The 144,179-nt window shown below is 37.5% G+C and overlaps 2 protein-coding genes and 1 long non-coding RNA gene across 7 annotated transcripts; 1 reads left to right on the top strand and 2 right to left on the bottom strand.

Annotated features, from left to right (window-relative positions):
* Positions 1 to 65,762: 65,762 nt before the first annotated feature.
* Positions 65,763 to 77,932, bottom strand: LOC132300860 (thioredoxin reductase 2-like). Its single transcript, XM_059798123.1, has 2 exons — positions 76,839 to 77,932; positions 65,763 to 66,077 (listed from the first exon to the last, which is right to left on the bottom strand). The coding sequence occupies exons 1-2, from the start codon at positions 77,767 to 77,769 to the stop codon at positions 66,007 to 66,009; spliced, it is 1,002 nt and encodes a 333-aa protein (XP_059654106.1). The 5' UTR covers positions 77,770 to 77,932; the 3' UTR covers positions 65,763 to 66,006.
* On the top strand, positions 68,434 to 72,407 carry LOC132300861 (uncharacterized). The gene is made up of 2 exons (XR_009480606.1): positions 68,434 to 68,740; positions 69,500 to 72,407. It is a non-coding gene; the product is annotated as an uncharacterized LOC132300861 (long non-coding RNA).
* A 1,811-nt stretch (positions 77,933 to 79,743) lies between the features above and the next one.
* LOC132300858 (protein FAR1-RELATED SEQUENCE 9) lies at positions 79,744 to 136,155 on the bottom strand. 5 transcript variants are annotated; one of them, XM_059798121.1, is made up of 4 exons: positions 135,771 to 136,153; positions 133,832 to 135,316; positions 80,708 to 80,788; positions 80,267 to 80,396 (listed from the first exon to the last, which is right to left on the bottom strand). In XM_059798121.1, the coding sequence occupies exons 2-3, from the start codon at positions 135,314 to 135,316 to the stop codon at positions 80,744 to 80,746; spliced, it is 1,530 nt and encodes a 509-aa protein (XP_059654104.1). In that variant the 5' UTR covers positions 135,771 to 136,153; the 3' UTR covers positions 80,267 to 80,396; positions 80,708 to 80,743. The 5 variants fall into 5 exon arrangements, with proteins under 5 accessions (XP_059654102.1, XP_059654104.1, XP_059654101.1 ...); XM_059798119.1 differs by lacking the exon at positions 80,708 to 80,788 and having other exon boundaries at positions 79,744 to 80,396; positions 135,771 to 136,150; XM_059798118.1 differs by lacking the exons at positions 80,267 to 80,396; positions 80,708 to 80,788 and adding an exon at positions 95,980 to 96,233 and having other exon boundaries at positions 135,771 to 136,155.
* Positions 136,156 to 144,179: the final 8,024 nt, after the last annotated feature.

The following is a 144,179-nucleotide window of genomic DNA, read 5'->3' as shown; positions in this document are numbered from 1 at the left end:
CATAAGGATAGTTTTTGGTATTTTTTAACTAACAGTACCATAAAATTTTCTATAAGGATATGGAATTCAGTGGAGCCCGTACATAGCGGCAGAATCCACAACGGAACGGAACTGAATTTAAAATAAAAGAATTCAGAGATTCGTGAATTCTGAGGACGAAATTCCTTTTGTTAGGGGGGAAGAATGTAATACCCCTAATATTTAAAAGGATATAGTTGAAATTGAAATATAGTTGGAATTTAAATTAAATTTTCTTTGAATTTTGTTTTCATTTTTATTTAATTATTTGGATTTTATGTTTTATGTGAGTATTTGGATATATGTTAAATTAGCATTATTTTTGTGTTAAATTAATTGTTTATTTGTTTAAATTTAATTGGATGATTAATTGGTATTTTAAATTATTTGATTATTTGTTTTAATTTAATTGATTGATTAATTGGTTTTAACTGACGTGTGTTGTATATGGCTTATATGGTTTATAAATTAAGTTTAAGGTTTATGTTGTATAGCCGTCATATAATGAGTCGTGGAAATTAGGATTAGGGTTTTAATGGAGCCTATATATATATAAGTTGTAGGTCTGGCAAAGGTTTTAAAAAACAAACTCTGTTCCCGTAACTAGAGAAAAAGAGAAACTGAGAGGCTGAGGGGTAAAATATGAAAGGAAAACTGAGGAAAGGCTTTCAGCAATGTAACTGAAGGTCGTATCAAAGAGGAAGGAATGGTTTACCGTGAGATTGAACTGGAGCAGTGATTAGAGGAAGGAACAGTCTTGGAGAAGTTCTGAAACTTAGAGACGATGATGAAGATTTTAAACCAAAATCTTAAGGCAAGTTTCAGTCTATTCCTTTCCTGTAAACTTGTGTTCTGTGCATCTTATATAGACTCCAGGAACTTAATTAAACTTTTAAAAACGGACTTTATGCATGCTAGATGTTTTCTGTAAACTGTTCTGCATTTTTTTTTAAAGTTCAAACTTATTGTTGCATAAACTGTTCTGTTGTGAGTTTACTTTCTGACGATTGATTTACACTAGAGTTTGAGGGGCTCTAGAAACGAGGGATATCACAACCGTCGATGCAAAATATGATCTATCCGAACCCCAATGGGTGAAAATGCCTTTCAAAAGCAAAAAAATGCAACAACTGGACTTAAATGCTTTCAAAAGACCATTTGGCCCTTAGCCACACTTCATGTATGTTAAATGAGTCTTAGTGGATGTGCTCATGCACACTTTGCACCATCCGAATTGAAAATGAACCCCTAAAGCCTCTCATTTTTCTATTTTTACCCAAAAATGCAATATATGAAACCCAAATGTAAAACTAAGAACAAAATGGTGTTTAGCCCTTAGCCACACCTCATACATATTAAATGAATGCCAAATAATAAATTTCATACCCAATGCACACTCCGGTGCATAAATGACGTGTTAAAACACATGGTTTTCATTTTATTCTTATTAAAGGCAATTTTTTAAATTTATTACATTTATGTGATTTCAATTAAGGTTTGGCCCTTGGCCTCGTGTCATACATATCAAATAGGTTCCAGATAGTGTATCTAAGTAAACTTCATATACCATAAGGCAAAAATGGCATATTTAACATAGCTAAGCGTTACAACTTTAAAAGTAAAACTCAAACATGCTAACACTTGCGTGTGAACAAGAATACATTTAAAAAAACTTTAATTCAACGAAATGACCTAGGGACATTGTACATCTCGAAACCACGTCCTCTTGCCTGAAACAGGTCGCATTCAGCGAAGGGTGAGTAACCTGTATTACTCGTAGGGAATGAGCATGCATAGACCTAACTTTTTACAAGGTTATTACATTAACATGAAATAATTCAAAAGGGTCATGCCACCTAATGTTTATGTCAAAAGTGAGACTCAAGGATCATCCTAAGCTACTTTAAAACATTTCTAGCATAAACCACAATACCTATTCAATTAACAAAATTGGAACTTCTAATACATCGCAGCAAGATATAGATTATCAAAGTTATCAACTTGAAATCTAAAATGCAAAAAATAACTAAGAGGTTCATGCCACCTAACGTCTATGTTCTAAATGAGTTTAAGGGATCATCTCAAGCTACAGTAGCAATTGAAATGAATGACAACATACAAGCATACTTGCTCAAGTATACAAAAAACAATATTGAACACCATACATGACATATAAGCATACATTTACAAGTATACCAAATCACATTAAAACAAGATATGCAATATCTAAGCATACATACACAAGTATACTATTAGTATAGAAACCCTCGTAAATCAATTATACAAGCACAAGTATACTAAGTTAAATGAAATGGGCATAAGACAAGTATACATGGTTCAAGTATACCAAATATGATTTAAATACACAAGGTAGGTACCAATTCACAAGCTACAAGTAATCCATAATTAACGACTTGGAATTGAATGCGAAATCAAATAATGGAAAGACTATGATACTTAAACACGGACCAAGCAAGTTATTCTGGGTAATTACGACCCACAAGGTACTACCTAGTGCGCACTTGATAAGTTATTCTAGGTAATTACAACCCATAAGGTATTACCTACTGTGCACTTCATATGACTAAGGAAACTCTTGTCTCTATACTAGAGCCAAACTTTAGCCATCACATGTACATTTTCTTTACAAGCCTTCCAAAATCAATAAGTTAGACCAAACTTATACAAAATCAAATAATGCATAAAAACCATCTTCCACGCATAAATAAGGTTGAATCCACACAAACTGTGACGGCCCTAGTTTTTAAGCCAGTACGTCCTATGATAACCGAACGTAAATCTAATAATGAATCCAGAATACGAAAGAAAAAGGTAAAACAATGGTCTCTAGAGATACTACACATTTATAAAACACCAATGTGATCCTCAATGAGATTATGAAGCCCAAAGAAGATGAATGCAGGAACGATGTCTCAAAACGGACAAGAATGAACCTAGGGGTAAAATGGTCATTTCGTAGAGAAATGGATTCTACTAAGCAAACCATTGGAAGTACAATGAAAAATTAATGAAGTTAGACTCAAGAATCACCTGATTTGGAGTCCGAACAGAAAAGATATGAAAATAAGAATAAAACGGCATTCTCCGATTTAGAGATACCACGACCCTATCTCACTAAAACTATAATAACTCTCACTACAGTTGGAGTTTTGATACATGGTTGGTATCATTGGAAAGATGACTTCAAGATATTGAATTAGACTCAAGAATAACCCAATTTAGATTAGAAATGAAAGAGTTATGGATCTCTAAAGTTGCTGCAACAATGTTATCCAAAAAAAAGTCAAAAAGAGAAGGTTCCAGGGAGGATCAGCAGGCTGAACCCTCATCATCAGCTGACTAAACCCCAATCATCATCCAATTGAACCCCAATGATCAGCCAGCTGAACCACCAAAAATCCCAAAAAGGCTTCTGGAATACAAACTCGATATGTGTCAATCGACTGATTTCTGCTATCAGCCGACCGATGCACCCTGCTATAGCAAAAAAAGTTGTTGTAAAGAATGAGGAAGGTGCTTGGTCCATTTCTAAGGCTATGCATGCTTCCCATTTGATCCAAACAAGTTTTAAAACATTCCCTAACCTCATGCAAGCATCTAAAACATGTTAAATCAAAATGAAGCTTAAAATGATACCCCAATGCATGAATTTTGTTTAAATTCTCATAAATCATCCAAAAATAGGTCAAAAGTTAGAACTTAAGAGTTTTATCAAATGTAAACAAGCATGCATATGTAAAATGATAAAGTAGACGCGCTACAATGGCCTACAGGCCTCATGGCATGTCATATGCAAAATATGACCCTTCAATGCATGAAATCCCTTACAGTCCCTATACAAGCTATGAAGTTAAACTAGCATACTTGTCATATAAGTGTCTTTGGCCCATGGCCTCATTACATATACATCCAAAGAGTGGCAAAAGGTGCACTTAAGTGCATATTACATAGCTTAGACAATAAATACAAGTTTTGTCAAAATAAACCAAAATGGAGCACAATATGCCAACAACTGCATATTCTAACATAACAAAAATACTCCTAGTAATCAAGCAATCCTAAGAGGGTTGTGCATCTCACAATAACGCTTCTTTACTTGAAAAACACCCAGTAACTTCGGGGTGAGTAAACAAGTTTACTCGTAGGGAATAAGTATGCATGAACCTACTTTATATAACTTTACAATTTGATATAAATCAATTCATAATATTCAACTGACATTGGAACTTCTAACACAATGTAATAAAAATATAAAATCATAAAGTTATCAACTTGGAATTTAAATGCGAAATTAAACCAAAGTGGATACTTGGATATCACGCCGGACCAGATAGACACCATAGTTACTTTAGGGTTACTAGCCCATGGGTAACCTCCCTATGTGCGCACTAGATTTGTAGAGGGGCAATCCCCCGTACTAAAACCATGCCTAGCCTTAGTCATAACAACGATATCTCAAGTTTCCAAAATCAACAATTTGTGCAACAACATATATGTATTAACATAACATATATATACAATGTAAAGCCATCTACCATGCACAAACCAATTTTGGAAACACAATATATGCCCTAAGTTCATGACTACCATGGCATGAAGAATGTTGAGTAATCATTATGTAACTTATTACTCTTTATAACAATGTCCTTCAATATAAAGAATACAATTCCACAATTATAGTACAAGTCTAGAATCATAATTTAAACATGCAATTAGCATAAAATACATAATCAAATCATTAATACAACAAGGATAGAAATTAATTAAATAAAACAATTAATTTCTCTAGATTTTATTTCTCATCCACACATGCTCAATTTAATATATGTTCAAGAACCTATCATGATCATTACATATATCACTTCAAAACTTGATTTAAGTCATAAGAACATATAAATGAAAATTAATTAAATTAATTAATTTAATTCCTCTAGAGTTCAAAACAACCCTAAATAACTTCAAATTAACATAAGTTATGAATTAAGTCATGGCATTTCCAAAAATCATGTCTTAACTTAATTTCATGCAAGGTATCATTGACTATCAATTTAAAGATTTAGATTAAAGACATGTAGTTCATTTGTACCAAGTTATAAAACATTAAAAAAACATAGTTTTGAACACCCCCTACCTCAATAGAGAATTGCATCTCTATAAACTAAAGCAACCAAGCTCAAAATGGGAAACTAAGCTAGGGTTTTATAGAGGAGAATGAGAGGAAGATAAAGTATTCCGAGCTTATAGGTCTAAGGTGAGTGGAAGGGCACCAAAATGAAGTTTAAAACCTTGGATCAAGCTTTGCTCCAATAGAGGCCAAGTTAGGGTTCTTGAGAGGAAAGAGATGAATGAAATAAAATGTGGAAACCCTAAGTTAAATGTGGTGGGATTCTCCACTCACTAGGTGCTCTTGCACTACCTCTCACACACACATTTGTAAGACTAAAGGTGAGACCTACACTTGTCACGAATCTAAGTAAACTTCTAAGATTTAACATCAAGCCTACACTTGTCAATCATCCATGCCAACAAGTGCTCCTATCCTAGGCCAACGAATGGGCATCTCCACCCTCCATGTGTCATCAAACAAAGCTTCCAAGTGGTTTCACCACAAGATCAACAAGTGGCACCATGAGAGTGTGACACTTGTCACATTTTTCAAAAATTTCAAAAAAGTCCTTTTTGAAAATATTTTCCAAATTAATTCCCAAAATGGTCCCTAAGACGAAAAATAATTACTTTGCATAATTACACTAAAACCCCAAAAGTTAAGAAAATTACCAAAAAGTTATGCATCTATACCCTTTACAAGAAAAGTAAACATTTAACATGCTTTTCTATAAAAGTAAAAATGTTGATATCATGGAAATTAAATATCATGGATGTATGCAAAGCTGGAATCAAATCCAAGCACAAAAATTGAGGTTATGCAACGAAAACGATAAACGGGAAAGGACAAAATAGGGAAAAAGACGAAAATGGAAAGAAAAAAAAAATGCTGAAAAAAAGGAAAGAGGGAAAAGACCAGGTCATTAGAACCTCACCACCTTAAAGGGATTTCATTCCCGAAATCAAGACGTACCTGAAAGAAAGAACAAATGGGGATACCGGGAGCGAACCACCTATTCGAGCTCCCGGGTAGCCTCCTCAATGCCGTGGTGTCTCCACAAGACCTTAACCAATGGAATAGTCTCGGTCCACAAGACCTTCTCCTATAAATCAAGAATCTGAACTGGACCTTCCTTGTAGGTCACGTCCTCATCAACAACCACATCAGTCCAACGCAGAATATATGATGGATTTGGCTCGTACTTCCTCAGCATAGAGACATGAAAGACGTCGGAACCCTATCCAGGTCTGGCAGCAATGCAAACGATAAGCAACTTTACCAATGCTCTCCAAAATCTCAAATGGTCCAATGAACCAAGGAGATAACTTGCCAGTCTGTCGAAATCTTAGAAACCCCTTGCGCTGAGAAATCTTAATAAAGACATGGTCCCCTACCTCAAAAGACAAGGATCGCCTCCTCCTATCAGCATAACTCTTTTGTCTACTCTGTGCGGTAGCCAACCGCTGCCGAATCAACTTGATTTTCTTTATAGTCTCAATAATAATGTCAGGACCCAAGGCAATGGTATCACCGACCTCGATCCAACAAATTAGAGATTTGCAAGGTCTGCCATACAATGCCTCAAAAGGTGCCATGCCAATACTGGCCTGGTAGCTATTGTTATAGGCAAACTCAACCAAAGGCAAGTAGTCCTCCTAACTACCCCCGAAATCCAAGATGCAAGCCCATAACATATCCTCCAATATCTGGATGGTGCGCTCTGACTGACCATCAATCTAAGGATGGAATGTCGTGCTGAAATAAAGCCCTGTATCAAGAGCCTCCTGAAAGCCCTGCCAAAAGTGAGATGTGAACCTAGGAACCCTATCCAAAACAATGGATACTGGAACCTCGTGAAGCCTGACGATCTGCCTCACATACAGTCCACTCGGTCTCTCTACACTATCTGTCACTGCCATAGGCAAAAAGTGTGTCGTCTTAGTCAACCTTTCAACTATGACCCAAATGGCATCATTCCCTACCAGGGACTTCAGAAGTCCCGTTACAAAATCTATAATGATATGCTCCCATTTTCACTCAGCTACTGGTAATGGTTGCAACAATCCTGCCGATCGATGATGCTCTACCTTCACTTGCTGACAAGTAAGGCATCGAGCCACAAACTGTGAAATATCTCGTTTCATGCCCTACCACCAAAACTGTCATCACAGATTGTGATACATCTTTATACCACCAAGATGAACTGCGAGACGAGAGTGGTGAAAATTTCAAAGAACATCTTCGCAACATAACAAAGGAACAAACATCATCCCCTTATACCTGAGACCACCGTCTGAATGTAAGGTCCAACCCTCTACATTCTCGCCGCCTGAAATCCGAACATGGATGGCCTTTGTCTCCCCATCCTCTAATTGTGCCTCAATAACCCTGCTAACAAGTGCCGGTTGAGCCACAAGGCTAAACAAAATAGCCGGTGAAACATCCTTATAACATTGTAAAGCAAGATCTGCAAGCACTTCTAGCATCTTCCATCTATAAACGAAAATGTTATACCCCTCAGATCCGAGACACGGACAGATTAGGCCCAAGCCCGAACCCGAGGGAATATCAAACAATTAATATTTAAAATGAACACGGAATACAAAATGAAATAAGAAATAAATAAAAGCTGAATGAATTTAAAAAAAAAAAATCCTTTAATCATTAAATACTTAAAATCTAAAACCTCTAACAGTTTAATAACTCGGGAATCCATCCATTGGACCCCTAATACTAAAATCCAATTTGAAAAATAAATAGCTAAAAGACATCCAAAGTTAAACCATGGAGAGAAGTCCAACGTCGTCGAAAGAGTGAGTAGTAATCTCTGGTCAGCACGATTAGGTCTAAGTCTGGAACTGGCGAATACCTAAAAAATAAAAGTGGGTCAGGCCCATGAACAAGTTCTATCCTACTACAATCCAAGCAGAGACTCGATACACATATACATTCTAACCAACTCAACAATAGCTATATAATCCGTATATATATATATATATATATATCCACACTATGAGACTCTCACTGGACTATGATGAGGGTCTCAACCTGAGTAGAAGGCAACATGCAAAATGCACCTGAGTGGGCATGACTACCTAAGCCTAACAGGGTATACCTCAACCAACATAGCCAGCTACGCATCCTACTGCATATACGCTCCCTAACCGTCGACTCTGAGACTCAAGTTCATATCACGGTACCATAAAAAAATATTTAAAGTCCTATCCTATCCATCCATAAGAAATCCAGTTAGTCATTCAGCTTATGCAGCTTCTTTGACTTAACATAGATAACAAGCAATCCAGTTAGTCATTCAGCTTGTGCAGCTTCTTTGACTTAAGTATAAGTAGGATTTATTTTAGAATCCATTCCCTTATTCTGTGTAGGTAGGATTTAGTATTTTGAAACTAATCCAAACCTAGGCATGCCACTATCCCATACCGGTGCATGTAATCTAACATCCAGTAGTTGACAATACAAATATATAAGTAAATACCAACTATTCCATAAGTACACAATTGATAATATTATGTTAAATATAGGCATCAATTGTACCATATTAAGCATGATAAAATCTTATAATTTAACAGGCTTATACATACTACTTTCCAAGATCCAATAATTGACTATACAGGACATACATGTAAACCAATTTATTCCAAGTAAGCACAACAGAGTATATAACTTCACAGGCTTAGTTTTCAAGACACTGGAACCTAAATAATTACAAAATCATCAATGAGAATTGCTATACTAAGATTAAGCAATTTCAAATCCTTTCCTCCCAGAAACAGTAAACTAATTTATTAAAATTACGTACTGTTCAAGTATAGTCATCAAGACAAATAGAAACCTGTACATTTTCATATTTATATGCGATTACTGAAACATATTAACTGTAATCCATCATTGAGAATTTTTGTACCAAAATTTAACAATTTAAACTCCTTTACATCCATGAACCATAGTCCAGCTTATTTTAAATTTGTCTACGGTTTAAGCAAAACCCCCATTTGGTTTAATTTTTCATTAGCCTATTCACTGAAGTTTTAATAGAGCTTGGAACCTCTCTGACTACTCCCAACACAGCTTATACTGAACCTGTTACCTTCAAGAATTAAGCCCCATATGATACCCCTCGAATCCGAGATACGGGTTGATCAGGCCCAGGCCCAAACCCGAGAGACTATCAAATAATTAATATTTTAAAGCGAACACGGAATACAAAGTGAATAAAGAAATAATATGGAAACTAAAATATAAAATCCTTTAAAATTAAATACTTAAAATCCTATATAATAATAATCCAACTCCAAAACCTCCAAGGGTACAACTCGGGAATCCATCCTGTGGACCCCTAATAAGAAAACCAAACTGAACTGAAAAACTAAAAGAAAACCATATGAATAGAGCTCCTACGTCGTCGGAAGAATGAGTGGTCGCCTCTGCTCAGCACGAACAAGCTCAATCCTAGAATTGACGTACACTTGAAAAATAGGAGTAGGTCATGCCCACGAACAAGTTCTATCCTACTACAATCCAAGCAGAGACTCGATACGCATATACACTCAAATATAACTATATAATCCGTGTCTATATATTTATATATATCCACACTATGGACTATCACTGGACTATGATACGGGTCTCAACCTGAGTAAAAGGTAACATGCAAAACGCACCTGAGTGGGCATGACTACCTAAGCCTAACAGGGTACACCTCAACCAGCATAGCCAGCTACACGTCCTATTGCATAAACGCTCCCTAACCGTTGACTCTGAGACTCAAGCTCAAGTCACGGTATCATAATAATATATTTAAAATCCATTCATATCCATCCATAGGAAATCCAGTAAGTCGTTCAGCTTATTCAACCACACAGACTTAAGTCGTTCAGCTTATTCAACCGCACAGACTTATACATAAACAGGATTCTATTTTTTATAATCCATTCCCTTATTCCAAAGTGGGTAGGACTTAGTAATTTGAGCTAATCCAAACCTAGTATGTCACCGTCCCATACTGGTACATACAATCCAATCCATCCAATATTTGATAGAATACATAATCAATGCACATAGCAACTGAACCATAATAAGCATAAATAGAAATATAGACTAACATGCTTACTCCAGTAACTGATAAATCAAAATAATAAGATATATCAATTAATCCCATGATGAACATAAAGAAAATAGATAAATTATCATATTCATCCCATAACTCCATAACAAATTATCTTACTCTGAGCATGCAGATAATTTATTCTTCTCGTCCATAAATCCATGCCAAGTATAATAATAACCATATTAATTATCATGCTTGTCACTATTAATAATATCATATTAATCAATTTCCATTCACAGAGAATAAATAAATCAAGGTTTAATAATTTAACATTCCTCTGCACTGAAATAAAACAATTTCCGTCGAGACTTACCAGTGTTCAAGCTATAAACACCTACTAGTTTATTAAGCATTAATCCACTTTCTCAGGTGTTAACTAGACTTAGAACATCTCAAAACACCCAAGTATAGCTTCCTCCAGAATCTGAAAACCCCAAAATCCGAGTTCCGTAGCCAAACAGGTTGCAGAAAAACGAAAATCTGGAAACCAGGTCGCAGAAAAACGAAATCCAAGTTCCGTAGCCAAACAGGTCGCAGAAAAATGAAAATCTGGAAACCAGGCTCTTTCTTGCTTGGAGCTGGCTCTCCTAGTCTTGGAGCCAGATCCAAGTCCCCTAGAGCCGACTCTTTGGTTTCCAAGAGCCTGCTCTTTGCTCCAAAGAGCCTGCTCTTTAAAAAAGTGAGCCGTCTCTCTCTCTTTGTTCTTCATCGTTTTCAATTTCGATGAGTTTCTGATGAACTGACTTTCATACCTAGGGTTCCTAAGTGTTTAAATCAGGTTCCAACTTATTCCAAAATACACTAAATTCTTTGTTCAGTCACCAAAATCAATTAAAGCATGAATTTTGTATCAAGAATTTAATACGAGCAGTTTATGCATTCCTGAACCCCAACTGTTTTAACATACCAAACTTGCAAACTAAATTAATTCCAGTGATTCCCAACATGGTATAGAACTAATTAAAATCATTACTCATCAACTTACATGAATTAAAACAGAAATTATGCAACGAAGAATTTAATACAAACATTAAACAACTTGAACATACATCCAGTTTTAAGCAATTAAAACATGCAATCCAGTTCAATTTTTAATCCTTATTAAATCCTGGAATTGTATTAGTCATGCAAATAACATGAGCCTAAGGGAAAGAGATAGGTTTAGAACTTGCCTTTGAGATTTTGGTTCAAAAATCCCAACGTCGTCTTCTAAGTTTTCCGGCGACTCCCACTGTAATCCTCCTCTGTTCCTACCTCCACTGTCGTGAATAGGGTTCTAAAACCCTAGGCAGAACTTCATGACGTATATTTATAGGTTTACACCAAACCCTAGTTTAATTCAAACACTACACTAAATCTTTAGTTGGCCCATAGAAAACCTAATTAATGAATTATGTCGGCTACATACGTGACTTCTTAAAAGAACCCTAATCTAAACCATTAAATAAAAACAAATAATTAAATTAAAATAGTGATTCAAAGAAATAAAAATTATGTCATTTAAACAACTTACCAATTTAAAATTAAGTCAAATAACTCAACTAATTCACATAAGTCAAATAATTCAAATAATTCAAGTAATTCAAATAATTTAAATAAACAAATAAACAATTAAATAATTAAAAATTCAATTCAAACAATAAAGTAAATACCAAGACTATCATGTTGAAATTAGGGTTATTACATTATTCTCCCCTAATAAAAGGAATTCCGTCCTCGGAATTCGCTCTTACCTTCTTCCCATAATTCAGGAAACTGCGAGCGAATGACATCCTCCCGTTCCCAAGTGGACTCAACCTCATTGTGATGACTCCACTGAACACGAACTAAAGGGATAACCTTGTTATGAAGGATTTGATCCCGACGATCTACAATACGATACGGTGGCTCTAAATAAGTTGCATCCGGCTGCAACTCAATCTCTCCAACATTAATATGCTGATACCGATCCTCATCTCGTAAAAATTTCCGCAACATGGAAACATGAAACACGTTGTGTACACGATCCAAATTATCCGGAAGTGCCAACCGATAAGCGACAGCTCCAACTCGATCCGTAATCATGAATGGACCGACAAAACGAGGTGACAACTTCCCTTTCTTCCCAAAGTGCATAGCACCTTTCATAGGTGATACTTTAAGTAGAACCTGATCTCCAACCCTAAATTCCAAAGCACGAGTACGCCGATCAGCATAACTCTTTTGCCTACTCTGAGCAGTATGCATGCGATCCCGAATAAGAGTAATCTTCTCAGAAGTATCCTTAATAAACTCAGGACCCAAGAATCTGCTCTCTCCAACCTCCATCTAACAAACAGGGGATCGACTCGGTCAACCGTATAATGCCTCAAATGGTGCCATACCAATAGTCTTCTGGAAATTATTGTTGTAAGCAAACTCCATAAGTGGCAAATAATCCTCCCAATGGCCCTTGAAATCAAGAACACACGACCGAAGCATATCTTCCATAATTTAATTCACCCTCTCAGTCTATCCATCAGTCTGAGGATGATAAGCAGTGCTAAGATGCAATTCTATACCCAAAGCCTGCTAAAAGCTCTTCTAAAATCCAGACACAAAGTTTGAATCCCTGTCTGATATAATAGACAACGGAATACCATGTAGCTTTACAATCTCTGAAATGTAAAGCCTCGCCAACTGCTCTGAAGTGAAGTCAGTGTGAATAGGTAGGAAAATAAGCTGATTTGGTCAACCTATCCATGATGACCCAAATGGAATTTTGACCCTTGAAAGAAGTGGGCAATCCCTCCACAAAGTCCATAAAAATGCTCTCCCATTTCTACTCCGGTATCGATAGTGGTTGTAGAGCTCCTGGCGGCCTCTGATGATCAATCTTAACCATCTAACAAGTACTACACTGAGAAAAAAATAGAGCAATGTCCCTCTTCATACCTGCCCACCAAAACTGCCGCTTCATATCCTAATACATCTTGTCTCTGCCTGGATGAACCAAAAACTCAGAATGATGAGTCTCCGTCATCATGTCCTTCCTCAAATCATCAGCAGAAGGTACCACTAAGCGTCCCTTGTACCTCAAGCCTCCGTCAATCCCAACATGGTAAAATGGAACCTCCCCAGAAGCTATCTCTGCAACTTTGTCGATACACTGCTGATCGGTGAGTTATGCTTGCAAAATCTTGCGAATGATAGAAGGTGTAACCACCATGCAAGCCATAAAAGCGTCCGACAACTCATCTACATTCTTCAAAGCATTCCACTCAGTGGTGAATAAGGCAGAAAGACTACAAACAGGTCAGCGACTGAGTGCATCTGCCATCACATTCGCTTTCCCTGGATGGTACTATATCGAAAAGTGATAATCCTTTACAAACTCCAACCATCTGCGCTGTCTCATATTCAACTCCCGCTGAGTAAATAAATATTGCAGATTCTTGTGATCACTGAATAATTTGAAGGGCTCACCCAACAGATAATGCCACCATATGCGCAAGGCAAAGACCACAGCTACCAATTCCAAATCATGTGTTAGATAATTAAGATCATGAGGCTTAAGCTTCCGAGATCAATATGAAATCAGTCGCTCCTACTGCATCAAAACACATCCAAGACCCTGCAAAGAAGCATCTATATAAACTAGATACTCTATCCCGCTCTATGGAGTAGCCAGAACCGGTGCAGAAGTCAACTTAGTCTTCAGCTAATCAAAAGCTCACTGACAATGTTCATCCCACACAAACTGTACACCATTTTTAGTTAGGTGCGTGAGTGGTCTAGCTATCTTAGAGAACCCCTGGATGAACCTCCGATAATATCCCGCCAAACCGAGGAAACTCCGAATCTCGGTGGGTGAAATAGGCTGTCCTCACTCAACCATGGCTGAAACCTTGTCTGGATCTACTGCTATCCCCCTTTCGGACACCACGTAACCCAGAAACTTCACTTCCCGCTACCAAAATTCACACTTCTCGAACTTGGCAAATAACTGGTGTTCACGAAGCGTCTGCAATACTATGTGAACATGCCTCGCATGATCGTCCTTCGACTGAGAATAGATCATGATATCATCAATAAAGACAATAACAAACTGATCCAAATAAGCCCTAAAGATTCTGTTCATTAAGTCCATGAACACTGCTGGTGCGTTAGTCGTCCTAAACGGTATGACACGAAACTCATAAGAACCATATCTTATGAGAAACGCTATCTTAGGAATATCATGTTCCCTAACCCTCAGTTGATGATACCAAGAACGCGGATCAATCATGGAGAAATATGTGGCTCCCCTTAACTGATCGAACAAATCATCGATCCTGGGTAGCGGATACTTGTTACGAATAATAACCTTGTTCAACTCCCTGTAATCAATACACAGGCGAAGCGAACCATCCTTCTTTTTCACAAACAAAACTAGTGCTCCCCAGGTACTCCTACGAATGAAACCCTGACTGAGTAATTGCTGAATCTGATCCCTCAGCTCTCTCATCTTTACTGGTGCCATCCTATACGGTACCCTAGCAATAGGCATAGTGCCTAGAGCTAAGTTAATCACAAAGTCGATCTCGCGACTAGGTGGCAACCCTGGAATCTCCTGAAAAATATCCGGGAAGTCCTGTACAATTGGTATGCGATCCAATGATATAGTAACCTCCTCCTCTGTTTCCTCCTCCACATGGAACAAATACATGCTACCGCCCCCATTAGAACGTGGCATAGCTACAACATACATATCCTGACCAGGTATGGTGAACACAATAGACCTATCAAAGCAATTAACCTGGGTATGGTAGTGAGATAACCAATCCATCCCAAGTATCACGTCATAAGTGTGCATGTCCAGGACCAGTAGATTGGCTAGAAATCTGAGTCTGCCAACATCTAGTGTCACAGTCCCATCACTCTCATGTAAGATGGCTGTATCGCCCAATGGTGTAGAAATACCCTGAGGTCTAGTGCATACCCTCGTCTTCATCCCAGATAAAATAACAAAGGTCCTAGCTACAAATGAGTGTGTAGCACCTGTATCAAATAAAACACGTCCATGCAAACCATGAATAGGAAACTTACCCTCAACAGCCTGAGGTGGCTGAACATCCTGTGGCACGGGGTTATACACCCTGCCCTAGTGCAACTACTATTGTGCCTGTCCTTGAGTCTGCGGTGGTGCCCTTAAAGCCAGATGTATCTATCCCTGAATCCGTGGAACCTGTGGAGCTGGTAGAGGCACTGACGCCCTCTGTCCCGGCTGCACATGTTGTCTATGTCCCTGTCCCTGTCTTGCATTAGGACACTACCTAGTAGTATGACCATACTCTCCATAAGTGTAACAACTACCCCAGAAAGTACCAAATGGCCTCCTCTGTCGGTTAGCCGGTGGCTGACCCTGTCCTGCCTGTGGTCCCCCATTCGGCTGCCTCTGAATAAGTGCCCCATTCCTATGAGCATCTAAACCACCCTTGTGCTTCTTCCAAGGCTGTTGTCTCTGGAACTTGCCCTTGTCATTCTGTCAGTGACCATTGCCGTTCCCCTTTTCAGCTGATTGATTAGCAGAGTCTTTATTCGCTTCTCACCATGAGCCTGTCTGAAGTCCACGGTCAACTGATACTACTATAGAGCGGCGTCTACCACCTGAGCATATGTAGAATAAGCTGGACTACCTGTAATAGCTCTCTTAATAGACCACATCAGTCCCTTAACGAAACTGTTGCGCTTCTTCTCCTCTGTATGCACCTCCTCTGCTGCAAAAAGAGACAAGCCCATGAACTGCTACTTATACTCCACCACTGTCATGTTCCCTTACTACAGATTAAGAAACTCAGTCTTCATGGCTGCCCTCACTGTATAAGGGAAGTACTTCTCAACAAAGCGTGCACTGAACTGATCATAGGTCAATGACATCCTCTCCTCTGCAGTGGTAACTGACTCCCACCACTATAGTGCATCTCCAACTAGCTTGAAGGTAGCAAACATCTGCTTCTGAACCTCTGTACACTAAACCAAGCGAAGATGTCGCTCGGTGTCCTGTTTCAACTGGTGAGCTGCTCTCGCATCGGTGGAGCCTGAGAACACAGGTGGACTCCCCTTTATGAAAGAACTCCTAGCTTTTTCCCATGAGTCAGTCTGAACAACCAGTGCTGGTACAGGTGCCTACTAAACCGGTGGTTGATTCCGAAGTGCAGCTGTTACCCCAGCTTCTATAGCCCGAGCAATGAACTCATTGAGGTGAGGAGGAAACTCTGGATCTCTAACCTGACTCGGAGACTACTGAACTTCCTCCTGCTCATTACGAAACTAACCATTGTCATCCTCAAATCAAGGTAATTGCTGCTCCTCTTCCTTTAGCTGACGTTGTAGGTGTTCTTGCTGCCTACGTGCCGCTCTCCTCTGCCTCTTATTTCCTTGCATGTTCTATCCTCTTCTCTTACCATTAACCATCTGTTAACACGGAAAGACAGACATCAGTAGGTTCTAAGCGAACTGTAAAAGAATTCAACGAATCCTAAACTTAAGCTCTAATCAAGAGAAAATGCTACGCGGAAGACTTAATATGAAACACCCAAGAGACACTTAAACCTGGAGTGCTCTGATACCAACTGTGATACCCCTCGGATCCGAGACACGGGTTGATCAGGCCCAGGCCCAAACCCGAGGGAATATCAAACAATTAATATTTTAAAGCGAACACAGAATACAAAGTGAATAAAGAAATAATATAATGAGCTGAAAGAAACTAAAACATAAAATCCTTTAAAATTAAATACTTAAAATCCCAGATAATAATAATCCAACTCCAAAACCCCAAGGGTACAACTCGGGAATCCATTCTGTGGACCCCTAATAAGAAAACCAAACTGAACTGAAAAACTAAAAAAAACCATATGAATAGAGCTCCTACGTCGTCGGAAGAATGAGTGGTCGCCTCTGCTCAGCACGAACAAGCTTAAGCTTGGAACTGACGTACACCTGAAAAATAAGAGTGGGTCAGGTCCACGAACAAGTTCTATCCTACTACAATCCAAGCAGAGACTCGATACGCATATATACTCAACAATAACTATATAATCCGTGTCCATATATATATATATCCACACTATGGACTATCACTGGACTATGATACGGGTCTCAACCTGAGTAAAAGGTAACATGCAAAACGCACCTGAGTGGGCATGACTACCTAAGCCTAACAAGGTACACCTTAACCAGCATAGCCAGCTACGCGTCCTATTGCATATACGCTTCCTAACCGTTGACTCTGAGACTCAAGCTCAAGTCATGGTATCATAATAATATATTTAAAATCCATTCATATCCATCCATAGGAAATCCAATAAGTCATTCTGCTTATACAACCGCACAGACTTAAGTCGTTCAGCTTATTCAACCGCACAGACTTATACATAAGGAGGATTCTATTTTTTATAATCCATTCCCTTATTCCAAAGTAGGTAGGACTTTAGCAATTTGAGCTAATCCAAACCTAGTTTGTCACCGTCCCATACCGATACATACAATCAAATCCATCCAACAGCTGATAGAATACATAATCAATGCACATAGCAACTGAACCATAATAAGCATAAATAGAAATATAGACCAACATGCTTACTCCAGTAACTGATAAATCAAAATAATAAGATATATCAATTAATCCCATGACGAACATAAAGAAAATAGATAAACTATCATATTCATCCCATATCTCCATTACAAATTATCTTACTCTGAACATGCAGATAATTTATTCTCCTTGTCCATAAATCCATGCCAAGTATAATAATAACCATATTAATTATCATGCTTGTCACTATTAATAATATCATATTAATCAATTTTCCATTCACAGAGAATAAATAAATCAAGGTTCAATAATTTAACATTCCTCTGCACTGAAATAAAACAATTTCTGTCAAGACTTACCAGTGTTCAAGCTATAAACACCTACTGGTTTATTAAGCATTAATCCACTTTCTCAAGTGTTAACTAGACTTAGAACATCTCAAAACACCCAAGTATAGCTTCCTCCAGAATCTGAAAACCCCAAAATCTGAGTTCCGTAGCCAAACAGGTCGCAGAAAAATGAAAATCTAGAAACCGGTTGAAAGAGCTTGCTCTTTCTTGCTTAGAGCCGGCTCTCCTAGTCTTGGAGCCGGATCCAAGTCCCCTAGAGCTGGATCTTTGGTTTCTAAGAGCCTGCTCTTTGCTCCAAAGAGCTTGCTCTTTAAAACAGTGAGCCGTCTCTCTCTCTGTTCTTCATCGTTTTCAATTCCGGTGAGTTTCTGATGAACTAATCTTCATACCTAGGGTTCCTAAGTGTTTAAATCAGGTTCCAACTTATTCCAAAATTCTTTGTTCAGTCACCAAAATCAATTAAAGCATGAATTTTGCATCAAGAGTTTAATACAAGCAGTTTATTCATTCCCGAACCCCAACTGTTTTAACACACCAAACTTGCAAACTAAATTAATTCCAGTGATTCCCAACATGGTATAGAACTAATTAAAATCATTACTCATCAATTTACATGAATTAAAATAGAAATTACGCAACGAAGAATTTAATACAAACATTAAACAACTTAAACACACATCCAGTTTTAAGCATTTAAAACATGCAATCCAGTTCAATTTTTAATCCTTATTAAATCCTGGAATTGTGTTAGTCGTGCAAAGAACACGAGCCTAAGGGAAAGAGATAGGTTTAGAACTTGCCTTTGAGATTTTGGTTCAAAAATCCCAACGTCGTCTTCTAAGTTTTTCGGTGACTCCCACTGTAATCCTCCTCTATTCCTGCCTCCACTGTCATGAATAGTGTTCTAAAACCCTAGGCAGAACTTCATGATGTATATTTTTAGGTTTACACCAAACCCTAGTTTAATTCAAACCCTACACTAAATCCTTACTTGGCCCATAGAAAACCTAATTAATGAATTATGTCGGCTACATACGTGACTTCTTAAAAGAACCCTAATCTAAACCATTAAATGAAAACAAATAATTAAATTAAAATAGTGATTCAAAGAAATAAAAATTATGTCATTTAAACAACTTACCAATTTAAAATTAAGTCAAATAACTCAACTAATTCACATAAGTCAAATAATTCAAGTAATTCAAATAATTCAAATAAACAAATAAACAATTAAATAATTAAAAATTCAATTAAAACAATAAATTAAATACCAGGACTATCCTTTTGAAATTAGGGGTATTACATTCTTCCCCCCTAACAAAAGGAATTCCATTCTCGAAATTCACTCTTACCTTCTTCCCATAATTCAAGAAATTACGAGCGAATGACATCCTCCCGTTCCCAAGTGGACTCAGCCTCATTGTGATGACTCCACTGAACACGAACTAAAGGGATAACCTTGTTACGAAGGATTTGATCCCAACGATCGACAATACGACACGATGGCTCCAAATAAGTTGCATCCGGCTGTAACTCAATCGCCTCCAATGTCCCTAGAGCCGGCTCCTTTTTTAAAAGGAGCATGCTTTTTTATTTGGAGCCTGCTCCCCTCCAAACTGGAGCCGGCTCTCCTCCTGATACTTCGTCTCTTTCAACTCTGGCGGTTTTCTGACAGACTGTCCTTCATTCCTCAGATACCTAGGTGTTTAAACTAGGCTCCAGTGTGATCCAAAAACAATTTAATACTTTATTCATTCGCCAACATCAATTGAGACACCAAATATGCAACAAGAAGTTAGAACGAGCAATTATTCATTCATTAACACTCACAGTTTAAAACACTCAACCTTGTAACCTAGATTAGTTCCAGTGGTTCCCAACGTGTTCCAGACTAATTAAAATCATTATATATCAATGTACATGAATAAAATTATGAGTTACACAAAAACGAATCTAAAACAAATAGTTCATAATTTATGACTACATTCAGTTCAAAACATCGAAGACATGAAATCTAGTTTAATTTTAATCCTTATTTATTCCTGGAGTTGCATTAGATATGCAAAGAACACGAGCCAAAAGAATAGAGTTAGGATTAGACCTTGCCTGTAAGACTTTGGTTCAAAATCTTAATGTCGTCGTCCTAAGGTTTCTGGTAATCCTTACTAAAATCCTCCTCTGTTCTCCCTCTGCCTCCACAGTCATAAGTAGGGTTCTAAAACCCTTGGCAGAACCTTAGACGTATATTTATAGGCCAAACTAATCCTAGATTCAATTAAACCCTAAGCTAACTTACTCAGCCCATAGAGCAAAACCTAATTTATAACTATGCGTACTACCAAATAATCCAGTCACGTTAAATAATTAAAACAATTAAATTTAAATTCAATTAAAACAATGCATCAAGTAATGAAATTTAAATACACAATTAACCAGTTAAAGCGCTAATTAAATAAAATAATTACATAACTATTTAAACACAATGAAACAGTTTAAATCCAAGAATTTAATTAATACAATTGATTCAAAATTCACAAATACAATTAAGTCAATTAAATAATTAGAACCTAATTAATTAAAATAATAAGCAATTAAACTATTAAACAAATAAATATGCACTTAATCAATAATTGAAATACCAGGAATATCCTTTTGAAATTAGGGGTATTATAGAAAACACTAGCAAGAGTTTCTCGTGACTTCCTACTCAATGCATCGGCCACTACATTGGCCTTACCCGGATGGTACTATAACTCAAAGTCATAATCTTCCATGAACTCGACCCATCTGCGCTGTCTCAAGTTCAAATCCTTCTGTGAGAAGAGATACTTGAGACTTTTGTGATCGGAGAAAACCTCAAACTTCTCCCCGTACAAATAGTGTCTTCACCCCTTCAGGGCAAAGACAACTGTTGCTACCTCTAAATCATGTGTCGAATAGTTCAACTCGTGAGTCTTCAATTGTCAAAACCCATAAGCAACCACCCGCTCCGTCTACATCGAGAAACAACCTAAACCTTCCCACGAAGTATCACAAAAGATCACATAACCCAAACCACGTTCAGGAATGATCAAAACTGGAGCCGATGTCAACCTAACCTTCAACTCTTGGAAAGCAAACTTATATGCCTCGTTTCATACGAACTTGACCCCCTTGCAGGTAAGTTAAGTCATAGGTGCCGCTAGACAAGAGAAATCCCGAACAAATCTCCGGTAGTAGCCGGTTAGGCCAAGGAAACTCTGAATCTCAAACACTATCTTCGGACACTCCCAATCCATCTCCGACTCAATCTTCGATGGATCCACTACAACACCGCCCCTTGACACAACATGTCCAAGGAACTTCACTTCCGGTAGCCAAAATTCATATTTCTCGAACTTGGCATACAACCGATTATCCCTAAGGATCTGTAACACTGTCCTCAAATGATACTCATGTTCCTCTACCGAAGCTGAGTATACGAGAATGTCGTTGACAAAAACCACAATGAACTGATCAAGATGGTCACTGAATACACAGTTCATCAAGTCTATAAAAGCTGCTAGAACATTGGTCAAACCAAATGGCATCACCAGAAACTTATAATGGCCATACTGTGTGCAGAAAACGGTCTTGGATATATCCTCATCCTTAACCCTCAACTGATAGTAACCCGATCTCATATCAATCTTCAAAAAACAAGTGGCTCCCTTTAACTGATCAAACAAGTCATCAATCCTAGGCAAAGGATACTTGTTCTTGATCGTAGCATGGATCAGCTTGCAACAATCGATGTAAAGTCTTAAAGACCCATCCTTCTTCTTCGCAAAAAGAACCGGTGCTCCCTAGGGTGAAGTACTAGGATGAATAAAGCCCTTAGCTTTTAAATCATCCAATTGAGCTTTCAGCTCATCTAATTCTATTGGCGCCATACGGTACGATGCCATAGAGATCGGTGCAGTACCGGGAATGATGTTGATGGCAAAAATAACTTCCCGAAGAGGAGGAAGCTCCGTCAACTCCTCCAGAAAGACATCTAGAAACTCTGTAACAACTGCCGGATAAACATGGCCCTAACTGCTATCCTCGTCGGCTAAAAACTAATACTGAAAATCATCGTTGTGTAGGAATCGCTCCGATCTCCCACGAAGTGAAAACAATCTCCCGTGGGAGTGCAAACAGACATTCGCCCACGGAAGCAATCATCGTGGCATGAAAAAAAGATAACCAGTCTATCCCGAGAATGACGTCAAAGCCCGTCATATCAAAAATGATGAAATCAAACTCTAAAGTCCGTCTAGCTATCTTAATAGCACAACCCCGACAAACATGGTCCAAAAACACTGGACCCCAACTGGTGTGTCAACACAAAGGAAACCATCCCATCGTGTGACCTCTAAACCCAAAGAATGTGCAAATAAAACAGATATGAATGAATGTGATGCACTCATGTCAACAAGAACTCTAACCCAAGAACTGAGAACTGGAAAGATACCTCAAACTTTAGAAGTTCCTGCAGAGGTATCAGCCTGTGGCAATGTGTAAGCTCGTCCTTGAGCCCCTAACTGCTGAGAATTGCCCTGGTGGCCCGACTGATGTCCGGAAGCAGTAGGCCCCCTACCCAAATAAGAACCAATTGACGGCGCCACTAGCTGTGGTGCCTGAGGCACCCTGAAACCCGACTGAACAACTACAGACTGTGTTGGTGTGGCCTGTGAATCAGTGCCACCCTGTGCTCTGTTCTATAGGCGTGGACACTCCCTCTTGAAATGTCCGGGCTGCTTACAGTAATTACAAGCTCCCTAGAGCCCCTATGTCGAAGCTGAAGACTTATCCGTCTGAGAACGATTGCCCTGAGGTTGCAACTGTGGGCAGTGAGGCTTGATGTGCCCCGGCTGCTGACAGTGGTAACAAATTAACTTCCCCAAAGGAATAGGAACTATGGGTGCAGACCGAGCCTGCTGTGACTGTCCCTGAACAAGAGAACTGTCCCTAACCTTAGCCTTCTTCCACTGACCCCCAATAAATACCAATGAAGCCTCTCCATGAGACTGCTTATATGAGCCCTTGATCCTGAGCTGATCTCAGTCCTCTGCCTCAACCAACATAGCTTTTTGGACCACCTCTTCGTAGGTCCTCAAATCCAACACTGAAATCTGTGTCCTAATATCAAGATGCAACCCATCCTGAAACTTCCCTGCCCTGAGCTCATCGATAGCTAGTATCTCTGATGCATAGCAAGAAAGAGAAGTGAAGCGTGTCTCATACTGTAATGACCTGAGTTTTTATTCAACCCGGTGTATCAGTAATGAACCGAAGATTGACCCATTAACGGATCTCGATGCAGAAGCAACAAACAAGATAATGGTCTCCCAAGGTATAACACACCTCTAAGACCCTAATATGACCTTCCATGAGGTCATGGGACCCAAAGGAATAAAGTGTGTAGGCAAGAGATAGGAAAAATAACAATTAAGCCCCCAGGGACAAAATAGTTATTTCTAAAATATAGATTCGGGTGCCACTGAGCACACTGTTGGAAAGAGAATGAAAAACTAATCAAGATGGACTTAAGAATCGCATGATTTGGGGTCCGAACGAAGAAAAAATGACAAGATGAAGAAAAATGAGCAAAACCCGTCAATCAAGGGCAAAATGGTCAATTTACAACTAAGAAGATATATTTGACTCCAAACAAGTCAAATAAGGTCCATACAAGCTAAACTAATCATTTCACAACATTCCAAGAGGTTCTAAGAACTTTGGACACGAATTCCACAAAACCCCCTTTCCCGATTCGAACCAAATCCTGACACTACTTCACTAAAACATAAATAACTCCCATTGTGATTTGAATCTCAGAATTTAATTTTTACCATTGGAAATCTGATTCAAAATCAATGAATTTAGGCTCAAGAATCACCCCATTTGGATTAGAAATGAATGAGATATGATCATTTGAAGTCGGAACATTAGTGTTGAAACAAAACAGAAGAGGCTGGTGAATGAAAGCTATTTTGGTCGACTAAAATGGAGTTTCGAACGACCGAACTGGGCAAAAAATTTCCTAAAAACATATATTTGAAGGGAGGTTACTTCGGTAGACCGAAATAAGCCATCAGTCGACCGAAATAGGCTCAAACAGCGAAAATGGCTACTGGAACAAATGTTTTACTGTGCAATGAAGGTTCCAAAAGCCATCGGTCGACCGAACTAGCATTTTGGACAATCGAAATGACTCGAAAAGCTGCTAAAGGACCTGTTAGAAACAAAAAATGTTGAGGCTTCACCCAAGCCTCAAACCCCAACATGAAATTGGTCCAAAAATAAGATTTTAAGTTATGTAAGCATGCCAACAAGTATACTTTAAGTATTAAAGTACATTACAATGGCCCATGGCCTCATTAGATGTCATTTACTCCAAATCACATATCAAACCCCTAAAGTTAGAAAAGTTACATTTTAAGGGAAAACTTGGAATCTAAATACATACACTTAAACTTTAAGGTTTGTGGCCCTTGGCCTCATGTCATACATATCAAATAGGTCCCAAATAGTGTATCTAAGTACACTTTACATATAATAAGGCAAAAAAAGCATATTGAACCTAACTAAGTGTTACAACATCAAAAGTAAAACTTAAACATGCTAACACTTGCATGTAAACAAGAACACTTTAAAAGAAACTTCAAATCTCCAAACCACCCAAGGCAAGTGCAATCTCCGAGTCTTGAATCCTGTACCTGAACAATACCCCCAGTAACTTCGGGGTGAGTAAACAAGTTTACTCGTAGGGAATGAGCATGCATAAACTTGATTTCTCAAAAAAATTTACATTAACATGAAATAATTCAAAAGGGTCATGCCAACTAACGTCTATGTCAAAGGTGTGACTCAGGGAGCATCCTAAGCTACCATAGAGTGTAAATCAACAAGAACCATGATATACATATGAAGCGAATCAAGGTTGGGATAATCCAAGGAACATGATAAGGAGGATACTTGAAGATCAACATGAATTGCATTATCAATACAATTAAGCAAGGTTTGGAATAATCCATACAATACGACATGAAGGGTACTTGAATACAAGGATCACATTATCAATGCAATTAACATGATTGGAACATTCCAATTAATAAGACAAGAAGTATACTCGGATATAAGTTAACAAGAATTACATTATCAATGCAATTAACATAATTGGAACACTCCAATTAACAAGACAAGAATAATACATGAAATCAAGGATAATGTATAATATCTATGCAATGAAACAAGATTAGAGCATTTCACATAACACGACAAGTTTTAAATCTTCAAGGAATAGCAACTTGAAATTTAAAGAGTGAAATCAACTAATGTCGAAACTCAGATATCGTCCAGATTAAAACCGTACTCTTGGGATCACTTTAGGGCTACTAACCCATGGGTACCTTCCCCTAGTGTGCACTATAGTATAGGGAGCCCTCTATCTCCCGTACTAAACCAAGTCATAGCCATGTCAATTCTTGATTGATTTCCCAAGTTCCAAAATAAACAACTTGTGCAACCAAGAGTGCATCAAGATACAAGTAATGCATTCAAACCACATTTCATGCACAACCAAGATTTTGGAATACACAAGTCATGCCTTAAGTTCTCAACTATAATGGCATGTGAAATGTCAAGAAATCATTGTGTGCATCTATATAGACTAGAACCAAGATATATAGCACAAGAAATCCATTGAAGTAAATATACCACAAGTATAAGATACATGATTCAATTACTTACTAAACAACACATCTGTAATTAAACCATTCCAAGACAATTGTGCAAGTTCATTATTTTACGAACAAGATATGTCAAGGATCATGTCAAGGACTTGTTCAATATCAAGTACAAGTTCATTTCATACAAAACACAATCATGTGAATTAAATTCCATACAAAGGAAATAATTAAATATAAGTTTCAAAACTTATTAGATTATTCTCAACTTGATACACGTGAAGGAACTTGTCAAGGAAATCATGAATACCTAGTTAGAAACTTAATCAAGTTCATGGAACCATTGAATGAATTTTAATTAATTCATTTAATTAAAATCTTTAGATTTTGAAATTCATCCAAATGATCTCAAATTAATATATGTTATACAACATGTCAAGACTTGATTTAAAAACATGATACAAGTGAATTCTAAGCAAGATACGGCCATAAGTATTAAACTTTAATACTAGAATATAATTAAATGAAATGTTTCAAAACCTAATCAAATATTCTTGATTAAATATATGTGAAAGTATATGGCATACACATCAATAATATCAAGTCGGAAATCCAATGGAGTGAATAGTGCACATGGAATAAATTAATTAAATATTACTAGATTTCAAAACATCTCCGATTACTCTCAAATTTACCTATGTTAAAGAGCATGCTAGGGCCTAATATAATATGACAACACATATTAATTTCAAGCTAGTTAAGGCCACATGAATTAATCTTTCATTCAAGAAAAATATTAAATAAAATCTTCTATACTTGTCTAAATGCTCTCAATTAAATATATGTCAATGATCATATCGTGGGGTAATTTAATATCATGTCATATGTATAAACTAAGTTATAACCAACCTAGAGAATCAAATCTCATACAAGAAAAATAAATAATAAAGTTTCTAGATTTTGTATCAAGCATGTCAATAAGTTGTATAAACATCACTAGCAAGCAATACATCAAGAATAATAAACTATAACACCCCCTACCTCAATTTAAGATGAAAATCTCAAATCCTCACCGAAAGAAAAGTGCTCCGAATTGGACAATACTTAGGGGTTTTGTCGGGGACAACACGATGAACAAGAATTCCAAGGAAGCCGCATCAAAATCACAACTTGACTTCAAACCCGAACTCAAAATTTGGCCAAAAACGGGTTCTAATAAGGGGGAAAGGTAGAGCAGGACGAGGCCTGCGATAAACGTTAAGGCCGAAGACTTTCTACCAAGGAAATCAAGTGGAGAAGAAGAAAAAAAGGTGGCAACCCAAGGAGCTCCGATGGCTGCCAGCCAAAAAGGGAGGAAGATGATGGAAAAAGTGACTTTTCACTTTAAGACATTCTATTTATAGGAAAACCTTAAAAGTGCCCCGAAAGGGCCCCGTCGGGTCAGAAAAAGTGGAATTTGAGTAAACATGCTCAAATGGCAAAACTCTATGAACAAAAAAGAACTGAAATGAAAAAATATGAACAACGGAAGAAACGGCATTGAAAACTGAGTCCCGACCAGAAAGATATGTCCCGAACAAGTTCTGCGGCAACTAGGGCTAGAAACCCTGAAACTAGAGAAAAACGACCAGAAGGAAATTCTAAGAGTACACGACTTGAAAAATGTGAAAAGGAATCCCGTACGAGGATCCAGGATCAAAACAAGGTATTTTGCAATAACTTTCGTTAATTGCACAATGGCCCATCCAAAAAGGGTTAACTGCACTAATGACCCAGAATGAAAATATCTTTCAAAAATATTTTCTTAAAAGCCCCTAAAATAAAATATCTTCAAAAGATATTTATGAAAAACACCCCAAGAAAAGAAAAAGATTCTGAAGAACTGTGCATCCATACCCCTTATGGACACCGGGAGCAACCAAAGTACTCTTTTACAAAAGTAAAGCTACGTATTTCGTGAAAACCACTTAGGATGAAGATATGTGAAGTCTAAAATCAACTCAAAGCATGAAAAGTGAGGTTGTGCCAAAAAGTGACAAACACGGAAAAGACAAAATAGGGAAAAAGACGAAAAGTGAATAGTGTCTGAAAAATGAAAATGTGGAAATGACTCGAACCTTAAAGGAAGTTGTCAATCCAAACGAAAAAGTCTCAGAAAGCATTTCCAAGCACTGGAAGCGACACCCAATGACGAGAAACAGAGCTCAGGAAAGAAAATTAAATGAAAAAAAAAATTTATCCATAAAATTTGAGCAAAAGAAAAGGGAGGAAAATGACTAGGTCATTACGCATACTCAATGACACTCATCCTACCCTGATAGAGACCTGTGAACTGTACCCTCATGTCCTACCTCATAGCCCCCGGAAAGAAGCGGTTGAAGAACAATGTCCTGAACTCCTCCCATGTCATCACCTCCATATCGTGGATATTGGTCATAGACCTCCACCAGATATCAGCATCTCTCGTGAACATAAAGGCTGTCAAGGAGATCCTCAATCGGTCCGTAAGTACTGCCATGCTATCGAGCTTGCATACCATGAGATCAAACCAAGCCTCTGATGCAAATGGATCCATACTCCCTGCAAACTGGTCGATCTTAACCCGCTATAACTTCATGAAGTAGTCTAATGCCTCATTAGCAATTGGTGCCGGTGCTGGTGTCGATACCAGAATTTGCATCCCTGCGATAAGCTGACGAAACATCTATTGAATAGACTCTGACATTCCCAGAGCCACTCCCTGTGCGATCTGCTCCTAATAAGTCGGCGCTCATGGTGGATTAGGACCCATGCCACGAACAGGAATCCTAGGCCTTCCCGAACCCCTCGTAAACTCAATGTCCTCCACCTGCTCCTCAACGCCCTAACGTGAAGACTTTCCACAAGTGACAACCATGATGCTAAATGTACGCAAGGAAAGAGGCCAACAATAACACAAGCTATTATGACCAGATGCAACTCACACTATGAAAGCATGAAACATGAAGCAAAACAAGGTATGCAATATAAGGTCATGCTAAAGCAGTAAAGGAAAGCCCTTTTTAACAGTTCAGCACTTAAGCAATTAAGTATACATGTCAAACAAGAATGCTTTTTAATACATAAGCATATAAGCATAAAGACACGCTATAATACCAAGCGTGTCGCCAAGAAACACGCAAACATGTTACAATGTCAAAAAATGTTATCAAAAGCATATGTATTTATCAAAGTAGATCAACAAAAGTAGGATATGCACCTAAAACCCATCATCCTAAGGTTTTCGAACCTAGGAGCTCTGATACCACCTGTGACGGCCCTGGTTTTTACGTCAGTGCGTCCTATGATAACCGAACGTAAATCCAATAATGAATCCAAAATGCGGAAGCAAAAGGTAAAACAATGGTCTCTAAAGATACTACACATTTATAAAACACCAATGTGATCCTCAATGAGATCATGAAGCCCAAAGAAAACGAATGCGAGAACGATGTCTCAAAATGGACAAGAATGAACCTAGGGGAAAATGGTCATTTCATAGAGAAATGGATGCTACTAAGCACACCATTGGAAAGAAAATGAAAAAATAATGAAGTTAGACTCAAGAATCACCTAATTCGGAGTCCGGACAGAAAAGATATGAACATAAGAGCAAAACGGCATTCTCTGATTTAGAGATACCGCGACCCTATCTCACTAAAACTACAATTACTCTCACTATGGATGAAGTTTTGATGCATGGTTGGTATAATTGGAAATCTAACTTCAAGCTCTTGAATTTAGACTCAAGAACGACCTGATTTGGATTAGAAATGAAAGAGTTATGACTCTCTGAAGTTGCTACAACAATGTTATCCAAGAAAAATCTAAAGGAGAAGATTCTAGGGAGGATCAGCCAGCCGAACCCCAATCATCAGCCATCCGAACCCCAATGATCAGTCGGCTGAAACACCAAAAATCCCAAAAAGGTTATTAGAATGCAAACTGGATATGTATCAGCCGACTGATTTCTGCTATCAGCCGACCGATACACCCTGCTGCAGTAGAAAAAGCTCCTGTAAAGAATAGGGAAGGTGCTTGGTCCATTTCTAAGGCTATGCATGCTTCCCGTTTGATCCGAACAAGTTTTGAAACATTCCCTAGCCTCATCCAAGCATCTAAAACATGCTAAATCAAAATGAAGCTTAAAATGATACCCCAATGCATGAATTTTATTTAAATTCTCATAAATCATCCAAAAAAAGTTCAAAAGTTGGAACTTAAGAGTTTTGTCAAATGTAAACATGCACGCATACGTAAAATGATAAAGTAGACGTGCTACAATGGCCTACGGCCTCATGGCATGCCATATGCAAAATATGACCCTTCAATGCATGAAATCCCTTATAGTCCCTATACAAGCTATGAAGCTAAACTAGCATACATGTCATATAAGTGTCTTTGGCCCTTGGCCTCATTACATATACATCCAAAGAAAGGCAAAAGGTGCACTTAAGTGCACATTACATAGCTTAGACAATAAATACAAGTTTTGTCAAAATAAACCAAAATGAAGCATGATATGCTAACAAGTTCATATTCTAACATAACAAAAATACTCCTAGTAATCAAGCAATCCTAAGAGTGTTATGCATCCCACAATAATGCTTCTTTACTAGAAAAACACCAAGTAACTTTGGGGTTAGTAAACAAGTTTACTCGTAGGGAATGAGCATGCATGAACCAACTGTATATAACTTTGCAATTTGATATAAATCAATTCATAATGTTCAACTGACATTGGAACTTCCAACACAATGTAATAAGATATAAACTCATAAAGTTATCAACTTGGAATTTAAATGCGAAATCAAACCAAAGTGGATACTTGGACATCAGATTGGAACAGACCGACACCATAGTTACTTTAGGGTAACTAGCTCATGGGTAACCTCCCTATGTGCGCACTAGACTTGTAGACGGACAATCCCCTGTACTAGAACCATGCCCTGGCCTTAGTCATAACAACGACATCCTAAGTTTCCAAAATCAAAAATTTATGCAACAACATATATGTATTAACATAACATATATATACAATGTAAAGCCATCTACCATGCATAAACCAATTTTGGAAACACAATGCATGCCCTAAGTTCACGACTACCATGGCATGAAGAATGTTGAGTAATCATTATGCAACTTGTTACCCTTTATAACAATGTCCTTCAATATAAAGAATACAATCCCACAATTATAGTACAAGTCTAGAATCATAATTTAAACATGCAATTGGCATAAAATACATACTCAAATCATTAATACAACAAGGATAGAAATTAATTAAACAAAACAATTAATTTCTCAAGATTTCATTTCTCATCCACATATGCTCAATTTAATATATGTTCAAGAACCTATCATGATCATTACATATATCACTTCAAAACTTGATTTAAGTCATAAGAACATATAAACGAAAATTAATTAAATTAATTAATTTAATTCCTCTAGATTTCAAAACAACCCTAAATAACTTCAAATTAACATAAGTTATGAATCAAGTCATGGCCTTTTAAAAAATCATGTCTTAGCGTAATTTCATGCAAGGTACCATTGACTATCAATTTAAAGATTTAGATTAAAGACATGTAGTTCATTTGTACCAAGTTATAAAACATATAAAACATCAAAAAACATAGTTTAGAACACCTCCTACCACAATAGAGAATTGAATCTCTATAAACCAAAGCAACAAAGCTCAAAATAGGAAACTAAGCTAGGCTTTTATAGAGGAGAGTGAGAGGAAGATAAAGTTTTCGAAGCTTATGGGTCTAAGGTGAGTGGAAATGCACCAAAATGAAGCTTAAAACCTTGGATCAAGCTTTGCTCGAATGGTGGCCAAGTTAGGGTTCTTGAGAGGAAAGAGATGAATGAAATAAAATGAGAAAACCCTAAGTTAAATGTGGTGGGATTCTCCACTCACTAGGTGCTCTTGCACTACCTATCACACACACACTTGTAAGACTAAAGGTGAGACCTACACTTATCACGAATCTAAGTAAAACTTCCAAGATTTAATATCAAGCTTACACTTGTCAACCATCCATGCCAACAAATGCTCCTATACTAGGCCAACAAATGGGTGCATCTCCACCCTTCATGTGTCATCAAATAAGGCTTCCAAGTGGTTTCACCACAAGATCAACAAGTGGCACCATGAGAGTGTGACACTTGTCACATTTTTCAGAAATTGCAAAAAAATCCTTTTTAAAAATATCTTCTGAATTAATTCGTAAAATGGTCCCTAAAACGAAAAATAATTACTTTGCATAATTACACTAAAACCCCAAAAGTTAAAAAAATTATCAAAAAGTTATGCATCCATGCCCTTTACAAGAAAAGTAAACATTTAACATGCTTTTCTATAAAAGTAAAAATGTAGATATCATGGAAATTAAATATCATGGATGTATGCAAAGTAGGAATCAAATCCGAACACAAAAAGTGAGATTATGCAACAAAAACGATAAATGGGAAAAGACAAAATAGGGAAAAAGACAAAAATGGAAAGAAAAAAAAATGCCAAAAAAAAAGGAAGGAGGGAAAAGACCGGGTCATTGCATAAACCATGTCCTAAAATTCAAGTCTAGATGGCATATAACATGTTAAGTCCTCAATATACAATTTATACACAAAACAAGAATATTTTACAACAATTGAGTCAAATTATCATCCTAAGCTACAAGTACTAAATAAGCTACAATTTAGTAACAAGCTTTCAAGGTAATCAATTATAATATTCTAAACAAGCCATATACCTACATAAGATATATCTAAATAAGCTTTGCAAGACAATGATATCCTATATCATGCTAAGTCCAATTACCATGATTTAAACATAAAAACAACTTCTAAGACATAGTTAAATCTATGGAACAAGTAGATAGGATTTAATTAAATAAAATAATTAAATTCTCTAGATTTCAAATCGATTCCAAATAACCTCGAATTAACATAGGTTAAAGAACATACAAAGGCCTATTTTAACATCACATTACAAGTTGATTTCATGCTAGTTACAACCATGTGAATTAAATTTTCATAAAAGAAAATTATTAAATAAAAGTTGCAATACTTATTCAAATGCTACCAATTTAATATAAGTTAATGAGCATATCAAGGCCTAATTTAATAGCATACCACAATTTAATTCTAAGCTATATACATCCATCTGAATTAAATCTTATACAAAGAAATAATTAAATTAAACTTCTAGATTTAGTACAAGGATATGCAAACAAGTTGTATAAACATGGTAAGCACTCAATACAACACATATATAATCCTAAAACATCCCCTACCTCACTTTGAGATGAAATCTCAAATCCCTCCGAAACGGAACCACTCCGAATCCTACAAAACTTTGGGGTTTTGTCGGGGACAACAAGGTGAACATTAAACCTTAAGGGGTCACACCAAAATCCAAACTTGGTTTCAAACCCGAACTCAAAAAATGGCCAAAACATGATTCCAATCGGTTGGAATCGAAGGCCTCGTCAAGGCCGACATTAAAGCCTAAGCCATCACCGTAAATATCCAAGGGGAAGGGCTTCAAAAGAATAGAAGAAAGGTGGCAGCCCTTTGGGCTACTAGGGCCGGCCATGGGAGAGATGAGAGTTTTTGTCTCTCTCCCCCTATTTATAGAAATCTCAAAAGTGTCCTGAACGGGTCCTACCCGGCCCGAAAAAGTGGAATTTGAGCAGACGCGCTCAAACGGAAAAACACCATGAACAAGAAAGAACCAAAATGAGAAAAAATGAACAATGGAATAAACAGGGTCGAAAATTGAGTCCCGAGCAAAAAGATAGCCCCAAACAAGTTCGGCGGCAATCGGGGTCAGAAACCCAAAAACTGGAGGGATCGACCGCAAGACGATTCTAAGAGTACACAACTCAACGAAATGTGAAAATGAATCCCATACGAGGATTCAAGCCCCAATGAGACACTTTGCAATTAACTTTCATTAATTGCACAAAGGTCCCTACACAAAAGGATAACTGCGCAAGTGACCCAAATGAAAAGATCTTCCAAAAGATATTTTCTTAAAAACCCCCAAATCAAAATATCTTGAAACGATATTTATGAAAAATACACTAAGAAACAAAAATGTTTCTAAAGAATCTTTTCATCTACCCCCTGTGGGAAAAAAAAAAACAACCGGCGAGCTTTTCTCCAAAAGTAAAGCTACATCTTTCAAGGAAACCAACAAGAATGAAAGTACGTGAAGTCAAAAATCAACTCCGACCATGAAGAGTGAGGTTACGCGAAAAGAAATTTCAACGAAAAAAATTAATCCTTAAAAATGGAAAAAAAATGAAAGGAAGAAAAATAACCGGGTCATTACAAATTAGGTTTTGAAAAAAAAAAAAAAAAAAAAAAAAAAAAGGAATTAAAAAAGCAATAATATACTATACTTTTGATGGAACCAGAAGGAAAGCAGAGACGAATTAGGGTTTGGATTTAAGAAGTTAAAAAAGAAATAATGGAAGAAAACGAAAAAGGAAGGAAAGAAGTAAGAAAACGAAAAGGGAAGAAGAAAAGTTACCAAAGAAATTGGAATAAAGATGAAAGAGAAGAAGGCGCCAATTAGCTCCTTTTCAACTTTTTCAGACTTTCCTTTTTCTTTCTTTTTTTAGTTTTTTCTTTTTGTGTTTTTAGTTGTCAAGCATTAAGTTCATTGTTTCGTTAGTTATGCTTCTTCTTTTTTTGCGCCAAACCAAACAAGGCCTTAAATAGCACACTGTAGGGGACCGCATGGGAAATAACTTCAGAGGATTTGCGCCCACCAAGAGTGGAAAGGAAAGGGTGGAAAAAAAATTAGAAAGGGATGGGAAAGAAAGAGGGATCAAAATCCTCTACTCCCCTCTAGTCAGTGATGCAGGTTAGTATAAATGTTGGGATATAAGACTAAATGTGTTAACACACAAAAATGGTTGCCTAAGTGGCTGTGACTTTGGCATCCACGTGGACAAATGAAAGAGAGACAAACATACCAAATAAAGGTCCAATAATGTGGTGACACATGGCATTTGCTGAAGGATTACACCTGGCAGAATTAAAATAGGAACAGTTGGCCATTCTAGTTCAGCTAGAAAATAGGGACAGTTGGCCATTTTAGTTCAGTCGGATAATGGGTACAGCTGACCATCTTAATTTAGCCATGAATAAAGCCTTGCTTGAGGCCCAGAATGCAACTAGGATGTGAATACCTTAATGGATAAGGTAGTTCCTATAATTAAAGAGGAAATTGGTCTAACAAAGTTTACATGTATAAGAACTTTTATAAACTACTTAATTCAGTTTGTTTAGAAGTTCCTATTTTCAAGGTATCAGAACCAAGAAGGATTGCTAAGGAAGGTGGTTCCTAAAATCTAGGGATAATTAAATCGTAGTATTTTATGCACTAATCCTATTATAAAGGGGAACGAAGCAATAGCAGTTGAAGAACGTGGTATATATATATATATATATTCAGATAAGCAATTAATAACGTGGGACACATGGCAGCATTGGAAAAAGGACACAGTTTGTGGGTCTGGAAGTTAGGTTTCTGCAGCTAGACATAGGACAAGTGTCTTGTAAAGAATAGATAGGAAGTTTTATAATAGGACATGGGTGCTTCTTGTAAAGCTTGTAATGCCTATAAATAATGTACCTAGGACTACATTTGAAACTCTCTCAATGACATCAATCAAACTTCAATACATGGAATTTCAATTTTTGAAATTTCAATACAAGTACTTTACTTTTCATGCACTTACTTTTAGAATTGCAATTCAATTCCTTAGTTAACATTATAGTCTTATAGAAAGTCCTTTCATCGAAGGCAAATCTGAAACTTCCACAATCACCTGATTGTTCCAAAAGGATCTTCCTTTTAGTTCGACTTCTCAAAATCTTCGGAGATTCTGGCACTCTTGCTCATTCCAGTGTCCCAATTTTGTACAAACATTAATTGGCACGCCCGGCAGGACCCCCGGTAAGATTATAATGCCTCCAAAATCAAAGAAAATTCGTCTACTTACAATTGGTGATGAAGAGCCAAAAGAAGAAGTTCAAACAGTTCAGACTGGAAATTCTAATCCTAGCCTTAAACAATTAAGAGTACGTGCTGAGATGCAAATCGTTGGTTGCACCATTGGCTGAGGCATTAGGAAGGTTAACTGCTTGCCTTAGTGACATTTTTCAGAATTTCTCTCAGCTATCAGCTGTCATTTATAATTGACCGGCTCAGGCTAAAAGTTCAAGTGTTCAAGAATCGGTACCTCAGCCGATTTCCCACCCTCCACCTATGGTGTCTGTTCAACCAGTTCCTATAGCGAGTCTTCCACAAAACTTGTGATGATCGTGTCATCTTTGTCCTTTTTTCTGACAAATTTTTATTTATTTATTTATTTTATTTGTTTATTTGTTCATTTCTTTTCTCATTGCCTTAGAGTTTTGTGTTCGGAAACGTTTTCTGACATCGCATGCATCCACTTCAATTTAATTTATTGTAATAATAAAATTGTGTTTCATTTTAGAGGGGTATAATTGAATTTTTTTTTGGAAACATTTTCATTTTTGGGGGGTCTTTGTGTAATTAACTTTTTAAAATATTTTATCTTAGGGACCTTTTTGCAATTATTTTTGTAAGATATTTAGAAGAGGGACCAATTTGTAATTTTTGAAAAGTGTGACAAGTGTCACACTTTCCTTGGACCACATGTTGACTTTTGGGTGGAACACTTGGAAGCTTAGGATTTTGACAAGAGTAGGGTATAGATTTAACCTTGTAGGGAAGCCTAACATCATGACAAGTGGAGGGGTGTGATGTGTGTGTGTGTGTAAAGTAGTGTTAGTTTAGTTTGTGTGACTAACCATTTCATTTCCTTAGTGGAAAATCTTGAGAAAGTGTTGTCTTCCTCACCTCTCACCTAAAGACACCATTAAAGCCTTAGAAACCTAGCCTCCATAGCTTAATTTCAAGCCTCTTCCCTTAACCTTTGGGTCTTGCACTTGGAAGACAAAAGGTTCCTCGTACTCTTGCCCACCACACCTTAGCTTAGATTTTCATTTTGCTTCCATTTCTTTGAGGTTTCTAGATATTCAATTCTCTAGTGAGGTAGGGGGTGTTTATGTCTATTTCCTAAGTGTTTATTGTGTTCTTTGAAGTTAGTATACATTATATGCATGTTATATAAATTCTAGGGTTGCATAAAAATGAATCTTGTATATAACTAACCTAGGGTTTTATTTTATTCAAGGCTTGCATGTGATCTACTTCTTGTATAGATGTTATTTCACTTGGTGGAGAATTAAAATCTAGTGATTTATTATAGTGTAACTATATACTTTTTACATGATTCTTGCCAATGAATTAGTTGTGAAATTAATAATATGTTGTTGTGTGATTAAGTATTTGAAACTCACTATATATTAGCATGAATTGATTTCTTATGTTGACAATTTTGTAGTAGCATAGCTTCATTCACATTGTGAACTTATTATTCTAAAGAACATTGTAACGACCCGGTCATTTGCCTTCCTTTCCTTTTTCCTGAAATTTTACAAATGAATTTTTTTCGTTTAATTTTCTTTTCTGAGCTCTGTTTCATGTCACTTAGTGTCATCTCTAGTGCTCGGAATTGGTTCTTGAGACTCTTTTTCGTGGATTGACAACTTCCTTTGAGGACCGAGTCATTTTCACATTTTTCGTTTTTTGACACTATGCGCTAGTTCATCCTTTTCCCTATTCTGTCTTATCTCCGTTTGTCAGTTTTTGGCACAACCTCACTTCTCATGCTCGGAGTTGGTTTTTGACTTCACATGCCTTCATCTTGAGTGGTTTCCTCAAAATACGTATCTTTACTTTTGCAAGAAAGTACTCTGGTTGCTCCCGATGCCCACAGGGGCATGGATGCACAATTCTTTAGAATCTTTTTCAATTCTTAGGGTATTTTTCATAAATATCTTTTGAAGATATTTTATTTCAGGGGCATCTAAGAAAATATCTTTTGGAAGATATTTTCATTCTGGGGCAGTTTCGCAGTTAACCCTTTTTGTAAGGGTCATTGTGCAATTAACGAAAGTTATTGCAAAATGTCTCGTCTAGAGCCTGGATCCTTGTACGGGATTCATTTTCACATTTCGTTAAGTTGTGAACTCTTAGAATTCCATTCTGGTCGTTTTTTCTCCAGTTTCAGAGTTTCTGGACCCGGTTGCCGCCGAACTTGTTCGGGTCATAACTTTTTGCTCGGGACTCAGTTTTCGACACCGTTTCTTCTGTTGTTCATATTTTCTCATTTTGAATCTTTTTCGCTCAGGGATTTTTGCCGTTTGAGTGTGTCTACTCAAAATCCACTTTTTCAAACCCGGCGAGGCCCTTTCGGGGCACTTTTTGTGATTTTCTATAAATAAGGGGTTTGAAAAATTAAAACAAAATTTTCCTCTTCTTCCCCACACGTTCTGGACCAGATCCCATGGCCTTCCATGGCTTCCATATTCTCTCTCCTCTTTTGGTTCACTTTTCTTTGATGAAAAGTCTTCGGCCTTAACGTTTAATGTTTGTCTTGACGCCGCGCATCTTATGCCCTTATTAATATCCATTTCCACGATTTTTCGAGTTCGGGTTTGGAGTCAAATTGAGATTTTCACGGGGCTTCTTGCGGATTCTTGTTCCAGGGGTAGTCCCTGACAAAACCTCTCGGTATTGTCGAATTCGGAGCACTTTCGTTTCGGTGGGGATTTGAGATTTTCATCCCAAATTGAGGTAGGGGATGTTCTAGGTTTAAATTCTTGTTATATAGCATGCTTGTGATACTTATACAACTTGTTAGCATGATTAAATATAAAACCTAGAGATTTTATTATTTATTTTTCTGTTACGGGATCTGATTTTCCCGGTTGCTCATGACTTGGTTTAAACATGTAGCATGATTTTATATTGTCTCTTGATATGCTCATTGTCGTGTATTAAAATTGGAACATTTGAATAAGTATTAAAGATTTTATTTCATATTTATCTTTAGTGAAAGATTAATTCACATGGCCTTAACTAGCTTGAAATCAATATGTGTTAGCATATTATATTAGGCCCTAGCATGCTCATCAACATAGATTAAATTGGGAGTAATTGGAATTGTTTAAAAATCTAGAGAATATTTAATTAATTGATTAATTAATTTACCCCTAGTGTACTATTCACTCCATTTGATTTTTGACTTGATATTCATGATGTACATGTCATCTAGTTTCATATATATTAAATCTAGAATATTTGATTAGGTTTTGAAATCTATCATTTATTATTTTTCTAGTATTAAAGTTTAATACTCATGGTCATATCTTGCATGTAATTCACTTGTATCGTGTTTTTAAAACAAGTCTTGACATGTTGTATAACATACATTAAATTGAGGTCACTTGGATGACTTTTAAAATCTAGAGATTTTAATTAAATGAATTAATTAAAATCCATTCAATGGTTCCATGAGTTAGATTAAGTTTCTAACCTTGTATTCATGATTTCTTTGACAAGTTCTTTCACATGTATCAAATCAAGAATAATCAGATAAGTTTTGAAACTTGTATTTAATTAATTCCTTTGTATGGAACTTAATTCACATGGTTGCATCTTGTATAAAATGAACTTGTAACTTGACATTGAACTTGGCCTTGACATGATCCTTGACATGCCTTGTTGTGGAACACTTTAACTTACCTTGAAATCTTGATAACTTGATCCCTTAAGTAGATTAAGTTCCCTTTTTATGCTCCCATCGATATAATCATGACCCCTTGTATCTAGGTTTAATTAACGTATTTAATGAACATGTACTTGTCTTGAAATGGTTTAATTACACATGTGTTGCTTAGAAGGTAATTGAATCATGTATCTTATACTTATGGTATATTTTCTTCAATGAATTCCAAGCACTATATATCATGGTTGTTGTCTATATAGTTGCACACTATGATTTCTTGACATTTCACATGCCATCATAGTTGAGTACTTAGGGCATGACTTGTATGTTCCAAAATCTTGGTTGTGCATGAAACGTGGTTAATGCATTTCTTGTATTTGATACAATCTTGACTTGCACAACTTGTTGATTTTGGGACTTGGGATATCAATCAAGAATTGACATGGCTAGGACTTGGTTCTAGTACGGGGGAATATCCTCCTACAACTATAGTGCGCACTAGGGGAAAGGTACCCATGGGTTAGTAGCCTTAAAGTAATCTCAAGAGTACGGTTTTAATCCGGGCGATATCCGAGTTTCCACATTGATTGATTTCACTCTTTAAATTTCAAGTTGCTATTCCTTGAAGATTTAAACTTGTCGTGTTATGTGAAATGCTCTAATCTTGTTTCATTGCATAAATATTATGCCCCATTCGTGATTTCAAGTATACTCCTTGTTATGTTAATTGCATCGATAATGTAATTCTTGTTAACATATGTCCGAGCATACTTATTGTCATGTTATATGGAATGTTCCATCCTTGTATACTTGCATAGATATTATGCCTTATTTTTTATTCCGTGTTAATTCTCATCGTGTTAATTGGTTTAATTCCAATCATGCAAATTGCATTGATAATGTGATCCTTATATTCCATTGTTTTCGTGTCGTGTTGTATGCATTGTCCCTAACCTTGTTTAATTGCATAGATAATATGATTCATGGAAAATGGTAAACTTGTCATGTTGATCTGTATTCAAGTATCTTTCTTATTGTGTTCTTTAGATTATCCCAAACTTGACTTGTTTCATATGTGTATATATATCATGATTCTTGTTGCTTATGCTCCATGATAGCTTAGGATGCGTCCTGAGTCTCACTTTGACATAGACGTTAGGTGGCATGAGCCCCTTTGACATGTTTCACCTTAAGGTGATAAAATTGTAAAATGCTAGATCGATGCATGCTCATCTCCTACAAGTAGCTTTATGTTGCTCACCCCTACGTTACTGGGGCATATTTCAGGTACGAAGATTTGGTTCGTGATGCTTAGCATTCCTTGGATGTCATGTAGCTTTCAAGTTTCCATTTCATGCAAATATTAGCATGAAATTTCATTTTGTAGACTTATATGTAAAACTTGTATTCTTCGATTCCATGTATGTAATGTGTACATAAGTACACTCTTTACAATGTATTTGACATGTATGAGATGAGGCCGGAGGCCAATGACATGTATATTGTATCCTATGTATCTTTTGATTTCTTGAAATGTTATGAAAACCTTGAAAAATCGCAAGTCATTGGTTCACCATAGTTGCATCGGGTGTGGGAATTTCGTTTTCATTCTTTCATAGGGTCTTATAAATCATGTTTGAAGTGTGTCCAAGGGCCAAACGGTCATTTGACCCCGTTTTGTATTTTTGGATTCCGAGTTTTCATTCCAAGTTCCATTTTTGCCTTTTTGCCCGTTGGGGGGTCGAATTTTGCATCGGTAGTATTTTTAAGTCATGGACCATTGTAGTACGTCCTAATAGGTAAGCTACATTTGCGTGCATGGTCGTTTCCAGGTAAAACCTCATCCTTGGTGATTTGAGCCTCTTGTGAATTCATTTCGCACTTTTTTTACATATTCTGATCTAGGGGCATTATAGACTTTTCACTGTAGTTTATTTTCTTCTTTTAATATGGTTGAATAAAAAACATGATTTTAGGGGAGGTTTCTTTTCCGTGTTTTTCCAGAAAATGTCGTCTTAATATCAGAAATCGCTTATGAAAGTTCAGCTCTCAGTTTTTCAATTTAGCAGCTTTTTGGACCTCCATGACCAGATTTCATGGAGGGGCATTTTGAACATTCTATATTGCATTTTTTTTTTTTAATTCTCTTGGGAGTCATGTAGAAAACTCAATTTTGAGGGGGGTTTCTTCTTTGTGTTTTTGCAAAAAAATTCATCTAAGCCTCCAAATTGAGCCTCTGTTCTGTTTTTTTTTTTTTGAAAAAAAAAATACATAGCAGCTTTTGGGCTGCTGGCAGCCGTGTGTGCGCCTATCCCGCGCGCGGCGTGCATGGGTGTGCGCATGGGCGCGCATAGGGGCTATCATGGCCCCCTCGTCGGGCCGCCGGGACGTCAATTCTTCTTTTGGGCTTTTCTCCTTCGTCTGGACTCCGATTCAAGTGAATTTTTTTTTTGAACATGACTAATTTTTCGTTGTCTTTCCAACAGTGTGCTCGGTTGCACCCGGTTCTTCCTGTATAATTACCAGTTTACCCTTTTTACCTTAAGTGCTTGTTTTTTTTTGTCATACCGTTTCTCCTTCGTCCGGACTCCGAATCATGCGATTCTTGAGTCCATCTTGATTAGTTTTTCGTTGTCCTTCCAGCGGTGTGCTCGGTGGCACCCGAATCTACAGTTTTTAAAAATGACTATTTTGCCCCTGGGGACTTATTTGTCATATTTTCGATCTTTTGCTTCCGCATCAGTTCTTATTGAGTTCCACGACCTCATAGAAGGTCACTTTGACTTCTTAGAGTCTTGTTTTCTATTTTTGCTTCCGCATTCGGATCCGTTATCGGATCATCCTTACGGTTCATCACAGAACACGATGGCCTAAAAACCAGGGTCGTCACAAACATTGTAGTTTTGAAGACCTAGAGTATGGATTGTGTAGTTACATGTTTAAGGCTTAATATACTAGCATGATTAAATCCTTTATGTGAATGACATAATGTTAGTATAAGTGTGTACAAATTGGGGACTTGATTGAATGACTATTGAATAGTCTACATTGTTTTAGTATTGTGAACTTATTGGTATATTTTTCATGTGAGTGAATCACAGTGTGTATGTGTGTACCACTTTGGCCTTAGGAGCATAGTGGTCATCATTTTGTTCATAAAGTTCATGAGGTTATAAGTTGTGTGTGTACGACATGCATAACATGATTGAAGAATAAAAGTTATCCGAACTTGAGAAGTGGAGATCGAGTCCAAGGGCTGAAATTCTCTATTCACACTGGGCAAGTAAGGTGCGGAAGTGCACCAATCATTTTAATCAGATGTGATTTTTGGCATAGTATCACATTGTATCATGGAGTCACATGCGTGAGTTACATCATAGTGGAGTCTATGTGTGGGTTGAATTATAGTTCTTGAAGTGGTGCAAACTTTGTTATCCTTCTAGCTTTGTGGTAGTTGTTCTTGCAAGTATATTCCTATTGTTTAATTATGTTGCTTGTTGTGGATTATGTTTTAAAATATTTCAAATATAGATTAGGATGATCCCTTAGCTTTCCCTTTGAAACTAAACGTTAGGAGGCATGATCCATATGTGTTTGGTTTATATTACACTTGCAAAAACCATTGAAACTTTAGGGTATACGTATACGTATCATCCTACTGAGTAACTCAATTACTCACCCTAGTTGATATTTGTTTTTCAGGCAAAGAGACACTCTTTTTGGATACACAAAAACCCTAGCTTGGCTTGTGTTTCAATTGGACATCTTTTGTATTTTTTTGACATGCAAGTGTTAGCATGATATAGTTTTTTTTTTTTTTAGGTTAACAATGTGTAATGTATTTAGAAGTATACCTTGCTTTCTTTTGGATGTGTAATATATACTTAATTAAGTACTCTATTTTGATGCTACTTGTAATAAGGCCAAGGGCCAAACACTATTTGGTGTATTGGTTAAAACTTTAACCAATACACCAAATTGGTCTGAATTTAGTCCTTAGCCATAAGTTCATCAGCTGGACCATCAAGTTATACTTGATCGGAAAACATCGGCTACTATTTTCCAACAAGAATTTAAAAAGAAGCCGAAAGTTATGGTTGATAATAATAACTCATTTTCAGCCATGATGAGTAAGAATGATGTTGGATATTCTTCTAATCATCCTAAAGAGCAAATGGATTTAGAAGAAAACAGATTTGCGAATGAAAGAAAGCAAAAGTGTTTGGAAGAAACACCATCTGCCAATCAAGGCAGGAAGATAATGGAAAAACTTCATAAATAGCTTAGAGAAGTTCAGCTCACCTTTAATTAACATAGTTGTTGCCTTGAATATAAAGGTACTAACCAAGGATCAAATCGGCCTAAACACCAGAAAACTTGGCCAAGAGTGATATCTAATTCTCAGCTAAGACAATCATTAGCTGAAAAGATTCTTCCTACTTGTTATCCTCAACCTAATTGCAGAAAAAGAACACGACGAAGGAAACGGCCATGGAAAATGGCTAAGGTTAAGATAAAAGTAAAGGGGCTTGATGTCGTGACCCTGAATTTTTCAACCCAGTGTCCTGTGATGAACCGAAGATTGACTCAATAACGGATCTAGATGAGGAAGCAAAAGAAACAAGACAATGGTCTCTCAAGGCATACCACACCTCTAAGACCCTAAGATGACCTTCCATAAGGTCACGGAACCCAAAGGAATAACCGGAAGCGAAAGCTAGAATGAAAAGGTCACTTGGTACCCTATGGTACCAATGACAACCAAAGGAACACGATCTAGTTCAAACTAGACCATGTACACCATTAAATGGCTAGAACGAGATTAACAAGGTCAAGTGGGAACGAACGAAACAAGGTTAACCTGTCTAGGCAACAAACCAAACAAAACTCACAAGGCAGCTCCATTTCGGTCGACCGAAATGGAGCTTCGGTCTGCCGAAATGAGCCAGGAAGAGAAGGGGAAATGAGCCTTCAGTTCAGTCGACCAAAATGACAAACTGGTCGACCGGTTTGTGGCTCGAGATGAAAAATGGCTATTGGAATTGAGTTTTCACTGTTCAATTGAAATTCAAAGGGCATCGGTTGACCGAAACAAGCCACCAGTCGACCGAAACAGGTCAAAAATGTGCTGAATGAACCTGCTATGCACCAAAAATGCAAAAAAGTCCCTAAGTCATATTTGAATCCCCAATGGCATGATCAAACTTAATTGAATGCTAGTATGTGATGATATGAACATACACGTAAGCGTAAAATAACATTTTAAACATGCTACAATGGCCTACGGCTTTATTACAATTCATTTACAACATTTGACATGTCAAACCTCCAAAGTTGATAAAAATACATTTTCAACAAAATGTCGTGTCAAATGAATGCAATTACAAATATAAACATGCTTGGCCCTTGGCCTCATGCCATACATATCAAATACATTGAAAAGAGTGTACTCATGTACACTTTACATAAATAGAAACAAATATACAAGTTTTGTCATGAGAAGCCACAAATCGCCCAAGGCAAGTGCAGTCTCCAAATCTTGAGTCCTATACCTGAAAAATGTTCCCACTACATGGGTGAGTAACATAAAGCTACTCGTAGGAGATGAGCATGCATCGACCTAGCATTTTACAATTATATCACCTTAAGGTGAAACTTGTTAAAGGAGCTCATGCCACCTAACGTCTATGTCAAAATAAGACTCAGGGAGCATCCTAAGCTACTTATGCAATTGAACTGAATAATGGCATACAAGTATACATGCTCAAATACACTAAACCGTAATAAAACATGATACACGACATACAAGCATATATGTTCAAGTACTCTAAATCATGTTAAACAAGAAAAGCAATATCTAACATACCTATACAAGTATTCGATATACATATAGAGTACTCATAAATTAAGTATACAAACATGAGTATACTACGCTAAACAATTACGCACAAGACAAGCATACATGGCACAAGTATACTAAAATGAAATCCGAATACACAAAACAAGCATACTAAGCGTAAGTATACTAAATAGAGTTTAGACACTCCAACAAGGACACCAGTTCAACCATACTAAATGAGGTCTAAATACACAAAACAAGTATACAGTTTCAAGTATACTAATTATGATCTAAATACACAAAACAAGTATACAGTTTCAAGTATACTAAATAGGATTCAAATACCCAAGTAAGCATCAATTCTCAAGCTACAAGTAATCCATAATTAACAACTTGAAATCAAATGCGAAATCAAATAGTGGAAAGACTAGGATCCTTGGCTGCAGACCAATCGAGTTATTCCGGGTTACTAGCCCGCAAGGTACTACCCGTGTATAAGTTATTCCGGGTAATTATGACCCACAAGGTACTACATACTGTGCACTTCATATGACTTAGGAAACTCACGAATCCGTACTAGGGCCAGACCCTACCCATCACATGAACATGATCCTTACAAGCCTCCAAAAACGATAAGTTCAAAACTTATGCAAAATCAATAAGTTAAACCAAACTTATACATTTCAAATAATGTCTATGAATCAATTTACATGCACAAGTAAGACTGAATCTACACAAACCATGTCCTAGAATTCAAGTCTAGATAGCATATGACGTGTCAAGTCTCCATTATGCAATTTATACACAAAGCAAAAATATTTTACAACAATTGAACCACATTACCATCCTAAGCCACAAGTACTAAATAAGCTACAATTTAGTAACAAGCTCTCAAGGTAAGCAATTGTAATATTCTAACAAGCTATATACCTACACAAAATATATTTAAACGAGTTATTCACGACAATGATATCACCTATCATACTAAGTCAAATTACCATCTTTAGAGGCTATAAGTACTAATTCTACAACAAGTTAGTAGCATGCTCACAAGGTAATTAAACGGACTACATTTCAAGGAATTATCAACCTATTACATCCAATATCAATTTAAGTGACTAATACACTTAAAAAAAAATTAATTAAACTAATTAATTAATTTTTCTCTAGATTTTCAAACATACCCAAATATCTTCAATTTAGCATATGTTAAAGAACTCACCAAGGCCTACTTTAATATCACATTACAAGTTGATTTCATGCTTGATACAACTATGTGAACTAATCTTTTACAAAAGATAAATATTAAATAAGTTTTGTAATTCTTATTCAAATGTCCCAAATTTAATATATGTTACACAACTCACCAAGGCCTAATTTACTAGCATGCCACAATTTAATTCTAAACTATATGCCATCATTAGAATTAAATCCTAAACAAAGAAAATAAATAAATTAAATTCTAAAAACTTGAATAAGGCATGCTCACAAGTTGTATATACTTATAAAACAACCAATACAACAATAATATAAACCTAAGACATCCCCTACCTCAATTTGAGATGAAAATTTCAAAAGCCCACCGAAAAAAAAGTGCTCTGAATCCGAAAATACCGAAGGGTTTTGTCGGGGACAACACGATCTACATGAACCCACAAGAAGTCCCATCAAAATCACAACTTGACTTCAAACCCGAACTCAAGAAATGGTTAGAAATGAATTCTAATAAGGGGGAAAGGTAGAGCACGTTAAGGGGAACGATAAACGTTAAGGCCGAAGAGTTTCCACTAAGGAAATCAAATGGAGGAGAAGAAGGAATGAAGGTAGCCCCTTGGGCTCCCATGACTGCCGGCCAAGAGGGTGAAGAAGATGATGGAAATCTGACTTTTTGACTTAAGACCCCATATTTATAGAAAATCTCAAAAAGTGCCCTGGAAGGGTCCCGCCAGGTCCGAAAAAATGGATTTTGAGCAAACGCACTCAAACAGCAAAACTCCATGAACAAAAAAGATTCTAAATGAGAAAATATGAATAACGGAAGAAACAGCGTCGAAAACCGAGTGCCGAGCACAGATATATGCCCCAAACAAGTTCGGCGGCAACCGAGTCTAGAGACCCTGAAACTGGAGAAAAATGACCAGAAGGAAATTCTATGAGTACACGACTCGACGAAATGTGAAAATGAATCCCGTACGAGAATCCAGGCTCCAGTCGAGGTATTTTGCAATAACTTTCATTAATTGCAAGGGTTAACTGCGAAACTGCGCCATAATGAAAATATCTTCCAAAAGATATTTTCTTAGAAACCCCTGAAATAAAATATCTTCAAAAGATATTTACGAAAAACACCCCAAGAAAAGAAAAAGATTCTGAAAAATTGTACATCCATGCCCCTATGGACATCAGGAGCAACTAGAATACCTTTCTACAAAAGTAAAGATACGTATTTCGTGGAAACCACTTAGGATGAAGATACGTGAAGTCAAAAACCAACTCCGAACATAAAGAGTGAGGTTATGCCAACAAAGTGACAAACAGGGAAAAGACAAAATAGGGAAAAGGACAAAATAGGGAAAAGGACAAAAGTGTATAGTGTCGAAAAACGAAAAATGTGGAAATGACTCAGTCCCCAAAGGAAATTGTCAATCCAAAGGAAAGAGTCTTAGAAACCATTTTCGAGCACTTAAGACGACACTAAACGACGAGAAACTGAACTCAGAAAAGAAATTTGGGTTAACTTCAGTTACACCCCCTGAGGTATGTCCTAACTTCAAGGAGACCCCCCCATATTTGCAAACTTTCAGTCAGACCCCCTGTCAGACATTGTCGGCTGGCAAAAAATAATAAGTGAATGAAATGACTAAATTGCCCTTTTGTCGTTTTCCTCTTTACACTTAACCAAACCAAAGTTTGTATAACTTTAACCCAATTTTGCTTTATCTTGTGAACCAAACACCTTGTAATCACAGTGGCCAAACACTTCAATCCACTTTACTTCGTTAACCTAAGCTTAGGTTTTGAAAATTTCATTTTGTCGACTAACCCTAGATAGAGAGGTAGAGAGAAGAGATAACAAAGAGATATAACCCTAGGTTCGTATGTGAAGACATCGATTTTGGTTGATACGTACACTAAATATGCTTGATCAAACAACATATCTGCAGATAGTTGAAGGTTTGAAGGGGAAACATTTGTTTGATTTGAAGCTATTGAGAAAAAATCGCGATTTAGAGGTATGGATTTTGTATTTCTAAAAATTGATTTTGGTTTTAGTTGATAGGGGGTTTCGGGTTTGGAAAAATGGGTTTCTTTTTTACTGTTTCTTTGTTCGGTTGTTTTGGTTTGGGGGTTTAGGGTTTGCTAAATTTATATTTGTAATTTAGGATCTTGATTTGGGGGTTTAGGGTTAGTTTTTGAGTTTTTTTGTTGGGTTTGTTAAATTTGTTGAATTGTTCGATTGTCTGTAAATTTAGGATCTTGATTTTTTTTCAATTTGTCTATAAATTGTTCAATTTAGGGGTTTAATTTGAAAATGCATGAATTTGTTTAATTTATGTTAAAATGTCTGTAATTTGAAAATGCATGAATTTGTTCAATTTGTCTGTAATTTATTTGTTTCAATTGGCTGGTACCTTATTTATGCCATTTATTTTTATATTTCTTATTATTTGAATTACTGACAGTGATAGGAGATATTTATCATAATTTTCATGTGCACTACAAGTCAAAATGTAAAACTATTAATCATGTAGACCCTGATAAGTATGGTTTGTATGATTTCCTGGAAGACATAAGTAGAGCTGTTCTTAAGGATTATCCTGGGGGTTTGGGGTTTACTTAATCTATATACTGTGATGTTCCTGGTTCTTATTCTAAGATGTTGGTTGAGAATGAAGCTGATTTGTTAGACATGTTATACTTAAATAGTGAAAGAGTTAACATTAATGTGTATGTTGAGATAAAAGAAGTTGAACCCTTAAATATATCAACTGATATGGATGACCCTTATGAGGATATGGATTATGGAGTGGATGCTGAAAATAGTGAGGGAGAGGAAGAGGATAGTGATGAGGAAGTGGGTGATGAAAACAACGAGGAAGAGGATAGTGATGTGGAGAAAGATGATGTGTATGATTTTAGGAAAGAGAATCAAGATTGGATGGCAGAATGTGATACTAATTGTGTTGAAACTGACAGTGATAGCTCAGATGGTGAGTGTGTAGGGTTTCAAGACAATGATGAAGACTACAATGATGAAGACTACAATGTGGATTGTGAGGATGGCCTGTCAGATTATGAGCCAAATGATCAAGCACATTCTGATTCAAGTGTAGAGATTGGTGTGAAATATCCAAAGAGAAATAGATCAAAGAGCAAGGATTGGGATAAAAATATTAAAGGGAAGGAATATGTAAAGGTTAAAGGACAACCTATAAAACTAGAACAATATTTATTGTTTCAAAATGTGAAACATTTTAGAGAGGTGTTGACAGATTATACAATCCAAGAAGGCTTTCAAATTAAAAAGACCAAAAATGAGAGTTCAAGGGTAACTTGTGTTTGCAAAGCCAAAGGTTGTCCATGGAGGATCCATGCCTCCCCACTACCTTGTAAGACTTACATGATAAAAACATATAATGACAATCATTCTTGTGTGAGGGGTGATAAAAATCCATTAGCCAATTCTACATGGATTGCACAGAAGTTTTTTAAGAAACTCAAACAAAACCCACAAATGACAGTTGAAAGTCTGAGAACTGCACTGCATGAAAAATATGGCATTAGGGCAAAGAAACAACAATGCTATAAGGAAAAAAGAAAGGCATTGGATGTGTTTGAGGGTAACCATGGGAAGTCATACAGTTTGCTGCCCTCCTATAGGAATGAAATTAGGAGGACAAACCCTGGCAGTTTGGTTACACTTGATTATTATGATGCTGAATTCAATGGAGTGAATAGATTCAGAAGGATTTTCATTGCTTTTAATGCTTTGAGGTCTGGGTTTATAAAAGGCTACAAGCCATTCATTGGGTTAGATAGCTGTTTTTTAAAGGGCCCACATGGTGGAGTGCTTTTGTCAGCTGTGGCCTTGGATGGCAATAATGGTTTATTCCCCATTGCCTATGCTGTGGTAGAAAGTGAAGGGAAGGAGACATGGACTTTTTTCTTAGATAATTTGAAGGATATTCTTGGTGCAGATGCACATGCCAGACATTGGACAATTATGTCTGATATGCAAAAGGTATAATTTTTTTCTTTAACTGTTCATTATTTTATTTTATTCTTGGTGCAGATGCACATGCCAGACATTGTTCATAATTACTTTTAATTTATTTTATTTTGCATTTCAGGGTATTGAGGTTGCAATTTCTAACTTATTTCGTGAGGCACGCCATAGGATTTGTTGTAGGCACTTGTTTAACAGTTTTAGGATGGATAATCCTAGGTTGTGGTTGAAAAAAATTTCTGGAAAGCTGCAAGATCATGCAATGAACTTGAATTTAATGATGCAATGAATCACATGAATGGGATTTGTTCAGAAGCTCTTAATTGGCTAATGGACAGGCCTTTGGAAATATGGTCTAGGGTGGGGTATGGTGAGACATCAAAGAGTGACCATATCACAAACAATTTGACTGAATCCTTCAACAACTGGGTTGGTCATTATAGGTCTAAGCCAATCTTGAATATGCTTGAGTGGATTAGGATTACATTAATGGTGAGAATCCAGAAAAGGTATCAAAAAGCTTTAGCTTGGAAGGGAAATTTGACACCAAATGCCTTGAAAAAATTAAACAAATCCATTCAAGAATCAAGAGGGTGTAGAGTTTGTCCTGCTGGGAGGGAGGAGTTTGAAGTTCATGAAGTGGTGGGAGTAAGTGTGGTAAATTTAAACTTGAGGACTTGATCATGTAGAGGATGGCAGATATCAGGGATACCTTGCAGGCACGCAACTGGTGCTATTTCATGGAATAGGCAGGACCCTGAGCATTTTTGTGATCCTTGTTACAGTAAGGACACATATCTACTTGCCCACAGTGGGATGATTCATCCTTTGATGGATGAGAAGATGTGGCCCAAAACTCCATCAATTGACTTATACCCTCCTAAACCAAGAAGATTACCTGGTAGACCAAGAAAAAATAGAAGAAGGGAACAAAGTGAACTTGCCCCTGCAAGTGCAAGTGGAGTACCTAAGAGATCATCAGTTGTAACATGCACGTATTGCCTACAAACTGGTCATAATAGGAGGACTTGCCAGAGAGCTCAAACAGCAAGATAAAGAGCTGTAGCAGCAAGAGGAAGGGCTGCAAGTGCAAGAGGAAGAACTCAAACAGCAGCAGTGAGTGTTTCAGTCAATTTTAAACTTGTTATGTTTTGATAAATTTCTTTTATTACTGATTTATATACCTTCTAATTGTTAATTTAGGAAAACATAAGGTCTCAAACTCAAGGATCAGAAGGAGCAGGAACTTCTGGTGTTACACAACAGGTATAAGTCCTTACTTATGTTCACTATAACAATTTTTTAGTTCTATGATTACCCAATACTATACTTAGCTAATTTTTTTTGTTTAAATTTTTTCCAATCCCAAACTACTAGGAGAGGTGGAAGAAATGTAAGTGCAAGAGGTGGAAGAAATGTACGTGCAAGAGGAGCTTCTCAACCAAATGTGAGTGGCATTGGTGGTAGTTCTCAACAAAATGTGAGTGGTAGCAGAGTTGGAAGACAGCCAAACCAGAGTGGCATCAGAGGTGGAAGACAGCCAAGTGAGAGTGGTATTGGTGTTAATCCTCCACCATGGGTAAGCAATAAATTACCTAATATTTATCCTTATACATATTAATTTATTGTTGCATTAGTATTCTAATCCTAATATTCAATTACAGAGAGAGTAGTAAAAGCAGCAGTACCAAGGAAAGAAACACAACAGTAACTAGCAGTTGGAGGCTCCATTGGGTTTTATTCACCATACAACAGTGAGGATTTTTTTTATGACCTACTTTGTTTGAAACTTGTAACTTGTGGTTGACAATGATTATATTTGTAAGTTTGTGGTTGACAATGGTTATGTTTTTTTTTTTTTTTTTTTTTTTTTTTTTTGTACTTTCTCAGTAATAGATGATGCTTGATTTGTGGTTATATATGCATGTGCAATGATAATAGATTGATGATGCTTCAATGGTAAATGTACTCAATATAGGTCAATATTCATTGCATAATTTTATTTCAAATAAATAGCAAAAACAGATAACAAGAAGCAAGTAAATACAACTATCTTCAAATACAAAATAGTTATTTCAACAACTTGTAACCTTGAACTTATAGCTTGTCTTTGCAACCTCAATTCAGCAACAACCTCAAGCAAAAGTTGATTTGCAAGTGAATACTCCTCAGCAGCACCAACAGAACCATCTATAGGGTTACACCATTCCCAAAAACTACATGTTTCATTTTCACAAGTATAATACAGCCTTCCTTTGTTGCGATTTTTGTCATTTTCTGTAACCTTCACTATAGCAAAATCCCCACAGCGACAAATCTTGTTCCTATACTGTATATAGCCTCTGCCTTTACCTTCATGACTATTTACGCTAGATTGAGACATCACTTTACATAGGAGAATATAAGAGAGGAAGAGAGGCACTTTACATAGGAGAATATAAGAGAGGAAGTGCAAAAAAACATTGTGCCTATCTCCTATTTATAGAAGCCAAACATGACCATTGGAGTCGAGGGGCAATCTGGGCATTAACATGGACTTTGTGGGCAATCTGGGCATTTTAATTGCTTTATAACCTGAAGCCAAACATAACCGTTAATGTTTGTAAACAAACAGAACCGTTTAGGGGCAATCTGGGCATTAAAAGCCCATTTTTTGCTGACGTCGGCAAAAAGTATCTCTGACTAACTTTGACCGTTGACTGAGGGGGGAGACCAATGTGTGTCAGAAAAAGTAGGGGGTCTGACTGAAGTTTTGCAAACATGGGGGGGTCTCCTTGAAGTTAGGACATACCTCAGGGGATGTAACTGAAGTTAACCCAAGAAATTTCAACGAAAAAAATTCATTCGTAAAATTCTGAGGAAAAAGAAAAGGAAGGAAATGACCGGGTCATTACACTTGACAAGTCAAAAAGAACCAATTCTAGGTTAGTTGATGATCACGCACAAGAAGAAACTGGCTCAACCAGAGATATGATGGAATTTTCAGTTTCTTCCAAAGAAGATTTTTCTCTTCTGGAGGAAAATACTAATCAGCTGAAGATTAGTTCTTTAGAGATTCATAATTCTTCCAAACAAAAAGGGATTAGTTTCAGAAGTATCCCTTATAAGTTTACAGAGCATGATGTAGTTCAGGAAGTCATGGGAATCAACAGTGGTCCTTTTTCCGACCATTGTCAGCAATAACATGGTCAGCCTTCCCCCTAGAGAAAAGGTTGATATTGAGGAAGAAAAGAAGTAGTTCCAAGCTTCAGAAAATACACCACTGGCCAATCCCGATAATCTAATGGTGAAAGAATTGGAAAGAAAAATACAAGAGGCTATGATAGCTCTCATCAATCATGGCTATTGTCCTAATTGCAGGAGCTGTGATAGCGGGAAAAGCGACCACTTCCATGGGAAAAGTTCTCACTATTCCAAAAGAAGTGGTTATGATAGAGTGACCTTTCAACAAGATCCAGTAAACAATCGGCCAACATCAAATCGGCCGAAAGGAATGACAGTTATATACTCTAAAAGACCAGCAACAAAAAAGACTTTTCCAAAGAAATGCACACAACAAAAATTCAAAAGAAGGCCTAAAATAGAATCTATAGTCTGAATCCCGAAGGAAAATGTTTTACACAAATTCAAAGGAACTTAGCAAACGATATCCTTCTTTCTCCCCACGTACTTTAAGTAGTCAAACCAACCAATTACGCATTTTTGTCTTTTTAGCAGTTGTAATATTTTGCTTGGTAAAAATAAAATGGCCACCTGTTAGAATTTTATTTTATCACATGTCAGCCTATTATTGGGCCATAAATTGGTCCAATTGTCACTCTCTCAATTGTCCACGTGGATGCCAATGTGGCACCACAAGGATGCCATTTTTGTGTATCAACAATAGCCTACAGTGAAAAATGATCGAAAGGTTCTACTAAAATGTTATATAAATTATGAATATTTAAATTGTTCAAATTTAGGACACTAGTTAGAGGCGTGAGGTAAATAAAATTTTGAACCAGCGATACTTATGCTTCATGGAATCATTTAAATTAGGTAATTATTTTCTTGTTTGGTTACCATTCAATATTTGAAGAAAATAAAACAACAGTTTAAGAAAATGTGCGGGAGAAATATTTGGTTTTTATTTTTTATTTATTATTTTACAACAGTAAAAGTTTGTCCAAGAGATGTCAATTTATTTTGAAAGGAACAATTTGTAATCACATTTGCTTGGAGGAAATTAATGTGATATAATGCTTTGTTTGGTATGGAGGAATGAAATGGAATGTCCATTTCAACCATTCATTTATTTGATATGTAATTTAAAGTGATAATGAACATTCCATTGAAATGAAAATAAAATTCATTTCAAAACTAAACTTATGAGATGGGTCTTTCCATTTCCAAGTAAATTTTTAAAAAAATTCAAATTCCCAAAAAGCTCTCATGTTTCAAGTTCAAAAACCACCAACACCACCACTGCCTTCCACCACCACCACTGCCTTCCAACACCACCATTGTCGTCATCGCTGCCACCACCACCACAACCACTGCCTTCCACACCACCACCACCGCTTCCACCACCTTCCACCACAACCACCACTGCCACCTCCATTGCCTTCCACCATTGCCACTATAGTTGCCACCTTTAACCACCACACTGCCTCCGCCACCACTGACTTCTACCACCATCATGGCCACCACATTTGTCACCAATACCACCCCTGTCACCACCACCTACATCACTACCACCACTCCCACCGCCACCACTGTTGTTGCATTCCACCACCACCACACCGCCGCCATCGTCTTCCAACGCCGCCGCCGCCTCCATCACCACCACCTTCCAACGCCGCCGCCACCTCCAGTGCCTTCCACCACCACCACCATCGTCACCTCCACCACCTTCCCCAACAAATGAGTAAAATACCTCCCTCAACTTAAAAAGTGAGCAAATCACTCATAGTACTTCCAAAAGTGAGCACTACGAGTACTTTCAGCAAATGAGCGAAAGTACTATATATATATATATATATATATATATATGTAATGACCCGGTCATTTTTCTTCCTTTTCTTTTTCTCAGATTTTAACGGATATTTTTTTTTTCCGTTATCTTTTCCTTGTTGGGTTCGGTTTTTCATCACTTGATATCGTCTCGAGTGCTCTGGAATGATTTCCAAGACTCTTTTCCTTGGATTGACAACTTCCTTTGGGGATTATGTCATTTCCATATTTTATTTTTCCAAACACTATTCACATTTTGTCTTTTTCTCGTTTATCCTTTTTCCTTACACAACCTTACTTTTTGTGCTCGGATTTGATTCCGGTTTTGTATGCATTCATGATATTTGATTTCCATGATAGTGGTATTTTTACTTTTCTAGAAAAGCATGTTGATTGCTTACTTCTTTCATAAAGGGGCATTACTGCATACTTTAGTGTAATCATTCTTAACTTGTGGGGTTTTAGGGTAATTAAATAAAGTAATTATTTTTCATCTTGGGGACCATTTTGCAATTAAATTTGAAAGATATTTTCAAAAAGGACCTTTTTGCAATTTTTGAAAAGTGTGACAAGTGTCACACTCTCATTGGTCCACTTGTTGACATTTGTGTGGAAACACTTTAATGCATTGGATGATGACATTTGGAGGGTGAGGATTCACCCACTTGTTGGCCTAGGATTGGTGCGCTTGTTGGCTTGGATGGTTGACAAATGTATGTGTGGGATTAAGCCTAGGAAAGCGCCATGGATTGGTGACAAGTGTAGGTTCACAATTTAGTCTTGCAAATATCTTTCGGCCACTTTGGGATTATGGTTTTAAAGGAGTGTTTTTGTGCAATTGACCATAGATGTGTGTGTTGACCATGGTGTAAGAACACATAGTGAGTGGAGGATTTCTATTTCCTCCACTCATACTTAACCACATTATTCCATTCTCTTCCTTACAAGAAAACCCTAGCCTCCATGGATGGAGCTTGAAGCCTTAGGCATTGATCTTGATCTTTGAGGCCCTTCCACTTACTTTAGATCATAAAGCTTGGAATACTTTTTGTTCCCCTCATCCTCCTCTTCAAAACCCTTGAAGGATCTAACCTGACTGCTAGTTTTGCTTTGGTATCTAGAGATTCAATTCTCTAGTGAGGTATTGATCTATTATTTTGAAATATTTTTATGTCACTATTGAGTGTTTTACATGCATGGAAGAGAAGGGCTTGTATTTTGCCCTTAAACTGTTTTAACTTGAAATTAATCTTATCAAATTAAATATAGAATATGAAAATATACTCAATTAGCTTTCATTTAGTTTTGGTTTTATGTAATTTAGATTTAAAATGAATTAGTTATGAATTTTTGAACTTGCAAGCTAGTTGCTGGAAATTTGAAGCTTTTCCTTTTTGATCCGGAAATGAATTTTTATATGGAGCTGTGTTGCTTCAATTGCCTTGAAATTTTTTACTGGAACTTCCCCCATGGGTTTTACACTACTCAGATTTTTTTTACGATTTTAGAGCATTTCTAAATTTTTTTTAAAATCCAAAACTATCTGCTGTCCATGTTTTTATTGCAGCTGGAAAACATATTTTTAGATAATTTATTTCACTGACCTTTTGACATTAGATCATGGCTTAAATTTTCAGTTTTATACTCTCATATGTTTACTTCCAAAATAAATTAGGTTTGACCAATTTGGATGTCAAATGAATTTTTCATGAATTTTCAAAGTTGGAAGCTACAGGCTAAAAATGTGTTTTCTGGGCAGAATTGTTTCAAAGTTGTGGGTCAAAACTGTTTCAATTGGGAAAATATTTTGTTAAACTAAATTGATATTATCAAATTACAGTGTTTAAGCTTTCATTGGGCTTTGGATTCATTCAATTTGGGTTAGAATTGAATTTTTTATGAATTTTACAAGTTGAAGGTAGCAAGCTGAAAATTCTGTTTTGCAGACCGAAAATTTGGGGTGATTTCATTTCGGTGGTAATTGGGATTTTCATTCCAATTGAGGTAGGAAATGTTTTAGGATTATTTGTGTGTTGTATTGTGTGTTTGCCATGATTATACAACATATGTATACCTTGTATCAAATCTAGAAAGTTAGTAATTTTTATTTCTTTGTATAAGATTTAAAATTTATGATGATGTATAACTTTGATTTGAATTGTAACATGCTAGGAATTATGCTTAAATATGTTGGTTAATATATATTAAATTTGGATCATTTGATTAAGAATTACAACTTTTATTTAATATTTATCTTTAATGAAAGTTTAATTCACATGATTGTATCAAGCATTAAATCAAGTTGTAATATGGTATTTAAATAGGCCTTGGCATGTTCTCTAACATAGATTAAATTGAGGGCATTTGGAATTGTTTAAAAATCTAGAGGAAATTAATTAATTAGCTTGATTAATTTTGTTTTAAGTGTTTTAATCACTTAATTTGTCATTTGATGTTATATATATGATGACCATGACATGTCTTTCAATATATATTAAATTGAGCTTATTTGGATTAACTTAGAATTTAGAGAATTTAACTATTTATGTTTTATTAAATTCTACTTTATTACTCTATGAATTTAATTGTATTTTGGAAGTTGTTTCTATATTTAAATCATGGATTTGGATTTGATGTATGTTCACTCGATTACTTTTGAGCATTAGATAACATAGTTGTTACTTTTATATTCATGAGAATATGTTTTTCCTTATTGAATATATTGTTGCTATGTGTAAGGAATTGCACACTTTGTATTTGACATCTTACATGCCATAGTAGTTGTGAATTTTGAGCATATATTGTATAAGTTTCCAAAATTTGGATTGTACTCGGTAAATAGTTGATATCTTGTATATAAATGTTGATATAAATACGTTGTTACACAATTTGTTGATTTTGGAAACTTGGGGATGTCGTTGTTTGGCTACTGTAACGACCCAGTCATTTGCCTTCCTTTCCTTTTTTCTGAAATTTTACGAATGAATTTTTTTCGTTTAATTTTCTTTTCTGAGCTCTGTTTCATGTCGCTTAGTGTCATCTCGAGTGCTCGAAATTGAATTCTAAGATTCTTTCACGTGGATTGACAACTTCCTTTGAGGACCGAGTCATTTTCACATTTTTCGTTTTTCGATACTATGCGTTATTTCGTCTTTTCCCTATTCTGTCATTTTCCCTATTTCGTCTTATCTCCGTTTGTCAGTTTTTGGCACAACCTCACTTTTCGTGCTCGGAGTTAGTTTTTGATTTCACGTGCCTTCATCTTGAGTGGTTTCCTCGAAATACGTATATTTACTTTTGCAAGAAAGTACTCTAGTTACTTCCGGTGCCCACAGAGGCATGGATGCACAATTATTTAGAATCTTTTTCATTTCTTGGGGTATTTTTCGTAAATATCTTTTGAAGATATTTTATTTCAGGGGCATCTAAGAAAATATCTTTTGGAAGATATTTTCATTCTGGGGCAGTTTCGCAGTTAACCCTTTTTGTAGGGGCCATTGTGCAATTAACAAAAGTTATTGCCAAATATCTCGTCTGGAGCCTGGATCCTCGTACGAGATTCATTTTCACTTTTTGTTGGCTAGTAAATTCATAGAATTCCATTCTGGTCGTTTTTCTCCAGTTTTTAGAGTTTTTGGACCCGGTTGCCGCTGAACTTGTTCGGGGCATAACTTTCTGCTCGGGACTCGATTTTTTACGTTGTTTCTTCCGTTGTTCATATTTTCTTATTTTAAATCTTTTTTGTTCACGGAGTTTTGCTGTTTGAGCGCGTTTGCTCAAAATCCACTTTTCCGGACCTGGCGGGGCCCTTTCAGGGCACTTTTTAAGATTTCTATAAATAGATTGCCCTAATTTTTAAAATCAGATTTTCAGACCTTCTTCCTCCTCTTGGCTGGCAGCCATGGGAGCCCAAGGGGCTGCCTTCACTCTTTCTTCTCCTCCACTTGATTTCCTTAGTAGAAATCCTTCAGCCTTAGCATTTATTGCTTCCCTCGACGTGCTCTACCTTTTGCCCTTATTAGAATCCATTCCCGACGATTTTTCAAATTCGGGTTTGGAGTCAAGTTGAGATTTTCATGGGGCTTCTTGCGGATTCTTGTTCACGGTGTTGTCCCCGACAAAACCTCTCGGTATCGTCGAATTCGGAACACTTTTTTTTCGGTGGGCCTTTGGGATTTTCATATCAAATTGAGGTAGGAGATGTTCTAGGTTTAAATTCTTGTTATATAGCATTCTTGTGATACTTATACTACTTATTTGCATGATTAAATATAAAATCTAGAGATTTCATTATTTATTTTTCTTGCACGGAATCTAATTTTTCCGGTTGCTCATGACTTGGTTTAAACATGTAGCATGATTTTATATTGCCCCTTGATATGCTCATTGTCGTGTATTAAAATTGGAACATTTGAATAAGTATTAAAGATTTTATTTAATATTTATCTTAGGTGAAAGATTAATTCACATGGCCTTAACTAACTTGAAATCAATATATGTTAGCATATTAAATTAGGCCTTAGCATGCTCTCCAACATAGTTGAATTTGAAAGTGATTGGAGGTGTTTTAAAAATTAGTAATTATTAATTAATTTGATTAATTAATTTGCCCCGAGTGCACTATTCACTCTATTTAAATTCCGACTTGATATTACTGACTTACATGCCATATAACTTCACATATATTTGATTTAGAATATTCGGTTAGGTTTTCAAACCCTTCACTTAATTAAATTCCTTGTTTAAGATTTAATCCTCATGGTAATATACAACTTGGAATTGAAGTGTGGCATGCTAGAAAATTAAGCTTAGGTATAGTTGTTCACATATATTAAATTGAGATTAATTGCATGAGAATTGCAAATTTTAATTTATATTTAACTTTAGTGAAAGGTTAAGTCACATGGTCTTAAATTGAATGAAATAAACTTGTAATGTGATATTACATTAGTCCTTGGCATATTCTCTAAGATATGTTAAATTGAGAGCATTTGGTTAAGTTTAAAAATCTAGTGATTTTAATTAAAAGAATTAATTAAAATCTATTTTGTGGTCCCATTAGCTTAATTAAGGTTTTAACTTGATATTTGTATTAGCCATGACTTGTTTACTAGTATATATTAATTTGGGACTATCTGAAGTTGTTTTAGAACCTTGGGATTTAAATTAGCATGATTTAATTAAAGTTCTACTTTGTTGTTCTAACAACCTAATTGAGTTTTAAAATGAATATAGGTGATGACCTTGCCATACCCTTTAACATGTATTAAATTGAAGTTAATTGAAATTGAATTTTATCTATTTAAATTCTATCAATTTGCTCCATGATCTAGTTGTGTTTTAGAAGTGGTTTCTATATTCAAATCATGGACTTAGACTTGTTGTATATTCATTTGGTTATGTTTTGAACATTGGATAACATAGTTGCTATGTTTGTATTCGTGATAATATATTTTCCTTATTGAATATATTGTTGCCTTGTGTAATGATTTGCATACTTCGTGTTTAACATCTTTCATGCATAGCGTGTAACGAATCGCACACTGAATATTCGACATTCATCATATCATATTAGTTGTGGATTTAGAGCATGTATTGTATAGGTTTCTAAATTTGGTTGTGCTTAGTAGATAGTTGATTATCTTACATATTCCAATTGATATATGCGTTGTTGCACAACTTGTTGATTTTGGAAACTTGGGGATGTTGTTATTTGACTATGGCTAGAACGTGGTTCTAGTACGGGGGATAGTCCCTCTATATAGTCTAGTGCATACATAGGGAGGTTACCCATGGGCTAGTAACCCTAAAGTAACTATGTTGTCGGTCTGATCCAGCGTGACGTCCGAGTATCCACTTTGTTTAACTTCGCATTTCATTTTCAAGTTGATAACTAGATGATGTTGTAACTTGTTGTTCCTTATTTATCGTTCCATTTTAAGTTACATGATGTTAACTTTGCGAAATTGTGCTTTATGCGTTGTATTGGAAGTCCCAATGTTGGGTAAATTACATCGATATTGAAAATTGTGTTTTGACGTTCTAACATAGCTTAGGATTGATCCTATTGATTCATTTAGAACTTAGACGTTAGGTGGCATGAACCATCACTGTTATTTTGTGCTTTAGATTCTAAGTTGATGGCTTTGAGAACTTATACTTTATTGCATTGTATAACATGCTCTTTTGTTGTTGAATTGCATAGGTAATGTGATTCTTGTTAACTTGTATTCAAATATACTTTTGTCATGTTATATGGATTACTCTAGACCTAGTTCAATTGTATTGAAAATGCAATTCATGTTAATCTATGCTCAAGCATTCTTCTTGTCGTGTTCTTAGATTATCTCAACCATGATTCGTTTCATACACGTATGTATATCATGATTCTTGTTGCTTAAACTCTAAGGTAGCTTAGGATGCTCCCCGAGTCTCATTTGGACATAGACGTTAGGTGGCATGAACCCCTTTAACATGTTTCACCTTAAGGTGATAAATTTGTAAAATGCTAGGTCGATGCATGCTCATCTCCTACGAGTAGCTTTATGTTACTCACCCCTATGATATTGGGGCATATTTCAGGTACGAAGACTTGGTTCTTGACGCCTAGCATTCCTTGGATGTCGTGTAGCTTTCAAGTTTCCATTTCATGCAAATGTTAGCATGAAATGTCATTTTGTAGACTTATATGTCAAAATATGTATATTTGATTCCATGTATGTAATGTGTACTTAAGTACACTCCTTTCAATGTATTTGATATGTATGAGATGAGGCCGTAGGCCAATGACCATTATATTGTATTCTATATACTTTTTAACTTCATGAAATATTGTGAAAATCTTGAAAAATCGCAAGTCATTGCTTCACCATGGTTGCATCGGGTGTGGGAATTCCATTCTCATTCTTTCATAGGGTCTCATAAATCATGTTTGAAGTGTGGCCAAAGGCCAAATGGTCATTTGATCCCGTTTTATATTTTTGGATTCCGAGTTTTCATTCCAAGTTCCATTTTTGCCTTTTTGCCCGTTGGGGGGTCGGATTTTATATCGGTAGTATTTTTAAGTCGTGGACCATTGTAGCACGTCCAAATAGATAAGTTACGTTTGCGTGCATGGTCGTTTCTGAGCAAAACCTTATCGTTTGTGTTTTGAGCCTCTTGTGAATTCATTTCGCATTTTTTTTGCATATTCTGATCTAGGGGCATTATAGACCTTTCACGGTGATTTTATTTCCTTCTTTCAACATGGTTGAATAGAAAACGTGATTTTTTGGGGGGTTTCTTTTTCGTGTTTTTCCAGAAAATGTCGTCTTGGTGCCGGAAATCGATCGCAAAGTTCAGCTTTCAGTTTTCTATTTAGCAGCTTTTTTGACCCTCTGGACCAGATTTCTGGGGAGGGCATTTTGGGCATTTTACATTGCATTTTTTTTTTTAATTCTCCGCAAGTCACGTAGAAAACTCAATTTTGAGGGGGGTTTCTTCTCTGTGTTTTTGCAAAAAAAAAATCATCTAGGCCTCCAAATTCAGCCTCTGTTTCGGATTTTTCTGAAAAACAAACCCACAACAGCTTTATGGGCTACTGCTGCCAGCCATGCGTGCACCGACGCGCGCACGGCATGCATGGGCGCGGGCATGGGCGTGCGCATGGGGCTGTCGTGGCCCCTCGTCGGGCCGCCGCGACGTTAACTCTTCTTTTGGGCTTTTCTCCTTCGTCCGGACTCCGATTCAAGTGAATTTTTTTTTGAACTTAACTAATTTTTCGCTATCTTTCCAACGGTGTGCTCGGTTGCACCCGGTTCTTCCTGGATAATTACCAGCTTACCATTGTTGCCTTAAGTGCTCGTTTTTCTTCGTCATGCCGTTTCTCCTTCGTCTGGACTCCGAATCATGCGATTCTTGAATCCACCTTGATTAGTTTTTCGTTGTCCTTCCAGCGGTGTGCTCAGTGGCACCCGAATCTACAGTTTTCAGAAATGACTATTTTGCCCCTAGGAGCTTATTTGTCATGTTTTCGATCTTTTGCTTCCGCATCAGTTCTTGTTGAGTTCCACGACCTCATGGAAGGTCACTTTGACTTCTTAGAGTCTTATTTTCTGTTTTCGCTTCCGCATTCGGATCCGTTATCGGATCATCCTTACGGTTCATCACAGGACACGCTGGCCTAAAAACCAGGGTCGTCACAGTTACGACTAGGACTTGGTTCCAGTACGGGGGATTGTCCCTCTATATAGTCTAGTGCGCACATAGGGAGGTTACCCATGAGCTAGTAACCCTAAAGTAACTATGTTGTCAGTCTGATCCGGCGTGACGTCCGAGTATCCACTTTGTTTGATTTCGTATTTCATTTCAAGTTGATAACTAGATGATATCGTAAGTTATTGTTCCTTATTTGATTTCCTATTTTGAACTTAAGATGTAGCTTTGTGAAAGCATGTTTCATGCGTTGTATTGGAAGTTCCATTGTTGATTAAATTGCATCAATATCATAATTTGTGTTTTGATGTTCAAATGTAGTTTAGGAATGACCTTATAGATTCATTTTGAACATAGACGTTAGGTGGCATGACCCACACTTGTTGTTTTCATATTTTGGATTTCAAGTTGAAGACTTTGAGAATCTATATCTTGTTGCCTTGTATAACATGTTTCCATGTTGTTTGAATTGCATGAACAATGTGATTATGATAGAAATGATCTAGGTAGCTTAAGATACTCCCTGGATCTCATCTTGACATAGACGTTAGGTGGCATGAGCCTCTTTAACATGTTTCACCATAAGGTGATAAAATTGTAAAATGCTAGATCGATACATGCTCATCTCCTACGAGTAGCTTTATGTTACTCACCCCTACGATACTAGGGCATATTTCAGGTACAGGACTCAGGATTTGAAGATTCCATTGCTCCTTGGATGGCTTACAGTTTCTAAGTTTCTATTTTATGCAAGTGTTAGCATAAGATGCCTCTTTGTAGCCCTATTTGTTTAAACTTGTATTCGTTGATTCGTATATGTAAAGCGTACGTAAATACACTCTTTTCAACGTATTTAACATGTATGAGATGAGGCCGGAGGCCAATGACATGTATCTCGTTTTCTATGCACTTTTGTTTTCAAAGTTTATTATGAAAATATTGAAAAATGTTAAGTCATTGCTTCATAACTTTCGCATCGGATGTTAGAATTTCATATCTTTTCTGCCCGGACTCAGAATCAGACGATTCTTGAGTTTAATTTTGTTCATTTTTCATTGTCCTTCCAATGGTGTGCACGGTGGCACCCTTTTCAGTGAGAAATGACCATTTTGCCCTTAGTTCATCTCTTTTCGGGTTAGACATTCTTGCTTCATTTGCTTGGCTCATTTGAGTTCCGTTGCTTCATGGAGAGTCATTTTGGGGCCTCAGGAATGACGTACATCTCTTGAGGTCATTTGGCTTCTTTCGCTTCTGCATTTCGGGTCCGTTATCGAGTCAACTTCCGGTTCATCACCAACGCACCGGGTTGAGAAATCCGAGTCGTTACAATATATATATATATATATATATATATATATATATATTGTTCCTTTCTCTAACAGAATTGAAAATCCATTCTCCAAAAACACCACCAACATGTTATGTACCTCTGAGAAACTCCTCACAAAAATTAGAGAGATTCAGTTGGTGCGGCTAACAGGAGAATGTTATGTACCTCCGAGAAACTCTCTCACAAAAATTAGAGAGATCCAGTTGGTGCGGCTAACAGGAGAATCATCAGCACGAACAGCATCTCTAGTAAAGCAAGATTTTGAAGACAAAATCAATTTTAGTAGGTTATAAAAATAAAGGTATAAAAGCTAGTAAGTAAACCAACCACGCACGTCCTCCCTAGTCCCCTAACCGACTAGTGAGTACATCTAAAGTTCACAAAATGTCCTGGGATGAAATTAGTTAACATCAAAATTAACTATGGGATGAAATTATTAAAAATAATTTTAAAATATTAAATATTGTAGGAGAGAGAGTTTGTAATAAAAAAGAATAGAAGAAAAAAAAAAAAAAAAAAAAAAAAAAAAGATAATTCTTGTTACTAATGGAATTAACACAAAGATAAAGATGATGATGAATGCTCTTAGATAAAGCCAACTCTTGTCAAATACTGGAATAACATACGAAAACTGGAACCCACCAGATGCTTTTAATAAATGTGTAACTGGCTAACATCACAATTAATTGCAAATTTTAATATTTCTATATTAAGAATCTGGCATCGATCTGAATAATGGATGTCAATAACAGTGCAGATCAAAATCTTATGTTGACCCACTGAAAGCTCCATTTAACTAACATACTACAGATTGGATCTTTCCATCAGTTTAGGAGATTTCTCAGAACATCCTGAAGATGATGATAGTCAATCACTCTCACCCACCTGTGACCCTATCTCTTGCAAGTAATGTTCCGCATCCAAGGCAGCCATGCACCCTGCATCATCAAATTTCAAGGTCAAAACAGGAACCACGTGCATGTACTTGCATGAACAAATTGCATACTCCTCAAAGTGGAGGGTAATTGTATTTTTTTCTAATAATTGTTGAGTGTGAATGTGTTTTTAAAGAGCAATATGACATTTTCCATTTTCAAAAAAGAAAAAGAAAAATTAAGTATGCAAAGTGCAAGTGGAGAGAAGTGTAGTGTCAGTACCAACATCCTTCAAATTTCCCACCCAAAAACCTAGAGAGAAACAGAGCAAAAGAAATTGGAAAGTGTGAAATAGAGCTCCAGAGAAGGAAAAGAATAGCGAGAAACGTGGATTTCTCATCTAATCTAAAAGACCTTTTTTTCTCATGTTATGTCTGAACTTGCATTATATCAGTCTCCTCTACGTTTAAATCAATACAGATACAAATCTATTCACGTGATAGTTTGCATTACAATGGTCTGCTGTATCTGTGTAAGTCAATATGGATACAAATATATTCACATGAAACTTCAATATTTATAAATGAGCTGTAATAGATTAGATTAAATATATAGACATGTTGTATACAAAACCGCTACAAACTATGTTATTTATACAAGTTAAATGTGTAAAAATTGCATGTATAACCTGTCACATACACACACATACAAGTTCACCATGTAAGAAGATGATGTACCTACTCCTCATCCCTCCTGCACATGTAGCACCAGTTCACAATAATTTGTCTCCTCCTCCTTAGATTGTCAATTATCAATATTCGTCCCAGGACTATCATCCAAGCAAAGAGGCCAGTTTAAGAGGAGCCTTGGTGTGCCATATAATTTTCCATGAAAAGGAAGATCCCCGGGCAAACATCAACCTCCTATAGAAGGAATGCACCTCGAATCTCCCCTGAGAGTAAGCCGCTCAGATCCACTCCTCAATCCCTACTCGATCCACCTTTTAGCGGTACAGCAACGTCAGGAACTCAGCAACGTCCACCAAGTCCCAATCTTGGAAATGCCTCTCGAATAGCACATTCGAATTTGTCCTCCTGCTATCCAGCAGATAGCAGTCAGCAACCGAGACCTGCTTATCCGCAGCAATCCGAAAGAGTTGCAGATAGGCACACATTAGCAGCCAATTTCAGCACCATAAATCCACCCAAAAACAAATGTCCCTGCTATTCTGTACCCAAAACCAAATGTGCTTTGAAAATTCATCCAACGTCTTCCAGATGAATTTCCGAACACCAACCCTTGCCGGAGCCCTCACCTCTAGAGATTCCATCCATTCTTGTCCTCTCCAAACTTAAAGCTAGAAAATTCTCCTCGAAAGTTTGTGCCTCTCCACACCAAATCTCTACAACACTTGCTCGATAGGGGTCTTATTTAAATGGAACCAACTCCTATTCCCCAGACTCCCACGAGGCAATACTTGGATTCCTCTCCCATGCCCACCCCCACTAAAAATTCTTTGGAGCTTCTCAAACCTCTTCACCACCAATAAAGAAATTTGGAATAGGGTCAGGAAAAAAGTAGGCAGACTCGACGGAGTACTCTTCACTAATGCAAGTAGCCCTCCCTTCGAAAGGTATTCTTCCACCCTGCTAACCACCTCTCAAATATCTCAACAACTGGGTCCTAAACAGACAATCTCCTCAAAAGCGACCCCAAGGTAACCCCAAATATGGGATCAAGAACCCCTACACTACACCCCAGAAAGTCAGCCAATGAAGAAATCCCAGCAACCTCCCCACTGGCACAATCACCCTCTTCCCAATGTTGACTTTCAGACTGCATGCTGCCTGAAAGCAAACCAAAGCACTCCTCAGTTGTTGGTCCCAAGCTACCTATCTTGAGGTTTGCTCTTTAATGTCAACATGCAAGTGAAAAGGTTCAAGGTTGTGCATTCTGGAAGTGATATCACTCGGGCAGTTTAGTCTTTTTACATACCTGTATGAACAAATTACATATGTCTGGGGTCCTACATTGCAGCACAGCCTTCATATTCAGGGTTATATTGCAAATACACATTCTGCACTACAGCTTTATGTGCTAAGTGTTATGAGTACTTTGTGGGGGTATTATAGTCAATTCCTTGTGAAGACCATGGTGTTAACGCGTGGCTCTGTGGTCCTAGAGAGAGATATGACAGTTATACAATTGATGTAGCCTCAAGACAGTGGTGATATTTTCAGATATTACATCTCACATGTGGGCTGTAAATTGGCTGTACATAGCGTGGCAATTGTGGTGAGTTGGCAGGGGTAAAGAAGACTTTTCACTCAAGTGATGTCAGAATTTTCCTCTCCTCAGTGATTGGAGGATCCTCATCTGTGCTTATCAAAATAGGGCTGCATCAGCATTTCAAAAAGGTGGTATATATATGATGTTATACTCAGCTGCACAATGCAAGCCCTGTGTGCCTCAAAAGAGCAATACTTGAGTGTCCTAACAATGTGTGCTGAGAAAAGGAATTCAAGAAACCAAAATAGTTAATGATTTCTGAGAGACTCTTTGACAATTTAAGCTTTATATGATCCTAGAAATCCACATGGAAAAGGGTACTAATATACTGAAGATCATGAAGATCTTTTGCTGCTGTATTTCTGGTGTAAAGAGGTGGTTCTAAGGTGCACTACAGTTCTGAGGTCAAGTCAGAGGTTTCCAAGGGATGAGGCAAGGTTATTTCACTATTTTACAACTGCAGAAATTAATAAGTTTTTATACATATCTTTGCTGTGGTTGATTTTGAGGTCTCACACTCTTGAGTTGAGCTATTTTCTGGTTTAAGCCACTGTTAAGAGTTAACTATACCTAAATCATACTGTGAATAGCTTGTTCAACATCTAAGTATGTTTCAATTGATGATTAAACGTTGTTCAAGTTGAAATTAGGACCATGTAGTGGCTGCATCGATTTCTGGGCTTGTAAACCTCACAATTTTACGGTTTTCAGCTGATAAATGTAACCTGTGAACTGAAATTGATATATATTGCTAGCACTACTATGATAACTATCTGAGCATGTTAACATATATGATAGCCATGATTTATGGAATGACTTACCATATTAGCAGAGATTTGATTATGCTATAGAATATGCTTTAGAATATACTGTGATTTGATTTAAAATTGATTTTGTTTCCTTTCTTGTAATATGAGCATATGCTCTTTTTATCTATAAATACTAGAGCTGTGAATGAGTGATTCATCTCATTCAAGCCTTCACACAATTCTCTCATTTTTCTTCTATATTGTATTTCTACTAGGTATTAGAGTAAGCACCTTTTCACACCTTTCAGCAACCTTGCTACTTGTGTGACTGCCACCTTAGGCTGTTTGTGACATCGTGTGACGTTGCCTACACATGCTTTTCTGTGTTGCTGTTTTGTGATCGAAAACAAGTATTTTAAGTTTTACAATTATTTTTTACTTTTCTAGGTTTGGGTAAATTGGGATAGTTGGTCTCCAACACCTGGAAGAGCTTGGGTAAAAAAAAATTTAGTCTACAGACAGGTTTCGGATATTAAGAAGCAGGTTGTCTGGCTATATGTAAGCGGGCAGCGCTCCTTAAAAAAAGTATGTATTTCGATTTTTCGGGAATGGTCTGAGAAGATATTGTTATTGTTTATGGTCTGAGGAGACCCTTTGATTTATTAAGAATTTATGGTGCTTTTGAAGTTTTTTATTGTCATGTGACAGATTATGGCAGATTCAGAGCCCTTGGCTGTTAATTCTCTTGGCTCAAGGTCTGTGGTTGGTGGTGCCATTTTTCCCATCAACTCATCAGAAAATCTAGGACTTCAAATCACCACATTGAAGTTGGATGGCTCCAACTATTTAATTTGGGCAGAGTCTGTCAAGATGTTCATTGGTAGCAAAGGCAAGATTGGCTATATTACTAGTTATGAGAAAGAGCCAGCTGAGTTAGAAAAGGCATATCCACAGCGGTTTGCAGATAACACTATGGTTATGTCTTGGCTAGTCAATTCGATGCAACCAAACATAGCCGTTGGCTATATGTTTATGAAGACTGCTATGGAAATTTGGGATTCAATTCAACGCGCTTATTCTCAGAGGCAGAATAATACACGGATTTTCCAATTGGGGCGAGATATCACCAGGATTTCTCAAGGTGGCTTGACAGTTTTAGGTAACATCGCCAAGCTTCATGCTATTTGGGAGGAGATGTCATATTATGATTCCTTCCACTCTTAGAAGGATCCAGATGATGCAGTTTTATATGCAGGGATTGTGGAGAAAAATTGAGTGTTTCAGTTTCTTGTCGGGTTGAACGACGAGTTTGAGTATGCTTGTGTTCATTTATTGGGCTTATCTTCATTCCCTACTCTTGAGGATGCATACTCCTATGTGTTGTCAGATGAGAGCCGTCGGACTCATCCATTAAATGTTGCTTCTGTTGATCATTCTGCTATGGCAATTCGGGTTTCCAATCTTTCAGGAACAGCACCATCCCAGTCAGTTCAGAGCTCTACTACCGGTCCTCCTTTGGGATGAAAATGTGGACAGTATGACCATTGTGGAAAAATTTGTCACATCAAATCTCGTTGTTAAGCTCTACATAGGCGCCTACTGCAACAAAAACAATAACCTCGATCCTCTGCACATTCTGTCACACAACTAGTCTCGCTGTCAACTCCTCACAACTCTGCCTCTACATCTGCTGCCACAATTACCTTGACTGAAACTGATTTGAACAAGTTCAAACAATTCTTCAACCAAATGGAGGCATCATCTCAGCCAACCTCCACTTATGCCCACTCAAGTACTATTGCGTCTACACATAGCGTATCTACATCTTCGACACCATGGATCATTGATTCTGGTGCTTGACTGGTATGTCCTCATTCTTCCAATCTTATAATATCTGCTCTAGCCATCGCAAGATACACCTTGCGGATGGCTCTCCATCTTTCATTGGTGAAGAGTACATTGTCCAATCTTCCAACTTATTTTCTTACGCTTTTCCAAATCCCCTCCTCTATTGTTGGAAGACTTGAGATGCTTCAATGAAACTTCCTCTGGGGCGGACGGGGGGAGGAATTTATATTTCATCTTATCCGGTGGGAGCGAGTATGCAAGCCCTTTAAGTTGGGCGGTCTTGGGATTAGGAGATATGCCCCTTTCAACAGAGCGCTCCTAGGCAAGTGGTTATGGAGATTCGGCAGTGAAAGACATAAGTTATGGAGGAAAGTTGTTTCATGTCGTTTGGAGGAGAGAGAGGGGGATGGTCGTCTAGGCTGGTTAGATCTGCTGTCGGCGTGGGGGTGTGGAAATCCATTGGGAAGGATTGAGATGAATTCTCTAAGCATATTAGATTCAGAGTTCATGAAGGAAGGGACGTCTAGTTTTAGGAGGATACTTGGTGCGAGGATCGCCCATTGTCTTATTTATTCCTAAGGTTGTTCAAGATTGCTATTGATAGACATGCTTTGGTAGCTGGCTGTTATCGACTCGATAGCGGTAGGTTGTCTTGGGATGTGCGATTTCAGCGATCCTTTCAGGATTGGAGTTGGATGACGTCACTAGTTTACTGGACCTTTTGTATAGATAGGAGGTGGATGGTACTAATTCAGATTCTTTGAATTGGGTACCTTCTTTGCAGGGGACTTTTCAGGTCCGGTCCTTCTTTCTCTGCCTCTCCGGGTTTCACGGTTCTAATTTCCAGTGGAAAACGGTTTAGCATTCGAAGGCTTCTCTTAGGGTGGCCTTTTTTGTTTGGACTACAGCTTGGGGTGGGATCGTGACTCTGGACAATTTGAGAAAGAGAAGACAAATCATAGTCAACTAGTCTGTGAAAGAATGATGGAGAGAGTTTGTGGATCACCTTCTTTTGCATTGCCCTGTGGCTCATGACTGCTGGAGTCTTATTTTAGGTCTTTTTGGCGTCCAATGGGTTATGCCCCGAACCTCAAGGGATTTGATTGACATTTGGAGGGCCAAAGGGTGGGGGCTCATGCTCGCGATTTTTGGAGGGTGACCCCCCTTTGCGTTTGGTGGAGCCTTTGGAAAGAGCGGAATAGAAGATTTTTTTATGGGGAGGAATTCTCCATTGGGGCATTGAAGTTTTCTATCATTTCTTCTCTTTTTAGTTGGGTTATGGGAAGAAATTGTATATCTTTAGATGAAATCGTGGACTTTTTGGGTTCTTTGGGTCTATAGGACTCCCCCTCTCTTTTTTCGGTTTTTGTACAGCTCTTGGGACGCATTCCCCTTTTGAATGCCTTCTAATACATTTTTACTTATCCAAAAAAAAAAAAAAAAAAAAAACTATGAAAGCACTTCATTTTCCGGTCACCTTCCTTTAACCACAAAGCCCTCGATTTTTTACTCCAAGAGATCTACACCAAAATAGCAATCTTACTAATCTCCAGCTTACCTCTTCGCCTCTGCTAAACCCTTGAATTTCAAAATTGTTGATTTTAGAAATCAATAAACATTGATGTTAAATTAATCAAGATTTGCAGAAAATGTTGTTGAATTCCAATAAGACTCGATCAAAAGCTCGACCAATCGAAGCAGTGGCAATGGTGCTTGATTGAAGTGTCGATCGATCAAACGCTACATGGAAACTGATGGAGAACGGGGCATGGCCTGAGGGCTTGAAGTACATATGACCCAGATGTCAGAAAGAGAGAGAGAATTAGGGATTTTTATCCATTCATTATTATTATTTTCATAATGTTTTCATTTTAGGATATTTTAGTCATTTAATAGTTTCGGGTTTCATTTTTGGTAGTAGAATTCTAATAGGGTTTTTCCTTGACGCTTATAGTATGAATATAATATAGAAGAAAGAAAAGAGAAATATGTAAAAGGTTTGAATAAGATGTATAAACACTCATTCACAATTCTCATATTTATATACTAAAAAGAGTACATGTTAATATTACAATAAAGGAAACTGAATAAAATCATTGCATATTCTATGCCTGGACATATGCGTAAATAAAGTCAAATCCATAATTTGTGGCTATCATTCCATGATTTATGCCTATTATATCTCAGCTAACACTTCCATATATGTGGTTTGATACTTTGAGAAATCACCTTTTGAAGATTATTGAATATTGAATCGAGTGATTATATATATTTCTTCCCCTCATTCTTCTTCTCCTCCCTCATTCTTCTTCTCTCTCATTCTCCATTAATTTTGATACCGAAGCACCCCTACCCATCCTACATCAGAAACTCTCTCAAATCAAAATTCTAAAAGAATTTCACTTTCCATACTACATAGATATCATATATTGGCTATAAATACGGAGTTTTAGTCCATGTAGGTTCTCTCTCACAAAAACTTTGAACTTCTTACATATTGTCACGACAAATGCAGCAAACCAAGAACAAAACAGGAATCATAACGTAAAAGTAAACACGCCACACACAAAGAACACAAATATTTATGTGGTTCGCCCAAAATCTGAGCTATGCCCATGATGAAGATCCAACGAAAGATTTCACAATGCGAAAAATAGAAGATTACAAGTTTCAATTCCTAAACCCTAGCTCTTGTTCTCACTCTCTTTCATGCAATTTTCAGTGTTCTTTCATTACACACTCCAAACTCTAAACACCCTTATATACTGACTACGAGAGAGTTCTCAACAAGATCCACAACCCGCAAGCGAAAAATGGGTTGGACCCACACAAAGCTCATTTTTTGGGTCAAATTTGAGTCGCAACGCTACCCGACCCAGAACAAAATTCGAGCCCCAACATCACACATATTATTGAGAAATTTATATTTTTAGAGAGAGCACTAGTATTAATCTAGGTTTCTATCGAGTACCATACTATATGAGATTGACGGAATCAAAGCAAGAAGCTGTATTAATATTATCCATAGAGCATCAACCAGATGGTTTATAAAGAACAAGTTTAACTGACATCAGTAGTCATGAAGATTTGAAGTCCACCGAGTAGCAAATTGTTTAAGATAGAGTGTGTCAGTGGATCAGCTGGAAGAATTTTGGGAGATCTTGCATAAATCTAAGCCAAGAGGGAGTCTTGAGTTGCAGCGCTAAGCTTCGCTTCCCTTATAAAGAGGCTGATAACTTAGTCTGTAATTTTTTTTTCTATTTTTCATTGGCAAGAAACACAAACCCACTTTGGCCCTTTGGGGACTCGAACGCTCACCATCCGCTCTGGGAAGTAGAAGAGATACCACTAGACCACAAGGCCCTTGGTAGTTTGTAACATATTTCTCATATAGGATAGGATTTTGATCTGCCTGGACTAGGCCCCACGGTTTTCATTTTCTAGGATTTTCACGTTAAAAATATTGTGTCTTTGCTTTATTTTATTTATTACTTTACGTATTTATATGATTGCCATTGAATCATGACTCAGATTAATTAACTAAACTTTAAACAAGATTAATGGCAATTAAAAAACTTAGTTGCAATTTATTATTATGAAGAACTATTTATCCATAGGGCTGCAAATGAACCGAGCCGTTCATGAACAGCTCAAGCTCGGCTCGTTAAAAGCTCAGCTCAAGCTCGTTCGTTTAGTAAACGAGTCGAGCTCTCAATTTTCAGGCTAGTGAACTCGTGAACATGCTCGTTTACATATATATATATTATATTTTTAAAGTAGCCCATATATATAAATCTAGACCAAATTCATATATATTTTTATTGACCCAATTAGTATTTGGGCATTTAGAAGCCCATTTAATTAAGTAGCCCACTCACTAAATTCATCTCAGCCATTAAGTAGCCCATTTAAATCTAAATTCATCTCAGCAATTGGATTCACCTTATTATATCTTAAGGGTAGATAAAAATAAAAAACCCTAAGAAACAGCCACAACATGTTGCAACCAGCTTCTCCAATCCCAGTGGCATATCACAACGGAAATCCACCGTCCTTCTACTTCTCAGGTTACTGTCTTGTGCTCCTAAGCGACATCAAGTTAGGTTTATCTCTCTCCCTCTCCCTCTCCCTCTCCCTCTGTCTCTCTCTCTCCCCTCCCCCCTTCTCTCTAGCTTGATAATATTGTTGATAGATCTGATAAATCGGTGAAGTTGGTGAAGGAGACTGAAGAATAGAGAAGAGTGTTTAAGATGTGAATTGATGGTGGTGTTTTTCCAGTTCCCCGATTTGATAGATAGTATATACATATATGTATATATATTATATATACACATCCACATACAAGCCCAAGCCAAGCCGAGCTCGAGCTCGTCAAAAAATTACAGCCAAGCTCGGCCGAGCCCGAGCAGCTCTCTGACTTAGACGAGCCGAGCCCGACTAGCCTAAAGCTCAGCTTCGCTCAGCTCAGCTCGGCTCATTTGCAGCCCTATTAATCCCCTCTAGGTCTAATTAACCGCACGCACTCCAACACAATTACCTATTTATCCCCTCTAGGTCTAATTAACCGCACAAACGCACTCCGACACAATCACCTATTTATCCCCTCTAGGTCTAATTAATCGACTCTCTCCGACCAAGACTCCTTGGTTAATTGTCCCTGTTACTTCTTATAGTTATCCAGCTAAATTAGATTCAAAAACTCCCACTTTACCTTATGAGTCAGTAACTCCATGTATCCCCAAGTCGAGATTACAGTAAACACCAAGAAGTATCCATTTTTAACTCAAAAAAGCCACCGGCTTTTAGAGAATCTTTCCTCTTCAATTTATGCACAATTTACTGGGGCTTTACCGGTGGGTGCCCCCAGTTCAACTAGTATTTTCCTTATGACTCCGATTGTGGTCTACCAAAGATTAGATTGATTCTCCTCCTCCTACTCAGCCAACTTGGTCTGCCAGATGTTGACCATTTTCTACTCGCTGGTTGATGAAAACCCTTTGATCATAAACCCTATCTCCATCGCTTATCAGCAGTTTCTTTTCTTCCAAATGTACAAATAAGACAAAGCAACGCTACTTCTTAAACAATCAAACCACCTAACTTTTCCTACCTACTTTACCACCACATCAACTGTCCAACTCCCTCATTAGGTTGGGAAACACCCATAAGACTCAAAAGTGAAATAACAAATAGACCCAAAGGTTCCCCTGCAATCCTTCAATGAAGTGTAAATAAGGAGAACCTGGCCTCCTAGATTTAAGTTGTCAATCAATAATATTTTCCCAAAGTTGGTCAAGAAATGAAAAACACCACCATGGGGCCTGGAGAGGGATGCACTAGTACCCCAAATAGCTCTCCAGAATATCAAAGAAACCAAGCTACACCTTGTAATAAGATTGCTCTTTGAAGCCCCTCAATAACTTTTCAATCCTCACCACCTAGGATACCTTCACTACAAAATAACTTAAAAGTTAAGGATGCAGAAGCATAATTTTGTGAGGGGCACAAGGAAAATCTGTGATAGATCAATGAAGTAAAATTTTGGAAGAAACATTACTTTGCAGTCGTGCAGATATATCATGAAGCCAGTGTCATGAATACTGAAGCTCGTTACATGACCATAATCTATCATTTAACACAAATCAACTAGATCACAGCAAGCAGAATTCGAATGATACACCCTGGTTGCAACCTAAAATGCTTCAATACCAAATCTGAAGTAGTTAGTGCATAAAACAGTCTAACGAAAGCACTGTGTTTCTGACTACCATACAGAGTTCAAGGAGTCATATCATAAAAAATAATAAATAAATAAATAAAATAAAATACATGAAAATAAAAATAAAAAAACAAACAAACAAACTTATTAAGTGAACATTTGCAAGGAAATAAAGTACTCCATAGAAAAGACAATGATGTTATTAGAAGCATCACTGACCTGTACCAGCAGCAGTGATGGCCTGTCTATACTTCTTATCCTGAACATCCCCGGCGGCAAACACACCATGTACGCTTGTCAGCGTAGTTCCTGGCTTCGTCACAACATAACCATCGGAGTCGAGTTCCAGCTGCCCGTCCAAGAATTTTGTAGCCGGTTCATGGCCTATTGCAAAGAACAAGCCAGAGACCTTCAAATCCGAAACCTCTCCGCTCTCCATATTCTTCACCTTCAAACCCCCTAAAACCCGTTTTTGATCCTCCGCGTAGGCTTCCACAACCGCCGAATTCCACAAAACCTGGATCTTAGGGTTATTCATGGCTCGGCTCTGCATGATCTTGGAAGCTCTGAACGTATCCCTCCGGTGAATGATGTAAACCTGGGAGCCGTACTTGGTCAAAAAGTTGGCCTCTTCCATTGCAGAATCTCCGCCGCCAATCACCGCCAGCGGCTTGTTACGGAAGATCGGGGCAGCACCGTCGCAGACTGCACAGGCGGAGATACCCTTATTCCAGAAACCAACATCTCCGTCGCCGGAGCCACAGAATTTGAGACGCTTAGCGACGGCGCCTGTGGCAACTATGACGGAATCGGCGATGACGGTTGTGGCATCGGAGAAGATCTTGAAAGGGTGAGTTGAGAAATCGACCTTGGTGACGGTATCAGTGAAGATTCGGGTGCCGAATCGAAGGGACTGGTTGCGGCAGTTGTCCATGAGCTCGAGGCCAAGTATACCCTGGGGAAAGCCAGGGAAGTTCTCGACGTCGGAAGTGGTGGTAAGCTGACCGCCGGGAGCGATGTCGTTGGCCATCCATCCTTCGAAGAGAATGGGCTGCAGCTCCGCTCGTGCCGCGTATATGGCCGCTGTGTGAGCCGCCGGACCGCTTCCTATTATGCATACGCGAGTTTTTAGGACTTGGTGTTCTTCCATAGTCTAGCGAGAAGATGAAGATGGAGAGAAATTTTGTAGAAGCAGCGAGCGAGCCTGAGCCTGAGCCTGAGCCTGAGAGGGTGAGTTTATACCTGCAAGTTCTCAACGCCTTCAAATGACAAAGCAATTAGATAAAAGTATGCATGGACAAATTACACGACCATTGAACATGGAAAATCAATAATATTTTTATATTATAATAATATATTATTTTACATTATACTACGTATTACATTTTGCATTATTATTTTATAGGGTACAGTGAAAAAAAAACAAAAAAAACTTCTAAACTATGTCTAAATTAGTAAATAATTTCTTGTAAAGTACATTCTCATATTAAATGTCTCTTTTAGGGAGTAGAACTTTTTAGGAGGACATGTATTTATTGTATTGTTCTCGTTTAAAATTACAAAGTTACCTTTTCAAGTTTAAATATGTATATAATCAAATTTGAAATTTTTTATAATTTTAAGGGTATTTTATGGAAAGATGTGAAATATGTTGTTTAAACTTGGTAAGTAGACAAGTATTTTGGGACATTCCAAAAAGAAAAATGGACAACTAAATTGAGACGGAGAGAGTGTTTATTATGCATAAAACTTCTAAATTATCACATTACTTGAAAAATGTCCTATTATAGTACCATTTCTTATTAAATTACACTTGATCTATTTTTCTTGTTGAAATAAATTATGAAAAAAATTATACTAATTTGATGAAATATTCTTTATTAAATTTGTATAAGTTTGCCTTTAATTTTTAAAATAAAAATCTTAAGTAGAAAATTTTTAAACAATTTAAGTAATTTCTTAATTTTCATGAATATATTGTATAAAAAGAAGATGTTTTTTTATTTTTGTAATTTATTAATTTTTCATGAATATTGTATGAAAAAGAAGGCATTTTTTACACTAAATTTTTTAAAGTGAGTATAATAAATTTTATTATAATAAGTAAATCATTTTAGAAAATGGTAGATACAAATCTATTTTTTCATTGTTATGATAAATTGATATTAATTATAAAATTAAGATAAATGGTATAATTAAATATTTAAATAAGAGAAAATATAATAAAAATAATTTAATAATAAATGAAAATTTTAATATAAAAGGATAAAATAGTCTTTTGTGATTGATTTATCCTTAATTGCAACAAATCAAGGATTTTTTGCAAAAAGGAAATAGTTGAAGGTCACTTAACCCTATTCTATAAAATTTAGTCAACAAAAGTCCGAAAAAATATATATTGTATTTCGCTAGGCTTGATTTGAAAAAGGCAAAGCATAAACTACGTTACCGGAGATTAAAAAAAAAAATTTTAAAAAGAAAAAGATATTTGTGCTTTTTAAATGTATAGATAGTATCGAGAGAGAAAATGATATTAAATAAGTTGGATTTGATTTTTTAAACAAAAACACTCTTTATTTTTTCGTTGGATATCATAAAATCATTTAATTTTGCAAATTAAATTAATGGTATTTGCACTCCACTAATTGAAACCCAATGAAAACACTCTTTATTACTTTTGCTGGCTATCATAAAATCATTTAATTTGCAAAATTAATGACATTTGCACTCCACTAATTGTAACGAATAACTTATGCAGTTATGTCTCACGGAAGGCCATAGATATTAGTAGATTGCAGCTTAAAATAGAAAATTCAGGTTCAAGTCTCCTTAAAATTAAGTGAATGTGAGTGAATTTTTTGTCGAAGTAAAAAATAATACCCGTAATAATAACAAAATATTGTGATTTTTTCTTTTTTCATTTTTGTTACTAAGAGCTAATAGTTCGGATTTTTGCATTACATCCTTCAAAAATAAACAGTTTCACTTGACAAATAGATCCAATTAGTCAATGTCATGTTCCCCACAATAGTTTCACTGACAAATTAGTTAGGCCTGAATATTATTTTTCAAAATAAAATAAAACTCAAGCATAAAGCAGGTATGTGTCATTACCATCTTTAGCTTGAAAAAAAAAAAAACAAAAACAAAACAAAAATTCATCTTTAGCCGATTTAGTTGACCGCAGTAAATGAGGAATTATTGGCACACAAAGCATGCAGCCTGATGTACAAGAAATGTAACCTGTGGATGGTCAACAAAGATCCCATCCAAAACACAGGCTTGAACAATCCAGTCAGTCAACCTTCGCCCTGGTCAAAGGCATTTCCGAGATTCAGACCCAAATTGGATTTGTCAAGCACATTTCGAGCATCACCAACTTTAAGCATGTGGGTGTTTCAGTTACAACAGAATCAAACATCATATGTTTTTTTTTACACCCTGACTGCATAAAGAGTTACTATTTTCTTTTTCTTTTTTTGCCTAAAAAGAAGGGAAAAAAAGAAAAGAAGAAATAGTTCCAATATCCCCTTCTAGTCATCATTTAACCCCTATACAATGAAATTGGAAAGAAATACAGAAGACTAACATTCCTGCTGCAATTCACATTCACTCTTTCAAGCTAAGCCTTGCGTTCTGAACTTTCACCGATAACTTCAACTTCTGGTCCTCCATATCTTTCAAAACTGCTAGCAAATTTGCACGGTATACTTCACATCGCTGATTTGTGCTGTCCAACTCAGTAGTCAAATCACGAATTTTCTTTTCCTTCTCATCCTGCCAATAAATAAATTAAATGCACCATCAATGATCATAGTAGAACTACAGGCACTATCATATCCACATGAATATCATATCCATATTCTACTGCACACATCTATTTATATCATCAGTTCATTGTCCATTCTATTTTTAAAGGAATGGCTTTCCTCTTACAGAGAAAAAAGTTGACATGATGAAATGATACAATCAAAATCTTCCATACAAGGAAAATCAATACTCTCTCCTCTCCCCTAAATATAAACATAAGGGCGTGCACAATGCTCCCATCATTGCAGGTCAGGAGGATCAGATGAACACAGCCTTACCTCCACAGGTGAAGAGTATTTCCCGTTTCGAACCCGTCACAATGGAGCAGCCTTACCGTTGTACCAAGGTCCACCCTCTCTCTAAATATAAAGATGACTTCCAAATTTCAGGATTTGATTCTATAATCTAGTTTAATTACAGCAAAAGCAAAAGCAAAGAAGAAACAACTCTATCAGAATTAAGAAAACTACAATGCTCAAGGAAGTCTTGTTAACACAGCTTATTACAGCATTGAGTGTCAAATAACTATTAAAAGCAAATTTATTTCATGCTGAGTTTTTGTTTAGTTTGCTTTCTTAATTAGTTGTAACAAAAGTATTTGGTAAAAAGCTTGTTATTACATAAGTACTCTTATTAAAAACACAACTACCATTCTAGCTTAGGTGCTCAAATCAAAATAAATCTTTCTACGCGACCAAGCAACAAGTTTCGAAAATTGTGGATGTTTTCATCCCCAAATTCTTTCTTTTTCCTATTCCATTCTTTTTACATGAAACAAGTTTAAATCTGCATGGCTGGAAGGATGGTCATTGTTAAAATCCACATACGGACACATAATCAGTAACTTCTTGATACATGCAACCAGATTAAACAACATGTGGCAACCCGTTTGAAACCCCAAACCGAGGAAATGTGTCGACCGCAGTTTATGACAAACAAGATGTTAATCTGAGAGGAGCCATGACATTGAGAGACCTATAGGCAAAAAGAATATCACATTTATAGGGGACCAGCTAACGTAAATGTTGGAAAGCATCACCAAAACTATCAGAGGAAACAAAGGTGAAGATGTAAAGCGTGGCCAAAAACATCATAAAGAAGATGACTGAGGGAAGCCTGTCAAATATGAAAAACTCTGATCTCTTCGTCACCCAAGTAAAATCCACTTGTCTGGGTCCAGCCTCCAAGATAGTACCAGAGAGCTATATGAGCTCACTGCATGGTCACAATGTGATATTACTCTGCATCATAGTATTGCAGTCTAGGCAGTAACCAACTGCTCATTGAACTTAGTCTACTTGGTCCACTCAATTGGGCTAGCCTCTCCCTCGGATTCCATTCTTACTTGCACTATCATTTAAGCACTTTACACCTTGTGAGGACTATAACTTAATGTTGACAAGTTTCGTAACGAAAGACGAAGCCTGTAATTTTTGTATTTTTTCAAAAATCAACTTAGCTTAGTTTGTTTGTTAGTGGTTATTGAAGATTTAATGGAGGAATCAAAGGAGGAAATCCTCCAGTAATTAATGTAGTTTCCTATTATTGAAGATTTGCTATTAATAGAGGAATCAGTGGAGAAAAATCTTTCTCGTTTCCTTTTTTCTCTCTTTCCATTCTCATTATTTCTTCTCCTATATAGAGGAGCTTCCACCATCGTATTGTGTATGAATTGAGAGAGTATTATAAAAGTGAAGTAGCCCTTTGGGCTCTTTGTGCGGTGGATGTAGGCCCTAGTAGCTGAACCACGTAATATCGGTGTGTTCTTGTTTCATTTCTCTCTTCACTTCTATTTTATTATTTACAACATGGTATCAGAGCCTAATTTCTCTTCCTAAGTTCTGAACCATATCTTGGGGTATTCCCTTAGCATCTGAAATGTTGCAAAGGGTTTCTCGGTGCTATTTGTGACTTGTTTGGGCTGTCGGGGTATTCGGTAGCATTGTCTTTGCCCTTGCCATGTCTCTTGCAGTTTTTATTGAGTTGTTTGGACTGCCGGTGTGTCCGGTAGAATTGTTTTTCGCCTTTACCGTGTCTCCAGCAATTTTTGTTGACTTGTTTGGGTTGCCGGTGTGTTCGGTAGTATAGTTCTTCGTCTTCTCTCCTCTCTTCATCATTCGCATTTGCTGCTACTAGTCATTTCAATGGCAAGTTCGGCATGCTTTAACTTGAGGGCGAGTATTGAAGATTTAATGGAAGAATCAGCAAAGGAAAATCCCCTAGTAATTGATGTAGTTTCCTATTATTGAAGATTTACTGTTAACAGAGGAATCAGTGGAAAAAAATATTTCTCGTTTCCTTTTTTCTCTCTTTCCATTCTCATCATTTCTTCTCTTATATAGAGGAGCCTCCACCATTGTATTGTGAATGAGTTGAGAGAGTATTATAAAAGTGATGTAGCCCTTTGGGCTCTTTGTGCCGTGGATGTAGTCTCTAGTGATTGAACCACACAATATCAATGTGTTCTTCTTATTTCATTTCTCTTCACTTCTATTTTATTATTCACAACAGTGGTGATTCCTATTTCCAAGAGAAAAACCAGATTCTCAAAATACATCAAAGGACAAAAAAGTAAAACCACCTTTTGAATAACTAATTCACCAATTAAGGTTCATAATCATACCTTATTATATTAGGGAACAATGCATACACATTTTGATTCATGAAAAAGATGTTCATAAATACCTTAGGCTCTCAAAACACTTGTACATAGATACAGACATCTCTCTTACAAATTGTTGAGAGTGAATCTAAGGCTATTACCGAAGGCTTTGATAGATCAGAATGCATCCAATTTAATAGACAAAAAGAGGGTGAAGAAGTATTGTAGATATTAATTTACAACTGATTTATAATTATCGTTTATCCTAATTTAAAATTCAGTTAATTAGTTGAACATGTACCATAGTTGCAATAGCATAAAGCACATAAAATAAATATATAAAGCAGAGACACCAAATTTTTACATGGACAACACTAGAAAGAAAAAATAAAGGGACCTCGTCCAGTCAAGAACAACCCATTATGAAAGAGTTCTCAACCACCCTAGAATCCCATAGTTAACTCTTAACACAGACACACCAATCACTCCACTTGAGTCTCCATGATGTTTGCTCCATCAATAGATTCATTCCTCATGAAATTTGGCTTCTCCATGGGGGCATGGTGTTGTCAGGGGCTTATTTGTTATTACTTATATAATGTTGGGGCTTATGTGTAATTTCTGAAACTTGTTATTATAAATAGAATATGGTGGAAGGATGAAAGTATACTTTCATTCTTTCTCTCTTTCCCCATCTCTTGCTCTTTTTCACTCATCCGCTTTCTTCTCTTTTTCGTCTTCTTCTTTATCACTTACTTTTGATTTGATTATATCTTAAAGTCAACATGGTATCAAAGTATGGTTCGTAAAGCTCTAGGTTTGTAGTTGAAACCCTGGGGCAAGTTTGTGTAAACCCTAGTGGGTGTGAAGGGTTTTTTTTTATAAGTAATAATAATATAAAAAGGCGTTCAAAAGGGGAACGCGTCCCTTATACAAAAAAATGGAACCGGAGCTAAGGCCCCAAAGAATCCAAAAAAATAATTAAATCATCAGAAGAAGAGCAAGAACTCCTCTTCACATAATTGAAAAGAGAATGAAGAATGTGATGTTTCACCATTGCCGTAGACGACTCTTTATCTTCAAACATTCTACTATTTTTCTCCTTCCATATACACCACCAAACACAATGTGGGATGACTCTCCAGAAATCGCGTACATCCCTTCTCAGGCGACATCCTCTCCATACATGAATCATTTCCTCAGTAGATCGTGGCATTACCCAACACATGCCAAACAACCCGAAAATAAGATGGGATTTAAAGAGATTCCAACATGGGATTTGTGTGCAAGGAAGTAGTGTTAATCACATCCACACGTACCACGGATCCAACTCCGCAGTGAGTTGGCTGGGGGTCGCAGGGCAGCGCGCCCCTGCAATAGCGGCTTTTTCTTCGTCGTTTGCGATTCTGGTATGGTCTACTTTGTTGCTTTCTAGGGTTTGTGTGGTGACTGTGTGGTCGCTTTTTTATGCATCTCAGAAGACGGTAATCTTTTTAGTTGAAGTTTGTGTGTTAGAGAGGTGGTTCTCCACGTATTTTGTTGCTATTTTTGTTTCTGAGGATTGTATACCCAAAAATTGTTTTATAAAATGTCTGGCTCAGAGGTGACTTCAAAAGAAGTTGGGTCCTCTCCTAGTCTGACTCCAGTATTGGGAGGTAGTGGTGATCACCATCCAGGCCTTTGTATTATGACTGTTAGGCTGGATGAGACGAACTATATGGAGTGGGCTCAATATGCTCGTATGCATATCACTGGTCATAGGATGATCGACCATATCGAAGGGACTGTCACGTATCCCTCCAACAGCGACCCTGCATTCAAAGAGTGGAGTGCAAATAATGCACTAGTTATGACGTGGTTGTTGCAGACCATGCAGCCACAGATCAACAAAAGGTTTCTGTTTGTGAAAACAACTAAAGAGCTATAGATGGCCGTGGAAGAGACGCATTCCTCAGTTGGTAATTTTGCAAAACTGTATGAACTCCAACAAATTTCAAGATTCAAGCAGGATGACCAAACTCTTGCTACATATTACCACACTCTACGTGATAAATGGGAAGAGTTAAATCACCACCAAGACTACATACCTGTGTGTGCAACTGATGTTAAAGCAATTCATGCTATGGTAGAAGGAATCAAATCTATGAGTTCTTGGGTGGTTTGCATCAGAGATATGAGCATGACAGGCTACAAGTGTTAAGCAGGTATCTAGCCCCTACTTCTGTTAGAGATGTGTTTTTGTATATCCAGGCTGAGGAGAGTAGAATGAAGGCTATGTATGCACCTGTATACACTAAGCCTGAGCCATAAGTACCATTGTCTGAGAGGTCTGCTCTTACCACACAATAATGGAACAAGCCCAATCCTCCAAAAGGAGGGAAACAAGATAGCAAAAGCAAGTTGAGGTGTGATCACTGTGGGCGTATGCACCACACTAGGGAAACATGCTGGAATCTACACGGTCGCCTTACTCTAGCTCCTGCTAATGCGAATTCTAGGCCAAGGCCTGGTCCATTTAGGGGGTTATATACGGCACATACTGCAGAGCGTGAGACTGCTTCTACTGGTCATGCCTCTTCTGGGCCACCGAGTTCTTTGTCCGAGGCTGAACTTGATGCTCTCCGACATCTACTAGCACAACATTCCTCCGTTTCCACCTCTAACTTCGCTCAAACAGGTACCTCTCATTTAGCACATCAAGTTTCCACATTATCTGGTGGACCACCCTGGATCATTGATTCAGGAGCCACTGATCATATGACTGGTATGGCATCTGATTTTTCTTCGTACAGTTTATGTTCTGGTAAGGATAAGGTTAGAGTGGCTGATGGCACCTTCACCTCCATTGCGGGGAAGGGCACTCTTTCTGCCTCTCCTAATCTTACCTTATCCTCTGTTCTTCATGTCCCAAAGTTTAACAATAACCTCCTTTCTGTCAGTCACATTACAAAAGGCTTGAATTGTAGTGTAACATTTTTTCCGTCTCACTGTGTGTTTTAGGACTTAGACACGGGGAAGACGATTGGAAGTGGACGTAAGGACAATGGCTTGTATTTGTTGAACGCGAGGCAACTTCTTATTATGTTGGAAATCAATCTAGTGTTAGGAATAGTAATGTCAATAAAGATCTGTTAATGCGATGGCATAATAGACTAGGTCATTTACCTCTTCCTGTTTTGAAGCATGTGCTTCCCCAATTTGCTTCTGTTGAATCTTTTGAGTTAAATTGTGAAACATGTGTTCTTGCCAAACAATGTCGTGTTTCTTACCCTACTAGTATTAATAATAATACAGCTCCTTTGCAGCTTATTCATTCTGATGTGTGGGGTCCTGAATCTACTATTTTGTTACTTGGTATTCGTTACTTTGTTGTGTTTGTTGATGACTTTAGTCAATATACTTGGCTTTATCTTACGAAAACCAAAGATGAAGTTCATTCCATTTTTAAAACCTTTCATAGGATGGTATGTACTCAATTTGGTTGTCCCCTCAAAATACTTCGATCTAATAATGGAGGAGAGTTTATGTATAGTGGTCTTACCTCCTTTTTTGCTGATAAAGGGATTGTCCATCAAACCTCGTGTCGATACACCACAACAGAACGGTGTAGCTGAAAGAAAACACCGTCATATTACGGAGGTGACCTATTCTCTTCGAATTGGGATGGGAGTGCCTAAAAGTTAATGGGCTAATGTAACCTTAACAACTACATACCTTATCAATCACATGGCTTCTAAGGTTCTTGGCTATCAATCCCCTTTCTCTGTTTTACACCATGACACGGCCTTGTTTACTGTCCCTCCGAAAGTGTTTGGTTGTGTTTGTTATGTTCACATTCATCATCGCAAGGACAAAATGGACCCGAAGGCAATCCGATGTGTCTTTCTTGGATACTCCGCCACTCAGAAAGGGTATCGGTGTTATAACCCTACCACTCGTCGTCACCGTCTCCGTGGATGTTACAATTTTTGAGTCTGTTCCTTTTTTTTCCACTGCTCGGGATTCTCTACGGGGGAGACTACTATACAGGTAGAGAATCTGTTGTCCATTCAAAGGGAATGCCCCCTTCCTTCGCCTGTTCCCATTCAAGGGGAGCTTGTTACTGAGGTGTCTATGTCTAGTCCTCCTAACACTAATGATTTACAGCAGGAAAAGCAACCAATTTTCTACACTAGGAGGGCAAAACAAGTTATTGACTCACTCCAGGACCAAGAAGTCTCCCTCGATCCAGGTAATTCCTTAGTTGACATTGATACTTCTGATTCTTTTCCCAATAGCATTCCTGTTGATCTTGATGTCCCTATTGCCTATCGTAAGGGTGTTCGTAGTTGTACAAAGCATCCCATTTCTCAGTTTGTATCCTATGATGCCTTATCTCCAACATATCGTGCTTTCACTTCGTGTATCTCCTCTGTATCTGTTCCTTCTAGTGTTTCAGATGCTCTCAGTCAAACTCCATGGAGGAAAGCTATGCTTAAAGAAATAAAGGCCCTTGAGAAGAATCGTACTTGGGATATCTTTCCATTACCTAGGGGTAAGAAACCAGTAGGCTGCAAATGGGTCTACACAATAAAGCATCATGCAGACGGAACAATTAAGAGATATAAACTCGGTTAGTTGCAAAGGGCTTCACTCAGACCTATGGAATTGATTATTTGGAAACATTTGCTCCAGTTGCCAAGATGAACTCTATACGTGTTCTTCTTTCTTTGGCAGCTAATTTGAATTGCCCTTACATCAGCTGGATGTAAAGAATAAAGCTTTGTATGGGTTAAAGCAGTCGCCATGTGCTTGGTTTAAGAGGTTCAGTACTGCTGTGACAAGAGTACGGTACACACAGAGTCAGGCAGATCATACTCTCTTCATCAAGAAGCACCAGGGTTGCACCACTGCCTTTATTGTATATGTTAATGATATTGTTATCACTAGAAATGATCCAGAAGAGATTCGTCGAATAAGGTCATTCTTGGGGACAGAGTTCGAGTTTAAAGACCTTGGATCATTGAGATATTTTCTTGGCATCGAGGTGTGCAAATCGAAGAAAGGGGTATTCATTTCTCAATGGAAGTATGTGTTAGATTTGTTGGCTGAAACAAGCAGGCTTGGAGCTAGACCGATTGATATTCCCATTGAGTAGAACCATAAGCTTAATGATGTAGATGGAGACCCATTAGATGATGTGGGAAGATTTCAGCGATTGGTTGGGAGACTGATTTACTTATCTCTCACGCGCCCGGATATTGCCTACGTTATTAGTGTGATTAGTCAGTTTATGCATGCTCCACGTACACCTCACCTTAAGGCAGCTCATCTTGTTCTTCGCTACCTCAAGGGTTCACCTGGTAAGGGGATATTATTTGGTAGTCATGGCCGCTTGCGTGTTGAAGCCTATACTGATGCTGATTAGGCAGGGTCTGTGACAGATCGACGATCTACTTCAGGATATTACACATTTGTTGGAGGTGATCTTGTTTCATGGCGAAGCAAGAAACAGTCTAGATCTAGTACAAAGGCTGAGTTCAGATCCATGGCACATAGAGTTTGTGAGTTGTTATGGCTACGTACGATGTTAGGTGAGTTGGGTTATCCTATTCGCGAGTCAATGAAGTTGTATTGTGATAACAAGGCTGCTATTAGCATTGACCACAATCCAGTTCAACATGAAGGGCAAAGCACATTGAAGTCGATCGACACTTCATCAAGGAAAAGCTTCGTCTTGGGCTGATTTGTACTCCATACAGTCAATACACATGATCAGGTTGCTGATGTTTTGATTAAGGGTGTGAGCAAGACTTGCTTGCAAAATATGTTAGTCAAGCTGGGCATGATAGATATCATTGCACCAGTTTGAGGGGGAGTATTGTCAGGGGCTTATTTGTCATTACTTATATAATGTTGGGGCTTATATGTAATTTCTGAAACTTGTTATTATAAATAGAATGTGGTGGAAGGACAAAAGTATACTTTCATTCTTTCTCTCTTTCCCCATCTCTTTCTCTTTTTATCTCATCCGCTTTCTTCTCTTTTTCTTTTTCTTCTTTATCACTTACTTTTGATTTAATTATATCTTAAAGTCAAGAAATGGTTTGTTCAATCTTCAGCTCTAATTGATTGAATTGATCTTTGTTGTTCTCCAATGATTTTATTGCTTTGAATCTCTCAATCACATATAAATATCTCTATAGGAAATGCTACATTGAGAAACAAGGCTTTCTCTCTCAAAAAATAGATTCTCACCAAAATATAGCGAGTCTCAAGAGGAGTCCCTAGACTAACTATAACCACATATTTACAGCTATAGGAGACTCGTGTAGTAGGGTAAGTAGAATCCTTTTAAAATTATGATTTAAGGGAGCTTCCCAAAAGATGTTTCTACATAGTTCAATTACTTGAAAAAAATCATTGAGAAAACTTTAATTCAAAACCATAATTTTGAAAAACAAGTTCAAAACACTATTTAAGGCCAATTAAAGATCAAACCTAGGTCAAGTATGGTCTCTAAGGTCTTATTAACCTTTAACCTAGATATGTGATTAAGTCCTGCAAAATTTGTACTGCGTTCTTCATCTCTACCATCTTTTATGATTGTAGACGAACTACTTGTGATGCTTTGACACACATTACTCTTGCTGAGACAATGACTCGAGGGGAAGCCCGGTGTTTGGGGGGGGGGGGGGGGGGGGGGGTGAAATATAGTCTTTAAGCAAGCTCACTGACTTTTCGAAGATAAAGCATTAAGGCTGTCTCCAAAAAACAGAGTGAGTCTAATTGGCTATTTGTATGAAGACCTATGTTACATGGACTCGGGTACGGGTGTCGGACACGGGTGTGTATCCATGATTCCTTGTTTGGCCCATTTGGTGGCCAAAGGGTTTACTTAGATTCCTGGTAAAGACTTTAATGATACCTTCGCTCCAGTGGCTAAATTGACCTTAGTTCGTTTATTGGTCTCCCTGGCTGCCTCTCACAATTGGCCACTTCATCAGCTTGATGTGAAGAATGCTTTCCTTAACGGTGATCTTCTTGAGACTATTATATGGATCCTCCACCCGCTTTTTGGGTTGAGGGGGAGTATACTGGAATGGTCTGTCGATTGCGGAAATCTTTGTATGAGTTAAAACAATCTCCCAGAGTTTGGTTCAGCTGCTTCAGTGATGTTATTCTATCCATGGAGTTTGTTAAATGCCATTCTGACTATACATGTTTTATCCACAGTTCCTCCACTCGTCGAGTTTCATTCTTCTTGTCTATGTTGATGATACATCATTACTGACAATGACATCCCTAGGATTGCTCAAATAAAGCTTCAATTGGCTAAAGCTTTTGATGTGAAAGACCTTGGACAGCTCAGATATTTCGTGGGAATTGAGGCTGCTAGATCTAAGCAGGGTATCTCTTTATCGCATAGGAAGTATGTCTTGGATCTTCTTCAAGACAAGGGTATGCTTAGGTGTAAACCTGCTTCGACTCCTATAGATCCTAATATGAAGATCTCGGCTGAGTGTGGAGATCTCCTTTCTGATCCCTCGCAGTCTCAGCGCTTGGTAGGAAGAATGATTTATCTTACCAACACCCGTCCTAATTTGGCTTTTGCTGTTAGTGTTGTGAGTCAGTTTATGCATGCTCCTCGTACAGCTCATATGGATGCGGTACATTATATTCTTCGATATCTTAAGTCCTCTCTTGGACTTGGATTATTCTATTCTTCTAGCAGATAGATTAGGCAATCTTGTTTCAGTGATGGAGACTATGCTGGGTCCAAGACTGACAGACATTCCACATCTGGCTTTTGTACTTTCTATAGAGATCATCTTATATCCTGAAAAAGTAAGAAGCAACCTGTAGTTTTGAGATCTTCAACAAAGACTGAGTATCGTGCCATGGCCCAGGTACTTGTGAGATTCTCTGGCTTCGATCTTTCTTAGAGGAACTAGGGCTAAGTGAAAAACAGTCCTCAGACTTGTTTTGTGATAATAAGCCAACGATCATGCTTGCTTCAGATTCTGTTCTTCATGAGAGGACTAAACATATAGAGGTGGACATTCATTTTATCAGAGAGAAGGTTCGTTGGGGAATTATCAAGTTGTGCTTTGTTCGGTCCTCTAATCAGTCGGCAGATGTGTTCACCAAATCTATTGGTCCATCTTTGCTTCATTCCTCGATTACCAAGCTTACCAAGCTGGGCTTGATTAATATCTTCACTCCAGCTTGCAGAGAAGTGTTGAAATATCTGTATTATTATTTTTATTTTTTTTATTAGGTGTTTTCAACCTTTTATTAGGTGTTTTATGTAAGATCCCTATTATCATGGGATCACGTAGATAAGATCCCCATAATCATGGGATCACGTAGATTTTGGCATATTTCATGTTTTTCTTTGATTTGGTTTCCTTTCTTTGTACCCAATTCTTGTATATAAATATAGCTCTTGGCTCTCGGTTTGAGTAAGCCAAAACCCAAAACTTATTTTCTATAGATACTATCCAATAAGCTTGGCCAAGTGACTAGATAAGGGCAACTTGTACAAACAACCAATTTGTCCTTATTCACTTTAATTTGAAGTAATCTGGTTCCTTAAAGTGAAACAGCAAGGGACCTTTTATGACTACATTGCCATTGCTTTTGATTTTGAACTAAAGTGAGAGAGCGGAGTCATTTTTCCTTAGGGACCAAGAAAAGGGTTCGTCTTTTAGTCTAGGTCCAGTTATTATATCCTATAGTTGAGCATAGAATCATCTTGCAATATAACAAATACTTAACATTAATTCTAACACTCACCAAACCCAATTGCCCCATGGTCTTGAACTTGATCTTCAATATAGTTCCTACGCCATGAGTTGCGTTCAGCCATAAGCTTGAGTCCATGTTCTTTAAATTGAATATGATCTGGATGCACCATCCATGGATCAACTTATCACTTGAGATTTAATAATAAACCTGTAATTCACTTCACTCAAGTAGGCTATTAAATACTCTCATTGATAGTTTGTTATCATCAAAATTATGAAGTTTCACTTGGCTTAAAACCTTGGGCTAACAATTACAGCCCATATTTTGACTTTTAAGTAACGTTTGCCAACATGACTCATAATCCTAACAAAGAGAATACATAAACATCTAGATAGATTCTTATAGAGAGCATCTGGGCATAAAGAATGCATAATTTTCTTTTCATCACGTATCATGTTGCATTAGATGGTTAGAGAATTGCGTAAAGGCTTGAATGATATGAATTACTCATTCACAGCTCTAGAATTTATAAATAAAATGAGCACATGCTCATATTACAAGAAAGGAAACTAAATCAAATCAAAATCAAATCACAACTTATTCTAAAGCATATTGTATGGCATATTCTATAGCATATTCAAATCTCTGCTATTATGGTAAGTCATACCATAAATCGTGGTATCATATATGCTAACAGTTAGTTATTATTTTGAGTATTGATCAACAACTTGTGGAGCTTAAATCTTCATTAGCCCCAAAATCGCACGCAAAGATACTTAGAGATCGGACAAAACTAGTGTTGGAAATCAAACGTCCATCGAGAATCATCGCATGAGGAGCGGATCAGTTGACATATCAACAAAGCCTGAGTTAGGATGGACTAGGTAATTCTAGGAGGGAATCTTGTAACCTAGTTGTAATAGTGGATTTTGAATTGTCAGACTAGGTCCCATAGTTTTTCGTTGTTGGGGCTTTTCCATGTAAATCTAGGGTGTTTTGTGTGATTGCTTGATTATTCATTTTTGCTCTCTATATTTTAACTGATGCAAACTGATACTTTTTAATACAATTGTTAGGTTCTAAAAATCAGTTTTTTTTCCAGTTAAAATTTGAATAAGATCTATTCACCCCCTCTAATCTATCTTAGGCTTTGCACTCTCTAACGAATGAAAGCCATAGGAAATGGTCCTATCCTAGATTTCTTCACACCTACATCCAAAATTGGCCACAAGTTCACAACCGAACCTCTTTCTGGAGTCTGTGTCACCTAGCTAACTAGGTAAGCCACTACCCTTCCTAATTCCTTTTTTAAATTCAAATCCTCCACCTGACCCCCATTGCTTTTCCAAAAATTGTCGACCACGTGGCATTGCCTAGTGGTCCCTTTTAGGAACTTCGTGACACGCATCCCACATATAGCCCTTGTTCTTTATCATGAGAGAAAGAGAGAGAGAACTTGTACACTATATTTCACACAACACAACCTAATAAGCCTACATAGACTCATATAAAGGATACAAGTCACCTTAATAACACAACGGCCCTACAAACACAATGTAATTACATAATGGCCCAACACACACATATATATATATATAACATTCTAACACTCCCCCTCAAGCTGGAGAATATATATCAAATAATCCCAGCTTGGAACAGATAGTTCTTAACCGGTTATAATCCAATGCTTTGGTAAATATATCAGCTAATTGATCTTCAGACTTCACGAATGGAGTAGAAATGCTCCCACGTAATATCTTTTCTCGAATTAAGTGACAATCAACTTCAATATGGTTGGTCCTCTCATGAAACACAGGATTTGAGGCAATGTGAACTGCTGCTTGATTATCACAAAACAATGGAGTAGGAGCTTCAACTGTCAACCCAAGTTCTTTTAGAAAATGTTGTATCCAGGTCAACTCACTAGTAGTATGGGCCATTGCCCTATACTCAGCTTCAGCACTAGATCGAGCGATCACCGTTTGCTTTTTACTTCGCCATGTAACAAGATTTCCTCCTACAAATGTGCACTAGCCTGTAGTAGATCTCCTATCTGAAGGAGAACCAGCCCAGTCGGCATCTGTAAAACCTTCCACCCTGAGATGACCATTTGATTTATATAGTAACCCAACACCTGGAGCTTGCTTGAGATATCGGATAATCCGAAGAACAGCAATCCAAAGTGGCATTCTAGGAGCTCCCATGAACTGACTTACAACATTAACTGCATACGAAATATCAGGTCGAGTGATAGTGAGATAAATTAATTTCCCAACAAGGCGACGAAATTTGCCCGGATCATTAAATAGATCACCCTCATCAAACACAAGTTTTGTATTCGAATCCATAGGAGCATCAACCAGGCGACCACCCAACATACCTGTTTCTTCTAATAAATCCAACACATATTTTCGTTGGGATAAACTTATACCCTTCTTAGATCTAGCAACTTCAATACCCAAGAAATACCTAAGTTTACCCAAGTCTTTAGTATGGAATCAATATTGCAGAAACAACTTCAACTTAGCAATACCTTCAGAATCATCACCTGTGATCACAATATCATCTACATATACCACAAGAAAGATGAAGCCAGCTTTAGTGCACTGGTGAAATACCGAATGGTCAGTCTGACATCTATTAAGACCAAATTTTAATGACGCCTCAGAGAATTTGCCAAACCAAGCCCGTGGAGATTGTTTCAATCCATATAGGGCCTTTTTAAGGCGACAAACAGTGTGACGATACTCCCCCTAAGCAACAAACCCAGGTGGTTGCTCCATATAAACCTCTTCTGCTAAGTCACCATGCAAAAAAGCATTTTTAACATCTAACTGAAACAGAGGCCAATGTCTATTAGCAGCAAGAGAAATCAAAACACGAATAGAAGAAATCTTAGCAACAGGGGCAAACGTCTCATCATAGTCAATACCATAAGTCTGGGTATAACCTTTGGCAACAAGACAGGCTTTTAAACGCTCAACGGACCCATCTGGAAGATACTTCACAGTGTATACCCAGCGACAACCAACTGGTTTGAAACCTGGAGGTAAGGGAACAAGATTCCATGTGCCATTCTGATGCAAAGCATCCATTTCATCTTGCATTGCTTTCCTCCAACCCAAATCAGACAAAGCATCCTGCACAGTCTTAGGAACAAATGTAGTAGACAATTGAAAAGAAAAACATGAGAAGGATGGCAATAAGGAATTATAAGAGACATAATGAGCAATGGGATGATTAGTGACACATGAGCGAGTACCTTTACGGAGTGCAATAGGCAAGGAATCAGACACAGTGGACGGTGTTGGATCTAAAGAATCCAAAGACGATGGAGGAGGCACGACAGCAAATGGCTTTGGTCTTCGAGTGTACACCTGTAACAGGGCAGGCAAAGAAGATCTAGGTTGAAGAGAAAGTGAAGGAAGTGGAACCGCAGGAAGAGGCGACTCAGGAGTAATATCAAGAATTGAATCACTATTTAAAAAATATGGGACAGACTCACAAAAGGTCACATCCGCGCTAATAAAGTACCAGTGAGAAACAGGACTATAGCGGCGATAACCTTAATGAGAACGAGAGTATCCAAGAAATACACACTTTGTGGCACGTGGGTCAAGTTTATCAAAACCAGGATCAAGATTGTGGACATAACATACACATCCAAAAACTCTAGGAGTAAAAGAAAACAAAGGAGAATCAGGAAATAAAATAGAATGTGGAGATTTGCCATCTAATACAGATGACGGCATACGGTTAATAAGATGACAGGCAGTAAGAACAGCATCGCCCCAAAACCGTTTAGGCATGCGCATATGAAACAAAAGAGCACGGGTTACTTCTAAGAGGTGTCGATTCTTACGTTCTGCAACTCCATTTTGTTGAGGAGTATAAACATATGAATTTTAATGAATAATTCCTTTATCACTAAGATATGAATAATTCCTTTATCACTAAGATATGTATCAAAGGTGGTTGAAGAATATTCCTTAGCATTATCAGAACGTAAAATACGAATTGGGCAGCCAAACTGAGTTTTAATTTCTTTTCGAAATTTTTGAAAAATTAAAAATAACTCAGAACGATCTTTCATCAGAAACAACCAATTCAAGCGAGAATAATCATCCACAAATGTCACAAAATAATGAAATTTATTAATTGAAGAATTCTTTATTGGACCCCATACATCTGAATGAACCAAATGAAAAGGACTAGAGACACAATTATTAACCCTAGACTTGAAAGACACGTGATGGTGCTTACTAAGTTGACAAACTTCACATCAAGAATTTCAAATTACTAAGACTAGGAACTTGACGCTGCAAAACTTGAAGTGACGTGTGACCAAGACGACAGTGCCACTGGAATGGAGACAGAGAAGACTGAAGAGCCACAGGATAAGGTGCCAAATCAAAGTAATATAAGCCACCAGCTTCATACCCCGTACCAATCTTCTTCTTCGTCTTCAGATCCTGAAACACACAAAAAGTAGGATAAAATGTAACAGAGTACTGAAGAGATTTAGTAAGCTTACTGATAGACATTAAATTAAAGGGAAACTGAGGAACATATAAAACAGACGAGAGAGACAAGGAATCACTAAGTTGAGTTGTCCCCAAACCTGAAACCTTAGCGGAGGAACCATTAGCAAGGGTAACTCTTTGAGAAAGAGGTACAGAATTAAAATCAAATAGAAGAGAAGAACATCCAGTCATATGATCGGATGCTCCAGTGTCTATGATCCAAGGACTGCTAGTGAAAGACAATAGACGTGTGTGCAGTACCTGATTGGGCAAAGGTAGCCGTGGAAGATGAATTAGATGCTTGCTTATAAGACAAAAACTGAATATACTCATCACGTGGAACAGGGACCGTATCTGATTCAGCTACATTTTGAGATCCAGAAACAACATCATTCGGAGAGGAGGAAACTTGATTTGCATAACTAGATGGTTTGCCATGAAGGTCCAACAAAAATTCACAGTATGATTAGAAAGGCTACAATGAGTACATTTTCGTGATTCCCAGCCACAGCCACGGCCACGTCCTCCCCGTGAATCACAACCGCCACGTGTGAAGCGTCCCCCACGACCTCCACGGAAAGCAGTATTTTCACCCTTGGAAACGATCAATGCTGAACGCTCACCACTCTGCCCAGAATTCAAAGTTGAGGTATCACTGACAAGTGTAGCGCGTTGAAGTCTAGAAAACACATCAGCAACAGATGGAAGTGTGGGATTGCCCATAATCTGTGAACGAAAAGACTCATAAGCGGATGACAAACCAGTAAGAAAACGAGCAACATTAAAGTCCTCACGTTGTTGTTGCATACTTCGAACATCAACAGTAATGGGCTGATACATATTCAGCTCCTCACAAACTCCCATAACTTTGAAATAATACTCTTCTATACTGTGATTACCTTGTCCAAGATTGAAATACTGCTTATAGAGCTCATAAACACGAGTGATATTACCTGTCCCAGAATACAGTTGCTGCAATCTATCCCACATCTCCTTGGCAATATCCAAATAAAGTAAAGTTGAACTGATTTGGGGTTCAATACTGTTTATCATCACAGAGATGATCTGAGCATCTTCCTTTTCCCATGCATCAAAAGAAGCATCAGTCTCCTTGAGTTTCTCTTTAGTCAGATGAGTACCAAGGCCTCTACCTTTGAGAAAAATTTTAACAGATTTAGCCCACAGTATGTAATTCTTCCCATTGAGTTTAACGGAAGTCATGGGAGAATGAAGACCGGATGTGGGAGAAAACAAATTTGAACTGAATGCCATGTTGAACCCAGCAAACAGAGAAGAAAAAGAAGCATAATTGGTATTCTGGCCGAACCTGGTAAACGGGCCGGATCTGGGCTATCCCAAGTTTAGTAAACCAGGGTTGGAATAGTTATTCCAGATTTAGTAAACCAGGATTGGAATAACAGAACCGTGTAGCCAAACAAGGGTCTTCTTCTTCACACCTTCACAAATGCCGGTGAACAAAGCAGCACAGACAATGGCGACCCAGTCACAAGCAACGGCCGAGTCAAGAGGCAACTACCTCTGCAACTTTCGGCAAAAAAAAACAATTCGATGAACCTTACCTCTGTATATCAAGCCAGCAGATCTGATGACGAGCTCGCTGACAACCAAAAAAGAAGCTACCGGCAACGACGATGACGAACAATGCAGATCTGACGACGACGAATGACGATGCAGATCTGATGACAGTGAATGAGGAGCTGCCGGCGATGAACGAAGAAAGCAGGAACACCAACACCATAATCGCGATTCCGATCGTGATTCCAATCTTAACCCACACAATTACAGACCCTTAAACCTAGGAATTTGTAGTGCTCTGATACCATGTTCTTTATCATGAGAGACAGAGAGAAAGAGAGAGAGAACTTGTACACTATATTACACACAATACAACCTAATAAGCCTACATAAACTCATATAAAGGATACAAGTCACCTTAATAACACAAGGGCCCTACTAACATAATGTAATTACATAATGGCCCAACATATATATATATATATATAACATTCTAACAGCCCTCACCCATCATCCTATCCAATGAGAATATCTCTACAACTCCATCTCTGATTGGCATTAACCTAAGACAGATTTCAAAAAGTCAACATTTCATCTACCCAAACAGGGAATAGAAACTCCGAGAGCCTACTCCAAGTTTAACTAAAGTAGGAACCTTTCTTCCAGTGACACATTGTGATGACCGTGTCATCTTTTTCTTTTTTTCAGCATTAATTTTTTAATATTATTATTTTCTATTACTTTATTTCTTTTCCATCTTCGGGTCATGTGAGCCCAAGACCAGGTCAAGTGCTCGGGAATAGTTCCCGACACTTCATTCATTCCATCCTTGCATATTTTACCTTCATAGTATTATGGATTTGTATTGCACTTGTTTACGTTTTTACCTTTTGTTACTTGGGGGTATTTGTGCGATTATGTTTGGTTGACATTTCCATTTTTGGGGGTATTTGTGTGTTTATCATTTGAAGATATTTTCATTTGGGGCAATAGTGCGATTATCTTTTGAGATATTTTCTTGGAGGGGATTTTTGCAAATAGGGAAAGTTGGGGACAAGTGTTGTGTGTTGATTGGAGATGTGTTGGGGTTTTGATTGGTGACACGTGGATGGCTAGATTGATGCCAAGTGGAGGGTGGAGATATGTGTGTGTAAGAGAGGTAGTGCTAGGGTAGGTGTGTTTAATTTATATCATCTTTCCTTACACCTTTCTCTCCTAATCTTCCTCTTCTTCCTCACCTCCTCTAATAGACTCCATTGATGCCACACCTTTGACCTTCATTTCTTTCATCTTCCATTCACTTTTTGGGCTTGCCATTGAAGGAAGAAAGCTTGGGGACTCCAAGGACAACCTAACTCTTCCATTTGTTTTGGCTTTGGGACTTTTTCTTCTTGGATTGCTAGGGTCGCTTTCCCTGGTGAGGTAAGGGGTGCAGTATTGATTTATCCCTATTATGTGATTTCGTATTTGGTTTCCACGTTAACATCTATGTGTAAACTTAGCATAGTTCGAATTTCGTTGGATTATCTTGTACTTGGATATTATATATTGAAATTGTCGTTTTTATTTCAATTGCTAGACTTAGGATGATTCCTTAGACCTACCCTTGAATTAGGCGTTTAAGGGGCATGATCCACATTTGTATAGATTATGTTATTCTTGAAGACCAAAGAAACCTAGTTTATCTTTATAATGCACTTTCACACGAAGTAATTTAAATTACTCACACCCGTTGATTAATGTTTTTCAGGACAAGGCATGCTTTGCATGGATGTATCTTCATCTAGCTTGGATGTATTTTTTTTGTTTCCATTTGAGTTCTCTTGTACATTGGATAGCTTCTTTGTGTAATGTATTTTATAAGTGTTGATGTAATCTCTTTTAAGCAAATTGTAATTGGGATTCATTTGATGTAATGTAATAAGGCAAAGGGCCATTTTATTCCAAGGCATTATCTTAGTTCCATTAACGCATTCTTGTATGAATTCATCTCATTTATACATCCTTTTCACTTGGGCTGGATTTTGGGGGTCCTAAGGACCATTTGTGGCCAATAATGGTCAATTGCATTTTTTTTTTTGGCTTTCACTCGGTGGCCTAGGTATTGTTCACCAGTACCCAAACTGGCTTAACCAAGCGCTCACCTCCGAGAGCTCAAAGCTTGTAAGGCCTTGGCGCGGACATACTCTTTGCACCCGCGGAGAAGCACCCTGACACTATGTGAGCGCTCGCACAGTGCCCTCTAAATGCTCTCAGGTCCTCTTATGGCACATTTTTGTCTTCTCTTTTCAATGTTGATTTTAGGCGTTTTATCCATCATTCATGTCCAGTATTGACACAAGAGACTAGAAAGGACCTATTCATCTATAGTATGGTGTCATAACGACCATTTTACCCCTAGTTCTTTATAATGACCGATTTGACCTTCGCTTCCGCATTTGTGTTGGTTAGTACCATTTTGTCCTTAGTTTCTGCATTGGTCTATGAGTCTCGTTGACTCTACTTGTGGTCCTATTATTGCCTTAGAGATAGCTTTCATCTCTAGTGGCTTCTTCCCTTGTTTCGTTTCTGCATTTCGAACTCGGTATCGGGTCCGGGTTTCAAGTCATTGTCGATGATGCAACAGATCATGGGATTCGGGGCGTCACACACACTAATATGAGCACATCGTAATTGATTTTGTTGCTTTATGTCATCATCTATGCATATAAAGCCTCTATACTAGTCTCCAATTGTGCTGAATTCATTGCACCAAAGATGAGAGGTAAAAACCCAGTGCTCTTGACCATAGTCCCTGGGTTGAGTTATAGATTATTGCAATCACGGGTGTGAGCGCACCAATCCAAGAATATCATCTTGCCGTCACAGACCTAATTGTTCAACACCCAAACTCTCTCGATTTAATTTACCAAGCAGAAAATACTGTTGCAAATCTCTGCTTCCTTCACCCCTACCAAAGAACTCCCAAGCATCAGTTAACCTAGGAAGCACATACACTTCTCCTAGGATGCCGTTGCGGTATCGGACGTGTGTTAGACACGCGAACATGGCCTGGCCACGTGTCGGCCACGGCTAGAGTGTCTGAAATTTGAATATTTTATTTTTTGGTTGAACACAATTGGGATATGGCTCGGTGGAGTTCAATGGGTCATGCCTCGGTCTTTGAGCGGCTTGATTGATGCTTGGAGAGGGTGCCTTGTGGGACCCCATGTTCAAGATTTTTGGAGGGTGGCGCCTCTTTGCATTTTATGGTGTTTATGGAAGGAGCGGAATAGAAGATCCTTTGATGGAGAGGAGTCTTCTATTGGGGCTTTAAAATCTCTTATTGTTAGCTCTCTTTTAAGTTGGGTTATGGGGAGATATTGTACACCTTTAGAGGAATTTGTTAATTTTTTGGGTTCTTTGGGTCTCTTTTGGCTTTTGGCTTTTGGCTTTTGTGTAGCTTCCGGGATGCGTTCCCCTTTTGAACGCTTTCTATTACATCTCTATTTATAAAAATAAAAACAATTGAGACATGGCATGGAGACGACGTGGACAGATTTTGGAGACTTTCATGACATGGTTATGTAATTATTTTTTTTAAAGAATGGGATTCAATGCAATTTAAAATAAGTTAATTAGAAAAATAAAACAAATTTAAGAAAAGAAAAACAACAAACATCTAGCTCGAAGCTCCAAATTGGAGATTTCATTCATGATTATATGAATTGACCAAAAATTATTATTTTTATATATGTAATAATATATTACATTATTATTTTTTTGACTAATCCATGCAATATTCATGTCTTATTTTTTGAGATTTGTCTTATCGTCATGTCCGTATCATGTCGTACACGTGTCCCGTGTCCATATCCGTGCTTCCTAGTTGTTAACACAGTCCCTAACTTAGATTTTACCAATAGAAGTCTGTCTAGAGCAACCACTTTATCAATGAAACATCTATATAGAAGTTCCAACCCACACAACAAGAGTAATAACCTACCTCCGACGAATCAAATTCCTTCCCCGTTGGTCGAATCTCCACCTGGCCTGTAGGTAAGATTTTGTGTCCTTAGTTCCATCAACCTCAATGCATCCAAATATCTAAAAAACAAACACCAAATCACCCCATCCAACCCCCTCCTTGTTATTTGGAATAGAAGCACAACTAGGAGTTCCCTCAAATTCACCTCCAAGGACATAAACCTCACCTCATTCTCCCAGCTATTGACCATCTTCGCTAAAACCCTTTGTAATGGGTTTTCTCACACCCTAGTGCTAGCCTAAACAGAATTCTGCCCGAAGGATAAATATTTTAATGCTCCTGGCATATTGATGACATGGTAGAAGAAATATAAAAAGAAGAAAAAAGATGCAAAGGCTTGAATGAGATAAATCACTCATTCACAGCTCTAGTATTTATAGATAAAAAGAGCACATGCTCATATTACAAGAAAGGAAATTAAATCAAATATAAATCAAAAAACAACATATTATGCCATTATTCGTAGCTATCAAATATATGCTAATATGGTAAGTCATTCCATAAATTGTGGCTATCATATATGCTAATACTCCCTGCGTGGATATTTGAAACGCCCAACTTGGACAATGCATTCTCAAACACAATCTTACTCACGCCCTTTGTAAGAATGTAAGCTGAGGAGTACAAAATCAACAATGTCTCCTCAAACCATAAACAACCAACCATATCTCCTTTGACCGTAAACAACCAACAATGTCTCCTTAGACAATTTTCCTTAATACATATGTTTAAACAACGTAGATGAAAGAATCAACAATGTCTCCTCAGACCATATAAAAAATAAAAAATAAAAAAGTGCAACCATGTCTCCTCAAATCATTTCTAAATAGTCCAAGTACAAACTTTTTTAAAGCAGCGCTACTCGCTTACATAAAGCTGGACAACCTCCTTCTCAATATCTGGAACCTCTCTTTAGACTCAAAAAAAATTACCCAAGCCCTTCTAGGTGTTGAAGACCAACTATCCCAATTTACCCCCCCTTAGAAGAGTAAAAAAGAAATTGTAAAACTTAAAAATACGTTTTCGATCACAAAACAGCAACACAGAAAATCATGTGTAGGCAACGTCACACGATGTCGCAAACAGCCTAAGGTGGCTGTCACACAAGTAGCAAAACTACTGGAAGGTGTGGAAAGGTGTTGGCTCTAATACCAAGAAGAAATAAAAAAGAAGAAAAAATAGAGAATTATGTAAAGGCTTGAATGAGATAAATCACTCATTCACAGCTCTAGTATTTTTAGATAAAAAGAGCACATGCTCATATTACAAAAAAGGAAATTAAATCAAATCACAACATATTCTATGCCATTATTCGTGACTATCAAATCTCTGCTAATATGGTAAGTCATTCCATAAATCCTCGCTATCATATCTACTAACAATGGTATCACCAACTGACTAAATGCTAACACATAGTGAGAGGACCCACTAAAGTAAATGCACTTTTACTTGAGTGACAAGATATATTTGGTTGATGACACCGATGACGTGGTATCTCCGGTGCAGTGAAGTCTTTCTCTACTCGAAGGTGTAATACACCCAAGCCAACCCCTCTAGTTCCATGTTGAGCACACAACCTACCCAACAATCCTCTCAATCAGCTCAAACACCAGCTAGGCATCATAGCCGGTCTCGGCCAGCACAAAAATTTCCACCACTTTGCATGTTGGGCATTCAGTCATCTCTCTCTCTCTCTCTCTCTCTCTCTCCCACATCAACTTTCAATTATTTGGGATGGCACATCATAGTCGCCATCCTTGCCTTTTTCCCATTAGAACAAAGCCAGCCATATGAATGCTTTCCTTCCATTCTTTTATATTATAAGCCACTTGTCCATTTAAATTTAATTTTGAAGTCACTTCTAATTACCTTATTATGTTATGTTTGGTTAGGCTCCTTATCCATTACCTTCTATAAAAGCAAAAGAAGAAGTTTTGGATTTTGGCTTACTCAAACTGAGAGCCAAAAGTTATATTTATATACAAGAATAGGGTACAAAGAAAGGAAACCAAATCAAAGAAAAACAGGACATATTCCAAAATCTACGTGATCCCATGATTATGGGATCTTATCTACGTGATCCCATGATAATAGGAATCTTACATAAAACACCTAATAAAAGGTTGAAAACAGCTTATAAAAATAAAAATAATAATAATACAGATATTTCAACACTCCCCCTCAAGCTGGAGTGAAGATATCAATCAAGCCCAGCTTAGTAATCGAGGAATGAAGCAAAGATGGACCAACAGATTTGGTGAACACATCTGCCGACTGATTAGAGGACTGAACAAAGCACGACTTGATAATTCCCGAACGAACCTTCTCCTTGATAAGATGAATGTCCACCTCTATATGTTTAGTCGTCTCATTAAGAACAAAATCTGAAACAAGTATGATGGCTGACTTATTATCACAAAACAAGTCTGAGGACTATTTTTCAGTTAGCCCTTCCAAGAAAGATCGAAGCTAGAGAATCTCACATGTACCCTGGGCTATGGCACGATACTCGGCCTCTGCTGAAGATCTCAAAACTACAGGTTGCTTCTTACTTTTCCAGGATATAAGATGATCTCCATAAAAAGTACAGAAGTCAGATATGGAACGTCTTTCAATCTTGGACCCAACATAGTCTGCAATACTGAAACAAGATAGCCCAACCTACCTTCTAGAATAATAGAATAATCCAAGTCCAGGATAGGACTTACGATATCGAAGAATATGATATACCGCATCCATGTGAGATGTACAAGGAGAATGCATAAACTGACTCGCAACACAAACCGCAAAAGTCAAATTAGAACGGGTGTTGGTAAGATAAATCAATCTTCCTACCAAGCGTTGATACTGCGAGGGATCAGAAAGGAGATCTCCAGACTCAGCCGAGATCTTCAGATTAGGATCCATAGGAGTGGAAGCAAGTTTACACCCAAGCATACCCGTGTCTTGAAGAAGATCCAAGACATACTTCCTTTGCAATAAAGAGATACCCTGCTTAGATCTAGCAACCTCAATTCCCAAGATATATCTGAGCTACCCAAGGTCTTTCGCATCAAAAGCTTTAGCCAATTGAAGCTTTACTTGAGCAATCCTAGGAATGTCATTGCTGGTAATGATGATATCATCAACATAGACAAGAAGAATGTTACATCCACCAGTGGAAGAACGGTGAACCAAACTCTGGGAGATTGTTTTAACCCATACAAAGACTTCTGCAATTGACAGACCTTTCCAACATACTCGCCCTCAGCCCGAAAACCGGGTGGAGGATCCATTTAAATAGTCTCAAGAAGATCACCGTTAAGGAAAGCATTCTTCACATCAAGCTAATGAAGAGACCAATTGTGAGAGGCAGCCAGGGAGACTAGCAAAACGAATTGAGGTCAATTTAACCACTGGAGCGAAGGTATCATTAAAGTCTTTACCAGGAATCTGAGTAAACCCTTTGGCCACCAAATGGGCCTTGTACCGATCAATAGAGCCATCGGCCAGATATTTAAAACTAAATACCCATTTGCAACCAACAGTCTTTTCACCAGGAGGGAGAGATACAAGCTTCCATGTTTCATTTTACTGCAACACATCATTTTCTACCATCATATCAGACATCCAATTGGGATTCCGGAGAGACTCGGAGACATTTCTGGGAATGGAAATGGAATCAAGTTTGCCTAGAAAGGCTCGGTAAGACCCTGAAAGACCATCATAAGAGATATACAACGAAATAAGATGATCAGTACTACAACCGAATCCAAATCAAGCAAGGGGTTTGCGGTCCCGAGTAGGATACCGAGACTCAGGAACAGGGTCAGGGAAATGTAAAGGAGAGAAAGGAGTTGTACCTGAACCTGTATCTGAGGAGGATGAAGGCAGTGGAGGCAGAGAACGAGGGCGGCGAAAATAGACCTGCAAAGGGGGTGAGGAAACCACAAGAGAAGACTTCTTGAAAAATAAGAAAAGGACGAGTAAGAGGAGAAGCCTCTTAATCGGGAGTAGAAGTATCCTGCAAGATAGTGTTAGAACCATAAAAAGGGGTATGCTCATGAAAGGTGACATCAAGAGAATGATACATATGTTTGTGTACAGGATCATAACACCGATAACCTTTTGACATTGAAGAGTATCCTAAAAAGATACATTTAACGGCCTTGTCATCAAGTTTAGTACGAGAAGGGCTACGATTTTGAACATAACATGTGCATCCAAACACCCGAGGCATAATGGAAAAAAGAGTAATATCAGGCTGAAGCACTTGTAAGGGGGCTTACTATTTAATACTCTACTAAGGCTACGATTAATGAGAAAAGTAGCTGTAAGCTAGAACCGCCATGTGCCAGTATGACTTTGGCACATTCATACCACTTAAAAGACATCGAACAACTGACATTAGTTAGCGGTTTTTATGCTATGCCACACCATTCTGTTCAGGATTATATGGAAAAGTAAGTTGATGAAGAATACCCTATTGGTTAAGTTGAGACCGAAACTCACAACCATTGTCAGACGTAATATTTCTAACAACAGTTTTATATTAAGTTTTGATCATGTGGAGGAATTGAATGAACAAAGGAAAAACTTCAGATTTCTTTTCAAGTAAATATAACCAGCGAAAATAATCATCAATGAATGTGACATAATAACGATACCCCGAAAAAGCAGTAACAGGAGGACCCCACACATCAGAATGTATGAGATCAAACATACTAGGTGCACAATGCATATAAGAAATATACCTAGTTCTAGTATGTTTAGAAAGCTCACAAATCTCATATTGAAACTTATTATCCTTACAAGCCGTTATTAATGAAGGGAAAAGCAGACATAAATACTGAAAGTTTACATGCCCTAGGCGAGCATGCCATAAATTTAAAGTCTGAAAAGAAAAATCATAAGACCTAGAAACTGGAAGAATAAAGGGTTTTTTTTTTTGTGATAAGTAAATGTGGATTGAAACGAAAAAAGCGTTCAAAAGGGGAACGCGTCCCATATACAAAAACAAAACCGAAACCTAAGGACTAGAAAGTCCAAAAAATCTATGAAATCATCATTAGAAGAACAATAACTTCCCTTTACCCAACTTAAAATGGAACGAAAAATAAAAAGTTTTAAAGTCGCCGTGGACGATTCCTTTCCTTCAAATAGTATGTTGTTCCGCTCTCTCCAAGTGCATCACCACACACAATGCGGGATTGTCCTCGAATAGTCTCGAGCAAGGCCCCCCACATAGCATCCCCTCCACGCATTAATCAGGCCTCTTGAAGACCGTGGCATTACCCAATAAATAACCCAAAGATCATGTTCCCACAGTCCGACACCACAGGGCATTGCATAAGGAGATAATCCACAAGCTCACCATCATTTTTGCATAGGTAGCACCAGTTAACAATAGTATTGCCTCTCCTCCTCAAATTGTCCAACGTTAAAATCTTACCCCAAACGGTTGTCCATACAAAGAATGCCACTCTAAGGAGAGCCTTAGAGCGCCATACTGTCTTCCAAGGGAAATCAGAACTAGCAAAGTTGGAGAGGCACAAGAACATAGACCGGACATCCAATCTACTATGGGAAGATGGAACCCACAAGAGAGCATCATGACCTCTGCCAACTGCGTCCTATTGATACAACAAATCCAATAAGACACACACCTCCTCCATCTCCCAATCCTGGAAAGAGCGCCTAAAGCGCACATCCCACATAATCCCATTGCTATCAAGCCGATAGCAATCAGCAACATAGGCGTGTCCACGTAATCCTGGAATAACAGAGGCTTGAAGGCTTGAAGCAAGTGGAGGAGGTGTCGGTGGAGGATCCCTAAAGTAGTAGAGGCCATCGCTCTCATATCCCCTGCCAAAAATCCTCTTCGAACACAGGTCCTATAAAACACAGTAATTAGGAAAGAAAATCACTGCACAATTTAGTGATTTGGCAAGTTTGCTAACAAATAGAAAAATGCAAAGTTAGGAACATTAAGAACATATGGCAAAATAATATCAGGGGTTAGATGAACATCTCCTTTACTATGAATAATGACCCATCGGCTAGACTAACAGCTTGATTAACAGGGGTAACGAGAGTAGAAAATAATGACAACTCACTAGTCATGTGATCATTGGCTCCGGAATCTAAAACCCAAGTAGGTTTTCCCGCTTTAACATGGAAAGCAGAAAGAATACCTGTAGCTATAGTAGCCGTCGGAATATAAGAGCCAGCCCTGGAAGATAAAGCTCCGAACTACTCCTAAAGCTGACCAATCTGGGATTGTAATTGATTGAAGTCCTGAAAAGATGGCATGGGAGGAGTTGAAGCAAGAGGGACAACAATCTGTGGAGCAGTATACCCACCAATAGTATCGGCTACTGCGGCAATGTGTCCACGGCGAAAAGGACGATTGCGAAATTTTTTTTGCTTTAGCTCGGGATGAAGCTTAAAGCAACGATCCTTTACATGACTCGTGGCTCCACAATGTTGACATATAACCTTTCCCTCTGAAAGTCTAGAATTAGCAACAAGATCCATTTAATCAACTGGAGTCTCTGGTTAAGCTACTGGCTGAGAGATCCAACATCTATGCTCCTCAAGGTCAACAGTAGCGAAGGCATCATATAAATCAGGCATTGGAGAGGTGTTTGTGATCTGAGTTCTAAGAGCAGCATACTCAGATCGTAAGCCCATCAAAAACTGGTAGGTATGATGGCGGTCCAAACCAAAAGAGTTGCAACTTCTTCAGAGAAATCGGAGAGAGGTTCATACTATGCTAATTCTTCCCACCTACACTGGAGGTACCCAAAATACTCTGATACTGACAACTTGAGTGTCTCCTGAGATGCATGAGCAATCTCCCGATAGAGTTCAAAGATACGAGCGTCATTGCGGGAATGGGCATGCATCTTGTTAAAGGCTTGCCACAGACGAAAAACGGAAGTGTGAAACATGAACATATTATAGATACGCTCCTCCATTAAGTTGAAGATCCAACCCAGAATGGTGCACTTACCATGTCCCATGCAATATATTTAGTATCCGTCTTTTCCGGTTCCTTGACTAGATCCAAAAGCCAACTAGTTTTCCCTTTCCCTCCAATATAGAGTTGAAGAGAACGGGACCAAGATACGAAGTTGCGCCCATTCAAGAGCACACTAGTAACCCGGTGTGCCGGAGTAGGATGTGCCAAAGATAAAGTATGTTGGACCGAGGATAAAGTGTCATTTTGGTTATTAGAATCAGTCATAATACCAAAATAAGGTTAGACCACACATCAAAGCAAGAGGAAAGAGGAAAAACTAAGGCTGGAAAAATCAGCGTTTTCCTCCAAATATGCTGCTGAACAAACACCAGAAGGACCCTTAAAAAACCTAAGGGAATTCTCCTAAAAAAGGAGTCAAAAACAAAGGGTTACCCGAGGGGTCCGGCACAAGGGCTGGGAGGAGATGGAGGTGTGCCGGAGGTGAGGGAAAATGGAGATAGGGAGAGAGAAGGTGGCGGGGTTGGGGAAGAAGATGGGCAGGTGAAGGTTTTTGTTTTGCTCTGATACCAAAAAGAAGTTTGGCCATTGGCTTACTCAAACCGAGAGCCAATAGCTATATTTATATACAAGAATAGGGTACAAAGAAAGGAAACCAAATCAAAGAAAAACAAGAAATATGATAAAATCTACATGATCCCATGATTATGGGAATCTTATCTATGTGATCCCATGATAATAGGATCTTACACAAAACACCTAATAAAAGGCTGAAGACAGCTAATAAAAATAAAAATAATAAAAATATAGATACTTCAACAAAACCTAATCTTTCTTTTCTTGTCAGTGCATACACACATCTATGTTGTATGTGTTATACCACCTAAGTCTACTTTCTTTTATGTCATCACTAATATGTGTCACTTCTAGTCAAGAAAAGGATTTTCAGTTAATTTGAGTATGTGTCCCCCCTAATTTCTACCTCCCTCATTGAATATTAACTCTATTTCTTCTAGTCACTCTTATCATTCATCTCACCATTTTCAATTCTCATTTAAGTTGCATGATTGCATTGTTCTTATTTCCTTTTAAATCTTTCACACTCTTCTCCATATAAGCTAGTTGGTCTCATGGCTGCCCTATAAAATTGTTATTTCAAAAAGTTAAGTTGCATGATTGCGTTTTTCTTGTTTCCTTTTGAATCTCCCACACTCTTCTCTTTATAAGATGGTCTCATGGCTACCCTATAAAAAATTTATGTCAAGCAGTCTCCATTTTGTCCAATTTTATTCCAATCCTACTTGTTACATCTCCATCTATCTCCCCATTCTTTTGTATAAGTGATCCTAAATATTGAAATAATTGTTTTGAGTATATTCCCATTTTTTGACAATTTATTAAATTTAAATTTCATATTAAGTTTTATCTTACTAATTTTTTAAGTCTTTTGACTCTAATGCATTTCTTTGTGCTTCAAATTTCATTATTAGGGTTTCCTTAAAAGTATCCAATAACACTGTGTCATGAACAAATATACACCATAGAATGTTTTGCAAGTCTTTCTTTATATAATGTAAAACTAATGTGAATAACAGAATAAGTATGGGCTTACCACTGATCCTTGTTGCAATCCAAAACTTATTGAAAATTATTATTCTCTCCGCATATTATATCACTATACATATCCTAAATAATTTCAAATCCATTTTTTTTTTTGGTTGTACTTGGGCTGGCGGGTACTTGACACAATGATTCTAAGGGTATTCCTTACAAAGACGGGTATCAAAGACAATGGAAAGGCCCACATCTAAATAATGGTTCCCTGCGGAAGGTTCATTAGAACTTGATGGATGCCGGTCTCTCAAAATCTGTTGAGTTTATTTTAATCAGACTCACTTCCTTTGGCTTCAAAACTGCTTTCCTGTGCTTGTTATGTACTGGACATGCGGAGGTTCGGTAACATTAACTCGCATAATTGGCCTGGCATCTGAAGCTGGCTCATCTGGAAAACTATTTTTAGTTGTGCTTGACAGGGATTGTGAGGTACTGGATGGGCTTACTCCGTAAATCACCTGTCAAAGGATCCTTCCTGATTCTTAGGGGAAAAAAATTCATTCTATGATAAATTCATGCTTGTAAATTGACCTAATCACGATATCTTCTATCCGTTTGTGACATTAATTTCTATTGTATCTTAGATCCCCATACTGGAATAAATTCCCAACAAACTTTGCACTATTGTACCCACCAATGGCCTCAAGGGCTGGGGACCTTGCTCTGGAGTTTGCAGACATTCTCTGCCTGCAAACAAGCTCCTTTTGACTTTTTCAGATTGCACAAAAAAAAATAAATAAATAAATAAACCACCTTCCCAATACAATAGGATTTGGTTTCAGCCAAGGTCCATAATCAGATTCCTCTGATTGCTCCATAGATGTGAATCTGCAACAACCTTCATCACAATTAATTCGAAGGCACCTGTAACAAAACTCTAATAGAATTTTCACTTTTATATTGCATCCATGTCTCAGCATAGCAGTATGCTCGTGAATCAAAAACCTCACTTGGCTCTAAGCAAACTCTGAACCTTATGAACTTTCTCTTTCCTACTAAAACTCCCTTCCTAATGCTCCATTTAAGCTGGACAACCTACTGTAGCTAGGGACGGCAACAGGACGGGTTTGGGGCGGGGGCCCCTTCCCTATCCCTGCCCAAAATTGTTTAGCAAATGACTCCCCACACCCTTTTAAGTTCCCCCACCTGCCTCGCCCCCGTTTAAATTCAAACTCTTTTTTTTTTTTCACCAACTTTCCCACTAAAATTTTAAAAATTCATATTTAGGAATATAAATATTCTTCCAAAATTCACACAATTGTACCAAATTAATCAAATAAACATTCACATTCCTCTAACAAAAAGGGTAACTTTGTATAAAACACAAGGTATAAGGGTAAAATAGTATTTTTCACATTAGAAATGGCGTGGGGCGGAGCGGGGTGACCTTCCCCCGCACCTGCACAGATTTTAACTATAAAATCTGTCCCCACCCAAGACCATTAAACGAGCCTCCAAAACTGTCTTAAACAGGGCGGGGCGGGTGCCTGATGGGGCAAGCTATTTTGTCATCCTTAACTGTAGCTGTTATCTTCAGGCTCTCGATCATTTTCTCAAGAGGAAGCCCATACACATGAACCGAGAGAGAGAGAGAGAGCTTTGTAAAGACAAAATCATTAGGATTTTACCCAAACCCCATGATTGAAGGATCATCAGATGGCCCAAGAGTGACCAAGGGCTCCCTTGAGATTTTGTTTCTATTCAATGCTGCTTTGAACATAAAGAGGTAAGCATTGTTACCCCAACTGACTATGGTTTTAAAAAACCTTTCGTCTTCCAAATTCCCTCTATAAATTGCTTAGCCCCTGTTTTTTGAGTTGTGTTCAGATTCATGAGAGATAGGGAGAGAAAGAGAGAGAGATTGAGAGAAAATGTATATACTGTATTGTATCTCTTCAGCCCTCTAAATAAGGCTTATATAAGAAAAGGGTTAGAGACCCTAATTACATAATTACACAATAACCCTAACTACTATGGATAATTACATAATGACCCAACACTATAAAGAATATACATTCTAACACTCCCCCTCAAGCTGGAGAGTATATATCAAATAATCCCAGCTTGGAATAGATAGTCCTTAACCGATTATGACTCAGTGCTTTGGTAAACATATATCTTCAGACTTCACAAATGGAGTAGAGATGCTACCACTTAATATTTTTTCCCGAGTAAAATGACAATCAACCTCAATAAGTTAGGTTCTCTCATGAAATACAGGATTCGATGCTATGTGAACTACAGCTTGGTTATCACAAAACAATGGAGTAGGAGTTTCAACTGTCAACTCAAGTTCTTTTAGAAGATTTTGTATCCATGTCAACTCACTAGTGGTATGTGCCATTGCCCTGTACTCAGCTTCAGCACCAGATCGAGCTACCACCGTTTGCTTTTTACTCTTTCGTGTAACAAAATTTCCTCCTACAAATGTACAGTAGCCTATAGTAGATCTCCTATCTGAAGGAGAACCAGCCCAGTCAGCATCTGTAAAACCTTCCACCCTGAGATGACCATTTGAATGGTATAGTAACCCAAAACCTGGAGCTCGCTTGAGATATCAGATAATCCGAAGAACAACAATCCAATGTGGCATTCTAGGAGCTCCCATAAACTGACTTACGACGCTAACTGCATATGAAATATCAGGTCGAGTGATAGTGAGGTAAATTAATTTCCCAACAAGGCGACGAAATCTGCCTAGGTCATTAAATAGATCACCCTCATCAAACACAAGTTTTGTATTTGAATCCATAGGAGCATCAACCGAACAACCACCTAACATACCCGTTTCTTCCAGCAAATCCAACACATATTTTCGTTGAGATAAACTTATACCTTCCTTGGATCTAGCAACTTCAATACCCAAGAAGTATCTAAGTTTACCCAAGTCTTTAGTGTGGAACCGATTTTGCAGAAACAACTTCAACTTAGCAATGCCTGCAGAATCATCACCTGTGATCACAATATCATCTACATACACCACAAGAAAGATGAAGCCAGCTTTAGTGCGCAGGTGAAATACTGAATGATCGGTCTGGCATCTATTAAGACCAAATTCTAATGCCGCCTCAGAGAATTTCCCAAACCAAGCCCGCGGAGATTGTTTCAATCCATACAGGGCCTTTTTAAGGCGACAAACAGTGTGACGAGACCCCCCCTGAGCAACAAACCCAGGTGGTTGCTCCATATAAACTTCTTCAACCGAGTCACCATGTAAGAAGGCATTTTTGACATCCAATTGGAACAACGGCCAGTTACAATTGGCAGCAATGGAAATAAGAATCCGAATAGAAGAAATCTTAGCAACAGGAGAAAAAGTCTCATCATAGTCAACACCATAAGTTTGAATGTACCCCTTTGCCACTAGACGAGCCTTCAACCGCTCAATAGACCCATCTTGAAGGTATTTAACTGTGTAGACCCATTTACAACCAACCGGTTTGGAGCCCGAAGGTAAGGGAACAAGATCCCATGTTCCAGTCATGTGATCGGATGCGCCAGAGTCAAGAATCCAGGGACTCTGACTAGAGGACAAAAGACATGCAGGGGCACTACCTGATTGAGCCAAGGACCCCATGGAAGATGAGGTGGAAGTCCGTTGTTGAGACAGAAATTGAGCATACTCATCACGGGGAATCGTGACCATAGCAGTCTCAACAGCCACATGTGGAGCAGTGGATGTGGCAGAGAGAGAAGAATCCCCATCACTAGCAGTCACTTGATGTGCATAGGAAGAAGATGGCGGTTTCTCGTGAAGATCCCAACAGTAATTGACCGTGTGATTGGTAAGACCGCAATGAGTGCAAATTTTGGAGTTTCTGCCTTTGCCTCGACCACCGCCACGGCCATGGCCACGGCCGAAACGACCACTACCACCACCTCCACGAGAAGACTGAAAGCCACCCTGGTTCACAACTAAGGCAGAACGTTCACTGTTAGAAGGAGCAGTGACACCACTGGAAGTACTGCCTGAAGAGCCACTAGATAAAGTGGCACGCTGGAGTCTAGATAACATATCAGGTAGAGAGGGAAGTGTAGAGCTACACAAAATCTGTGCACGAACAGGTTCATACTCTTGTGACAATCCTATGAGAACCCGAACAACATTAAAATCCTCACGTTGCTGCTACATGCTTTTCACATCAGAGATGATGGGTTGATACATATTCATTTCTTCACACAGTCCCATTGCTCGTGAGAGGTATTCTTCTAAACTGTGAGTCCCTTGCTGGAGATCAAAAAATTGTCTACACACCTCATAAACTCTGGTTATATTACCAGCACCAGAATATAACTGTTGGAGTCGGGTCCATATCTCCTTGGCAGTGTCCAAATATAACAGGTTGGAGCTAATATGAGGTTCAATACAATTCAGCATTAAGGAGATGATCTGAGCATCTCTTTGTTTCCATGAACTAAAATTAGCATCACTGCTTTTGGGTTTATCTTGAACCAAATGATTGCCAAAGCCTTTGGCTTTCAGGAAAATAGCCACTGACTTGGCCCATAAAATGTAATTTTTTCCATTAAGCTTGACTAAAGTCATGGGAGGATTAAAGGATGCAGGAGATAGGAGATCGGAACTGGAAGCCATGGAGAAGATTAAAAAAAAAAAAAAAAAAAAAGAACCTGGGAAAAATGCAAAATCGGAACCGGGCCGGATCTGGGCCGGAGCTTGAACCGGGTCGGATCTGGGTCAGAGCCGGAACCAGGTCGGATCTGAAACCGGATCGGATCTGGGTAACTGGATTGGATCAAAACAAGTCTATGCTATCCCGGTTTTAGTAAACCAGGATTGGAATAGTGTAGCTGCGCCACCAAACAGGGCTGTTCTCCTTCACAACCCACTAACAGACTCCGGCGAGCACACAGCGGCGACACCACACAACCTCCGCAACTTCCAACCAAGAAAAAAGAGGCGAATCGATGAAGCTTCACCTTTGCCAACAACGACGGTGGATGTCGGCGAGCTTGCTGACAATCGACGTGGCAACAACACAAGCGGCCAAGGGGCTTCAGATCTGACGGCGACTAAGGACGATGTTCTCAACCTACTGGCGACACGAACTTCCGAAAAAGACACCGACGGTATACTCACGATTCCAGTCGCGCTCATACAAGGGCAACACACTTATTGTTTCCCACACCCATGAATTTATACCGCTCTGATACCATGTTCAGATTCATGAGAGATAGGGAGAGAAAGAGAGAGAGATTGAGAGAAAATGTATATACTGTATTGTATCTTTTCAGCCCTCTAAATAAGGCTTATATAAGAAAAGGGTTAGAGACCCTAATTACATAATTACACAATAACCCTAACTACTATGGATAATTACATAATGACCCAACACTATAAAGAATATACATTCTAACAAGTTGCATCTCCGAATTGAGTTTACAAGGAGGCTGAATTTCTATACTTACTCTCGTATCTTAAAGCCACCATCAAAAGAAATGCTCACTGCTCAAGCAAGGAGTGGTTCACCCTCACTAGATTTCTCCAAAGTAGAATCACGGCGAAGGTTGATGACTCGGAGCCTTTGAGAGATGAAATAACAGTAAAAAGGGATTATACTTAGCACCAGCAAGCAGAGAAGGGGAAAGGATGAAAGACACCATGAAGTAAGAGTACAGCAGATTAGAGTTTTAGAAAACAGAAAAGAGAAGCTCAATTGGGACAAGGAGAGAAATACCTCAGACCAAGAGAAGTGGAAAAAAGAATAAACAAGTCAAAAAGAAAGGGGTGAATCAGCAATCAAAAGGTAGTAGCTAAGAAGGTGGAGGGCACTCCATGGGTAATGATGTGAGGGGATTAGGAGAGTCAGAGAGAGCTCAACAGGGGAAGAACTGAGAGTGGACAGAGTACTGAGAAGACAAAATGACAAAGAACAAAGAAATGACAGAAGAGAGAGGAGGGCGCAGAAGAAAGAGAATTGTAAGAGGGGGTGAAGAAACCGTAGGTCATTGAAAACGGAGGATGGACAAACCTGGAAAATACCTGGGCAGGTTCACAAAAGAGGAGAGCTCTAACTAGGGGAGAGAGGAAATGAGACATAGAATTGAAAATAAATAAATAATTCTCTTGCTGGGTTTATTAGATTTTCAAGTTCTTAATTCAAAGTTTTGACTACCTTTATCTCTTTATATCACAACCTCACAACTTTAACTGTTAAACTCAACTTACACACATCGTAGAGCGATCTGAAATTGGTACTGCCTACATCAATAATGGTATTAAAGTCCGTTGTTGACAATTTTGGGACCCTTAATTTTGCAGCATATGGATATAATTACAATCTCTAATTCTTCTATGCCTCTAAACTCTATAAAGATCATGTGTAAAAAATTATATATACAAAAACATAAGGCTAAAGAGAATATGAGCATACATAATCATTTTGAATGCATCCTAGCAATTTCGATTGCTAGATTTTGTTTCTTTAACATACATCTAGATAGTATGTTACTATGTGGTTTGAATAGGGCAGTAACTGACCTGAGCAGAGCTGAGCAGTGCCGTGCTTCAGTCGATCCAGGCTCGACTCATTCCTTTGTAGGTTCATATTGGACTTGTGACGAACTCGAAAAGCTTAACTTCGACTCAGCTCGGATCGTCATTATTTTAGCTTAGGTTTGGCTCAGCTCGACTCATTTAATAAAAAGAAACAAAAAAAACCAACCTCGATATCATATTTGTGTTCATGCTTGGTTTGAGCTCGTGTTCAAGATCACTTCGACTCATTCATGAGCTTATACGAGCTTAAACAAGCCTATTTTCATGAACGTATGTGTATGAGCCTACATTCATGAACGTATATGTATGAGCCTACATTCATGAACTTATACAAGCCTAAGCTTATGAATATGTTCATGAGCCAATGTTCATAAACACATACAAGCCAACACAAGCTTAGTGTTCACAAGCCAACACGTGCCAAGCTTAACAATGTTCAGGATCAGCTCGTTTACTAAACAAGCTCAAAAATTGAGCTCGAACTCAGCTTGTTTACTTAATGAGCAAGCTCAATCCAAACAATAAATGAGCTGATCCCAAGTTGTTCATGAACAGCTCGGTCCATTTACAGGTTTAGGTTTGAGTGTTAATCAGTATAAACCAAGTGCTACAAGCAATAATCAACACCAAGAACATCTACAGATTCTACACAACAAACACTAAAATCAGACATCACTAATGATGGAGATCATTGTGCTATAGGAGAAGCGGCTTGAGTGAGTTGTGGATTCGTCGACCGTCGGCAATAAAGATCGTAGAGATCATCCGGCATAAGTATGTGTCATAGATAACTAGCATAGACTTGTAAATGGATCTAATTTGGGTTGGATCAGTCTTGATCCGATCTGAATCAGATAAGGCTATTTACTGATCCGATCCGATAACCTGATGAATAATTCATGAATGAATACATATTTGATTTGCTATTAATCGGATATACAACCCGATAATCTGTTCCGTTAAAATTGCAGTTTTTTTAAAAAAAATAAATTAATGTTAAAAGAGAAAGGCAGACAATGATTAGAATATAAAGAAGAGAAAACTGAAGATAAATAAAATATGGAAGAAATAAAGAGAAAAGGGTTAGATCTTTACTCTTTGTTAAAGAAAAAACAATCAAGTGTAAAAGAAAATAGGGAGAGGGAAGAGGAAAAAGAGACAATAATTATAAAACATTTTGATAATATTCAAAAACTATATTTTATAGCATTAGATAACATATGCTTAAATTATTATATAATATATTATGTCGGATCGGTTTATTATCATATCGAATTGACCATAATCCATATCCAATTTGTTTAGTTAATGGATTATCGGCTTTGGATCGTTAACAGGCATTGCCGGCATCATCTTTTGCCTGGACAATGACAATAATTAACAACATATTTAAATTGGATCTTCTGTTCGTGCAGAATCATGATAATTGTGAAGTTGGGATCTCTGGCCTGGAACATGGTTTGACTTCCAGAGAAATGTGGTTGCAGGCACTCAAATGGTGATTGTTTTAGCAATTTGCGTGAAATGGGTTCTTTTTTAATTTATTTAGTAGCTTTTCTGCAATAAAATGGGCACTTGATCGGTAACATTTGTGCTTGATGGAGCGTCCTGGCCCTATGTTTCCTTGGAAAGCCATTTGGAGGACAAAAGCTCCACTGAAGGAGGCATTCTTCTCGTGGGCTGTTGCTTTGGGAAGCATCCTAACTATTGATTACCTTAGAAAAAGAAGTCATATTGTGGTTAACAGGTGTTATATGTGCAAAAAGATGGGGGAATCTGTCAACAGCAGAGTCAGAGATGCTTGGAGGGCCACTCCCCTTTGTAATTGGTGGGGTCTGTGGCGCGAAAGAAATAGGAGATACTTTGAGGGAGAAGAGTCTCCCATTTGGGCTATTAATTACAATATTCTTACTTCTTTATTCTTTTGGGTAAATGGGCGGGATTGTAGTTCAATGGATTGTCTTTTGGATTTTGTGGATGGCTTAAAGCTATAGTGTCGATTTTGGTCAGCTGTTGTCTTCTTTGGGAATGCTCCCTTTTCGAGCATCTTTTATAAAAATCATAAAAATAAAAATTAAAAAACATAAATAAATAAAAAACATTTGTGCTTGAGATGCCTTTACCTTCATGATCTGCATTACAGGTTCTATAGTTTCTTGATTCTCCCTGCCTTTGATAACTTACTAATTTGAGTTGATTGAAAAACGTACCACAATTTGTGTAAAGTGACTTGCTCTGTTAGTTTCTGGTCTTTCCATGTAATCAACTGCAATTCTATCCTTTGAAGCTCATCAACTAAATTAACTAGTACCAAATCATGATGGGATAAGAACGGAAGAGTGTAGGGGAGAAGGTGATTAGGTTTCTGGTGTTGCTCGTGGTTGTGGTGATGGTGGAGTAGGAGAGAGGGCATGAAGGGGTTTTGTGAGTAAAGGATGAATAAGATGGAGATGGTAGGAGGAATAGAAGTGCAGACTCAGACTTTGCCATTTGCTTTTCGTAGATGATCTGTTCATTGTAACTCGGGCTGATATGAGGTCTGCTGCAAATGTCAAAAAATCTGTTGTATAACTTTGAGGAGGCTTTACTCATCAAAAAAACTTCGACGCTGCTTCTGGGTTGTGAGCCAACAGAGAGAAATCAGTGGTGTTCTAGTCTAAAGCTGTTAGGAGCCAGAGAATCCTAATTAGGCTGTTTAACTTAAGAGAGGGTTCATTTCCTGTTAAAGATTTGGGCCGAATGTTGCATTTGCATGGGTTAAAGAAAAGTTCTTGTACTTCTCTGATAGATAGAATCAATGCTAAAGTGCTCTCTTGGTCCAATAGAATGTTGTCCTTGGCAGAAAGCGTGGAATTGATTAAATCTGTTATTACTCCTATGATTGCCTACTGGAGTGCTGTTGTTAAAATTCCCTCTGCTGTTGCAGACATGATTCAAAGTAAATCAGAGAGTTTTTTATAAGTACTAACACCAGTAGGAAACTCACTATTTGGATTGGAATATGGTTGGTAGACCAAAGGATGAAGGTGGGTGGCTTTGCAGTCAGAAATATCTCTGATATTCTGTTTGCCCATGCATGCTCTATGGCTTGGGATTTCCTCAGAGGTAAGGAGAACATGTGGGTGACATGGTTTAAAAAGAAGTATGGTAGGAATGTGTCCTACTGGCTTTATGTTCCCCATTCATCTCACACGGCAATTTGGAAACATATTTTGTCAGTGAGGGATGTTATGTAGCAGAATGTTACTTTTAATATTGGTACTGGTAGCAGTTTTAAACTTTTTGATGATCCAAGGTGTGGTGAACCAACTTTGAGCCAAAGAGTTGTGAGCTTGTTCCCTTTTCCTGGACATTTCACTTTGGGTGTGCTAATTCAAAATGGAGGATGGAACTTGGCAACCTTAAATACTGATTTGCAGGAAGTAAAGGATTTCGTTTCTGGTATCAACCTTCATCAAGGTTCTGATTCCTTACGATGGAATGGCAGCTACTTTTCTTTTAAAAAAGCATGGAATTGTTGCAGACCTCAGGTACCTAAAGTTTCATGGAGTAAAATCTGTTGGACTGAAGGAAGACCTAGGACCAATGCACTTCTTTTATTGTTGTGCATGATAAGCACCCTCCTCTATGTAATTTACAGAGGAGAAATCTATCACTTGCCCCAATTTGTGTTAATAGCTACAGAGATTTGGATACCGGGGATGACTTGTTTTTCAATTGTTCCTTTGCAAACGTGTTCTGTTATTAGTTTACAGATTTATTGGGATGGAGTATTCATGGTTGCAGCCAGTGTGAGGACTTGATTGCTTGGTGTGCTCAGGAATTTGCTGCTGTCTCTTTCAGATCCAAGCTTAAAAAAATGGATTTCTTTGGTGCTGTTTGGGCTATTGTAGTAGAAAGGAACAATGGATTTCACTAAGGTTTAAAGAGAAGCCATGCTGATGTTGCCTAGAGCCACATGATTTGAGATGTTTTGTTTCCATGGAGGGCCGTTTGGCGAACAAAAGTGCCTCTAGCTTTTTTTACATGGACATCCGTTTTGGGAAAGATCTTGACCCAGGACAACCTCCAAAGAAGAAGACATATCGTAGTGAATTGGTGTTGCATGTGCAAAAATGGTGAGGAAACGGTTGATCATCTTCTTTTTACATTGCCCAGTGGCCCGAAATTGCTGGCTTATTATTTTGGGTTTGTTTGGGATTTATTGGGTTATGCCTTGATCTACCAAAGGCTTGATTGAGGCTTGGAGAGACTGTATAGTGGGGGGTCAAGCTCGTGACTCTTGGAGAGTCACTCCTTTGTGCGTCTGGTGGTGTCTATGGCTTGAAAGAAATAGGAGATAATTTGATGGAAAGGAAAATCATATTGGGTCGCTGAAATTCTCTTTTCTTAGCACCCTTTTTTGTTGGGTTCTAGGAAGAAATTGTAAATCCTTGGATGAGCTTGTAGAGTTTTGGATCTGTTGAGGGTTTAGAGGCCCTATTTGGCCTTCTGTTGTTTTTGAGGGATGCGTTCCCCTTTTAAACGCCTTTTTATAAATTCTTACTTATCAAAAAAAAAAAAAAAAAAAAAACTCAGCATGTTGTCAATCTGCTCAAAAAGGCTTTGTATTTTCCTTTATAGAGTGTCCTTACTATGTTTATTGGAAAAGGATTTTTTCATTCCTTTTGTTGATGTTACTGTGAGGGTATCCCTCTTCTTGATCTCTTTGTACTAATTTATGCATCTTTAATGGAATCCACAACACACCTGCTTATTGGGGGGGGATGGGTTGGAAATGGGCAAGGTACGATCTGCAAAAAGAGGTGACAAGTAGAGGTAGAAAGAGGTGGCGGGTAGTGGAGCTTGGGGTCCGTTGGAGTTGAAGGTGGTGGTGGTTTGTGGAGGGTTTGTTGCCCTCAAATGTATATCATATATTATATATATCTACTTATCAAAAAAAAAATTTTTTTTTTTTTTTTTTGATAAGTAAAATGTATTAAAGAGCGTTCAAAAGGGGAACGCGTCCCAAACTATACAAAAACAAAACGAAATCTATGAACTCAAAGGGCCCATGAAGTCAACAATCTCCTCAAGAGAGGAGTAATCTCTCCCCTGACCCCAACAAAAAAGGGTACAAATAATAGAAAATTTCAGCATCCCAATAGAAGACTCCTTCCCATCAAAAGATCTACAATTCCGCTCTTTCCAAAGGCTCCACCAAATGCAAAAAGGGGTCACCCTCCAGAAGACTCTCGCCTGAGCCCCCACCCATTGGCCCCTCCATATATCCAACAACTCCCGAGAGGTCCGAGGCCCCTCCATATATCCACCCATTGGCCCCTCTATATATGTAGTAATAGTTTATTTTATATTCATGAAATATATATATATGTAAACATATCATATATGTATAGAAATTACAAATTTTCAATTTTATACAAATGTTTTGCAATTTTCTTTGTCAAGAGCAGTCTGCATTTTTGAACAGAAGAATTCATTAAATGCCCAACTACTACTGCTGAAGAACAAAAGAGACTCCTCGACCTTATTCGGTAAGCAGCATTCCCTGTATCTAGTCCTTATGGCGCGAGGAAGATCGCAAAACATACAGTTTCCATTATATATTAGTTTGCAAAGTTTGTAAATTAATTTTTCATATTTTTCGCTTTAGGTAAAATTTTGTAATTATATAATTTACTTTAATACAAATTTTCAATTTTTAAAGCTTGAAATTAAATGAATATATAGTTTTGTGTTTATATGTGATGAGAGAGATTGCTGAAGATGTAAAATATATATATATATATAAGGGTTGATTGCAATAAACCCCCTCGAACATCCAGTGATCAGCAAATAACCCCCTTGAACTACAACTTATCCCCCTAAACTAAGCAAAATATGCACTTGAGGACATAACAGTCAGATGCCGTTAACAGAATTGTTAAAAACTGTTTTAACTATAATTAAAACAATGTTGTTCTGATTAAAGCATGAAATTTCAAAGCTCTGGATCACATTATAACCCTAACATGAAAGTTGGAAGCTCTGAATCATATTATCACAACTAATGAAAGAGTGTCATCACTCATCACCAATGGTCACTGTACTCTCTCTCTCTCTCTCTCTCTCTCTCATGGAGATGATGGGCTAAGACTAGTCTCTTGGGTTTGAAACCAATGCCCCACAAACAAGAATTCAAAGAGAAATTCTAAGTCAATTTAGACTGCCTCTAGGGATCACAACTGCAGTCTGGTTGATGTCTCTGCATGTCTTCATTAAAACAATTCAAAGAGAAATCAAAACCCACATTCCTAAAGTACAACTAGCTACACTCTTGGTTGAACCCAGAAAAGAAATTGGTCAGAAACCCACAACTTGATACACTCTTGGTCGGATACCTTTGGGTCTCCCGAACAGGACTCAAATAAGGCTCACTGCACTATCAGAATCAGGTACTAGTACATGCCCAAACCCGAACCTGGCCTTGCCCAGTGTGCCACGAAGGAAGGCTTGTGATGGGAGAGATGGAAAATTTTATCTCAATGGAGAAGGGGGTTTATGGTTGTGGTTCGATCTGGGAAGGGACAGAAGACCAGGTTGGGTCCAATTGAGAGGAAAAAGATTATCAATGGCGGTTCTTTGCAGTTCTTAGGTTCGCTTATGCAAATTGGTTATTATTGATAAAAATAATATAAAGAAAAAAAATTGCAAAGTTCCATACATATACAAGAATATGAATAGCGCAAGCAACACATATACATAAGTAGAGTGTGTAGAGTTCCACATATATACACATAAATCGTGAGAGAAAGAGAGGAGGATGCAAACCCAGTTCAAACCCCAGACCATCACGAGCTATATATATATATACATAATATATATACACATGGAGCTGGAAATCGCGAGAAAGTGGGGGCGGGGCAATGTGAAAGAGAAGGAGCTGAAAATCACATGAGTGAAAGAGTTTGTTTTGGGGAAGAAGATGAATTTGGGTTGGCATTAAATTTGCAATTAAAAGTCAAAAGGGCAATTTCATCTTTTAAGGTAGCATTGTTGGTCACGTGACAGTCACACTCCATTTGACCGTTAACTTTTCAAAAATACAATGACGGCAAGGGGGTTTTTGCTAAAAATGGGACATTTTAAGGTGTTAACTGTAAAAAGTATAGATCAAAGGGTTATTTGTTGTAAATTGCATAGTACAGGGGGTTTTTTGCAATTAACCTGAATTTAACCCTACATTTAACAACTTCAGAAATAAGGGTATTTTTGTGCAATTAATTTTGGTTCAAATGGTAATTTCAGTTTTGCATTTTTGGAAGGGTGATTTCAGGATTTGATATTTTTTTGCTTTGACATACTTAACGGATGACTAACAGCAAGGATCTGAGTTATTTTATCAAACCTCAAGGGAGGTAGACCACATTTTTTCAAAAGTTCAATCCGATGGCAATTTGGGCAAACATCTAGGGGTCTCAAGAGTAATTTACCCTTTTTTATTTGTTTTTTTTATAAGTAATTTACCCTAATTTTGAATTTATGTTATAGTTCGTTAATTTACTTTTCAAGACCTATTCAGCCCTCTCTTGGTCTAGACACCAAGAAAAATCAATGAAATTCTGCCCTTCAAAATTGAATGGCTCATTATGTAAGCAGCTTTCTTAATTTTACTTAGCGCAGTAATTATTAAAAAAAATAAAAAATTCTAGGGCAAGTTATAGTTTAGGTGCATTGAACAGAAAAGAAAACGAATTATCTATAAAATAAATAAATAAATAAAAACCCAGGCAAAGACTGGCAATAGCAATCAGCCCTAACTTGAACTCAAGTACCATGAAGAATGAATTCTGAAATCTGGGAGCATGTCAGAAACTACACCAAGTCAACCTGATGAATTAAAAATGGCAACAAACTCAAGCTTTCCCAGTAAAACAAGAAAATCAAAGTATTCAAGCACTATCACACACACATGCGCGTGCGTGTGGGAGAAAAAGAAATTAATTCTTATCATCTACCAAATTTAGCCTCACAATCAACAGTATGTGAACAAAAGAAAGCACAAAAAAGTAACCATGAAATGCCAAAAATGAAGTTTAGAGGATGGCCATTTAAAAAAGAAACTGAATGTGTTCCATGATAACAAATCCACTACTGTTGACATATGGATGGCCATACCAACACAAGTATAATTACCAATCTTTGAGTCACAAGTTACGAGAAAAGATGCACGCTTGCCACTCAAAGCATGAGAATCAAAATGGGCCAAGTAGGAAACTGCACATAGAGCGTGCTTTATATCTTGTGTAATTAAGTTTTGTGTGACTTTCAATCTTTATTAATGTTTCTTTTGAATAACATGCCATTGGTCAGATTTATTTATGTTTTCTTATATTTTAGAAGTCAAGGTTATTTTGGTAATCTACTATCTACTCAAGATAGGATAAAAAGAAGAAGTCTTGGGTTTAGGCTTACTCAAACCAAGAGCCAAGTGCTATATATACAAGAACAGGGTACAAAGAAAGGAAACCAAAAAAAAAAATCTACGTGATCCCGTGATTATGGGGATCTTATTTACGTAATCCCATGATTAACGGGATCTTATTTACGTAATCCCATGATTAACAGGATCATATCTATGTGATCCAGTTATTAAAGGGATCTTATCTACGTGATCGAGTTATTAAAGGGATCTTATCTACGTGATCCCGTAATTAAAGGGATCTTACATAAAACACCTAATAAAAGGCTAAAAACAGCTAATTAAAAAATAAAAAAATAATAAAAAATAAAATAAAATAAAATTAATAATAAGAAGAAAGATATTTCAACACTCCCCCTCAAGCTGGAGTGAAAAATATCAATCAAGCCCAGCTTGGTAATTAAAGGGATCTTACATAAAACACTTAATAAAAGGCTAAAAACAACTAATAAAAAAAAAAATTTAATAATAATAAGAAAGATATTTCAACACTCCCCCTCAAGCTGGAGTGAAAATATCAATCAAGCCCCACTTGGTAGTCGAGGAATGAAGCAAAGATGGACCAATGGATTTGGTGAATACATAGGCCGACTGATTATAGGACCAAACAAAGCACAGCTTGATAATTCCCGAACAAACCTTCTCTCTGATAAAACGAATGTCCACCTCTATATGTGTGATCCTCTCGGGAAGAACAGCATCTGAAGCAAGTATGATGGCTAACTTATTATCACAAAACAAGTCTGAGGACTGTTTTTCACCTAACCCTAGCTCCTCCAAAAAAGATCGAAGCCATAGAATCTCACAACTACCCTGAGCCATAGCACGATACTCAGCCTTTGCTAAAGATCTCGAAACTACAGGTTGCTTCTTACTTTTCTAGAATATAAGATGGTCTCCATAGAAAGTACAAAAGCCAGATGTGGAACACCTGTCAGTCTTAGACCTAGCATAGTCTGCATCACTGAAACAGGATAGCCCAACCTACCTGCTAGAAGGATAGAATAATCCCAGTCTAGGACAGGACTTAAGATATTGAAGAATATGATATAACACATCCATATAAGTTGTATGAGGAGCATGCATAAACTGGCTCACAACACTAACCGCAAAAGCTAAATCAGGACAGATGTTGGTAAGATAAATCTATCTTCCTACCAAGCGCTGATACTGCAAGGAATCAAAAAGGAGATCTCCAAACTCAGCCGAGATTTTCAGATTAGGATCCATAGGAGTGGAAGCATGTTTACACCCAAGCATACCCGTGTCTCGAAAAAGATCCAAGACATACTTCCTTTGCGATAAAGAGATACCCTAGTTAGATCTAGCAACCTCAATTCCCAAGAAATATCTGAGCTGCCCAAGGTCTTTCACATGGATGTCATTCCCAGTAATGATGATATCATCAACATAGACAAGAAGAATGATACATCAAGCAGTAGAGGAACTGTGGATAAAACATGTATGGTCAGAATGGCATCTAAGAAACTCCATAGATAGAATTACATCACTGAAGCGGTTGAACCATGCTCTGGGAGATTGTTTTAATCCATACAAAGACTTCCGCAATCAGCAAACCTTTCCAACATACTCCCCCTCAGCCCGAAAACTGGGTGGAGGATCCATGTAAATAATCTCAAAAAAATCACCGTTAAGGAAAGCATTCTTCACATCAAGCTGATGAAGAGGCCAATTGTGAGAGGCAGCCAGGGAGACAAGCAAACGACCAGAGGTTAATTTAGCCACTGGAGTGAAGGTATCATTAAAGTCTTTACCAGGAATCTGAGTAAACCCTTTGGCCACCAAACGGGCCTTATACCGATCAATAAAGCCTCAGCCAGATATTTAACACTGAATACCCATTTGCAGCCAACAGCCTTTTCACCAGGAGGGAGAGAATAAGCTCCCATGTTTCATAATGCTGCAAAGCATCTATTTCTACCTTCATAGCATACATCTAATTGGGATTCCAGAGAGCCTCAGACACATTTCTGGGAATGGAAATGGAATCAAGTTTGCCTAGAAAGGTTCGGTAAGACCCTGAAAGACCATTATAAGAGATATACTGTGAAATAAGATGATCAGTACTACAAGCGAATCCAAATCGAGCAGGGGGTTTACGGCCCCGGGTGGGTTACTGAGACTCGAAAACAGGGTCAGGGAAATGTAAAAGAGAGAGATGAGATGTACCTGAACCTGAATCTAAGAAGGATAAAGGCAGTGAAGGCGGAGCACGAGGGCGGCGCAAATAGACCTGCACAGGGGGTGAGGAAACCACAAGAGAAGACTCTTCTTGAAAAATAGGAAGAGGACAAGCAAGAGGAGAAGCCTCTTAATCTAAAGTAGAAGTTTCATGCAAGATAGTGTTAGAACCATAAAAAAGGGATATGCCCATGAAAGGTGACATCAAGAGAGTGATACATGTGTTTGTGTACAGGATCATAACACCGGTAATCTTTTGACATGGAAGAGTATCCTAAAAATAAACATTTAATGGCCTTGTCATCAAATTTAGTACGAGAAGGGCTACGATTCTGAACATAACATGTACATCCAAACACCCAAGGCATGATGCAAAAAAGAATAATATCAGGCTGAAGCACTTGTATGGGGCCTTACCATTTAAGACTCTACTAGGGGTACGATTAATGAGAAAAGTAGTTGTATGAACCGCAATGTGCCAGTATGACTTTGGCACATTCATACCACTTAAAAGACATCGAACAACTGACATTAGTTGGCGGTATTTAGGCTCTGCCACGCCATTCTGTTGAGGCTTATATGGACAAGCAAGCTGATGAAGAATACTCTGTTGGTTAAGTTGAGACCGAAACTCATTGGAAACATATTCACGACCATTGTCAGACCTAATATTCCTAATAACATTTTGATATTGAGTTTTGATCATTTGGAGGAATTGAGCGAACAAGGGAAAAACTTCAAATTTCTTTTTAAGTAAATATACCCATGTACAGCGGGAATAATCATCAATGAATGTGACATAATAACGATGCCCCGAAAAAGCAATAACAGGAGAAGGACCCCACACATCAGAATGTATGAGATCAAACATACTAGTTACACAATGCATATGAGAAATATAACTGGTTCTAGGATGTTTAGAAAGCTCACAAATCTCAAATTGAAACTTTTTATCCTTACAAGCCGTTATTAATGAAGGGAAAAGCAGACATAAATACTGAAAATTTACATGCCCAGGGCGAGCATGTCATAAACTTAAAGTCTGAAAAGAAAATTCATAAGACCTAGAAACTGGAAGAACAGAGGCTTGAAGGCTTAAAGCAAGTGGAGGAAGTGTCGGTGGAGGATCCCTAAAGTAATAGAGGCCATCGTGCTCATATCCCCTACCAAAAACCCTCTTCGAACACAGGTCCTGTAAAACACAGTAATGAGGAAAGAAAATCACTGCACAGTTTAGTGATTTGGCAAGTTTGTAAACAGATAGAAGATTAAATGCAAAGTTGGGAACATGAAGAATAGATGGCAAAATAATATCAAGAGATAGATGAACATCTCCTTTACTACGAATAATGGTAATTAACCCATCGGCTAGACTAATAGCCCGATTAACAGGGATAATGGGAGTATAAAATAATGACAATTCACCAGTCACATGATCATTAGATTCAGAATCCAAAACCCATATAGGTTTTCCCGCTTTAACATGAAAAGCAGGAGTACCTGTAGCTATAGTAGCCGTGGGAGTAGAAGAGCCAGCCCTGGTAGATAAAGCTCCGAACTGCTCCTAAAGGTGACCAATCTGGGACTATAACTTATTGAAGTCCTGAAAAGAAGGTCTGGGAGGAGTTGAAGCAGGAGGGACAACAATTTGTTGAGTAGTATACCCACTAATAGTATCGGCTACTGTGGCAGTGCGGCCATGGCCAAAAGGACGATTGTGAGAAAATTTCTACTTTAACTCAGGATAAAGCTTAAAGCAGCGATCCTTTACATGACTAGTGGCTCCACAATATTGACAAATAACAATTCCCTCTGAAAGACTAGAATTAGCAACAAGAGCCATCTGATCAACTGGAGTCTCTGGTAAAGCTACTAAAGCTACTGGCTGAGAGATCTGACGTCTATGCTCCTCATGATCAACAGTAGCGAATGCATCATATAAATCTAGCATAGGAGAGGTGTTTACGATCCGTGTTCTAAGAGCATCATAGTCAGATCGTAAACCTATCAAAAACTGGTAGGTATGTTGGCGGACTAAAAAACTTGTAGATTCTTCAGAGAAATCGGAGAGAGGTTCATACTGTGCTAATTCTTCCCACCTAGACTGGAGGTACCCAAAATACTCTAATACTGACAACTTGAGTGTCTCCTGAGATGCATGAGCAATCTCTTGATAAAGTTCAAAGATACAATAGTCATTGCGGGAGTGGGCATAAATCTTGTTAAGGGCTTGCCACACACGAAAAACATAAATGTGAAACATGAACATATTATAGATACGCTCCTCCATTGAGTTGAAGATCCAACCCAGAATGGTGCATCTGTCCATGTCCCATGCAATATATTTAGTATCCATCTTTTTCGGTGCCTTAGCCAAACACAAAAGCCAACCAGTTTTCTGTTTCCCTACAATATAGTGTTGAAGAGAACGGGACCAAGATATGAAGTTGCGCCCATTTAAGAGCACACTAGTAACCCGTTGCGCCGGAGTATGTTGTGCCGGAGATAAAGTGTCCTTTTGGCTACTAGAATCACTCATAGTACCAAAATAAGACCGGTCCACACGTCAAAGAGATAGGAAAGAGAAAAACAAGGCCGGAAAAATCGGCGTTCCTCCAAATATGTTGCCGAACAAGCACCGACAACCCACAAAGGGTCAAAAAAAACACAAGATGGACCCTTAACCTAAGGGAATTCTCCTAAAGAAGGAGTCAAAAACAAAGGGTTACCCGGTTACCCCTCTGTTGTGTGCGTAAGCCCTGTTGCTGCACCAAGAGAGAGCGAGAGAGGTCCGGCGCAAGCAGTGTTGCTAAAGGTGCGCCCAGGCTCGCGCCTAGGCTCAAGGCTTTGGTTTAGCACCTGTTGTCATCCCAAGCTCACTGATGTCTACTAGACACGCGACTCGGTTGCACCTCGTCCTGTTTGTGAGGCGCACCTCACTGATATTTGTTTAAAAAACATAAGATTGTTCTATTTCTTAAGCCAGAAAGGGCACTTTTGGCAACTTAATAAACAAAAAAAAAAAGCCCATGCAAACGATAGAAGAAACTTTTGTACAAAAGAATAAAAAAATAAGAAAGCCCAAGAGTCAAAGTGTTAACCGAACAGCGATAGAATGAGATTGTTAAACAAAAACGAAACTCTAGTTGCAGAGATGAACGACGAAGCCATGTCAGTTCTTTCTTTTTTTTTTCTCTCTTCTCCTCTAGATCTCCCCTCTCTTCTTATCTTTGTTTACATCTCTCTTCGTCTAGTTCTCCTCTCTGTGTCTTTTTTTTTTTTTTTTTTTGCTCTGTTTTTTCTTTTTCTTTTTCTTGTTCACAATTTTTTTTTTTTTGGTTAACATATTTATTTCTTTTTGTGCTTTGTTTTGCCATTCAAAAAAACATATTTTGCTTTTCCTTTCAAGAAAACAAATTTGTGCTCTGTTTTATGGTTGTTGGATTCTTGTATAGTTGATGGATTTACTTTTTTATATTTGATATTAATTTTTAGAATATTGATATGACTTATGAGCTATGAAGCACGGACGCAACAGGGATACGGCAATAAAATAATAATATAATTGTTATTATATATAAAAAAAAATTCACTTTTACTTAATTTCTTATATATATTAATAAATACAACTCATTTAAATTAAGCCAATCACCTTTTTTTTTCAAAAACATAAAGTCAATAGTACCTATTCCATTAAAATATATATATATATAGAGCTCTATTTACAAAATGAAATATATATATATATATATAATAACACAGATAAGATGGAATCTTACCTAACCCCCTCTTTCTCTTCCCAGTAAACTCTTTTTTCAATAACCCATCTCTGCTCCTACCAGCCATTCTCTCTGATCCCCCTCTATCTTCACAATCTGAGATCTATAAACACAAAAATAAAATCAATTTAACACCTTCGTGCCCCAATCGTTTCCGATCATTCTCTTACTTCTCTCTATCTTCACAATTTTTACATCTATAGATACATCAAACCAATTTCGATTTCAATTAATCATATATATATATATATATATATATATATATATATGATACCATGTTACACTGTTTTGGCTCCCCTCTCAACTTCTTCCTCTGGCTCTCTACATCTTCTTCCTTCACTGCTTCAGGCAAAAGGGGCACGATGAAATAGCTCAATCCCGAAATGAAAATGTTATACCTCAATACATGGGAATCAGATCAGTTCGTGTTCGATCGGTGTCCGGCCGTGTCTAATCGATGTCCGGTAGCATCGAATATATTAAAAAATGTAAGACACGGTTAGAGCGTGTTGGACACGTGTCCTGGGACACGCGTGTCCGTGTCGGACACGTGTCTGACACTGGTATGTAGGCCCTTAGCGCCGTGTCAGTGCTTCATAGCTTATGAGGTATGAATGTTATTATGATAGTTTAAATTTTCAATTGTGCGTCTCACTTCACTCAGGCGAGCGCCTCACACCTAGGCTCCAAAGGACCTCTAACGCTTTGGTGCGCCTAGGGTCTTTAATAACACTGGGCGCAAGGGCTGGGAGGAGATAGAGGTGCGCCGGAGTTGAGGGAAAGAGGAGAGAGGGAGAGAAAAGGTGGCGGCGTTGGGGAAGGAAGATGAGGAGGCTTTTTGTTTTTGCTCTGATACCAAAAAGAAATAGTTTTGGGTTTTAACTGACTTACTCAAACCGAGAGCCAAGAGTTATATTTATTTACAAGAATAGGGTACAAAGAAAATAAACCAAATCAAAGAAAAACAAAAAATATGCCAAAATCTACGTGATCGCATGATTATGGGAATTTTATCTACTTGATCTCATGATTAAGGGGATCGTATCTACATGATGCCATGATTATAGGGATCTTACATAAAAACACCTAATAAAAGGCTAAAAACAGCTAATAAAAATAATAATAATAAAGATATTTCAACAGGATAGATTAGTGGTCTATGGGTCTCATTTTGGGTCGTGATATCGATCATTATAAGCAGTCATTACCATGTCAAAAGCAGTCCAAATTGTTTCAACATTTCATCCTTTTTGTTTTCAGGATATGCTCCCTTTTGAGCATGCTTTATTGATCTTTTACTCCTCCCAAAAAGAAATCGTCCTTTCAGGTTTTAGTCCTTAGAGACGTGCATTGACATGCAATATCTAATCATCATCGGCAATTTCTACTTCTACATCTTCTTTTTTTTTTTTGATAAATAAAATTTTATTAAAAAATGCTCAAAAGGGGAGCGGAACCCAAGAAAAATACAAAAGACTACAAAGGCCTCAAGCCTTCAAGGAGGCCAAAAAGTCAACAATCTCCTCCAACGATCTATGATCTCTCCTTGAAACCCAACAAAAAAGAGTGAAAAGATTCGAGAATTTAAGCACCAAAATCGACATCGCCTTTCCTTCAAAACATCTCCTATTCCTTTCAAGCCAAATACACCACCACACACAGAGCGGCGTAGCCCTCCACGCATCCTGACTATGAGCCCCCACAAGGCAACCTCTCCACGCCTCAATCAACCCTCTAGCGGATCCTGGCATAACCCAAGAAAACCCAAATAAGCCAAGCATCAAATCCCAACACTCTCTAGCCAAAGAGCAATGAATGAAATTTGCTATTTTTATTTTAACCAAACATTCCCTAAGTTTATAATCATAATCCATTTCACTACCTTTTGAGCTTAATTTAAGACTCCAAATCACATAATTAGTTGCTTTTCAAAATTTTCAGCAACTAAATTCTCTGCAATTCTAGCAATTTGCTACTGTCTAACTTGTGACTTCCTAAATTAAGCCAATTCTAATCCTTTCCATCGATGAACCCTTCATTCTTTCTTTGAGAAGCTTCCAATGACCTTAGTCTGTAAGGAAACCAATTGTAAGCTACATATTAACAAGTTTTCTACAGCCATCCTACATCAAGTATATAATAAAATGCGCTCAAAATGTAAGCATAATTTCCGAATTCTAGTAGACAATAATTAAATGCAGTACTTCCTGAAAAAGAAAAAGAAAAGTGACACAATCTCACTTCCCCCTAAGGTTTCTCCCTTCGCTCCCCCCTCCATTCCAAATAAAGGTAGAAAATATACAAGAACAAGATGCATGAAGAAGCAGTCTAAGATAAATGAAACATTATTCAGGAGAAAAAGCAATTATAATTTCTAACAGAAACCACTCAAATCAGTTCATAAAAAAGAGAAAGAAAGGGGGAAGGAGGGAAACTGTGTGTAAACTAACCGCAGACTGGTATGGCGCCGTTTGGTTCTCTTCACCCGGATGCATATCTTTGTTACCTCCATTGGCTAGAGTGCCACCCTGTGTGGCTCTTGAATTTTGCTTCTTTGCAGCAGCAACCTTCTTCACAGCATCTTGCAGAGCATCCATAGCCACCTTATAAATATGAATTGATTTTGCCCCTTCTTCCACAAATTTGATGGCTTCCTGTCGTAGATTGTTATACCGAACAGTTAAAGATTCTCGAGAATTGCTTGGCAATTCAGGAGCACGTTCATCAACAGCACCTCCACTCTTGGCATTTCTTGTCCACCGTTTCAAAAGATAATGAGAAGGAAGTGTAAGAACATTTTTTGCTCTGAAAACCGATAATATGTGCCTACAAGTAATGCCAGAAAATTCAAACATTTGGCAGCTACAATTAGCTTTCATCTCAAATGCATTGAACCTAACTGTGTGTGCTTTGTGCTCCTCCCCAAATTTGGCCACTCGATATGCAGTGATTGTTCCAGAATCTTCTATTTTAGTTGCAGGATTAGCAAGGGTCTCAACCAATTCCTCTTGGAACTTCATGAATATCCTCCTGGTATAAAGGTTCGCAGCTTGTTTTTCCATAGGAGATGGCGTCTTCAAAACTGGCGTGGTGTTAGTGGTATCATAATCTGCCTTTAGTTCCTTTTCATGCCAACTTGTTACACCTTTCTCATATTGTTTAATCAACAACTGTGTACTGGTTGCTGCATTCACATACCCATCAAAGAACGAGTTCATACTGTCACTTCCTTCGCTTGTAGACAACTCTCCGAAAAACGTATCTCGCATGTACACCGGGACCCATTGATGACGAGCATTGTACATTGATAGGAGCCATTCATTGTCCATAAGGTAGTATCTCTGCAGGAGCAAATCCCAACTTGGCTCAAACTCATCAACTGTCTCAGTCTCGTTAATGCACTTCTTAAACTCGATCTCAAAAGTAGGATGTGTTTGATATATATGACCCAGTTTCTCCTGTGTTTCTTTAAACATGCTCCACTTGCAGAAACGATGACGGGTTTCGGGCAAAACCTGGGAGACAGCCATCTGTATGAGTCGATCCGGATCAGTCGTGATGGAAACAGGAGCGCGTCCAGACATTGCATGAAGCCACGTCTGGAGTAGCCAAATGAAGGATGCATCAGATTCATTGAAAATTAATGCACAGCCAAACAACACCGGTTGCCCGTGATGATTTATTCCAGTGAAAGCGGCAAAAGGTACTCTATAGTGGTTCGTCCTGTAGATTGTGTCAAACCTGACTGTATCTCCAAAATGACCATAGTTCATCCTGGAAGTTGCATCAGCCCAAAATATGTTTCCAATAGAATGGTCATTATCACCCTGAATTGCATAAAAGAAAGCAGGATTCTCCGTTTGCATTCGTTTCAAGTAGTCCAATACATGCTGACCCGCACCCCCAATGGTCCTCTGTCTGCTGCTGCTACTCATCTAGCTCCAAAAAAAAGTTCGAAGGAAAGGAAAAAAAACAAAAAAGAAAGTGTTAATAGCACTGGAGGTTCTTCACTAACACCTGATTGATTGATCCTACACATATGATAAAGGAGCAATGCAAAAAAGTTGAATCCGGAATCACAAGCTTTCTTGTTTTTGGTTTTTCAATTGGGAAGTGAGTTTGTGCATGTGGGGTGTTCTTTGGGGGTGTATGCGGGTGTAAAGGGGTGGGGGGATTGCAGTGGCATGCCCTGAATCCCACATAATGTATTTGCAATAGTTGATTATTAGTTTTACATTCTCTTCAAAATGTATAAAAGCATATATATCACTATATATACATGTATATATATGTGTAATCAAAATTATAGCAGAGACGTGTGAAACCAGTAGTGGGGGAGGGAATTGAGAAAATGAAAATGGAGTCTTAACGACGATAAAGAAACCTAACCTCTCGTGGCGGGGCAATTTTTGTGTGTTCGCTAAGAAGTAACTCTCTCTGTAGACGCAGAGATGCACCCACTATCCCTCCTTAGGGTTCCCTTTGGTCGAACGAACCTCCGCTTTCAAGGCCTCTGTAGTTTTACAGCTTACACAGTCAGCACTCAGCATCTTAAGCCCAGACCGACTCCTCCTTCCCCAACTTCTATAAAGACGCCGTGTCCATCCCCGTCCCGGATCATTAATCTGGGGCAAGCTTAAATTATTTAAACAAAAACCAAATCACATTTATCATCCCCATAGCATATATTTACAGAGTCTGCCCAATTCATTCGAAAATTATACACTCTGCTTAGTTGATTCAATAGTTGCTGTAAAATTGCATCTAAAAATTCCAACAAATCTCACATTGTAAGAAGATAGAAAATGATGGGCCTGCCTTTTCAAGTCAAGGCCCAAAGCAAAAAACAGTGTCAAAACCAGCACCCTACTGTTCAGGATGGCAACGGGCCTCAATGCGAGAGGACCTCAACCCATCCCCATTCCCATTTAGCATCCCTACTTTAATTGTCTTTTAAAATCGATTATTAAATCAAGCCGAGCCAGGTTTAATAAAGTACTTTCATAATTGTATTACGAGTCTAGAAAAGGTAAATAATGAAATAATATTTCAACCACGGTGATAATTCTTTCTCTCTTATGTGGAAAATAATGTTCAACCTCACAATTAAAACTCAAAACTTAATATTATTATAGGAATATCAAAATAATACATAGAATTTTTCATATAAGAATAATAGAAAAAGATATTTAGTGATTAGAATAGAATTAATTAAGTTTTGCTTAATATATAGCTAATATATTAGATATCAAAATAAAATATAAGAATAAAATTATAATTTATCACTATAAACGCGGCAAGGCGGGTGACCTTTCCCCATACCCAATGACCATGCAAATTTCCAATCATAACTCACATTCCCATCCCAAAACCATTTAACCACCCCTATGGGTGGGGCGGGGCAAAGAAGGGTATTTTGTCATCCATATCCCTACATAGGGGTGGGACTTGGGTAGGCCTAACCTAAGTCCCGCCCCAAAATTTTTATGGCGTGGGTAAGGTAATTAAGACTATGGGATTGGAACTGAATTTAAACTTTAGAGCTCGAAAAGTTCAAAATACAATAAAAGCTTATTTTTTAATTTTTTAAGGCTATTCGTTGTTTATGTAAAATAAAATTAAAATTAGATAATTTAATTGTGTTAGGAATTAACCTAACTTTGACACTCTTGCGGTTATAAAATGAGTCTATTTGCCGAAAGTATAAAATTAATTTTCATTGTAAGAATTCATTACCTTTGGGCAACTTGTAGTGTTGTTAACAATGAGAAAAGTTGAATTCGTGCAGGTGAAGATCAAAATCGCAACAAGTACATCAACTTCACAGCTATGAAGAATGGATACAGACACAGGACACAGGTGCCATATGACATGGATATGGCACAACGGCAAATTCTTAAAAAATAAGCCACAAACACGATACGGATACAATAATAAAATAATTTTTTAATTTTTTACCATATATAAAATTTTAAATTTTGATCAATTTCAAATTTATATTGCTAATAAACATAACCTATTTTAATTAGACTCAATCTACACTTTCTTAAAAAAAAAAAAAAAAAAAAAAAAAAAAAAAAAAAAAACACCCAAATTTCGGGCCCGTTTGGCAACCGCTTTTGCTTTAGACTAAAAGCAAAAGCAATGTTTTCTGCTTTTGAGTGTGTTGAATACTGTATCGAAGCCTGTTTCGTAACGTCTAATTGTTGCAACATTTATGGAAGCAAAAAAATAAAAATATATTTGGTAACGTCCTGAAATTCGGAAGCAAAAAATATGAAAACATATTTGGTAACATCAATGCTTCAGAAGCAAAAAGATGAAAATATGTTTGGTAACGTACATGCTTGGGGTGTAAAAACATGAAAGCACGTTTGGTAACCTCAAAGTGTTGTGAAGATATTTGAAACAAAAATTAAAAACTTGTTTGGTAATAATTGTTTCTATTTTATTTATTTAATTAATGAAATATATTTAATATACGTGACTAAATTAATTAATTTTGACACTGATTAGAAAAAATTGTAATTGGATAATGTTTAATTTTATAAACTGTATTCTTATTTCAAACTTATATTTCTATCATTGGTATTCTTAAATTAATTAAATATATTTCACCCTAACATTATTTTCTTATTTTAACAAGAGTCCAATAACATATATTTATATCATTAATATTCTTATTTTATTTATTTATATATATTTCACCCTTCTATTTGTTCAAGAATTGAAAATACTAAAAGTTACTTAAAATTGATTAGTTTATCATCTGCTCAGTTTTGTTAAGACAATTTTAAACTTTTTTGCTAACTCATTCTTATCAATAAGATTTATATATTATTATACCAGCAATATTGTGGTGCACAGTGGCTTAAATCATCACACAATGATAGTATTGTCTTTTAACATCTTGTGACACAATTACACAATGGTTTAAAATAGTATATTGCAGTTATTCTACCTGTTCAGGCTATTTTTCTGTGTAAACTGAGGTTTAACACATGAAAATTAGCTACAGGGTTTTGTAGGGGCATTATAGTTTTTTTATATGTGTATTACATGTTTGTACATATGTTTAGATAGCTGCATTACATTGAATAACTTTAATTTAGCTTGCATTGTGAATTATACAATCTTAGGATCTGTATTGTGCTTGGTTGACAAGTGGCTGTTACAAGGGCATTTTGGTCTTTCTACTTGAGGCTCAGGTGTGTGACACGTTGATGTGGTCCTAGACTGAGAGTGTGTACACTACAATTGCATTTCTTAGGGACTAAGTTTGGATAAGAATGCTATTACAACATTCTTATTATGAGTTGTAATTTATGGTATACTAGAGGACAAAACAGCTGAGTTGGCAATGGTATATTGGTCTATTCACATGAAGAATGTCAAAACATTCTCTGACCAATGATTGGCTAGAGGTGCCATGTGTATATCATTTTTGTAGTGGGACTTGTGTAGTAAGCTCAAGTATATATATGTTGTTATAGAATTTCTGAGCTTTTAAGCTTCAATGAAAACCCTAATAGTGACCTGCAATATATTATACTCGAGAGCCCTATATGAAGAACCATTTTTAAGGTCTTTGATGATGATCTAAGCTTGAAATCTTCACAGAAATGTCACTGGATTGATTATTGTTGTTGTATACATCATGAAGGTTGTTTGCTGTCAAGGTTGCTGGTGCAAGGGCTAGCTTAAAGGTTGAGATTAAGCCTGAGGTTACTGTGGTGCTAAGTCAAGGTTAAGACAGGTATATTTGAGCTATTTATATTTTCTAAGCACTTGTTCTTGAACTATACTATGCTACAAATTATTTTTCATTCTTATACGTGTGATTTGGGCTATTTGCTAGTTTAGCTTTAAGATTAATATATAGATTGATTATATCTTACTATATAATGATTGATCTATATGCGAACAAGTTTGTATTGATGAATCAAGGTTGTCGAAGTTGGTTTTTGGACTGAACTTTGGTTAACTCAGGTTTTGACCTACCAAAACCCTAAGTTCTTAAGTGAACATTGTTGTTAAGGCCTATTTGTGATTATAGTGATATATACATGATGTACTTATCATGTTTATCATTTGGGCATGTCTGTAATGGTGATATAAGGCTGTGGGATTGATTTAAGAATTTTTGGGACACAAATATTCCATTTTACCCCTCAAACTTTAGTTTCTGAAGAAAGGGTTGTAGAGGCTACAGATTGGTGTTTTGAGCTGCACAACCACTCTTATTTTTTGTACATGCTTGATTATTGTTGATATACATTCTTTTATATGTATTTAGTGAGTTGTGAGAGCTTGCAGGGTCCAAGTAAGGGTGCTTAGGATAGGGGGAGTGCAGTGTGCACTGTGTTAAGCTAGAGGCTGTGAAAACTAGTGTCTTAACTTGTACAAAGGTGTGTGCAAAGTGTGAGACAACTGAGTGTGTAATTACTTGCATACAACTAATGGAGCCTTTTATTGGCTGAGCCCAATAACCAAGGTTTTTCCCTATTGAGAAGGTTTCCTTGTATATCTTATGTTCAGTGCCTTATGTTTATTTGTTGATCTTGTTATGAACAAGAAAAAGTTTAAATTGACCAATTCACCCCCCTCTTGGTCTAACAATTGGTATCAAAGCTTTGGTCTGCATTGTAAGGTTCTAACAAGCCTATAGTTGATCATAGTAATGAAAGAAGGTCAAGTCACAAACAAGGCACTAGAATTTGATGGTTCCAACTATGATTCTTGGAAGACCAGAATAGAGGCCTTTCTAATATCTCAATCCTATGATGTTTGGCATGCCACTATATTTGGCATTGTGGTGTTCAATCCAAATAATCCTTCTGCAGATGATAAACTTGATGTAGCTAATGATGGAATGACCAAACATGTCATCTTCTGTACTCTTAAACAACAAGAGTTTACAAGGATTAAAGATTGTAAGACAACTAAAGAAATGTGGGATTCTCTTAAGGATTCTCATGAAGGGAACAATATAATCAAATAAAACAAGATACAGCTCCTGAAGATTCAATATGAAAATTGTAAGATGGAGGAAAAGGAAGCTGTAGCTGATTATATGTTCACAATCAATGATATAGTTAACAACATAAAGGCTCTTGGTGAAGACATCAAAGATTCTGAACTGTGCAAGAAGATATTGAGGTCTCTTACCCATAGATTCAATGTCAAAGTCCCCATTCTTGAAGATAAAGATTTGTCATTAATGAAGATTAATGATCTACAAAATTCACACACAACTTATGAGATGAGAATTGGTGTTCCAACGCAATATAAAAAAGAAGTTGCTCTTTAGGCCAAAGAAGTAATTGAAGAAGCTGAACAAAAGTCTAAAGATAATGATCTTGAATAAGATAAAGTAGCTTACTTAGCAAAGAAATTCAGAAAGTTCAGGTTCAAGAAGAGAACTCAACCACAAAACCTAACTTGTTATGGTTGTGGTAAGCTCGGTCACTATGTGTCTAATTGTCCTAACTCAAATGGGGCAAAACCAAAGAAAGAATGAAGGGGCCAACAACAAAGGAAGATTTGGAAGAAAGGCACTTCTCTCGGACTGGGATGTTGCTCCTGAAGAAGATAAACCATTGTGTTATCATGTGTGTTATTGTGTTAGTGTTTGTGTTATTGTTAGTGTTTGTGTTAGTCTAAGTGTTAGTGTTAGTCTTTTTGTGTTTGTGTTATTATTTTTGTATTTGTGTTTGTATTTGTATTATTGTGTTTGTATTTGTATTTGTGTGTTTGTGTTATTGTTAGTGTTATTGTATTTGTGTTTGTTTGTATTATTGTTAGTGTTTGTGTTATAGTGTTAGTGTTAGCCTTATTATGTTTATATTTGTGTGTTAGTGTGTTAGTGTTATTGTGTTTGTGTTAGTGCTTGTGTCATTATGTTTATATTTATTTGTGTTTGTGTTTGTTTGTGTCAAGTATTAGTGTTATTGTTTTGTGTTCAGTTTTCAGTGTTGATGTTTGTTTATGTTACGTGATAAGTGTTAGTGACGTGTTACGTGTTATGTGATAAGTGTTAGTGACGTATTACGTGCTACGTGTTTGTATTTGTGTTAGTGTTAGTATTATTGTTTTGTGTTCAGTTTTCAGTGTTATGTTTTTGTTATTGTATTTGTGTTAGTGTTAGTCTTAATGTTATTATGTTTGTGTTAGTATTATTATTTTTTTGTTCGTGTTTGTTTTAATGTTATTATTTTTGTGTTTGTATTAGTGTTATTGTGTTTGTGTTTATTTGTGTTAGTGTTAGTGTTATTATATTTGCGTTTATTGTATTATTGTGTGTATGTGTTATTATTTTTTAGTTATTGTGTTTGTATTTATTTGTGTTTGTGTTTTTATGTTTGTTTGTGTTTGTGTTTGTGTTTATTTATCTTTATATTTGTGTTTGTTTATGTTATCGTGTTATTGTGTTTCAGTTATTGTGTTATTGTATTTGTATTTGTGTTTATTTTTGTTTATATTTGTATTTGTGTGTTACGTGTTTGTGTGTTACGTATTTGTGTTTGTGTTTGTTATTTGTGTTTGTTTTATTGTGTTAGTTTTTGTGTTTGTGTTTATTTTATTGTATTAGTGTATTTGTGTGTGTTAGTGTTATCGTGCGTGTATTAGTGTTTGTGTTTGTGTCATTGTGTTTGTGGTACTGTTATTGTATTTGTGTTATTATTTTTGTATTCGTGTTTGTGTTATTGTTATTGTTATTGTATTTATTTTTGTGTCTGTGTTTATTTATTTTTTTTGTTTGTGTTATTGTGTTTGTGTTACGTATTTATGTAAATGTTACGTGTAACGTGTTAGTATTTGTGTTAAGTTTTACGTTTTAAGTGTTAAGCGTTACGTGTTTAATGTTAAAGGTTCTATGTTTAGTTTTTCGAATAGATTGTGGCACCGTTCGAGGTAATTCTGTGAGTCCTCAAAATGAGATAATGCCGGAAAGAATTTTTACCCAAACATTAATTGGTCTTGTATTAGCGGACGAAATGTATGGATTCTCGAGAAGAAAGAAGCCGTGGTGGTCCCCCAGACCACCCGAATCCCATTAGTGAATCGAAAGTTGGATCTAAATTAGATCCCGCCTGAATCGCCTCATCTATGTGTTTATTTGTGTTACGTGTTTGCGTAAATGTTACGTGTTAGTGTTTGTGTTAGTGTTAGTATTTGTATAAAGTGTTATTAAGTGTTAAGTGTTTCATATTTAATGTTAAGGCCCTATTTGGTATATGTTTTGTCTTGAGATGTTTTGTTCCAGGCCCGCTACAGTGGTCATTTTTTAGTCCAGAGCATATTTGGCCCGCCTTGTTTCGTTTTCAACAGTTCCATAACATGTCTAGAATTTGGGCCTAAAGTTGAAACACTATTTAGGTGTTACATGTTGTTCCGAGTAATTTTTGGGCTAGACACGCATTGTAGCGGAGAGAACAACTTGGCCCAACCCAGCACAAGTATATAACAAACTTGCAACAAATTGTAGGGTTATGTTGTGCACTCTCGTCTGGCAATTCCGAAGGCGATTCCAACTGTTCGTGCTTTGTTGCTGAAAACGACTACAAGTTAAAGCTATCTGTTGAGTTTTTGCTCAAACCGCCTACCAAACTTTGTTATTTAAGTTTTTTCCTTGTAGAGCAGCCCATATTTGAACCATTTTGCTTTCTTTTGTTCGATTAAGTTGAACTTCGTGGCTGTTTGTCAATTCTTTGTAGAGTTTTCTAGTTACAAATCCAGAGATGGGGTGTAATATTGTTCTAATTTGGATTTTTCTAACTTTTTTTATTTTATTTGGAACCTAATATTGTATTTTGAATTTTATGAAGACTGAAGCTCGACGACGCTCTCTGAAGAACTGAAGCTCTCCTACACAGTGGTTCATCTTTGAAGAAACCAAGTTTGCCTATTTTCTTTTAAAACCCTAATTTTTATTTTTATTTTTATTTTTTATTATTATTATTTTTTTACTTCAAAATCTATAGATGGTCTGTAATTTGGTGGATGCTTTTAGTAGTATTTGTCTTTACTTTTTTTATAATTATGATACTTATTTCTTTTTTGCTAACAGAGTCCTTTTATGGGATTTTTTTTTTTCCATACTTATTTCATTTGATTGGAATCTTTTTCTTTTCTTTCTTGGTGTTGATTCTTGGGAATGATTTTTTTTATTAGAACTTTAAGATTCACATCAGTGTTATAAGTTGCTGTGAACTATTAAAGATACAATTTGTACTATAATCTATTAGCAGAACTAGTCATGTATGTGAATTAATCTATCATTTTACTTTATTCTTTAGTGGCTTATAATAACTTTTAATTATTGAAGCTCTATTATTTGACAATTTTATTTGAATCTTATAATAGGATTTTAAAATATTGCTTAGGTAGAAGTGTAAAAATGAAACATATGCTATAGAGTTTGTATAAATTGGACTTGCTTTCATTTCTTGAATTTGTCATGAAATTTTGTTTATTAGGGAAATTATTGACAGATTTGGTTTTCTTATTGCTGATACTTACATATATGATCTACCTACTATGACTTTTTGACTTATGTACTACTAGAATGATCAAACATGAGTTTGTGAATTTGATTAATAAGACCACACTTGTTAATGACCTTTTTAACCCATTCATATTAAAACTATGTAATTAGATGGATATCAATGGCGACAATGTGGTGGGAGTAGAAATAGAGGACCTTACAGACATTATCGATGATGCAAAACTAGTATGAAATGATTTTTATCTTGAAATTTTCATCATCCGTATGGAGGAAAAAGTGAGGGTTGGTAA

Source organism: Cornus florida, unplaced genomic scaffold, assembly GCF_030987335.1.
Source record: "Cornus florida cultivar Cherokee Brave unplaced genomic scaffold, ASM3098733v1 CherokeeBrave_3.0.0_Hap2_Chr03, whole genome shotgun sequence".
Taxonomy (NCBI): Eukaryota; Viridiplantae; Streptophyta; class Magnoliopsida; order Cornales; family Cornaceae; genus Cornus; species Cornus florida.
This window is presented reverse-complemented; position numbering and strand designations above follow the sequence as displayed.

Coding starts and splice junctions, on each gene's coding strand:
- LOC132300860 (XM_059798123.1), bottom strand. CDS start 77,769: ATGGAAGAACACCAAGTCCTAAAAACTCGCGTATGCATAATAGGAAGC. Junction 66,078..76,838: donor CATCACTGCTGCTGGTACAG/GTCAGTGATGCT, acceptor TTGATGATGCAG/GGTGCATGGCTGCCTTGGAT.
- LOC132300858 (XM_059798118.1), bottom strand. CDS start 135,316: ATGAGTAGCAGCAGCAGACAGAGGACCATTGGGGGTGCGGGTCAGCAT. Junction 96,234..133,831: donor CGGCGCCATACCAGTCTGCG/GTTAGTTTACAC, acceptor TGTGTGTTTCAG/GATCTGAAGACGAAGAAGAA.